This window comes from Eumetopias jubatus, unplaced genomic scaffold (genome assembly GCF_037043125.1).
Source record: "Eumetopias jubatus isolate StellerSeaLion01/CBP00866 unplaced genomic scaffold, mEumJub1_p1.0 scaffold_2, whole genome shotgun sequence".
Taxonomy (NCBI): domain Eukaryota; kingdom Metazoa; phylum Chordata; class Mammalia; order Carnivora; family Otariidae; genus Eumetopias; species Eumetopias jubatus.
Window position 1 is genome coordinate 198,959,070 of NW_028274808.1, and position 143,360 is coordinate 199,102,429.

Consider the following 143,360-nt stretch of genomic DNA (forward strand, 5'->3'; position numbering starts at 1 on the left):
GCAGAGGCTCTGAGCGGACCCGGGGCTTCCCAGCCTCGGACGGAGGGTGTGGGTGTCCCCGGGAAGACCCGAGCTCTGCTCTCCTGCCTGTGGCACCTGTTTGCTCTCAAGCTCCTGAAGAACAATAGGAGCATAATAATAACAGGTTATTTTAATCGAGCACTTAGTATGCGCCAGGTGCATGTTCCCATGTAATCCCCACGCGGTCCATGAAGGGCAGTGCTGTGATGCCCACGTTTCAGATGGCAAAACCAAGGCCACAAGGTGATGGGCCTTGACAAGGGTCTCAGCCAGCAGGTCGGGCTCATGAGCCCCACACGCTCCGCCCGGCAGGTGCCGCCTTCTCCCCGAGCCTGTGGGGTGGCGGGACGCAGCGCGCGGGCAGTGCTCCAGGTCGGCCCCCTCCCCTCTCCCAGGCTGCCGCGGCAGCCCCCACCCAGGACCCCCCCGCCCCCAGCTAAGGCCTGCGTTTCTGACGTCACCGCGCCCCTTCTGTCTCCCGCCTCTCCGGGCCTCCCCACGCCATGTCCTGCAGCGCCCACTGCCAGGAGGCCGGCAGCCCCTCCTGCAGCCCCCTGCTGCCGCCGCCCCAGCCCACCCCGCCGCAGGTCAGCCTTGGCCTCCCCTCCCGAGACCTGCCGGGGTCCACTGCTTGCGACGGCACCGGGAGAACCCACCCTGTCACGCACCCAGGAGATGGAGACCCCCACTGCCCAGCGGCGTGCTCTGGCACCACCTGCACGGCGGAAGGACCCTGGAAAGCGGCCACACTTTGGCTGCGTGGCACCCTCTGCGGCGGCGGTGGGGGGGGGGCCTGTGCTCACGGGCGGGCCTGTCTGTTTCTCAGGGAATCACTCCGGCGTGGTCCTGAGTATCAACTCCCGAGAGATGCACAGCTACCTGGTGAGCTGATGTCCCCGTACGCCCGCGCCCGGGACACTCTCCTCTGCGCAGTCTCAACCCCGGAGGGCACCGGTGCTGGGACCCGCATCCCCTCAGAAACCTGCGGAAGCGCCACTTCCTCCAGCTGTCCCCACGCACGGTGACAGACGTCCCCTGTCTTCAGCTCACGCCCGCCCAGCCCACGAGACGCACGGGGGCACACTGCGCCGCCCCCCCCGCCCCTGATCCCCTGGACACCAGGCCCACGGCGCCCCCACCCCGACTCTGGGCACTTCTCTGCCCCTGGCCCCCTGCGTGGCTGCCCCTGTTGCTGACACCCCGTCGCCCCAGCACGAGGCCCAGCCGCCCCGGAGACAGGGAGGCCAGCCTGCCCTGGCTGCCTGTCACTCTGCACCGTGGGCCCTGTCCCCGCACAGGGCGCCCGCAGAGGGCGCCGGAGTCCTGCTTTCTTGCTCATCACCCCCAGGAGGGCGGCTCCTACCCGCATGGCCTCCTTCCTCTGTTGCCCTCCAGAATCCAGAAAGCCTCCGCCCCAGGCCCTCCCAACACCGCCCTCTGCGCCTTCCTCTGTCCCCCTCCTTTTAAACTGCAGATGTTGTAAACACCTCTCTAGGCAGCTGTTAGCGTTTTGGGGGGTTGCCCCCCTTCCCAGTCTCATGGCCGGGCAGCGGCCATCCGCAGAGCCCCCCTTCTCGGGAACCGTTTCTCAAGGGCCCAGCTCCCCTGCCTCTCCTGGCTCCGCTCCATCCCTGGGGCCCAGAGGGCCCAGCGCTCTCCCAGCTTGCCCCCCCCACCCCCCGCCCCGGCCCCCTATGGCCCTCACACTCTCCAGGCTCCCCACCCGCCGCCAGGGTCTCCTCCTCCGCCGGGTGTGGCGGGGCCCTCCCCAGAGATGCGCCAAGGGTCCTGTGCTTCCCAACAGTTTGAGGACCCCGGGTAGGAGCCCCCAGACTAGCCAAGGTTTTGGATGGCAGGCGGGAAGGGCCATCCAGGAGTGCGCCCCTCATTCTGAAGATGGAGAAGTTGAGGCCCAGAGAGGGCATGATTTTCCCCAAGTCACACAGCAAGACCATAGCAGAGGTGCCCCAGGGACCAGCCCTCTGCCCCCCCTCACCCCCCCCAGCCCCGTGCAGCGATTCCGCTCACTCACAGATGCCTAGAATCAGGGACGCTAGCCTCAGTCTACACACGTGAATATATGGGGAGAGATGTTCACCTTTTGCCTTGAAACCGGAAGTCAGTATTCTCCTCCCTCCCTCCCTCCGCCCCTCTGCCTCCCCCTGTCCCTCTCCCCTCCTTGCCCTCCCTCTACCCCTCCTCCTCTCCCCTCCCAGGCAGGGCTCTCGGTGGCCCAGGGCCTTTCCCTAGGACATGGGGACACCAGAGCCCCGGCGAGGCGCTCCCTGGCTGCTGGTGAGTCCAGAATGCAGCCTCACGGGGCATTATCCCACGTCCCCTACAAGAGGACCATGGCCTGCAGGAGGGGGGGCCCAGGGACGCACCCTCACACCCACGACAGCCCCCCACATGCAGGAGTCCTTCAGTCTTTGTGTGTCACAAGCAGGGACTCTGAGACCGGGGGAGGAAGGGGTCACAGTGCATCACATGCCAGGTGGAGGAGGCCACCTGCTCACCAGCTGGCGCTCCTGGGCCCCACTCCAGAGGTCACCCTGTAAGTTGTTCTCAAGACCCTCCTCGGGGAAGGGCTGGGGCCCGAGGACCCAGGGACGTGTTTGCTGGTGTGGTCGGTGTGGGAAGAGGCCGGGGTTCTCCGGACCTTTGCCACCACCTCCCCCAGCCCGTTAGCAGTCTCCAAAGACAAGTTAGGGAGCCCTGTGTCCTGCCGTCTGCCCCCACCCAGCCTGCCCCATGAGCATCAGACACACAGGGTCAGACACCTGTCAGCACCATCCAGGTCCAAGGTCAAGGTCAGCATGGAGTCCCCCTGGACACAGTCCCCCACCCTCCCCCCAGCTCACCAGTGCCTACGGGTGACAACCCTCTGACCTTCTTTGACCACTCGACTTCATTCCCTCTGCTGTTTGGGTAGGGTTATTGTTGTTTTCTTTTTCTCCCTTAGTTATTTGTGTTTTTCTTGTATTTTATTATTTCTATTAAGACTATTTTGAGTGTGTGGACCCAAGAGCCCGGGAATCAGGTGGCATCTGACATAACCTTATACGTGTCCATCCCCATAACCATACAGATCAACATGTAGGTCTATGGATGATCTGGGTATACATTTGCGGTTCTGCACATTTGCTGGACAGGTGTATACAGGCGCCTGGGAATACGGTGTGGTCTGCCGTGGGCAGCTAACGCTCCATTCCACTGGGCTGCACCTATACTTGGTATATGCACATAACAAAGATGCGAAAAATTCTTTCTTATTTTTCCTTTTTAAAAATCAATAAATCATTTGTGATGCTTTTAACAAAGATTAAATGAATATAATCAGCTTTTGCCTTATTATGAAGCTCTTCTTCCACATTTGCCTAAACACACGCACGCACGCACACGGGCCCCTAGAGCTGTGGTCTCAGGGACGCGGGCGAGGGACTGGGGCCGTTCCTGACACCGGGGGCAGGTGGCAGTGACATTAACCTTCTCCGTCACTGGATCGGGGACCCACCACCTGCGAAGCAACAATGCTCCCCATCAGCTTTCAGAGTCCTTACACACGGGCTGGCGCACCTCCTGCTCTCAAGGCCAGTGGAAGGGCCTGGAAGCATCAGCCCATTTGCCAGCTGAGGAGCAGAAGACCGGGGAGCTGGAGGGCCAGGGGATGGACAGCCCAACACAGCGCACTCTGGGGTCAATGGTCTCTTGATCTCTGAAACGCCATTCGGCCCGTCTTTGATGAGCCAGGAGGCCACACTCACCCGCCCTGGCCAAGGCTCTGGCCTTGACACTGTGCCTCGCTGGCTGTGGGGGCCGAGTGTCCACGGCTGCTCGGGAACTCCAGCTGTGAGTGCTCATCAAGAAAACCCTTCCTTCTCGCTCGCGGCCTGGGTCAGAGACGAGGAAACAGGCCCCAGGCAACCGTGCAGGCACGTGCACGTTTCCCGCGTGGTCCAGCAGGAAGCGAGGTCCACGCGGGGTCGTGGGCGGCAGGGGAGGAGGGCCGGTGGGGCGCTGATCGCCCGACGCTCATCATCGAGAGGCTTCGCCCGGGAGCAGTGGCCCCAAACCCCGCGAGCTCGAGTGCTCAGACAGGGCTCCCTCCCCACAGGCGGCGAGGCCACGGTTCTGTTTCTGGCCTTGGGTCTGGGCTCGCGCAGGTCAGGGGAGGGCGCTTGGCAGCCCCCCCACCACGCGTGGTCACTGACCCTGCCGGACGCAGCCACATTCGCACACCTGGGGCCACAAGGGTCAAGACAGAGCTGCGCGCACATGACGGCCCCGTCCGCGCAGAGAGGACAAGCCCCGGAAAGGACCGGCGCCCTGTTCCCGCAGCGCAGAGCGGGGGACCACTTCCTATCCCACCTCGCCTGTGTCCTCACCTGTGGCCTTGCCACGGCCCACGCTACAGTCAGGCCTCCCGGCCGCCCCCCACCTCCGTGGTGCGCACCCTCCCGACAGTTGTTAGATGTGCAGACATCCCACGGGCCTTGGGTTGCGGGGATGACCGCCAGGCGCTGCCAGGTCCCACAGGCGCCGGGACAGCCCGATGCGTGCCCGGCACAGCACCCCCCTTCCTGGGCCACGGCCCGTGGGCTCCCCGGGGGCCTCGCCGGCCAGGCTGGGTGGTGCGTACAGCCCAGTGCACCCGGACCTGCCAGTTCCCGGCGCTAAGCAGGCTGGCCTGGGCGTTTCGGGAACACGTGCCCATAACCCACTGGCACCCGCGCAGCGTCGCAATCGGACTGTTAATCACAGACAGTTCCCGGGCTTGGCAGACGGTGCTTAGCAGTCATTCTAGAATGTGCCCTGGCCCGGTGCCGGGCAAACAGGATCACTGGCGCCGTTTGCAGCTTACACGATTATGGCCCAAATGTTCAGCTGTGTGAACGATCAACAGTATTCTGGCTGAGGAGGTGGCAGAGGGATGGTGCCTGCCAGCACGGTGCGGGTGACAGGTCCCGCGCCGTCTCTGCCCCGTGCCACGTCCTGCGCAGCTCCGTCCCTGTGCTCCGCAAACCCTGCAGGCGGCAAGCCCACAGCCCAGGTGCCCCTGCCCCCGTCCCACCACCCAGGGCCGCACGCCACACAGAAACCGCATCACTGAACGTCCCTGAGAGGCGCCGGGCCCCCCCGGACACCGCTGAGCTCCCGCCGGGGAAGGAGCCCACAGAGCGGAGGTGGGGGGCTGCTCCTGGGAACGCGGAGAGGGCGAGCAGGTGCGGACGGGGCACGGCCAGTGGAAGCCGCCAGACACAGGTCTTCAGGGCCGTGTGGGGGACCGGGAGCGGGCCGAGGACATCACGGAAGGCGAGAAAGCAGACAGCCGGGGTCCATATGCGGTCATGTTTCCAGAATTTTCCTGCGACTCAGTGGAGAATTGGGACATCGGTAGCCATGTGGAAGTGAGGTTGGGGGGGGAAGGAGGGAGTACCGTGGAGCCCGTCCCCGGGGCGGGGGGAGGGGAGCAAAGGGCCTGCTCCGGGCGGGAACAGGAGGGCACAGCAGCACCTGGGTCGGGAGCTTCTCTTCCAACTGCTCTGTGTCCTCAGGGAAGCAGAAGCGAGGCGGACAAGGGGCCCAGGGAAACAGGAGAAGGTGTGAGACTGTCCTCCGGGAGCGTGAGGAAGTTAGTACAATGACTAGCAGTGAGGAGGCCCCACTGGGGATTTGAGTCACAGGGTTATACAGAGAACGTCGGGGGTGGCTCTGTGTCTCCCGGCCACATTCCCCTGCTTAGGTGCGGTGGCGCATCATTGTCCTCAGGTCACAGAATGGCTGCAGTAGCGCCAGACTTGGCATCTTTGTCTCATAGAGTCTGGAGTCCCCAGTCAGGTCCCAGGGCCGTCTCAGAAGGAATCCTGGTAGTTCACGGTCTTCTTCTTGGCTCACACACTCCCCTACCCTCGCCCCGAGCCAGAGGCAGGGCCGCTGTGTGTCCCTACATCGGGGACAGAGAGCAACCCCAGAAGGCTGATGAGGATGCAGAAGTAAATGCTCATCCTGCAGTCTTCACATCGGAGTGTGGGATCAGGCACCCCGCGTCCGTTCCGGGGGTGCATACACGGCGATGGTCTGAGAGGTGCCCGTGATTCATCCGGGGCTCTAGGAAAGCCGCGGGGCGGGGTGAGGGGGTGGGGACGGGACGCTGCCCGTGACCCAGAAAACGCGTGGTCTGGAGGGAGCACCCCTCGTTCAAGGATCAGTAAGTGGAAAGAGAGGTGAGAACAGCCCTGCGGGGCCGGGCGGATGACCCCACTGGCTGAGGCAGCCGTGGATTCACAAGAAAAGGCCGATTTTTCTGGACATGTCTATAGAGAAAGCTGGAGGAAATTTTAGAAACCGCATGCTTTGTGCCTTACTGTCACCTGCGAGAAAAGTGGAAGTGTCCAGGCCGAGCAGAAAGGGGGTCCCTGCAGCAAGACTTTGTGCGAGCCGGCTGCAAACACGCAAGCGGGATTTGCGTCTGCGTTAAAGAGGACGAAGAGCAGAACTGGGCCGCGGGAAGCGAGTGGTGAGCCCGGACTGGGATGGTGGAGTGTCCGTCAACCAAGAGAGGAGTAAGGCGCAGGGCCGGGGAGCGACTGGGACGCGGGGTCGCCGGGAGGCTGGCCGAGGCTCAGCCCGGGTGGCGACCCCTCGGCTGGGAAGTAGAAGAAAGTCCGGGATCCGCAAATGTGCCCAAACGTACGGTGTGCGCGCCTCCCAGGAGAGGAGAGGTCAGCTCTCCTGTCAACCCCGAGGCGGGCGGCCAGCGCTCCCGCGGTGGGTGGTGGGCCCTGCTGGTGTCCCCGCCACGTCACGGATTTATGTGAGTCAGCGAGGGCTGCAGGAGGGTCGGAAGTGAGGCATCCCTGTGCACCTGCCTGAAACCAAAGGCTTGGGACCTGCGGCCAGGCGGCGGCGGGATGAGACGCTGCCGATTCAGCCGCCTCCTGGGACCCGAGCTTGGGTTCCGGCGATTTCCAGGAGGGTCCCGGGCCGTCCCGCAGCAGCCGGTCAAGGTCGGGAGCGCTGCCCTCTTCAGTGCTGACTGACGGCTGAGATTTTCACGGCGGCTTGCTGCCCTCCTGCCCCTGCTTCCCTCCGTGGAGCCTCTCCCACGCGGAGGGCCCGGAGCGGCTCCGTTCTCCCGACCCGGCCTGACTGACGCGGTACTCGGGGTCCGGCGCCGTGGCGTGGTGCCAAGGCTCCTGGAGGGGCTGTTGCTTTCTCCTCGGCGGCCCCGATCAGCAGGGCGCGGCGGGAGGCTCTGCGGCGTGCACAGGCCTCCGCGCCGACGGGGAGTGGAGAGTTTACCTGGCCCCCGGGAACACCTGGGCAGGTGCGCTGCCGTTTGCACCAGGTGGGAGGGCTGGATCGGGGGGCCTCCGCTGGGGGGTGTGGAATGGAAGGACGCTCAGCAGGCCGCGTGCACCCCAGGCACGGGGAGCGGGGTTCATTCCCGTGAGCTATGGTGCCTGGAACCGCAGCTGCAACTGCTCACCTCGCCCCTGGGCCCCACGCTCTCCTGGCCGGTCCCGGCAAAGTAAGGAAGGGACGGGGACTTTGGTGGAGTCACCGGCCCTGCGTCCTTCGTGTCCCGCGTGGGGGCGGGTGTTGCTAACAGCTGCAGTTCTTGCAGTGGCCTGAGGTGGCCTTTGTCCACTAACTTAGTAAGAAGGGGACGTCCCAGGGGGCCTTCCTACGCGGTGACCCCCTGGTGCTGGAGACCACGGAGGGTTGGTTCTTCCTGTTGCTAAGGATGGTTTCCACCTGCGTATTCAGAACCGAGGGAGTCATCCTGGGGTGGGCTCATGACACAGGCTGGGGCCAGACCTCCTCCACCGACCACCACACCCCCCGCTCTGGTGGGTGGCCTCGTCGGCACTGGGGACCCCGGGAATCTGCCTCGGGTGAGAGCCGTGTCCGTGAAAGCCCCGGAGTGAGGATTTTTTCTCTCCCTGGTACACGTCTCTGCTGTCCGTACGTCTGGGGCAGGTTAGGAGGAAATCTGCCTGTAGATTCAGGTCAGCATCCAGCCTCAAGGGGGTGCAGCACCCCCCTCCCCCGGGTATAGGGGCTTGGGGATATGACCCTCCAGGTCTGGGAAGCAGGGAGGGCCCCTAACTACGGTGTTGACACGGCCACCCTGGTCACCGTAACCGCCAGGTCTGGAGTGCGCTTGCTTTGCAGGGGCCGAGTTGTGACTTCAGTGGGAGGTCCACCTGTTTCAGTCCTGGGGACGCCATGATCAGTTCCTTAGTCCCCGTGCACACCTCTGCGGGCTCAGCCACCACCATCACTGCTGAAACCGTGCTTCCCGCTGCACGCGCCAGGCCCACGTGTCTCTGGAAGGTTCCAGCTGCCCTCCAGACTCTGCTGCCCGAGGTCCCACATGCCCTTGGAATTCGGGGACCCAGGCTCCGTGGTGGCAGCCCTATTCTCAGCTCTGACCTGCAAAAAGCAGCCACGACACGGTTTTCCAGAATGCTCCCTGCACCAACAGCCCTCTTCAGTGTCCCCGGTGAAGGGAGTGTCCCCTGGACGTCGTGGGTTCGAGATGATGGGGGGGAGTCGCCCACACAAGTCCCAGCCTTGGGTTTCTCCCCACAGAGCACGGTTCCACAGCCCTAGCATGCTGCAACCAGAAGGCGGCGTCACTCCTCATGGCTCCCAGTCTCTGGCTGCAGGTGTATTAGCGGGGTCACCCACTTCACGCCCGTCCCCAGTACCCAGCGGCTGCAGCGAGTTCTGACCGCTTGTTCTCGTGTGTCTGAAGCGCCCCCCACACGGCAGGTGTTCACCAAGTGTGTCCTTAATGGAGAAATGAATGAAGGATTCGTTGAGCAAACAGTGTCCATCCTGCGGAGAAGACACCCCACGGCGAGGGGGGTTTCAGCTCCGTCGAAGCCCTGCGGGGCGGCAGGGGGGCGCGCAGACCAGCGGCCTGCCCTGGGTGCTCAGGAGGCAGACGGTCGGGCCGACGAGAAGCGCAGGCGCAGCGAGCGGGGCTGAGTGTGGCGGTCACGGTCACCGTTGGTGGCGCTGTTTTCACACCGGTGCTTCTGAATCCAGGCAGCAAGCCGCAGAACCAGGCAGCCCGCGGCTCCCAGCCTCCAGAAACATGGCACGTGTTTAAAAACAGCCCATAACAGCACACGGGGGCAGGGAGGGAGGGAGGGGCAGGGCACACCCCCATGTGGCGCCCCAGTCCACAGGGAGCCCCGCATTGTCCTGGGGACGCCGATTCTTAGTTGGCAAGAAAGGAAGGGGACAGACGGGAGGCTCGGCCGCCGCGAGGGTCATTTCCTTGTCCTTCCTGACGGCGGTGACCCCGACCAGGAGTCGCTGTCCCCGTCCTACGGTGGCTTGCAGAGGTCTCCGGGACAGGGTGGCCTGGAGGAGGGAGCCCCCGGCGCGGGGTCCTGGGGCAGAAGGCAGTAGCCCCCCAGGCGGGCGGGCGTGAGGCTCTGCCGGTCAGGCTCCTTCTACGGGTCCATTAAGGCCGGCGGTTGCCGGGGTTGGCCCTTCCCAAGGCGCCGCTCCTCGTGGTGGCATGAGGGGGCCAAGGGTCTGGTGGGGAGAGGCGGTCCTGGGGGACAGCAACCCCCGTGGTCAGCCCCTTGCTGGTGGAGGCTCCCCCGCCAAGGGAGGCGGCAGTCTGGGCCCCTTCTCCCTGAGTCTCACCGTCCCCATCTGAAGCTCGAGGGAAGCCGGTCACCATGGCGGGAGAGCAGGGCGACCGCCGGGCTCTCCTCATGGCCCCCGGGGTGCTGGGGGGGGGGGCAGACGCCATGGAGCACCTGCCAGGGGCCGAGTGTGCCTGCGATTTACAGGCCTCAGCCCACTGGCTTCTCCGAGCGGGCCAGCCAGAGGGGTGCTCCTCTCCCACTCCGTGGGGGTGGGGAATCCGAGAACGCGCCCGAATCCCCGCTGGAGACTGGCAGACCTTGGAGTCCCTGCCCACTGCCTAGGCCTGGGATGGCTTAAAGGGTAGGTTTTATTGTGACTCAGAACGGAGAGTCCAGCAGATCAGGGGCGGGCTGCCACGGATCAGCTAAATGTGTGGTACTCACAGTTCTCAAGTGGACGGCCACGCCACGCCACGTGTGGGCCACGTGAGGGGGGGACAGTGATTGGAAAGTGTGAACAGGAGGCTTTACTGCAGGTTCATGGGAAGGAGCGGGTGGGCAGTGCCAACAGGACCGGCTAGTGTGAAGAATTTCAGGGGGCTCTGGGCTCGAGGGGCTGACCCGTTGTCTGGCACCTGGTCCTGCGGGGATTAGGGAAGGGGGTGGTGGCCCAGAGCATGGGGGCCCCACGCTAGAGGTGGTTGGGTGGTGGGCTCCAGAATGGTTGGTCAGCACGTGCAGTCATGCCTATGGGCGAGAGCCCCTCACCCTCTCTAGGAACTGGCCTGGGAGGGCAGTCTGTCTGTCCAGGGGTGAGGCCGGCCACCCCTGTGGATAGCTCTGGGACAGACCAGCCCTCTCAGTGGTCAGGACCGGCTGGAACCAGCCCCCCTCATCAGGAGGTGAGTGTACGACCCGCTGCCCTGGGTCAGCCTCCCTCCTGTGCTCCCCACCCCAGTTCTTGACTATCTGGTCCCTTTGTATGAAAAGATAGCCATTTTTAACAGCATCGTAAAATTGATGAAGCGTCCGTCCTAACATTTCTGGATCACACACATCAGCTAATGTTTTCCCTGCTTCCCATTAAGGAAGCTCCTGATTTATGCCGGGGAGGCTTCATGTTGCCGGCCCCCAAAACCACAACACACAGGACGAATATCCCCGAGTCGTCTCCGTGGTTTGAAAAAGCAAAGGTAGGAGCTCTGGCGTCTTCTAGAAATCCAAGAAGCAGTTTCCGTGCCTTCGGCAGCCCGCCAGGACCTGACCGGTGTTCAGGACCCGGGGAGGGGCGTGGGTTAACACAGGCTGAATAAGCCTCCCCGGGAGACCGCTGCCCGCGTTGAACAGCTGAGGTTGGGGCCGGGAAGACCCAGCCCCCGGCTTCTGCATCTCTAAGAGCACAGGGTGCGCTGAGAACCCCCCTTCCTCTAGGACGGATGGAGAAGGCCCCCCTCCTGCCTCCCTTCACCATCTGTGATGTGCCCAGCCCCACCCCCCACCACAGGGAGACAGAATTCGGGGTGAGGGGGTCCCACGGGGCTGTCTGGCCCTAGACCCCGGAAGCTGGGTCTCGGTGGGCACTCGGTCACCCGGACATCCCTGCGTCCCCCGCAGACACACCGTGCCCCGGGATCAGACCTGGCCTCTCCCGCTGGATGACCAGGGCGTCCTGCAGACTGCAGTCCAGCGGGTGCACTCCGATCCCCCCCCGCCCCCCGACGCGGCACTCGCCAAGGGCCGCTCCTCCGTGTGTTCCATCCGACGCCAGGCCAGCCCCGTGGCTCGGGCCGGATCCTGCCTGTGAGCAAGCTCCTTCGGCCGGGCCGGGCCAAGGAAGGCCCTGGGCAAAGAGCCAGCCCCTGGGGCTGGGGGGTGCTCGCTTGGCTCGGACTGGGCGTGTGCCTCTCTGGACACCCGCAAGCGTGGCCGCGCAGGCCTGCCACGGCTGTCACTCTGACCCATTCCGGCCCCAGCTGGCAGCGGTCTTCCCCAAACCAGAGCTCGGCCGTCCCACCCACATGAGGAGCCCTGGACGCGGGCCCTCCAGTCTGACCCCAGCTGCTCATCCAAACTCACCTCTGCCGCCCGCGGCCAGTGTTCTGGCTTCGCCCCAGAGGCCCTCGTCCTCAGCCTCCACCCCTCTGCTCCTACCGTTGCCCACCCTGCCCTGCTCCCTGCTGAACTCCTGTTCCAGCCCCCTGACTTGCTCCAGGCACCCCCCGCTCCTGCACGGCCCACCCATCCGTCCTGAGGACGGCTGCATCTTCCCCCGGGGTGCGGACGTGTCCACGCGGGCCTGCACTCTCCGGGGCCCCGAGCAGGCTGTTCGCGTGAGGGGGCGCCTGAGAGCCAGTCCCACCTGATTGACTCCCCTCTCCAGCACCTGGCCCGGAGCCTGGCCCTCAGCAGGTGCGCGGACATTTCTTACATTGAATATTCGGGTCTGTGGACTAAAAGCCATGGGAAAACACAGTTCGCTGAGGCTCTTTGGTGGAAGAAGATCCTTGCTCAGAGAAACAAAGCACAGCCCCCACCTTCTCCCTCACCTGCTCCTTCCTACCCTCCCGGCCCCGCAGGTGACCTCAACAATGTGCCCCCATTTGGCAGAAAGTAAGGCCTGAGGCAGCAGGACGGGAGGCCGGCTGGAAGCGCACAGCTTTATTGATAACACACAAACGAGGCACGCCGGAGGGCGCCAGTCCGCAGGCTACACCGTGTGAAACAGTAGAAAAATCCGTTAGTAAAGCAGAAAATTCAGGTGAGGTGACTACAACATGGAGCAAAACGCCTGAAAACTGGTATTTCCGTTGGAAGTTTCCTTCGATAAAAGTTCCCTATGAATTAAATATGTTGAGAAACACAGTGAAAATATATTTACAGTCCTTTAAAACGGGCACCGCCAACATATTTAATTAAAAAAAAAATCTTTGCTGTTTCTTGCTTGTTTCTTTCAAAGAGAATTTTAAATACAAGTTTAGTTTTTAAAAAATACAGTAAGGAAATAATTACAATCTTAATATGAAAACACTTTACAACTTAGAGCCGTGGTCAATGAGTGCTAAGTATCTATAATTTAAAAGTTGGTGTTTAAATTTAAAGTCACTGTTTCCTTTCTCGTTAGAAAACCAGATACAAAGATTTATCTTATTAAAAACACCTTTGGTCCCTAAGAATCGCGATCTGATGGTCCCCCGTCGGAAAGGCCTGCCCCGGCCACACCCCGGCCTCACCCAGGAACACCTGGAGACACCTGCAGGCGGCGGGAGGGAGGGAGGCCGCCCGCGAAGCCCCGGGCCTTGGTGGGAGACGAGCTGCCTGCAGGGGGCGCTCGCGGGGGGGGGAGGCTGCGCCCACCGCGGGGCACGGGGTACAGTTTACCTTCATGTATTCACAGTATCAACCTAGCCATGGGCCAGCAGTGACAACAGCAACAAAATAGGAGTAAGAATGATTCTCTTTAAAACGATGCCTCGGATTTGAAAAATTCCCCAGTAAAAAATTATTTTAGAAAAAAACAAAACAAAACGAGGAAGGCAACAGTTTAACATCTGAGCGATGCCACCTTGCCGAGCCGGGGGGCGGTGGACACTGCGGCCGGCCCGGGAGAGGCCTCCTGGAAGGGGCGTGCGGGCTGGGCCGCAGGGATCTTTGCTGGCGCCAGGGGCCCCGCTCCAGGCACCCACCCCGCTGCCCACCCTCGGGAGGGCCCGTCACAGGACTGGGCGAGCAAACCCAGAGCACCGCCTGCTGTGAGGCCACGCCCCTCTCAAGAGCGTGCCGGCAAGCCCCGGGCCCGGCCCCGTGCAAACCCGCACACACTCTGCAGAAGGCAGCACACCTCCAACCTGAGTGATTTGGGGTTTTTGGAACTCGGGACGGTTGAGGTGAATGAGGTGGCCGATCAGGTTTGGCAACACTGAGGTGTGCGAACGGGGGTGGGGGGGGGACAGGATGGGGTTTACGGCATGGCGTATGCACGGCCACCCAGAGAAGACTCCGGAAAGATCCACGCCCACCTGGACCCTTCCGCAGACCCACACTGGTTACCAGTAGGTGGAACCATCTGGAAGCCCGGCGAGGGCAGGGCTGGCTGGTCTGATGCCCGCAGAGGGCCTTGCCCCACCCCCTACTGACTCTGAGGAGGGGCAAAGTGACCGCTTCCCCCCGTCCCACGCCACAGGTGACACAGCGAGCTCGTAACCACCATTTTGTTTCTGTGCAAAAGGTTGGTGAGTGACTTTAAAACATTATCAACACACAAAACTGGAGGGGATTTGAAGGTTGATGACACCTGACCAAAATACAGCAGAGGCAGAGCCCCGGGGCTGGTGGTGGGGCAGATGTGGCCCCCGGGCACGGCCACCACGCTCCTCCACTTTGGGTCAGGATCCTGTCATGGTCTGGCCAGCGCTCGGCGAACAGGTGACCCCTCGAAGGGAATGGGACTCCGCCCCGTGGGGCGAGCCTCCCGTGGCTGCCGGGCAGGGAGCTTCCGGGGGGGCCATGAAATGACATCGCTGCCCGAATCCTGACAAGACGTCTCATGTGTGTCTAATATGTACAGATATAAATTAAAAACTCTATTTATTGAACATATACAAATAAATAACTTATTTTGAAGCAAATCCTTTCACCTTTCTGATCAAATCTAAGACACCGAGGGGAACACATAACATCGTGGGAGCCCCCGGGTGGCGGCCTCGCCCTCCATGCGACCCGCTGCCAACGGCTCGGTGGAACCAGCAGGATCTGTCTAAGCTTGCGACCCTCTTTCAAGGGCTGATGGTGAGGAAAGCGAATGTGAAACCTGGGCCCTTTAGACGCGGAATGTGCACGCCAGGAGTCCGAGGACCAGGGTCCAAATCCCGGCTCCCGCAAACCCACAGGGTGAGGGTCCCCAGGCTGCCTGGGGTCTCGCCGGCTGTGCAGGGCCGCAGTCAGGGGTATGGGTCGCTCACGTTTTCCCTCCTAACAGTCGAAACCTGCTAGCTGCTTGGGCCAAGTTGGCTGTCAAGCAGGGTGACCCAGGTGCCTCACTTTGCAAAACCTTATTGGATCAGAAGGCAGCAAAAATCTACGGTGGACCAAACTGTTTCCTTTTACAGAAAATCAGCTTCGTAGGATGCAAGGCGGCCGAGCTGCCCACGCAGACAGACAACAGGACAGGGCTCCTCCTGACAGCGCCGGGAAGGTGGGCCCGGAGGCTCTGGGGGGGAGTCCTCCCTCCATTTCCTGGGGGTGCTAGCACGGGAGGGGGGCCCGCGTCTCTGCTGGGGTCTGCTCCAGCCCCCGCTCCCTGCTGGAAACTGTCCCCCGCGCGGGAGGCTGCTCGCCCGCTCTACAGCCAAAATCGCACGCTGCCACGTGGGGCCCGAGGGCCCTGACTGACGCTGGTTGACTTCACGCCTAAGGAAGGCCTGCAGGAGAGGGGCTGAGCCCAGGAGGGACTCCGGAGGCGTGCCGGGGGAAAGCACGGAAACCGTTTCTTGCCTTCTATCCCTACAGTTGGTAGGGAAGCTTCTAGATGAAAGGCTTACACCACTAGGCTCCTGCATCTCAGCAGGAAGCGCCCCCCACATGTGTGTGACTTGTGCCCCCGAATCCGTCTGCAGAAGGATCCTGGTGTGACTGACTCTCATGTCATCCAGGGTTGCATCTCCCCATAGCTGAGAATCCCTGAGAGGGTCCCTCTGGAGGCCCAGCAGAGTTGGGGGGCAGAGACCCGGCCTTGGCCAGCAGCCCTGGGGCACCCGCGCTCCGGGCCTGGGTTTGCAGGCGGGGGCCGGGGGCCCGGGGAGGGACTGGAAGCTCTCGTCCCGCTCAGGATGCTACGGTTCTATGGCCGAGCGACTTCCAGAACCTGCTTCCCTCTCTGGGGATGGGCCCATCCTGTGAATGGAAGTCCCACCGTCATCCGGTGAGGCCGCCCATGCTCCGCGGGTCACCTGCAGGCTCTGCGGGGCAGACGGGGTCAGGGACACCGGGGAAAGGGGCGGTGGGGACACACACTAGTGAAGCAGCAGAAATACTCTGCTGCCTTTCAAAAGCAGTACAAATAATAAAATATGATACAGAATCTCTGAAAAACCCTTAGAGCTAAGTGCAACACACGCTAAAAAGAAGTTTTTAAAAAGTGTAAAAAAAATGGCAGCTTTTCACGTCATGGTGACAAAAGCATTTGTCCAGAGAAGAGACAGTTAAAAGGTACCAGATGCTTCACAGCTCGGGTTTCTCGTGCACCTGCCTCTGGTGACGTGGGGGTGGACATGGGGCGGGGCGGGGGGCGCCGAGACACAGGCAGGACGAGCCGCTCGGCACCCCGGCCCTCTCTGCAGACGGGCAGGGGGCCCCGGGGCCTGCGAGGGGCCTCGGGGGGGGCACGGGCCGGTCACCTGCAGTCCGGGGGCGGGACGGGCGGACACTGGGGAAAGCACTCACTGAGCTCGGTAAAAAGATGCAGCTTCTCATCTGCCAAAGGACTCCTCTACCTCCCTTCCTGCTCCTCAACAGAGAGAGGTGGAAACCCAAGTGTTACAAGTGAATTTCTTTAGAGGGGACAAGTACAGTAGCAAGAGGACGCGCGGGCGGGTCTGGGCGCTGGTGGCGTCGGGGCTCAGTCACAAACCCTGGTGTCCTGCACCGTGGCCACGCGGGCGGAGCTTCCTGCGGCGGCAGTGCCAGCGAGCAGGGCGTCCTGCCGTCCCTCTACGTCCCGTTCTTCAGCTCCCACTCCTAAGTGTGGCAAGAGGAAAGGCATGGGTCAAAGCAGTAAGGCGCCAGGAGACAGGGCTGCACCTGTGGACAGTGTGCAAACCCGTACGGTGGCCGCTCAGAAGTTTGGGAATCACCATTTGAGCCGGGAATCAGATCCACGAGGGGACCCTTGTTCCAGAGCCAAGAGGCCAAGCCCCGCCCCTGCCCCCAGCCGTGAGCCCCCGTCACTGTTCTCGGGAGTCCCTTCCTGAGGCTGTGGGCACGGTTCCTGGACCCGCGAGCAGGGACGGCTAGGTCCCTCTGTGAGTGCGGCCGGCCTCGGTGTCGCCGTGCATGAATCTGCCAAGACCCCACACCCCGCGTTTATCACAGAGAAGTGGCAGGAGCTGCAGTCCCCAAGCTGGTGGCCGCCGAGCACCCGCAGGACACACAGCTGGGGCAGGGGCTACAGCAGCTGAACCGTAGGTCTGACTTGGCAGGAAAGAGACCAAGTAAATGAGACGCTTTTCCTGCACTTCTCATCTGCAAACAGTCAGGGGGACTGCACTGGACAGCTCCATCCCAAGACTCCCTCAGGCAATACGCGCCCCCCGCATGTGTGCTAACGGGTACAGACGCCTGCTAAGAAAAGGAACAGAAATAGGCGGCAGCCCTTCCTTCCCCAGACTTGGCAATACACGCGGGCTTCAAGCGCTTGCCAGGGAGGACACGAGGTCTCGGACGCGTCTGCAGCCACGGCCGCCAGGGCCGCCCCGAGAGCACGCCATCCTCCCTGACACAGGCCGCCTCTCCGAAAATCACAGATTTCTAGCCAGTTTGGACCCGGTTCTGAAGCGCTCCAGGAACAAAGGTAACGACAGCAATGCGGGGCCCGGAGGCGGTGGAGGGAGGCCGCCCGCCTCCACACCCATCAGAGCAAATTAAATTCATCTGATGAGGGGCGCCTGGGTGGCTCAGTCGGTAAGCGTCTGCCTTCGGCTCAGGTTATGATCCCAGGGTCCTGGGATCGAGCCCCGCGTCGGGCTCCCTGCTCCACGGGAAGCCTGCTTCTCCCTCTCCCACTCCCCCTCTTGTGTTCCCTCTCTCGCTGTGTTTCTCTCTGTCAAATAAATAAAATCTTTAAAAAAAAAAATTCATCCGATGAATTAATGTAATTTTTCCAAAATATGATTTTTGTATGACACACTTGCAGTTACTACTGTCAAGAAGTGTTTGCTTTGATAACCTATAAATGGTTTTTAAGTTTTCGGAGAGCTTTAAGTTCTGCATCAAAGCTTGTCAAGGCCGATCCCATGTGGAGCCTGGAGACCACAGGGGGCCTGGGGGGGGTTCATCGTGCGCCTCCAACACCACTGTTGGCGGGGGGCGGTGCGGGCTGGAGGAGAGTCTAGGCCTGGACCCTCTGTGAAGAACCCCGCTCCAGCAAGGAAAACCCAGGTGCGCCCAGAGCTGCTGCTTCTGCTGACACCGCCTGGTAAGCGCCTTGCCGTGACGTTCTGGGCTTTTCCCCTTTGAAAAGGAGGCCCCCTGAAGGAGCCTGGGGCTGTGGGGATTTGGGAGACGGCACACGGCATCTCCCCTGTCCCTCCCACAGCGGCCAGCACGCCTCAGGGCAGGTGTCCCCCCGCGGGAGAGCGAGCTCACCTTGGCCTTCCGCAGCACATGCCCCCGGCAGGGGGAGCCGCCCGCCGGCTGGCTCTTCCTCAGCACGGCCGCGCTGTTCACCGGCACCGGGCCCTCGGCATCACTGGTCTCGCAGCTGGACATGGGTGAGCTCTCCAGGGTCCGGTGCCTAAAAACTGGAGACTGTCGATGCAGAGAGAAGACCCCGTGTGAGGTGTGGTCCCCAGGCCCGCGGCATGTCCCAACGGGACAACTGGTCATTTTAAAGAAAACACGCAGGTTTGGGGAACAGGCAAGAATGGTAATGATGATCACCCCAAGTGGTCAGCACAGGTTCTGGGAGCACCTTCTACTGGTCGGTGACAGACAGGACCGCTGGTGGTGCTGGGAGGTGGGCAGGGGGCCCCGCCCTGTCCCCATGCACCCAGCTTTGTGCCTGCAAAGAGCTCTACGTCTGCAGCCGCCCTCCACCACTGGGCAGCACAAGTCCCCGGGCCCGTGGCCCACAGCAGCGTGGCCCCAGCCCGACGATCCTGAGGCGCCCAGCCATCTGCAGCACATGTAGGTCCGGAGGCCAAAAGAAGACATTTTCTGAAGACTTGAAGTGGAGCGAAAAGGCGCGCCCCGCACCCTCCCCCCCTGCCCCCAGGAAGGTACAGGCTCCTGCGCAGGCAAGTGCACTGGCAGTGAGCAGGGCCGCCCGATGAGCCCCGGGACAACACTTGCTGTCACTGCTGCACAGCGTGTGACCCGGAGACGTGCGCTGGGTTGTACAGCACGCCGTTGAGCAGAACACAACAGTGGGTCACTTAGGGCCCCTACCGGGGGCTGCTGACCCTGAACACCAAGCAGCCAGCTTCACCCATGTTCTGGTTTACTCGGAATGCTTCTGGGAGGGAGCTGGCTGGGAGGGGGTGGGGGCGGAGTGGCTGGCAGGAAGGAGAGACCTCATCTCCCTCTCTGGCAGAGGCCGCGCTGGGTCCCCAAGGCAGTGCGTCCGTCCGATGAGCCACGTTCCGGGGATGAGGACTAGGTGGGAACTGCGGGGAGCTGCCCGTCCCAGGGAAGATGAGGGCAAGGCAAGTCCCAGGAGGGCCCTCCCGCAAGAGGAAGCCGCCAGGCCCCGCGGTCTGGGTGGGGAGGCTCAAATAGACCCGTCCTAAGCCTTCAGAAGGACAAGCTTGGCTATTTGGGCCAAAAGAGAGAAGACCTGACAAGTGGGAGCCAAGATGGGGACCTCGGGGGATACAGTCACCACTGGAAAGAGGGGATCCCCGGGGGGATGCGGGGTCACCACTAGAGAGAGGGGACTCCCAGGAGGATGCGGGGTCACCACTAGAGAGAGGGGACTCCCAGGACGATGCGGGGTCATCATTAGAAAGGGGGACCCCCGGGGGGATGCGGGGTCACCACTAGAGAGAGGGGACTCCCAGGACGATGCGGGGTCATCACTAGAAAGGGGGACCCCCGGGGGGATGCGGGGTCACCACTAGAGAGAGGGGACCCCTGGCGGGTGATGTGGGGTCACCACTAGAGAGAGGGGACCCCTGGCGGGTGATGTGGGGTCACCACTAGAGGGGACCCCCAGGAGGATGCGGGGTCACCCTAGAGAGAGGGGACCCCCAGGGGGATGCGGGGTCACCCTAGAGGGGACCCCCGGGGGGATGCGGGGTCACCCTAGAGAGAGGGGACCCCTGGCGGGTGATGCGGGGTCACCCTAGAGAGGGGGACCCCCGGGGGGATGCGGGGTCACCCTAGAGAGAGGGGACCCCCGGGGGGATGAGGGGTCACCACTAGAGAGAGGGGACCCCTGGCGGGTGATGTGGGGTCATCACTAGAGAGAGGGGACCCCTGGCGGGTGATGTGGCGTCACCACTAGAGAGAGGGGACCCCTGGCGGGTGATGTGGCGTCACCACTAGAGGGGATCCCCAGGAGGATGCGGGGTCACCAGGTGAAGAAAGTAGCTAGCTTGGAGAGATGCCTGAAATCGGAGACAGGGGTGAGGTAGGGGACTTGTAGTTTGGAGGTGACCTGTCCCCCAGCGAGTGGAGGAGAGAGCAGGCGGACAGGACACCGTGGGAACTGACAACCGTTTCCAAAAGATGAATTTGGAGGGGCGGGGGGGCAGGTAGGAGGGTGGCTGCCAGGGGTTGGGGGCGGGGCCAGAGTCCAAAGAACGGGCGAGGGCTCAGAAGGCAAAGATGGGGCCAAGAGCCTGGGATGGCAGGAGAGAAGCCCCGGGGGTGGTGTGGCCACCCCTGCAGGAGGCCAGGGTCCGTGGGGCCCACAAGCCCATGTACCTCCAGCACAAGCGCCCCCTCCAGTCGCAGTGGACCTCGCTGTGCCCAGTCCTGTTCAAGCAGGAGGCTGAGACGCCGGGGGCCGGGAGAGGGGGGCAGCCCTTGCATGCCGGCTCCCGACACGCCCACCCACCCCGCACCTTGGTCTCATAGCGGGAATCCACGTGGACACACACGTAACCTGCAGCCTCCTCCCTTGCCAGAACACAGGCTCCATAGGGGTGTCCTGAGCCCGGGAGAGCGCCCGGCACCCCGCGGGTGCACGGCCTGGGTATGTATGCATAAGTTGTTGAATGAACGAATGAATACACGAGCTAACAAATACATGTATGATGAACCCACACTGTCTTCGGCCAGACACTGTGCCAGGAGCTGTTACAGACGCAGGAATGTCATTATCCCCATTTTGCAGAGGCCTCGGGAAGGGAGGTGACCCCAAACCCTGCCTATCCGACCCCCGAGCCTGCTTTCCTACAGGCTGTGGCTTGTGTTCCAGGGTCTGGTTCTTGCTGCTATATCCAGCTCTGCCAGGCGACGGCCGACTCCTCAACGTCGAGGGGTGGCCGGTGGAGAGGGACGGGGGTTGGAGTTCCCGAGAGGGACAGGTGTAAGGCGGGTGGCGGGATTTCAGGGAGGTGGGGGGGAGGGCCGCGGGGTCCCCCTGAGACCGAGCCCGCGTCCAGGGCTGCCTGGCTGGCCACTGTGCTTAGGCAGCTTCCCATCACTTCTCTGGGCCTCTGCCTCTGGGTTTGTAAGATGGAAGCGGTGACATGTGACTCCCCAGGCCCCAGGGACCATGATGGCATTGTCACGAGCAAGGGACAGCAGTGACTTCTCAGTGACCGTTAGTCCAACGAGAGTGAAGGGTAAGTCCCTGCAGGTGGTAATTTGTGCTGGAAAGTGATTCCCCCTTGTTCCGTGAGATCCGAGGGGGAGGCCGTGTTTCCTGCCTGTGTTTCCCGGCCCCTGGCAGGGTTCCCAGGACGTGCTGCACGTCTCAATAAAACCGGCTACATTGGATTGAGGTCTCCAGCTAATGAATTGGAACTGAATCAGGACATGTTTCAAAAGGGATAAGAGGAGCTGTGCCTCTGATCAGTGGATCGGAGGAGGGAAGGGAAACGGGCTCATGTGCCCACCATCGTTGCACGGAGAGAAGCAAACGCGGCGTCGGCCGCTCGGAACACAGCCGAGAGCACATCCGAGGCCGCCATGTGGCTGGGTGTTTGCTGGGCGGGAGCAGACCTTACCTGCGGGCTCGACGTCCCCGACCTGGGCTCGATGGCCAGCCCGAGGGTGACCCCGCCGGCCAGGGCCTTCTTCAGGCTCTCCGTGACCTCCGTCAGCTCGAGCTCTAGGTTGACGCGCTCTGCCTCCTTCTGCTTACACTCCTCCTCCAGCCTCTTCAGCTTGTCTTCCAGAACCACCTGGGTCTTCCTGCCTGAAACCCCACAGAAACACTGTCGCTGCAGCCGTGGGTGAGGGTCTCGGGATGGAGGACACGCGCTGGGCCCCCTCCCAGGACCCCTGCGGAACTCTCTGGCTCGAGCGGCCCTGACCTGGGCCCTTTCTACAAAACTCAAGTTCAGCTGTTCTTTACAAGAGCCGAGGCCCTTCCCGAGCACTCCGCTCTCCCACAGCTGGGAGACTTGACCTGGAAGCCAGAGCCCTCGATTCTCACAAATCCCAGGATTCTAGGCCCGGACCTCCGTACACTCACCTGAACACATGGACTCTAACCAGATGGCCTGCAGGGGCGCTGGGGACCGGAAAAGTCTGGCTCTTCTCCTGTTCTGATGTTCCCACCCGCTATTCCTGAGTCCTCTCTCTCCTGCCCGTGGAGTCGACTACAACAAAGCTTGCACCTCCAGGGCTCCACAGCACACTCACTGTATTCCTTTTATTTGAAATGTGTTTCAGTGACGCAAGGAGGCAGGTCACGTACACACTGCGCATGCAGGAAGACGGATTCCAAGGGGTCGCCCGACTTCTGTGTGTGGCCCTGGCCTCTAATGCTCACGGCACGGGAGCTGCTCTAACCTATCTGCATCTTCACTATCTTGCAAACTTGAAACAGAAGAAGGAAGGAACCCTCCTTCTGTCTCGTTGGCCTGGAAGCTCCTCCCAGGGTCTCTAACTCGGCCCGTGGTCCCCCTGCAGGTGGCTGGACGCCACGTCCCGTCCCCCCCACAGGTTATCTCCCACCCGCTCAGCCTATACCTAACCTCCCAGACTTTAAACTCCCAAAGCACTTCTTGTCATAAAAGTCACTGAGGCGCAAAGTCTGGAAGGACCAAAGCGCTGACGGACCGTTTCGGGGGCGGGTGCACGAACTCCTCCTTCCTGGTCCTCTGCGCCCCTCTGAGTCCCGCCTAATCCAAGCCTGAAGAGTGGGTCTTGCCCAGGGTAAGAGCCAGTGTGGAGCTGAGGTGACTCTGTTAAACAGGTCCAGCCCCAGAACCAGGAACCACATCCCCAGCTCCTGCCGGCAAGAACAAGCCTGGGCCAGAGACACCCCTCTGGTCCCGACTCGGTTCTCTGACAGCTGCCTTCGGTCTGACTTCCCCTTTGAGAGTGTCTCTGCTAACCTGGCCTATTTCCCCGCTCCCTTCCAAGAATTCAGACACTGTCCCTTCTCGGGGCTCGGAGGGCTCCTTCTGCCCTGCAGAGACCTCTTACCCGGGCTCCTGAATCTTACTGTCCCTGTGGACTGTCCTCCTGCCAACCAGCCCCCCAGCTGCTTCATCAGACACATGACCTGAAACTCCTGAGCGTCTCTGCGCTGACACCAGAGGCTGGGACGACTCCCAGCACTGCCAGCCTCCACGAGCAGCGAGCAGGCTGAGGGGTGGTCCCGGCCTCCTCGTCTGTTCCACGGTCCCCCGACTGCGGCACCTGCCCCCGGCTTACCCGCAGTGCTTCCAAATGATAAGCAGCACCACACGGGGAGATGCGGTCTTACTCAGGTGAGAGCCCGCGGGCAGAACGGGAGGAAACCGAGGCGCTAACCCAAGGAGGTGCCCATGGCGGCTGGAAGCGCACCCCCACCCCCACCCCCCGTACCAGCGTTCACTTCGATGGCGGCTCGCAGGTCTCTCCTCTCTTTCCGGAGCTGGGCCAGCCTGTTCCTCAGCGTCTCCTTCCGCTTTAGCAGCTCCTCTTCTTTACTCTGCAACCGCTTGGCATCGGCTTCGACCCGGTTCTTGCCATATTTGTACTGGTCAGCATCTTAGCGGGGAGAAAAGCAGCAAAAGAAAATTAGGTTTAACCACATAACAGTGTAATTCATAAAGCCTGTTTAAAATCAGCCAATGCAGAGAAAGAAACTCTAATCTGGTTATTTCGCTAGCTCAGTAAGAAAAAGAATGGGACCAGTTGGAATAGAGTCGAAAGGGGAGTAGTTCAAATTTCCTAGTGCAGTTAAGAAAATGAGAACAGAATATGAGGACATCCCTTTAACTCCCTGTCCTTTGAGGCAGTGGGGCTGGGATGAGTACCCTATCACCAACATCGAGGGTCGCCTCTTTCTCTGTTATTTTTCAGAACGCTTCGGTAACACGGCCACCCCGGAGCCCGGCACCCACGCAGTCTGGCTCTGGCCAACCCGACGGCAGCTCTGCTCTGTCCCCTGTGCCGCGGTCGGTGCCCGCCTGCAGCAAGCGCGCAGGCATGCACTGAGTGAGCGGGTGAAGAACGGAGAGCTCGCGGAGTCCGCGCAGGGCGGCGTCCGGGCCCGACCGGCTGGGTCAGAGCCCCAGTTCGCCGCGTCGGCCGCGTGACCCGCAGCAAGGCCCCTCGCCTCTCTGTGCCTCGGTTCCCTCATCTGTGACGTGGTCATTCTCAGGGCTGTAACCAGGGTCAACTTAGTGTTTACAAAGCACTCGGAACAAGCACAGATGGGGACGCCACCGCTGCTCATTAAATAAAAGGAATGAGTGAAGAGGAAACCATTCCCCAGGAAACCCCTCCGAGATTTGGCCAGGGTCACACCACTAACTGATGTCACCTTAAAATCCCCACCCCAAGCTCCTCTCCTCTAATTATGTTGGCCTCTTGATAATACTAAGAAGGACCGTCTCTGGAAAAAGACCTTGAAGAGATGAAGATGTCACAGGCGTGATGGAGGCCCACCGATTTCGGAGCTTCCACTGCCTCCTGCACCTGATTACCCCTCGGGGGCCTCTTGCGCGTCATGCACCGCCCCCCACGGCTTCACGCCCCACCACACAACACCACTCTCGCTGGCCTGCACCTGTGCTGCCCCACTGGACGTGCAGAGACTTCTGGGCAGGAGCGTGGGGTGAGGGTTCCCAGCGGAGGCGTGGGCCAGGGGGGCAGCTGTGGCTCTGGGCCGGCAGCTAATCTCCCTGAGCCTCAGCTTCACCCTCTATAAAGCAGAAGTGGGAAGGCCTACCTTGAGGTTTAAAGAAACGTGCTATTTGTACCTAAAACCCATCTCACGAAACCATGTGATGCCTGGGGCAGGGTGGACCGTCCCTGACAGCTCTAATCACTGTCGGGGACAGCTGAGTCCCCACAGCCCTGTCCATGGCCAGCCACTTCCAGCATCCGTCCTAGATGCTGAAGTCACCGAATCCCGCAGCGCAAACCATCACGATGGCGATGCAACTGTGTGTTTATGAAGGCAGGTGCAAAATCTTCTGTCCCCAGTGCACCTCCCCTCACTAAAAACAAACAGAAAATGCACACACAGAGCATGATGCTAAAAGGATCCCAGCGTGGGGATAACAAAAGGAACAATTTGAAACCAAAGCACTGCTATTAGCGGCCAGGGTAAGGATATGTTCCATAGATGAAGTCCAAAACCTGTTCACTTCTTTCTGATCGGAGATGCTTTCCCAATAAACCTGTAATAACCTATACATAGCCACATCTTTTGGTCCCCATGCGGTCAAGCCCATCCAGGCTACAATGCAACTGGCTGAATTCAGCAAAGACACAGAATGCAATTAATGCTGAGCCCCTCACTTGCGTCTTGCTGCTTCTCTGCTCAGCCCCCTGCCGGATTCGGGGCGTGAAGCCGGGTCGTCCCTCCAGTTCTGTCACCGGCCAGCTGTGAGGCACGGGGGGTGGGGGGTGGGGGGTGGTGGTGTACCTGGGTCTCTCAGAGAGGATTTCTGCCCTTGCACGAACACCTGCCTGCTCACGCGGCTGGAGAAAGGAACGGGAGCCTGTCCGTATCAGCTCGCAGACCGCAAGGCGCGGCAGAAACGCGCGCCCCTCATCGACCCTGATGCTGCTCTTGTGCTTGGAGGCCCATGTGGCGCCTCAATTCCTCCAGTCCCAGAAACCACAGCGGCCACTTGTCTACACCTCCCACACGGGGAGCTGAGCTTAGAGCGTTTACACGGCTCAACAGAAGTCACTAAGTCACCAACAGATCAGGGACACGAGCCGAGGTCTCCTGACCCGAAGCCCCTGGCCCCCTGCACCCACGACCGCCTCCTCCTGAAGCACCTGTAGCCACTTCTACACTAACAGGCAGCTTTATACAATGGTCATAAAAGCTGGGTTAAAAAACGTCACCCTTCTTCAATCCGGCAAGGAGGGAGGGTGACGATGAAGAGTCCCCTCTGACGGCCTCACCTCTGCAAACCACGCCTGAAACTAGAGCCAAGAAGCTGAACGATAAACTTACTTGAAGATGTTCGCTTCACGCCGGCTGCCGAATCCACCTTTTTTTGCTGGCTGCTCAGAGTCTTTCCTTTTCCCGGAACCCCATTGGAGGCTACTGGGGGCTTTTTACCCTTCAACTGTTGAAATAAACACGTAAGAAAATTAAAAACCAAACAATAATAATAATAAAAAAAAAACAACCTTTCTTTTTTTCAGTAAATTGTCTCAGTCCCTAAGTCTTTCACATAACCTAGCACACACAGAAAAAATGAAGGGAGGAGGAAACCAGGCTGGTTTCCAAACACTGAGCTGCCGTGCTTTTCCGGTGCGGGCTAGGCCGGTCTAGCACTGAGGTCCAAGGTGGGCGGAACTTGGACGTCTCCAGTTGGGATGCAATAAAAGTGATATAGATTTCCACTGGGAGATCATAAATGCTCACCAAGAAATTGGCACAGGCAGTTGGGTATCCAAGAGCATTTGGTTGAGATTAGTAAAAGTCTGTGTTTCTAAAAATGAACAGCTTTTCTTTCCAGGGGATGCTCTTTAGGGGAGCGGCATGGCTGAGCAGCTCTGCAGCTGACTGATGTCCTCACGGGACAGATGACTACCTTCTGATTCCCTGACGGGTCAGAGGATGGAAGCAAGGGGGAGAACAGAGGACCAGTATGAATGGGGTTTGAAGTACCCACAGGTTCTTAAAACACATGCAATAGCACGTCTGCCCCTTTGCGGCAAGCCGACAAATGCTGTGTTTTGCTTAAGTGATACGTGTGTACCCTATAGCCCTACGCCATCAATCGGGCTTGGTGGCAAATGCTGATGGCTGCTGTTGCTGTGGGCCTCGCTCTGGGGAGCCAGACCTGCATTCAGATTCTGGCTCTGTGAGTTGGGACATGCTGAGCAAGTCCTTAAAACTCTCTGAGCTTCCATTTGCTCATTAAAAAAACAAACAAATAAATAAAGATACTGAATCCTCCCCAGAGCATTCCTAAAAAAGTCAGGTGACACGCCAGACAGGTGTGGCATACTGTAGGTGCTCAATATTTGAAAGGTGTCTCCATTAAACAACAGGTGCCCTATCAGAATGACCAAATGAGCACAGGAAAACTAAAGGTCCAATGACTCACCTTACAAACGTGTTCCTACTTAAGATAGTAAAAATGAATAAAAACAAGCACATAGAAACAACATATCGGATCATTCCAAACTAATCTGGGGACAATCCAAGCATGAGGTGGCGTATTTCGTTCCATGATTTCTACCTAAGAGAACCTTAATGCCAACAAAAAAGGAAGTACGTAGACAGATTAAGTGTTCACTTAGTGAATCTTCAGAGATCTGAGCAGCTGTGGTTAAAAATGAGAAACAAATCCTGTGCTGTGGTCTGATGGAGTCCATGGGTTGGGGGGAGTCCATGCGTTGGGGGGAGCTGCCGTAAGCCACCACTATGTGAAACGCTAGGACCCTACCAGGCACTCGGTGTTTCCTAAAATTACCCAAGAAATGGAGGGAAAAGACTATAATTTAAAGTGTACCCATCTGCTTTATGTTCGCAGAGTATTCTCATGCTGTGGCGCTTGGATTTGTGCGCCAAGCACACAACGTTCTTCAGTGGAAAGTGCGTGAACACACAAGATCAACATTTACACTGAAACGTCATTGTTCGCCGTAACTGTGGGGTGCGGAGCAGATGGCAGTTCAACCCCAAGGTTGTTTATCATTCAATCATAATCCAAAATCCTCATTCCCGTGTACTCGGTTTTAGGCATTCCACTTTCAGACTCGTTACAGAAAAACCCTGTACTACCCTGAAAATCCTGCTTAACGTGTGAAGACCGAAAGCCATTACTACCTGGAGTCCAGCGTTGCTCGCGTACCTGTGACAGAAACATTAAAAAAGCTTGCGGTGCGAGAATCTTCTGAAAAGTTTTATTGTTCCTTTTTTTTTTTTTTTTTTTTTTAATCTTTGGCTTTAGTCAACGTAACGCACCAAATTCACTGGGGAATTTTCCAAGAACAGAAAGAGAGCCAGATTTAGGCCAAGAAAGACAGTGCTTCAGCCACGAACTAGTTAGGGGAGCTTCATAAGCTCCTGGGTAGCCCAACGCTGACTGCATTTGCAAATGCTCTTCTGGTTGAGGCAAAAATCCCACCGCACCCTTGACGAGTCTCGTCTGCTACGGGCTGGTGACTACCCCCCGTGGGAGGACCGTGATTCCGACAATTCTAGAACAGGACGGAAGGAGATGCTGTACCTGAGAGCTGAGCCCGAGAGGCGCCCTCCCCAGAGAAGAGGGGTTAGTGGGAGGCAGACCGCAGGAGGGAGGGTATTTGTAATGGTTACAGGACAGTTTGTCCGGAGACAGCCTAGAAGCCTTTCTGTCAGCAGGCGGGTAGCGCGCAAAGATTTTCGGAGACGGCAAGTTATCGTACAGGACCGCGTGCTCATAAAGCACCTCTTCTCCCAGGCCCCTGGCACAGGAAGCAGGAGGGCGGTCTTCGGGGTCCCACTGCAACACACAGCTTCGTCGTTAGTGCTCATGGCCACAGAAAGCAGAGACTTTAGCATATTGAGACATTATTAGTACCCCCAAAACACGTGCATGTACCCCACACTGGTACTGATAAAACACACACAAATACACACACACAACAAGTAGGTGGACAACGGTTCCACTTGGAGAGACTTCAGCAAAGCTTTCTTTTTTCCTGAAATCATTCCCAGGGTAACCGGCTTAGGAAATTTTTGTTTTGTTCCACTTTATTTTTAAGGCAGAGGAAAAAAAAAAAAAAAGAACGGATTTGACATTTCTTTCCTTAAGGTACCAGAGTTTGGAAGTCCTAATCCAGAGAGCAGAAGCCACATGACATAAGAAGAGGCCTGCCAGCCCGGGGGCCCCCAAAACCCAGAGCTCTGGCTGTCCCCAGAAAGCACCTTGCCATCCCAGCAAAGCACTTTGTTTATAGTTGTGACTACACTCTGGACATTGTTTGAGGCGCTTCACAGTTGTTGACCCGTATAATTCCCCTGGGAATCTCAAGAGGCATGGGGAAACGGAAGCAGAGCGGGGCTCCTAACCCCACGGGGCGTTGCCTCCCAGCTGCAGGCTCCCCCAGGGGAGAAAGCACCTCCTGAGCCTCCCCGTCCGTCATGCAGGCATCGGGGACTTGGGTGGCATGGGGTGACTATCAGCCTGCACCCAGGGGCCACGCTCTGATGCCTGAAGAAAAGGCAGCGACCCAAACACAGTCGGTTGAAAGAAAGAAATGCAATCATCGGAGAAAAGAGGATGTTTCGGCATATAACTGATACAACGGCGTTGTCTTAGCAGGAAACCTTTTTACAAAGGACCAGAATAGCTACAGGCCACTTTGGAGCATGGACTTTAAAGCGTAAATGAAAACCTAAAGTCACAACCACAGCCAGAGCCCTTTCTATTTTAAAGGTCTCTATAAATTGCTTTGCATTTACAAAAAAAGAGAGAAATGTTAATTCCTATGTTATGCTTATTTTATCCTATTTTTATACCCTCCCGGCCGCGTCTCCTTCTGCCAGACTGTAATTACAGCCTTTTGTTACAAAAATAGGAACAGTCTGAAATCTCATGGGAGGGGCACTTCTGTCCCTTTGCATCCCCTTCGAGGTGTCTATTTTTGTGACATGGGGACCCTCCTACCATCTAAACACAGCGGCCCACACGCGCAAGCCCGGACGGGGCAGCCCCACGAGGATGACCCTCACATGGCTGTCCAGGGTGATTTCAATGCTCGAGATGGACAATCCCCTCCCCAAAACCCGAGGATCAAGTCACATGGAACACTCAGAAAACAGAGACTCCACAGAGGTTTCTCGATTAAAAGCATGGCAGGAGATCCTTTTGGAGACTCACTTCGATCTGGTGCTGGCGTCAGGGGGAGGCTGGGGGCAAGGGTGACTGAAGTCGATACGCTGCTGAAATGTCAGGTTTGGGCTCAGAAAGTAGGAACTTCGTAACACCGAGAAAGGAGGCCTTGCAAAGGAGGGACTGCCTGGTAATGGAGCCCGGTGTGCTGGGGCACAGTAGGAAGACAGGCCTGGGCTTCAGAGAAGCCCTCACTAAGCCAGCGAGCCACAGACACTGTGCCCAGGACCTGGCGTTTTCGACCCCACCATCCATGCGCAGAATCGATCGCTAACAACTGCTGAGTGCAAAGTCCTTCCAGGATGGGGGGGGGGGGGTTATCTCTGAGACAGAGGACGCTGTGGGTGCGCTAAAGAAAGCTCATTCCTGGGGACGGCCTCAACCTGCGTGACCCAAACCTAGGGCATGGGTGGGTGGGTGGAGTAGTGCTCGTGTGGGCCTGGGGCTTGTCCAGGTGCTCAGCCCGCCCTGTGGCTTCCGTGTCAAAGGTTAAGGAAGAAGGGAGAAAATTCTTTCAGGAAAAGGGGCACGAAGGGGCCTTCGGGCAGGAAGGGCCAGAGACAGGTTTGTGTGTTGTCTGTCCAGCACGGCTGGTGGCAGAGGCCGAGGGCCCAGAGCAGCAGAGCGCTCCGTGAGAATGAGTTTGGTGGCTGGGCCTACAACGAGGGCAACAGCTGCTCAAGAGGAACTGTGGTTGCCCAGAACCAACGGAAGCCAGGGCAGCCAGGGACCACCCTGGACGTGGCTCATGCCCAGGAAGATGCACAGGGACCGCTCGAGATCCTGCTCTCACGGAGGTCACCATGTGGCCTTCCCTAAGTGGGTGGGCTCAGGGGAGGAGGGCTGGGGCTACGGGGGGCACCAGGAGCCCTTCCAACTCTGGAGACCCCGGTGGTGGTGAGGGTAGGGGCCAGGAGCTCACGTTTCCTCACTGCGGCGGGACTCATCGCCCACCCCAGCCCCGATCACCCCAGCCTCAGACAGGAAACCATCTGAGGGCCTTGTGGCCAGGGTGGGGTTGCGCAGTGGCTCTGCTCCGACTCCTCACCCACGTCCTAGCACGGGCCCTAATGCTCATGTGAGCCTGCCAGGCCTGGTCCCCGCTCTGCCCTTCCTCCCCTCCGCCCCTACCCACCCCCCCCTGCAGCCCTGCTGGACTGGAAGGCCATTATCCCTAGTCCAGAGCCCAGGTGCCAGGGGACGTGCAGAGAGCCGGGAAGGAGGGAGAGGATGAGTGGGTAGGGATGAGGCAGGCAGGGAAGAGGGGCTGTGTGATGAGGAGAAACCCCCTTCTGCAATCCAGTAAGGAGCCTGCAGACCAATCCCTGCGGGAACCCCAGGGCAGGCCCCGGAGGGTGGAAGGAAGAGTGCCCATGACAAGATGTCCAGAACCCCGAGGACACATGACACTCGGCGCGTGGTAACTGGCTGGCTACCTCTGACCCAGATCACAGAAACCTTCTCTTCAGCCTGCTTCTATTTCCGAGCCCGGGGAGTCCTTGCTTGACCCCCGCACTTCCTTCGACAAGTCTGTGGTCTCCCGGTTCCTGCCTCAGGCAGGTGTGGATTTTATGACCATGGGAAACAGAGAACTGATTGGGGACATCCCTCACAGTACTGAGAAAAGAATGAGTGAGCAAAACAGCAAGAAAAAGATCTAACATACTTTCCAAGTTTGGAAAAAACCAACAATCAACATATCCTATGCCAACCTTTGAAATAGATCTTGACAGATGCCCACTTTAAGCCACCCAATACCAGGGGACCAACGGTAGGCTGGTTTCTCAAGAGCCTCTCCACGAGCCTGCGGACTTGGTGGGCTTTATGCCTGGTGGCCCAGGGATGGCATGGGGCCTGGCCCGGGGAGCATGCAGTACGGCCTTGGCCATGGCAACACTCCCTTCGTGATGTGAGTTCTCTGAGCTCTTCTCCAAGCACTAACTGCTGGGCGATAACCTCTATGTGCTCTCTTTGGATGTGTCCAAGTTACAGACCCTAATGTGCTATCCTTCACTCGTATTTTGGGCCATGCAGAGATACCTAGGTGATGACCAGGACGCTGAATGACAGTCAGGGTCCTGGCATCCGGTTCCCTACTTGTGCAGATGCAGATGAACAACTGGTCAAAACCAAGTGCAGGAGGGAGGGCGTGCAGGTTTCATCCTGCCCCAGAGCATGGCAGAAAGCCCTCGGGCTCCCGGCCTGAAGTCAGGGGTCCCGGGTTACGGGCAGGCTCCCACCGCCCCGCGTCTAACGCACCCAAGCCCGGACCGGCGTAAGAAGGGCGCACTCACCGAGCCGTTAATGCACGGGACGTCGTCATAATGCAGCGCCGTGCCGCTGGGGTGCGCGTAGCCGTTGGTGGTGCTCCCCAGGTATGGGTTGGCAGAGATGCCGCGCCTGTTCATGAAACTGCGGGAGAAGAAGTGGGTTAGACACCCCCAAGCAATCCAGAGCCTTCCGGGAGTCCAGCTGGACGCTCAGGGCCCGGCCGGAGGTGACGGGGGACAAAGCAGCAGCCGGCACCCCGGCAGAAGCGGGGTGTCCGGTGAGAGTGCCGAGGACGGTGCCGAGAGCAGCCGCCCCGCAGGACTGTGGCAAGGACGGTGGTGATGCGTGCTGGACACGAAGCGCCACCTGGCTGTCCTGCTCCTTGTGCGTGTACTGCTCATCGCCACCTGACGCGGCGTCTGATTAGCTCGTCCCCCAAAACGTCAGCCTCAGGACAGCACGGCCGTGGCCACTCTTGCTCATTCTGGACCTTAAGTGTCGGGCCAAGAGGCTCTTGGCCAGTGTGGGCTGGATGCAAGGACGTGCCAACGGCTGACTCGTGAAGTTACGTTTGTTAGAAGTGGGAGATGTAAGCGCCCAGGGAGGAGAGAACTCAGAGAGCACTTCTTCTACACTAAAATAAAGACGTAAATAGCTAAACGAAAATAGTCTGGAATTATATAAACTTTTTTTTTTTTAACGTAGGCTCCACACCCAGTGTGGAGCCCAATGCAGGGCTCAGACACCACCCTGAGATCAAGACCTGAGCTTCAGTCAAGAGTTGGATGCTTAACCAACTGAGCCACCCAGGTGCCTTCCCCCCAAAATGGTATTTTTAAAAAAATTGTTTCTTTGCAGGATCTTACATTTCTGTGATAACTAGCTGCATAAAAATGGGAGGAAATAAAACTGGTGAGGGCAGGACAGGGAATGAGGAGGTCTCCCAGCGAGGCCAGCCCCTGGTTCCCCGGAGAAGCAGAGGAAACTGCGGTCCAGGGGGCCTCTCCCCACGGTTCCGAGTGCAGGCGCGCCCTCTGCTGGGCGAAGGCGGGCACGGCAGTCCCGCCTTCTTTTCATGTGTTCACAACGGACGAAAACTTGGAGGATTATTCCGTACTCACAATACAGATAGTTATGTATAGGAAAAGGGAATGTGTAGAAAAGGAACATGCAAGAAGGAAAGAGAAAAATTTAATCACATAAGTCTTCTGCCACAACAGAGAAGGATTTTTTGTCTTAAAATATATATTTAAGTTTTTCTAATGTAAACGTCTCGTTTGAGGGGTTTTGGGGGTGAGGCACCATGTGCACACGGCTGCTGCACACCCCGGCCAGCGGTCAGTGACCGGGCGTCTGGAGCCCAGCAGCAGAGACCATCACATGCTTGCCGTGTGGCACCATGCACACTGGGCAGGGATGCCAGGACGGAGCAGGGTCCACCGGGGGCAGGACAGAGCTCAGAGCGGACACCAGCAGGGTGCTGCGTGTCACGGGGCGTGGGAATGAGCAAAGCCACAGACGAACGGGTGCCCCAGCTGGAAGAGGCCTGGGCCTTCCAGGGAGGGCCCCACACCCCAACACAGGGGTCACCCGTGGAGCCCTGGCTGCGGACCAGGCCCCCGTCCTCTGCCTGGGTGCAACAGAGTCTTTAAACGCATATAAAAGTGGAAATGCAGTGAGAGAGCCCACACCACTCATTAAAAACGTAAGCCCTTCAGAGGAAGTACTCGTACTGTGTGAAAATACAATGTAAGGTCTACCAACTTACCACGGCCAAGTGTGCGGTTCTGGGGCAGTAAGTGCATCCATGCGGCTGGGTGGCTGGCACGGCCCCACCCCCCGCCCCGCCCCGGGCACCTGCCCACACCTGCCTCCTGCCTCTGTGGATTGGCCACAGGAGTGCATCAGACAGAACGTGTGCCCTTGTTCCTGCCTCATTCACCCAGCACAACACCCTTGAGGTTCATGCCCATTTTGAGGGGTTCCTGTGAGAAGGCAACTCAGGTTGACGGGTCCCTTCTGGTCTGTCCGCTGCCCTCTCTCTGCCCACACTGATCCATGGCCTTTTAGCTCCACCACTATGACTATAGCCTGCTCACGGGCCGCTTGAGAACAGTTTTAGGAAAAGAAATTCAGAATGTTTCCTTGTGTCAGATAATCTATGCATCTCATTTAAAAATAGGCTAGGTCTTGGGAAAATAGATTCCAGGGTTTACCGTTACTGATATTCCTAAATACACTTCTCCCGGGAGAATTTAAATGACTATTTCTTCTTTTACTGCCTTCTTCCCAAAATACACCACTGTCCTCTCCCCCTCAGACATATCCAGCACACAGACACTTCCCCCTGACGACCTTGAAAGGATTCATTAACCAGCTGCCAATCTGCATAAAAGCAAAAATTAATTTAATCTCAGGACATTTATTACACTGGCAAGCTGCCATATTTTATATTTTGAACATCATTTGCTTGTTAAATCTCTTCTCTTGTTTTATATACGTTTAGCTAGAGAACTGGAAAACAAAAATAACCTTTATTGCTAACTAACATTTATAAAGATTTTAATTAGTAGCAAAAATTCCCGTGGCCGAAAACTCCTTACGCACGTATTTTTAATAAATAATTTTTCAATACTGCAATCTACGCTCCTTTCTCAAAACCAGGACCTTCCCACATTTGGTTTAGATTAATATTCATCTGGAAAGCGGAGGCTGAGTTTTGTTCTAGGGGAAATCCTGTTATTCGGGCTGCTCTAATGTGTGGTTATTAGTTGGCTGATTACAGCTGAAGACACACGTGCATGAGGAGGGGCTCCATGATCTAATAAAGTTCCAAAGGAGCAGTTAAAAACCACAAACTCCTTTCTTCTCATGTTGCTCTAGATGTGGAGATTTTGCAAAACCCGGTTTATGGATATTACATTTCTTAAAAAGCCACTTGATTAAATGTGCTCGTTTACTGTGTGTGCTGAAAGATTAGGGGGTTCACTGTAATCCACGTGCACATGGCCGACGGGATAGGGGGTGTTTATGGAAAAATAATGAATAGGAACAGAAGAGTCAGTACTTGACTATGTCACCCTGATTTGACACAAAGGACAGTCTGTAAGAAGTACAGGGAGTCTAGACTTTAGGAAACCTCTACTGTCACTGGAGATTTTCTGAAAGAGTCGTACAGAAATTAATCCATGTTGTCAAGGCTATTCACCTGAGCTAGGCATAACATGGGGCTCGATCCCTCCTAGGAGCTCATGTTGCCTCTACTGGCCCCAGAGCATCCCAGCCAAGCACTAAATGTTCCTTCTACAGCACCACTCGAGAGACACACGGAGACTGCTCGAACTCCCCCCGCCACACCACGCTCGTGTTCAAACTAGATGGTGGAGCTCATGGTAAACAGGCCAGTGTCGCTGTGGGTACTGGGTCTCCCCATCACAGAGCTGCTGGTATGTTCATCATCACAGGCAGACGATACAACTCAATCCCAGGCGCCTGTCCTTGGCTTCAAATGCAGACTCTCTACCGATGAGGGTAGAGAGGGTAGTAGAAGCAGGGGTCCAGGGTCTGTAGACAGGAGACCAGAGGAAGCTCCAGATGTTGCCCCAGATACTGCCTCCGCTAGCCTGGTCTCTACAAAGGGAGCTCAGGCACCGAGAGGTTATAGATCCCTTGTCCAGACTCTCCACTTAGTGAATACCACGCAGGACCAGAGCCCGAGGTCCCTCCTCCTCATCCAGCGCCCCTCCCCTCACAGCCCCAGGGCAAAGGCCTTACAGACCAGTACTATTATGAAACCAGTTCTGGCCTTTTGGGCTGCCTGAATCTCAAATGCCCTCAGGGTCTGTGGACCTAACCTTGAGAACTGCTGCTATCATTATCTTCGTTGTCATTATGTTACAGAAAGATGGTTCAAAACAATGTTTTCATACAAATAAGCCTTTTAAAGAAAATAAAACCACAACTTAAGTTTTAAAAGTACATGACCGATGACCTTGAAAATTCAGTCCTCCTTACAGCAGATGTAAATCATTTGTTGCATAGAATTGTCCCCTTAATACAGGGGTCAGCGATCTAAGGCCATGGGACCCATCCAGTCTGCTGCGTGTTTTTGCAAATAGTTTTATCGGAACACAGCACACGGGTTCCCTTACCCACGGTCTGTGGCTGTGATGGCAGAGTGAGCAGCTTCAACAGGAAACATTTGGCCCCCAAAGCCAAAAATACTTACTGTCTTGCACTTTACAGAAAAAGTTCGCCACCCCTGCTCCAACAGAAAACACAGAGGGAGGAAATGACAAATATTTCAGCAGAGTTTGCATCAACATAATACAAAAGGGAGAGTCTTTAGTTGTTTTTCCCCCCGAGTCCATGCACACAAAAAGTTAAAGAATTAGTGAAAGAAGAGCATTGTTTGGCTTCAGGGCCACTTCACACGGATCTTACCAGAAGGTTTGTTTGGCCGTCTGGATGACGTTCGCAGACGTCTCCACGTCAATGTAGTCGTAGTGCAGGGCCCCGGGGTCTGTGGAGGACCCCGTCTCGGCCAGCAAAATCCCAATCCATCTGCCCATGTCCTCAGAAGAGGAGGCCTGGGGAGGAGAAGGGAGAAGCGTGCGTGCACTTAAGTGATGGTAAGGGGTCTCATATTCCCGCACGTCTGCATAGACACCGTGTAGCAGCAAAGCCAATGCGACCAAAAGCACATGAGGGGCATAAAGAGGCGTGGAGACGCCGTCCCAGCCTGAGCGATGCACTCATACTGCGTGTACACCAAGTCTCGATGCAGGAAGTTACAGCATGATTTCCACCCAAGGAAACAAAATCTGAGTCCTACAGTGCCGTCCGATTACTTTGGGGAAAGGCAGCAGGTGTGAGGTGCAGGAATTGCTGCAGGGAGTTAAATCTCAGTTGGAGGAAGTCGCCTAGAAAGCATCATTAACTTGGCAACAAAATCTGGCCAGAAGGAGGAGCCCCTCCAACCTGGGCCTGGCCTGACCTGGAAACCCCATGGGACCCACACCTCTGTGGGCTCCAAGCTCTGTCCCCCCCCCCCCCCGTAGCCCTTGTTGGGGCCTCCTAACCTGGCCTGAAATGGCAATCTTAATTCCCCTGATTAGATGGTACAACGACTTTCTTTCCTATCTTCTGTGTTTACGTAAGCGCAATCATGCTTTATAGCCCCGAGCTGCTTTATGCATGACATTTTTAAGATCTCTGAAATGGTCCCCACCCCAAATTTGATCTGCTGAATGTGCCAGTCTGAAATATAGCTTTAAGATCCTGTTCATTAAATTTCTAAGTCACCCTTGTGACATGATTTAGAAAATCAGAAGTTTTACATTTATAATGGTATTCAAAACATTTGATTCATCAGAATATGATGTTTAAAGTTTAGGGGACGTTGAGCTATTAAGTGCATGAGTTAATGGAATGTGAAAGAAAAAATAAGTATTTTCATTAAAATGACTAATTTTCAATATAAAGAAAGATCTATTTTTTAAAGATTTTATTTATTTATTTGTCAGAGAGAGAGAGAGAGAGAGCGCGCACAAGCAGGGGGAGCAGTAGAGGGAGAGGGAGAAGCAGGCTCCCCACTGAGCAGGGAGCCCGACAAGGGACTCACTCGATCCCAGGACCCTGGGATCATGACCTGAGCTGAAGGCAGATGCTTAACCGACTGAGCTGCCCAGGTGTCCCAGAAAGATCTATTAAGTTTAGCTCAAAGACTTAAAGAAAATGAGGTTTTATATTTACAGGCTTGACAGGCTGAACAGAGATCAGAATACATGTAATTGTAAATATTCCCAGGGCCGTTAACATGGGAGAAACTATTTTTCATGTGGCTCATACAATGGGCTAGTAACAAATCCCTCCTAGCCAGTACTGAGTGAGGCCCCAGGACAAGCTGCAGGGACTCCAGTCATGAGTCTTGCAGAGGGAGAATGTAGCCAATGTTCATGGAATGAAAATGAATTCATTTGAATACTTGGGTAAATAAAAATCAAAAATGTGTTATCTTCACTGGTCTTTCTGTCCTTCCCCAAAACAAAATCTGCAGCCACGATGTATCTGTGACTCAATCTATACTGATGTGTCTGTTACTACCCTACCTAAGCATTTTTAAAAGTATTTTAACACACTATATAACACGTGATTGATACAATTACACTAGAGCTCATTAATTATTTTCTTCATAGTTTATAGAATTTTCTCATAGGCTTGTGGAAAAAAAACCCTGTGATGTTGAACTGAAATTAGAGGTTATTGGTTATGATCTCATGGTTCTTAATACAGAAATAGATACGGATGTGGATGTGTGAATGCACATGCATGTGTATATGTATGTTTACAAATACATACATGTACATAACACACACACGTGCACAAATACACACACACACACACACACACGCCTATTTCTGAGTCCCACCTGGAGGAACCCACTAAGAGCTCTCTGGAGAAATGGCTGAGGGGCAAGGAAAGGTACAAGATGAGCCCAGAACATCTTATCAAAGAATGGCGGGGCCCGTGGTGTCTTATCCCAGGGGCATAGCAAAGGCCGCAGGGGTGAGTTCGAAGGGCCTTCTGCTGACCAAATCTGGGATGATTCCACCAAAGTAAATCATGACAATAAAGCATATAATCACTGATTAAAACAATATTCTCTGAATCCCCCCTGATACACATTACATAAAGGGATTAATAATTAAATGGGAGGAGCGGGAAACCTTCCTTACAGTAGGTGTGAACTAATGTGTATAGAAGGAATGATGGAGTTTCAAAGTCCCTATTTAGCACCTGTCATTATAACGACTGTTTCAGGTAAGCGTCATCAATGGACGCTAACGTTAGCAGGCGCAGAAGTGAGTGATGACGGGGTATTTACATAGATGGCCTCAACATACCTTCCCATATGATGCTTTTAAAGACAAAGGGAAAGCCCAGTAAGTGTGCGGTGGGGAAACCGCGCAGACACCCTGCCCAAGGGGAAAAGTGGACACTATTGGCTGTTGGTGGGGGGGTGACAGGTGCGACTCCCGGCGGGACGCGCTGCGACATCCACCACGGGCTCCGGCTGGGGAGCCCACCTGGAGCCCAACAGCAGGGAAACAGCAGATGCGCCCAGACTGAGCGGCCTCTATGCAGTAACTGGTCTGTACCCTCCACATGTCTCCACACCATGAGGCCAGCCAGCCGGAGAAAGAGACAGTGGCTGAGGCGACACACAGTCTGGGGTTTCCTCCTGCCTGCAAGGGACACTGTCCAGCTCGGAAAAGCCGATTAAGATCTATGGATCAGATTACAGGGGTGTGTAAACATTAATTTCCTGATTTTTTTTTTTTTAAAAAAACTTTTTATTTATTTATTCATGAGAGACAGAGAGAGAGAGAGAGAGAGAGGCAGAGGGAGAAGCAGGCTCCCAAGGAGCAGGGAGCCCGATGCGGGACCCGATCCCAGGACCCCGGGATCATGACCTGAGCCGAAGGCAGACGCTTACCCATCTGAGCCACCCAGGCGCCCATAATTTCCTGATTTTGATAATTATATTCTGGTTTTGGTAAGGGAATGCTTTTGCTTTTAGCAAATTCGCAATAAAGTATTGAGGGAATAAAGGGGCAACACAGCTGTAAAAGGTTCTGAGAAACTTCACACAGAAGGAGAGGAATGGGGGAGGGGGGAGCGCAGGAGACCCCACACACAGGAAAATATTATTATCGGGGGATATGGATGGAGAGTGCATGGAAATTATTTCTGATATTATCATGACTTTCCTGAAATTATCTCACAGTAAAAGTTAAAATGACCTTAGAAAACATACAGATTACATTTCCTGGCTGGTGCACTGCCTTTCATGACTGAGCGATGCAGGCTGCCTGTGTGTGATGGGTGCCGCGTGGTTCTGCGCGCGCGCGCGCGTGAGTGTGTGATTGATGACCGGGCCGTGGAGGAAGGGGCTGCCCTCCCTCACAAGGACTGGGGCCCTTCCCACCTGCGGGCTGCAGGTGCACAAGGGTGCCTTCCTCACCAGGCCGCCCCCAGGTCTGCCTCTCTCCCTTCCGGGATCAGGCATGCGCCAACTCAGACCTCCCCCACTGCGCCCCATCCCAGGGCTGCTGCCGAAGCTGGCCCAGGAGACCTGCCTTGTTTCACATCAAGGCCACAGTTTCTTCCTTTGTGTTTTTAGCTGTCTCCCTGCACCCACCCTAGTTTTCAGCCTGCATAAATCTTACTAAGTACAGACTCTGGCCCAACACTCACATTTTATAGGTGAATCAAAAAGCCCAGGGAGAGAAAAAGACGTGGTGTGATCCCAGTGGGGGCAGAATGAGGACGGGGGCCCAGGAGTGTGGACCCCAGGCCGGGGGGGGGGCCAGGGCCAGGAGTGTGGACCCCAGGCGGTCCCAGGACCGCGAGTCCACAGCCGGCCACCTTCCATCCTGGCCAGCCTCACAGGTTACCAGCCCGTGGGACGAAGAACAGTGTTAGTCTTTTCCCAGCCCCGCGAGAAATAGTCGTTTCTGTCAAAAGAGTCTCTGAAACAAACTCCTATCTCCTATCAAGACCTTCTAGACGGCCTCACGGGCCACCTCGATCTTGGCCCCAAGCCCCGGGCTCGCTCTCCATCCATCTAGCACTACGGTCGTTTGGACTCTGGGTCTATCCCTGAGTAATGGAGTGCACCCGAGCCTGTGCAGCAAATCTAACGCAGCCTTGTTTCTGCCACCGACACAGCCCACGTCTGCGAACTCTGGAAGTTCACAGCCCTGGTGCTTGTGCACAGCTGCGTGTGCACGCGAGTCTGCGTCTTAGTCATGATAATGTAAATGAACAAAAAGATAAAGAAAAGGAGGTCTGAATTCATAGTGAGCAGAAAATAAATTGTGTAATAGGTGGAAAGTAAAATTGGCAGTTTTCAGCAGATAGCTAAGAAACCAGGTTCAATTGCTTTTCTGCTTTAGTGAAGAATTTGTTCCAGAAAAGCAGGCAGACACGTAACAGATGCACACAAAGCTGAGGGCGCTTCGGAATTAAAGGTGTTCTTTCGGTTTCCATGGGATTGGCACATGAGCCACGGTCTATAGGGTTATCTAAAAACACCTGTTTCGTCTGTAAAGAACATTCCAAAAGGCAAATTAAACAAACACCATTGATTCGCAGGTGGGCCATAGGGGCAAAATGAGTTATTTTTCTGCCACCTTTAGAAAGCAGTGCGCTGTATGGAGTCACGTAGCTCATCTTCACACAAAGGCATGCGGAGGAAAGGAAGCCGGGTGGTGGGCGGGTGCAGGGCGGCCTGTACCGCCAAGTAAGAACGGAAACCGGCCTGAGGAGGAGGCGACAGAAAAGGCCGGCAGAGGCCACCACCGTGGGCATGAGGGACACGGCCAGAAGCCACGGTGCCCCAGGGAAGGATCTTGGAGTGTGGCCGTGGCCGGCACCTTACCTCCAGCACGGCCACCTCCTGTCCATTGCGAAGCAGTCGGAAGGTCAGGGGGTGTTTGGAGTCCAAGCCCGGGATCACGTCACAGCCGCGCAGAGGAATAGAAACGATGTGGGTCTTGAGATCGGTCCTATCCTTGTGGAAGATGAGCTTGTTATCCTTGACTCGGCACCAGCGCTCCCGCCAACGGCTGTTGGAGAGCACGTTGAGGTAGCCTGCAAGGGGGCCGAGGGCAGACGGTCAGCGCACGGAAGCCAGACCCCCACAGGCCTTCAGCCAGCTCTGCAGGCTCCTCGTTAGGCAGACAGCCCACCCCACACGCCCCTGAGCTCCTGCAGTTTGAGGATTCTGTCGGACGAGGGAAGCCCACCCAGATGGGATGGAAAGCCCATGTCTCTGACCCCGCACGACGCCTTTACCGCTCTGGGGAGATCTGTGTACCCCTGCACGTGGGATCGAATCATAAGAACAGTGATCGTCATTTCTAAAAAAGGAAATTTCCTCAAATATGAGAGAAACTGATCGCTCTCGTTTGCCACAAACCGATGAGCAGACGAACATACACAATGTGAGGTAACGAGGCACGGGAACCAGATCTCACAGGGCGGCTGCCCCTCGTACCCACTCCGTGGCACAGAAAACTCAGGTCAAAAAGGAAGGAATAAAATGAGGGTGTCTTAAGTCATCAGCCACTTTTTCAATTCGTGCATGCGTGCGCATGTGACACACACGCCCACGCACAAGGGATCCTCTCCAGTTCAGGTTTTTATAATGCCTTTCCGAAAGGTTTGGGAGGGTGCGTTTTGCTTCTCTCCGTGTCTCTAACACACTTAGCTTCTGCGTCTTACACATGTCATTAGCAATGGGTAAATGCTATGGAATCCCATAAAATAAAACCCTGAACACGCAGGTAAGTTACAGGGCTTAAGGATGCTTTCTACATGACCGATAAATACTTGCTCAATGAATTCCCGAGGTGAACACATAAAGTGGAAGTTTTCACTTGGCTCGGCGTGACATCCGTTCTACCGATAACCCCTAAATGCAAGTGCGCTGCTTCTCCTGGAACAAAAGCTTTCATTTGGGGCCTATGTTGCTGTATTTATAAAATAAGAGAAAAAGGGGAGAAGCCAGCCCATTGGCTCAAGTGCCTGGGACCCAAGTTCCTTATATTTTGTAAGTTTAGGAGGGAGTGCACGGAGGAAAAGAGAGGCTGGGGTCCAGTCGGGGGAAGGGGGTTACTCCTGATGTGTGACGGGGTACAGGCTACCTAGCAAAGCCTGACCTGAAGCTGTTTTATTTTATTTTTGAAAGATTTTATTTATTTATTTGTCAGAGAGACAGCACACAAGCAGGGGGAGTGGCAGGCAGAGGGAGAAACAGGCTCCTCACTGAGCAGGGAGCCCAAAGGGGGGCTCCATCCCAGGACGCTGGGATCATGACCTGAGCTAAAGACAGACGCTTCACCGACTGAGCCACCCAGGCGCCCCTCTGTTGAGGAATTTAAGCAATAAGACCTAAGAGCATAGCTGACTTCTTGATAACAGTGACCAGGTTCCTTGTAAGCTTGCACGGGACTTTCTACTGGAGAACTCAGCACTTGGGGCCACTCTGGCTCAGTGCCACTCACTGCCCTTCGCAGTGTGGAGGGGGCAGCTACCGAGCACGCTCCACTAACCAGGGGGATGCTCATCTCTGGAGCAGGTCAAGGCACTCTCGGGATATCTTCTTCTCTGACTGAACCCAGCCTAAAGTCACCAATGCTATGAATTTCTTGACATCTGAGTCACAAAAGGAATGATTATATCGGACAAACCCTCGTTTTATTTAGAGCATGACATCACAGGAAATTACCATGTTTTAATGCCTTTCTCAGATTAATTTTCAGTTCCCAAAAGGGAAAGGCAAAGAGAAAATCACAGGGGATGAGCGGCCCGTTTCTATAAACAGGAAAGCCCACGGTACCAGCCTCCAGCGCCAGGCTCACTCCCCTCTGCTCCTCTCTGAGAGGGGTGGCCTTACATTCCCATCTTCGGGGTGGGGAGCACAGGGAAATGACGGACAGCCCATCGAAGGCATCTGGAGTCACAGGGTAGGTTCCCATGCCCCCTGACTCTCTGATGGGGTGGGTGGAGACTCACGCCGATGGGCCCCACGCATAGTTCGGCCGCAGCACACAGCTGCCACCAGGTGGTGCCCGAGTGCGGCCCGGCCAACGTACTGCAGGGACAGCCGGGTCCTCCAGGGGTCCTCTGCTGAGAACCGCACCCCCCACCCCAGGCTCACCCGCCCACTCAGGGCAGTTCCACCAACTGCATGAGACGATTTCAATGCAATTTCATTTCTTTTTAGATTCCACCCATCATGTTAAGTGAGATGTTGCCGTATCTTTGCAGTTTGGGCACGTCAGTTAGATGTTTTGAGATGATTCCTGCTCTGAATTCTAAGATTTCTCGCAAAACCATGGCAAGAGGCTCAAGGTTTCATGAGAGCTGTAAAAGTAACATTGGAGACCCATTACAGCCTCCGCACCAGGGCTCCCAAGTTCAAGCGGCTGCAGAGAAGCCGGTGGAAGCGGGGCCAAGTGCCCACCAAGCTCCCCTCTGCAGGGCGTGAAACGTGGCGCCCGCCGGCCCTGGTGCCGCTCTTGAGAGACCTCTCGTCCCAGCGCGGCGGCTGGTTCCACCCGCGGCCTTGGTTTATAATCAGCTGGGAGGAGACATCCCGGGGAGAGAGGGGCCGGGGTTACCAAAGGTCACGATGCTGCCACCGGCCGAAACCAGCCCTCCCGGTGCCCAAACCCCATCTGACCATCTTAGGGGCCTGTCCTCCAACAGGCGCACGTGCCCAGGAACGAGGATGCCGACGCCCCAGGGTGGCGACTCATACCCAGAACGCTTTCCGCCCCCTTGATTGAAGTCCCCTGATTTTTTGTTGGGTAGATTGTGATAGAAGGTAAGAGGTATAGAGCTTCCCTGTATGGCCACTGAAACGCGCTCCTGCTGAAAATGTCACAAAGTCACAGAAGAGTCGAGCTAGGAGGGGCCCTGGAATCACCCAGCAAGGCCCTCAAGCTAGCTCAGCTTATGCTGCCTCAAGGAGACCTCCACCTGAGACCTGGGTCCGCTCCTTCCGCCCAGCTCCTGTGCTCCTCATGACCCATGCCGCGCACCGGCACTGCCCTTACATTGCCTGGACTATGTCTGTGTGCTCAGGTTTCTTAAAAATAAGCACATTAGGTGAACCAATGAGTAACAAGAGCAACCGCTTACTGAGCATAAATTATGACTTAATTATTAAGCACTGAGCTTAGTGTTCATGATTTTATCTTTCAGTTTCCTTAGGAAAACAAGGTAAGTACGAGCCCGTTTCACAGAGGAAGAACCTGAGGCTCAGGGAGGTAATGCAATTTGCTTAAGGTAAGTCGTTCCGCCAGTGAGCTGGCGGAGCTGCTCGTGTGCCAGGCACTGTGCTGCTGGGTGCTGGGGCGCGGCTGGGGCATGGCTGGGGTGCAAGGTAGTTCTGAGTCTCATCCCGGAAGGCGGGAGACAGCTGCAGAACTGGGCTGAGACGAGACTGTCAAAGGCTCTGAGCTGAGCCGCACAGAGATTCGTGTTTCAGCCTAGGACTCTGTTTTCGCAGCTCCCCCCGGTGGCCTGGAGGGTGCGGAGAAGGCGGCCAGTCAGGAGACTGGTGCGCTGGCCCAGCAGGGGACAGGGGGGCAGAGAGCGAGAGGACACACGTCTCCTGACAACAACCGCTGGGTTTATAGAGACTCTCGTAAGCACCAGAGAAGGGCAAACAGAGGATCCTTCTGGGGTCTGGTGTACATCTCAGACCACGGCATGCCCGTGGCTGTGCGCAGCGCTCACCCCGCCGACGCCCCCATCACCGCTGGGCGTCGGGGCAGGAAGGAGCGGTGCTATAGGGCTGGCTGGGGGGCTCACCGCCCCTCCCCGCTCCCCTTGGGGGTGTCTGCAGAAACCATCTCCTACCCCCAACAGGGTTTTTATCATGCATCTGGAGGCCCAGCTGCCACACTTCAGGGAAGAGTGGATTTGAACCCAGGTCTTGGTTGCTCCCGGAAGCTCTCTTCTGCCTGCCCAGCAGCATGGCCCCGCCGGCCCAGCCCGCGTGGCTATGCTCACAGCAGAGGGACTGGGGCTGCGTGGCCCCAGCTTGGCACGGTGGGTGTCTCGGGCCTTTACCCAGCTGACCTTTTCTGCCTACAACTTTGCAGCTGTACCAAAATCACTGAGAACAGTCATCCCCCCCCCGCCGTCCTTCCTCTATGGGCCCCTTCTCTGGCCCCTGCACCCAGCGAAGACCTAGGTGACAGTCTTAAAATCTTGTGGACAGAGAAAGTTCTCTTAATAGAGGCAAAAGATGTCCCCTGGGCTGTTTGGTAGAAATCCACACATGTGTAATTATAGGCTCCAGATGCCCCCCTTCCTGCCCTCGGAGCGGCCAACTGTGTTTCTGAAAAAGTGCCAGCAACAGGATTTCCCGCAGGGCCTGAGCACCAACACAGGGAGGCTGTTTATGAGGGGTTACGAGCGGGCAGACGCAGAAGGCAGGGGCAGAGCTGGGTCAGCTTGTGGGGCTCAGTGTTCTGGTTTGTAACGAGGGTCTGGACCCCAGTGTCTACCTTGCCTTCCACATGAATGTTGCTTTTCATGAAAGAATTTCTACTTCTTCTGCTGACCCAGAGCAGTTTAAATGACAAAAACGAGGGGCTCCTGGGTGGCTCGGTCGGTTAAGTGTCTGACTCTTGGTTTTCAGCTCAGGTCATGATCTCAGGGCCCTAATATCGAGCTCCACGTCAGGCTCCACACTCAGCAGGGAGTCTGCCAGACAGCCTCTCTCCCTCTACCTCTGCCCCCTCCCGCTCATGCACGCATTCTCTCTCTCAAATAAATAAACCTAAAAAAAAAAAAAAAAAGCCAAAAAAGAAGCTAAAAAAGGTGTTCCCTTTGTTGGATAATTCCCTCTTTCCATTTTTAATCCCTAACTCTTCTGCAGGGCCAACCCAAAAGGAGAAACAACCCCACACCACCCAGTGCTTCTTGCTGCACCAAGGAAGGCAGAGGCGGACAGGAAATAGCACCTTGGCATCAACAGATTCATGTTTTTCCTTCTGCCCCTCGGTGCTAGAGCTTTGTGTGGTCTGCTGTCGTTCTGCCCCTCGGTGCACCCCGACCCAGGGTGGCCAAGGCTTGACGAAGGACGTGACTCTACCAGGCCCACTGAAGTCTCACGTGGGGCTTCCTAGAAGCACAACCGTCAAGGCCAGAGTGAGCTGGGACCTCCCCCGGACCTGCCCTCAGGACGCAGCACAAGCCTGGCTCCTGCATGCCCAGGCGCCCAACCCCTCTGCGACCCGCCCCCCACTGCCCGCCGCAGTGCCGACTCTTCCTGTCGTCCTGGCACAGCTCACATCCTGGGACATGAGGGCTGGTGAATTACTTCATCATTGTCTGTATGACCAACTTTGGACACTTGGGGCAGCGTATCCCCGGATAAGGCCCATCCCCTGGGCAGATGGATGCTCACGGCCACACAGGGGTGAGCAGAGCGAGTCCGCAGAGGGAAGCGCCTGGGGACCTGCTGACAGGACATTGGGCACCTATAGCCCATCCTCAATTCCTAACAGAGGCCGAAGCCCCATCGCCCGGCTTCCAGGGCTGTTCTCCTGCGAAGGGCTGCACGGTGGCCGAGGAAACGGTACGGCTCTGCAACCTCACCCTCCACCCCTCCCCAGCAGCCACCCCGCCCGCACCGCCGCCTCACTCGGGTCCCTGGAGACGCTCCCAATGCCCTGGTTTCCCCCCTCTTAGTCACCGGGTCCCACTGCACGTCTCTCCCTGTGACTGCTCATTCAGACCCGTCCCTGCCATGTGAGCGGAAGCCCTGGGAGGGCCGGAGCCGCGTCGTGCGCGCCCACCCCGTCCTGGTGGGGGCAGCTGCTCGGAAAGGACTCCAGGTGGCAGACTGACGATGGAGTGGTCCAGCAGGCTGCCCTTGAAACGGAGGTCTGAGACACGCAGTGCTGCCAGGACGGCTGGTTTACCGTGTCAGCCCAGGGGAGAGCGCCAACTGTAACCCCACACGCTCCGCGCGCCTTCCTTCGCTCGCCAAGGCACGTGCGTGTGCCCCAGCTTCGAAACGGTTAAAAGGAATGTGGGAGCACGTCATAGGATCAAAGAAAGAATTTGTTTTTCATCTTGAAAGAACCTCAGAGATCATGTCAAACCCCTGCGAGATCTTTTATTAATGAGCAGTCAGGATGGAGTACCTCTCCCGCCATTCTGAGGCTCACCAGCCTGACTCGCGCGAGCCCACGCGAAGCAGAGGCCCCTCCAGAAGAGGCCACGTGCCAGGTGGGCACTGCTCACGGCCAGGCACCCCGTCTTACCGCAGGTGGGGACGTCCTCCTCCGCGGATGAGGTCTGCTCGTCTGTCGAGGGCTTTTTCTTCCCCAAGCCGATGATCTTGGTGATCTTCTTCCCAGTGACTTTGGACACGGTTCCCTTGGCCTCCGATTTGGAACTCTTCTTCCTCTTAACTGTCAAGAACCATGAAAACAAGAAAGTGTGTTTCAATGATAGACTTTAACTGAGAAAAAATAAAAATAAAGCATAAATCACAGTCAATTTTATTTTCCTCATTTTTTACCCATTGAGCACGTTCTCTGTGCCAGCTATTGGTGTTGACAGAAGACGGCAAAACACAGGTGTCCTGAGGGATCTCCTGTTCTAAAGTAGGCTGAGAACATGCACACACACATGTACACACGTGCACACACGGAGGCGGCCCGATGGCACCAGGCCCGGGCAGGGAGCTACAGTGGGGTGACATGGCAGAGGTACTGGGTGGCGGGGGAAGCCTTCCGAGGAGGGCGACTTTGAGCCAGGAGCTGGGTGATGAGGAAGCGGCTGTGAAGAACCCAAAGAAGAACCTTCTGGGCAAGAAGAGCTTCAGCCAACACAAAGGCCATGAGGCTGGGGGGAGCTGGACGGGTGTGAGGAACAGAGTCAGTGTGGCCAGACCTTGGCCAGCTTGGGGAGGGGACGAGGGAGGGGAAGGGGGGGAGGCGGGTCTTCCCCAGTCCCAGGAAGCCCTTAAGCAGCCCCTCACCCATCCCTGAGATGTGAATGTAGCTCTGCACTCTCCAGAACTCTCGGCCCATTACGGTCTGCTTTTGCCTGCAGGGTATTAAACGATGAAGTCATGCCCAATATATCAAATTCACAAACACCGTGCCTCAAAACAATTTCTGGCTTCCTCTGGGAAACTGGAAGATCTGGCAACTCTGGACCCCCTTCTGGGATTTCGTGGAGATCAGAGGTGCGTGAGAGAGCACACCCAGGACTGGGAGACAAGATCCTTCCTCCCACAGCAACTCTGCAAAGGGACATGTCACTCATTCCATCACCTGAGGGCCATGATGTGCCTGGTCTTGGAGCCAAAGGGGAAAAGGCAACTTTCCAGACTGCACAGGACACTGGGGCGCTGGGAGGGTCAAGTGCAGCTTCACAACGGAGTGGGGTGGGATGAGAGAGGGGCTCCACAGCCTCCCATAACCCTCCTGGTGTCCCCATCTCCGGGGTGACTCCCACCACCCAGTCTATCACCCACAGGGGGTCATAATCCCTTTGGAAAATGTCATGAGGCAGGAATTCCGTCCCCTCCTGCTCAGCCCAGCACAAGCACACACCAGAAATAGCCACAGGATGATTTCAGAGAGAGGGGGCTCGGGACGTGGGATTACAAGCCCGGGGTCTCATTCCTAAAGCCCCCCGTGATGCCGCTGACTCATTCTCTCCTGGCGGCTGGGGAAGTTCTCCCCCTTCCTGTCCCCCTCTGCCACCACCGGCAGGGCCCCAGGTGCAGGCCCACACCCCTACCCCACCCCGGTGTGTCCCCTGGCCCCACAGACCCACACCCCGAGCTCAGTCACTTGGTTTGGACCCTTATTGCCTCTCTAGAAACAACAGTTGAAAGAAAAGAAGCCATGCCGAATTTCTGGGTAAACACAGTGTTTTTTCCAGACTGAATGAGGTGCCCCCGACCATCTCTGCTTTGAAGCCCTAACCCCAGCGTGGCTGTATTTGGTGATGGGGTCCCAGGAGGTCATTAAGGGTAGGGCCCTGATCTGGCAGAATGAGTGTCCTTTTTAAGAGACCGAACACAGAAGAAAGGCCATCGACATGAGGACACGGGGGGAGGCGGCCGTCCGCAGCCCAGGAAGAGGCCTCCCAGGCAACCAGCTCTGACGGCAGCACCCTCCGGGGCTCCTGGCCGGCCGAACCATGACAAATAAACGTCTGTTGTTTAAGGGCCCAGACTGGGGTGTCTTGTGAAGGCCTCGTGTGATACAGAAGCGGGAACGCAGGAAGGCCACTCCCACCTCTCCTTACACTCTCCCAACACCCACCACCCCCTCTTTTCAGAGAAAGCCCCAAGAACCCATTGTAATCTTAGCGGGAAGGCCCCTTTCCCCCAGTTACCACCAGGCATGGGGGTCTGCAGCATGGCCACACCAAAGTGAAAGCAGCCGTGCATGGCCCCTCTTAGCTGTTTCGAGAGAGCGGTGAGACCAATCTGGGACCACAGTGCCATTCGAGCTAAGCTTTGCAAGGGTGGCACTCCCAGAGTGCCCTGAAGGCCCCCTTTCACAGAGCTCGCGGGGCACGCAGAGCTCTTCCCCCTGGCTCAAAGCAAAGAGGTTACGTTTACTTCCAATTCTACTCGCATGTGCTCCTGTGGGGAAAGCACCTGCGGGACCCTGACTACAAAGAAAAGAGATCATACTTTTAATTCCTAGAAGGAGCCCCGATTAATTTTTTGCAAAAGCAGAAGCAAGGGACTCCTTGGAAGAAAAAGCCAAAGTATGGAGGAACTTGAGAATACGTCATGCTATTTTACTACACAAAGGCAGAATTCGGAACATGCAATAAAATTATGAAGAAACCCCCAAAACTCAAAACTCTCAACTGAAGGGAGAGCGCAGGAAAGCCACAGGGGTCCAAACATCACACCCCACGAGCGCATGGCGGGCAGGGAGGGCGGGCCACCGAGGCAAAGCTCACTCCCAGCATCTGTAGGGCCGCAACCATCATCAGTGCGGACACTACCGCGTAGCCCACAGAGAATCGGAGTCACAACATGGCTGGGAGGAGGGGAGCCATGCTGAAATCTCTCACGGCAAAGAGCTCGAGAGTGAGCAGCGGGGATAGAAGCTAAGGTCGAAGTAAGGATGTACTTAAACTACCCACTTCCTTCAGCGATGATTTAGTGTCTGCGAGACGCAAAGCAGAACACTTGTGAGCCCGGGGTCACCTTCCTTGTGAAAAGGAAGCAGGGGAATCCTAGATAGAGGTGCATTCCCTGACACAGACCTCCAGACATCTGTATCATTCTGTGAACCTGATTTCCAGCAGGGAGCCGGGGCAGAAATGGCAGATAAGGAAGGAGACTGGCCGAAGCCGTGTCTGCCGTGCCCCACGTCTGAGCAGGGACCTGAGACTGTAGGTTATTCTGTTTCAGGGCAAAACTTAAAGACGGCTTTCCTGGCTTTGATTATACACTATGTGCCCACGGAAGACACAGATGACGCCTTCCCCTAACTTCCGATGGAGACAGCAGAAATTGCACTCGGACACGACCGCATTAGGGAATCACACGGGCAAAGGCAGAGACCGTGACCTTTCGGGGTGAACCTTGTCATGTCACAAGAGTCCAGCTTACTTGGATTTCAAGATTCTTAGTGGCCTGGCTTGCTGTCTGGTTGAAGGGGACCTCATTTCAGAGCTGGGGGGGTATCTGTTCCATTCTAGCAAGAGAGCACAGATGAGCTGGGTGGGCAGACTGCTCCCCCGGGAAGCCAAGGTCCCAGGGCCACGAGCATATAGACTGTTGACTTTGCACAAAGAAAACTCCCCCACGACCCGCAACTCCTACCTTCCTCTTGGCCCACACCCTGGGAAGGAAAGTGAAAGTCAAGCCATGGACTGGGAGAAGCAAGACACACTGATAAAGGACTTGTATTCAAAATATATCAAGGGCTCTCAGAACTCAGTAAATATGAACAAAATCCAATAAAAATATGGGCAAAGATTTGGACAGACATTTCATCAGATACATGGTTGGCAAAAAAGCACATTAAAAAAGGTTCAACGTCGTTAGTCTTTAGGGAAATGCAAATTAAAGCCACAATTACAGAGCACTATATACCCATTAAAATGGTCATAATTTATGCTTGGAAAGCTGACTTAGAAAAAAATAATTGACAATCCGAAAGCCCATGTTCATAGCAGCAGCATCCACAATGGCCAGAACGTGGGAGAGCCCAAGGGCCCGCTGATGGATGGACAGATAAACACAATGTGGTTCATCCAGAGGACAGAATCTTATTCAGCCTTAAAAGGAAGGACATTCTGACACCTGCTACCACGTGACAACCAGCTCTCCCCACTGCGAATTCCTTTCAGCGATAGATCACGTAAGGAAATGAGCTGCCGGCAGCCCAGGAGTCAGGATATATGCAGGGCGCCCACGCCCGGGGCCAGGGTTCAGTAGGACGGCAGGTGAAGACATGTGGGGCTCCCGTCAACCAAAAGGGTCTCTCTGCACTTCCCATGTGCAACCTGGGCCGGGCCGTCTACGTCACTGAACTTCCAAGGAGACTTGCCACACAATCAGTGCCCACGGAGCTGGCCACGGCTGATTTTTGTTGTTTACTCTTGTTTTTGTGTTTCGGTGTTTGTGGTTTGGGCCACGAGTAGAACTCACCTTGTTCTTTTCCTTCACACACAGCGACTCCATTCTCCATAACGCCCTCCCCGTCTGAGCTGGGTCTCTCAGAAGACAGCTTCTGTGAGGGTTAAAAAGGATTAAGTTATTCCCACCATGGTTCGTTAACGGCCGCGTGATGTTTCAGGGATCAGTTCCCAGTGATCCCCAGGGTGGAACGAAGTGTGGCCAAGTCCACGGCAGTGCTGGGAGGCCAGGGCTCAGGTACAGACCGGCTGCCGGCCAGCTTGCTGCTAAAGCTTCAGAAATAGCAGAGGAACGGAGAACAAACTCTCGGAGGTGCTACCCACACACACTCTGATACCCCATCGCATCCAAATCACTTTTACTTGCAAGTAATTTTGAAAAAAATATTAAGATTGCAAAAAATATGCCCCTCACCAAGCCATGTTATCCTTCCAGAAGTAGAGAGCCCATCATCCGCTCAATTCCCTCCTGTTGCCAACCAGTAATTGGGTGAGGTCAGACATCTGCCGTAACAGACACCCTCCAAATATGTATGCAGAGAAAAGCTACGGCTGAAACCATCCAAGGGCACGCCCGAGTGCTTGGGATTATTTTAGCCCTGATATCTGGATATAAGGAGCATGACTGGGACCCTGAGCTGGCATCTGAAGAAGAGATGCTGCTTAGAGCTGGAATCCTTCGTTCTGGCGGGAAAACTGTGGCATCAGGGTGGAGGAGGTGGACTTGAACTCACCCCTCCCAGTCCTGCACATCATAATCCAGCGCCACGGGGGGAGCCTGGCCAGGCGCTAACAGGACGGCCTTAGGGGCCAGAGATCAAAACGGCCAGTGCCCGTGGGGAATGGGAGCCCTGACGCGCTCAGCAAAGGGCTATGGGGGCAGCCTGCCTGGAAAGCGGTGTGCTCAGCAGCATGAGTCAAAATCCTAAGAAATACTTCTACCGTTTGGTCTAGTAAACCAACTTCTGGGAGTCTCTTCTCAGGTAACAGAGACACAGCGAAGACTCGTGTGCGAGATGCCAAGGACTGTGCTGCTTTAAACTGTCTGAAGAAGGAAGATGGGCCTGAAATCAGCAGACTGCGAGTAAGCAGGCTGCCTGCTACAACGCGGGTGGGCCTCACCCAATCAGGCGAAGCCGGAGGCTAGAACAAAAGACCCGCCTTCCCCCACAAGAGGGGATTCTCCAGAAGCCTGCCTGCAGACTTCATCTGCACCACTGGCTCCCCTGGGTCTCCAGGCCGCAGACCTACAGGGTAGATTTCAGACTTGTCAGCCCCCATCATCACATAAGCCAATTCCTTATAATAAATCTCTTCAGGGGCGCCTGGGTGGCTCAGTGGGTGAAGCGTCTGCCTTCGGCTCAGGTCATGATCCCAGGGTCCTGAGAGCGAGCCCACGTCAGGCTCCCTGCTCAGTGGAGAGTATGCTTCTCCCTCTGCCCCTCGCCCTGCTCCTGTTCTAATAAATAAATAAAATCTTTAAAAAAATAAATCTCTTTGTATGTGTGCATATATGTGTACTTGCGTGTATCTGTATACACACTTACATAACTTTGCAATGTATTTAACATTTTACACTTAATTCTATATACTTGATAACACAGACATACACACACGTGCACGCCCTATCCGTCCTGCTTCCTGGAGACCTCGGACTAAAACAAGAACAGACAAAAAAGTTCTCTCAGAGAATGTTATCAGAACATTGAGGGAGGCCTAAATCAGCTGCAAGGGCGCTATTCCTGGGAAGAAAGACGCCCTTACCTTCTCGAGCTCTGTCTTGTGCACTGGAGAGACCGACGGGGGAGGACCTTCTAAATCCGCCGGCCCGCTGCAGCCGCTGTAGACATCTCGGATCACCTACAAGAAGCACAGACATGCCTGAGGGCTCTTGGAGGCCGAAGCCGGCAGGAACCGGCAGGCGTATGGTGCGGTGGGAAAATCTGTGGGCCCAAAAGCACCTGGTTTAAGTCCCAAGATGCCAGGCGCTCCTTCCTTCACTAGTTCACTCGTTCACTCACCGAATGTCTCTCCGATCCCGACACTAACAGGCTTTAGGATACGGGGAGAGCGCAACGCCTTGCTTTCATGGGGCGTGCGTCCCAGTGTAAGTTAGATATCACAGTGGACACTACCACCCAAGCACGACGGTGAAGTAAGACAGCAGTAAGTGCTACAAAGGCTGGAAGGTCGTGTTTAAGGAAAAGGGAACGGCTAGTTGACACGATCAAGAGGCCTCCCTGGGATGACAGGTAGGCTGGGAGCCAAACGCCCAGGACGACGCAGCCACATGAGGAACCGGTGCAAAAGGCTTCCAGGCAGAGGGGCCAGCTGGGGCAAAGGCCCTGTGGTGGACGTGAAGTGCTTAAGGATACCACCCGGCGCCGTGGGGCAGGAGATAGCGGCAGGCCACCAGGAGGGTCACACAGGCCCGGTGAGCAGCTCGAGCCCTGGAGCGACAGGAGTGACTTTCTGGGAGGCAGTACAGCGCAGAAGCCAGGAGCACGGGCTGTAGAGCTCCACCGCCTGGGCTTTCACCCCGGCCTTCACCTTGGGCAAATTTAATTAACTGCTCAGTGCTCCAGTCCTCCCGCCTGCAGAGCAGACGCAGTGGTCCTACCTGTGGGACGTACGTGGCCTGAGACAGTGCCTGAGACGTGGAGGGCACGCCACTGTCAGAAGCCGCAGACAGCACTGGCGCTGTTGAGGGAGGACAGCAGACAAGAACTAGAAGGAAAGGAGTCAGGCCGTCCCGTAGTGGCCCGGGGGACAGAGGGGGGCAGCGTGGGCTGGGGCGATGGCAGGAGGGAGCGGACCAGTGGCGTGCAGAGGATTCCAGAGAAGAACAGGCGGAGCAGGAGAGAAGCACCACCTCCAAGGCAGCTGGGTGCTGCCATTCAGAAGGAGGAGGCAGACAGAAGCAGCAGGAGGGGGAGAAGCAAGGCAGGTGAGTGCGGAGCCAAGCAAGCTTCCAGACAGAGCTGGAACTAAACTAGGCAGTCAGGGGAGAAGAGGCTCGCTCACAGCCCAGCCGGGAGGGGCTGAGTCTCCAGAGGGAGGGCAGACAGAGCAGAACGCAGGTCCAAGACAAGGACGGACCAGAGCCGGTCGGTACGTGGAGCAGAGCCAAAGGGGAGAGGCCGGTGCAGGAATGAGCCTGAATGGCCAGGGAAGCGGGGGCAAACCAGGAGGGTGCAGCTCCCAGGAGCAGGGAGGAGGAGGGAGAAGCAGCCCATCGGTGCAGGGGCACCTCTGAGAAGCCCCTCTGCTGCAGGGGAGGGACGGGGGGGTGGGGCTGCCGGGGGAAGAGATGAGCAGAGGCGGGATTTCCAGGGGCGGCAGGGGGTGGGATCTGGAGAAGGCCAGGGTGTTTGGTGGCGGGAATCTGAGGACGCTCCTGTCCGACCTGTTCTGCCTCCTCAGTGAAAGGCGAGCCCAGAACATCAGCGGCTGGTTCAAAGGCCCAACCTTGCTGAGCTTCTGTTTCCTCACCAGCAAGGGAAGGAGTGTCCGGATGACCTGTCCTGCTATGTCAGCATGGTGACATCCAGAGAAAATGAGACCCTCTATGCAAAGTGCCTAAGCCAACACCTGGCATGTGTAGCTGCTCTGGTCCCCAACACCGTCACCACGGAGAGTCCTCACCAGTGATGCCGAGGGCTCAGAAACGATCCCGCCCGAGACTGACAGGCGTGGGGGGTCCACGGCATGTAGGTAGTGATCCCTGGCCCTGCCGGTGCTCACAGCACCCCCAAGGTCACCCACTGTCCCCACTGTCCCCCACTGAGCTCCTGTCCTGAGCAGGAGTGGTTCTGATCACTGGGGATATGCAGTGAACGGGACAGAGCGGGACCCGGGTCGGCGGAATGTGCATGCTAGCAAGGGAGAAGTTAGGCAGTTCCCTCAAAATGTCTTCTATTCTTTTTGGAACGAAGCTGCGTCCCACCCATGCGTCTTCGGGGCAGAACTGAAATGCCCAAGTCCCAGATACCTGGGTAGCAGCTTTGCAATACGATCTCAGCAGACGTGCCCAAAGTCACTGGCTGGTGCCACTGTTGGGATTAGCGCCAGGAACCGACGGGAGCCCAGGACGGTGTCTGCAGCCACTTTGCTGCTCAGCTGTTTTACAAGAAAGCTACAGAGCACAGTCCACATTTGAGACGAAAACAGGACAAAGGGAAAAGAAAGAAAAGCCCAGAGAGCTTGCTGCCACGTTGTTCTCCCTGTTGATTTTGAGGAGGGAAAGTGTCATCAGAGAGACATCCACCCAGTGGCCTGGGCCTTCTGGATGCCTGAGTCTCTGTCCACGCCAACTCCACTCCTGCTGCTCTGTGTCGGCCTTTGTTCCCACGCCTCCCCCGTGGCGTTACCAGATCTTCAGGTGACGAGGCAAGTTCTTATTTGGTCTAAGGACAGGAGTCTGTCTCTTCTCTAGGAAAAGAGGACGACACAGGCAATGTCCTGGCCTCTTGTGTCAGACAGAAATGGGGTTTCAACCCTCATTCTACGGCCCCCTCCCCAGGTGAGCCTGAGCGGTGCGGACTTGGGCCTGACGTCCTCGTCCAGAACATGCACAGAACAAGGCCTCTGGGCTACTGTGCAAAGCAGGATCGCGGAACGTGAGGGGTCCAGCCAGCTTCTCCCAGAGCGGGCAGGAAGCACGTGTGCGCCCCTTCCCGGGACGACAGCCTTACACAGAGAACGCTCACACGACAATCACGCAAACGAACCAGGAACGTGTAAGCCCCTCATCCCGCACCAGAAGGCTGAACCTCCCAAAACATAACCTGCAGAAACCTCTCTCTGGAAAAGGCTTTTCTTCAAAAAGCAGCTGTCGCCTTTCCTTCTTTCTTTTCTCAAGGGTGGGCGAGGCATGTGAACTGTGGCTTCAGGGATGGATGGGGCTTGCTGGATAGGGCTTGTCCTGCAAGCCTCAGCCTCTGTCTCGTGTGCCCTGGAAGCGGGCTCTGTCCCCCAGGCGGGGCACGGCTCGGCTCCCCTGCCCTCGGCCGCAGCCAGACACATGTTCCTCACGTGCCCCATACACCCACGGGTCTCTTCTCCTCAGCGGGGCTTGCTTTCAGAGACGGGGCTATGCCTTGCTTATGTGGGCATTCCCAAAGCCTAGCACGTAACAGCAACCTAAACAGTGTGATTAAAGAGGAAAAGGAGGGAACAAGGAACCAAACTGGACTTGACATTCTCTCCAGGAAAGAAAGATGAAGGAAGGAATGAAATCCAGGGGGAAAGAAACCAGGCCATCACATCAGATACGTCTCAGCACAACCTTCCCCCAGGCCTCTGCATCAATTTCTGAAATCCTTGAAGGAAAAAAAGTGAAAAAAGGAAAAAAGAGCATGCAGCTAAGAGCCATGCCCGCGGCACCTGGGCAAACTTCTTCGCCCTCTCCTGGTCACTGGACTGTCTCCTTCTCTCTCCCCTGTTGCACATCAGGGCCCGATGTGCCCGCAAACAGAGGTTCAAGGAATGGCGGACTCCCTGGAGTGGCCAGATGAGGTGACCTGGCCATCGAAGCAAAATCACGTCCTCGACTTCACTGAGAAGCCCTCCCTAATAAACTCAGCCCACGTATCTGTACGCTTAGAATTCTGTACACAGATAAAGGATACATTTGTTCTCTACGGATGTCCCCCCGCCTGACCTTCAACTCCTTACGCAGAGTGCAGTGTCTCCCACGGTGCTCAGGAAAGAGACGGGCATTCGGCAGCCCACAGAGACCCAGACACACCTAGGGCCAGGCTGGGGCTTATCCCTGCCATTCCCACAACGGGGGACAATTTCTCTTGCCCCAGACTGAGCCATAATGACATCCCAGGCACAGAAAAAGGCATTGTTGAAAACATCGAGGAGTGTAAGCCGGGCTTTACTTCCATGCGTTTCATCCACCAGCTGGGTGGATTATTTCAGGTGACTTTCATGAAACTGTCTTTCTCCTCTGATCTCTACTCATTGCCAAATTGCCCCCACTGAGTTAATTCGGAAGTAATCAATAAAGGGTTTATCACCCGAATTCTTTGAATAGCTGCAAATGAAGATTCTGTATTTATATATAATGTGTGTGTATATGTATGTATATTAAAGAGCCATGTTCCACGAGAAGCTCAACATGTATTTGAGAGAACTGGATCCAAATTCAGAATCACAAATCCTTCAAAAAACAAATTGTTATATGTTCTGTGGTATTTTTGTTTGCTTTTAACTTGAGCCCTCATTGCCAGAAACACAATCTCTGCACATTTTTTAAGGAAACCTGACCACTCAGTTTCTGGGAATATTGGCTGTTGTCTTCTAACTCCTACAAAATGGCTCATGATTTCAGCATCTCTACACACACACACACACACACACGTGCATGCGCACACATGGACACACACACACACACACACACACACACGTGCATGCGCACACATGGAGTCAGTTAATTTTGGCAAGAGCTGCTGGTAATGGAAGTTGCAGACCGAAGGAAGAGCAACAAATCTGGCCGTGATTCTTGAAGAAGCGTGGGTCTGGTCAGGTGCTGGCCACACACAGCCCTCTTGCTCTCCACACCGGACAAAGGCCGTTTGTGACTCACTTTGGAGACTGTTAGCTCTTACATTAAAGCCACACTTATAATGGGATACCAGCAGTTTATATTAACAAAGAGTTGGCCCCTGTTTTATGAAACAGTTCATGTTAGATAGTTGTTCTAGGGTTTTTACAAAAGGAATCCTATGGGGTGATACCAATAAACCACTAATATTCCAACAGTTTATTGTAGTTCTAACAGCACATTTGTGTAACTTTTTCATTCTGCCTTTCTGATAATTCTGTTCAGTATTCTTTCCATCCGATAAATGGGAAAGAGTTTGCTGACCCCAAACATCCTGATGAGTTAGAGGCCTTCCAGGACTCTCTTCCAGATTTCCAGACCCTTCATTCACTCCGTCACCCCAGCTATCATCAGGATAAATAAGGGCTGTGCCTCTGATGACAGTAGTTCTTTAATTTTAGGAAAAAAAAAAATCTACTTCAGTCATAAAGATGTGGGATTGACAAGATGACATCATAACAGGCCATGATGACAGCATGGACTTATTTGACAGAAAACTGTCATTTCAAAGTTTTAAATCATTTGGAAAAAAGAAACAGAACAAAGTTAGAAGGCACAGGCTGGCTGATTTCAAGACTCTCTGTAAAGCTGCAGCCGTCAAGACAATGTGGCATTGGCACGACCATGTAGACGCAGACTCATGAAGCAGACAGGGGCCCAGAGATGGACGCACGTGTGTTTGACTGATAGATTTCCAATCAAGGCAATTCGGGTCATCAGTGGGCCTGAAAGGATTGACTACCCATATGGAAGAAAATCAATTTTGACCCCTACATTCCATCCTGTACACAAAATCAACTGTATGAATCAGAGACCTGTCCATAAGGACAGAGCCATAAAGATCTGGAAGAAGACACGGGTACTATCTTGGTGAATAGAATATGCTAAGGTTTTATGGACAGAAGGCAAAAAGCACTGACTATAAAAGCAAAAACTGATGTAACGGATCTCAGAATTAACAATTTTGTCTCACCAAAAGGCACTCTGAAGGAAGATAATTCATCTGTGGATTAACCAGAGTCATTCCCGGAGGCAAGAAACTCTGACATAAACAGGGACATTTCATATTCTTGAAAAGGTTTCAACTACCAGTAAGGTATCGCCATTTAAACTCTGTACGCAACCAATAACATAGCCTCAAAACAAGCTGAACGAGAACTGACAGAAATAGAAAGACAGAAAATTCCATAATCAAAGAGGTAGATATGACCACATTTCTCCCTTTGATTAGCTGACAAAATGAATTAGTAGAAGATCTGAAGATGACAGTTAATAACTGTGATCTGAAAAACCCACGTAGACGTGTGCACCCAGCAACTGCAACGTGCATGTCCCTTGGTATAGGCAGGAGCATTTACCCACCCTGACTACATGTTGAGCAACAAGTCAAGTCTACAAATCCCTATAATGTGACATCATATCAAGTTCTGACTATGGTGAATTTAAACTAGAAACTAAAGGCAAATAGATTATTTTTAAAAACCTGTATATTTGGAAAGTGAGCAATATATCCCCAAATGAACCATTAGTCAAGAAAAGAATCACAACAGATTCTAGGAGATATTTTGAACTGAATGACAATAAAAACACAAACATCAGAACTTACAGGACACAGCTAAGACTGTGCTCAGGGGCAATGGATAGCTTTAAATGAATGTGTGTTTATAAGAAAAGGACTAAGAATCAATTGTCTAAGCATAAACTCCAAGAAGTTGGCATAATTACAACAAATTAAGCGAAAAGAAAGTAAGAGTGAAGAGGAGAACTTGAAGATAGAACGTGATAGTACTACAGACAAAAACCAAGAGCCCAAATCCGGCTTTTTGAGAGAACTGGTACAGTGGGTGTACGTCTGGCAGGAACGCTGATGAAGTAAAGACGGACAGATGTCTCCATTCTGGTGACTGTGTACCCTTGACAGATAGAACGAGGCAGGTGTAATTAAAAAATCAGAGCAGTTTTTCACCCATCAGAGGATGAGAATGCAAAGAAACCTGGACACGCTATGTCCTCACAAGGGAAGAGCCCTTTGCAGGAAAGAAGTGACCAGGCTGCCTCCTGGCTGGGAAGGTGGCGGGAGGCAGGGGTACCCACCGCAGAGGGTGGGGAACAAACCAGCCACATCCTAGGGGCGTACGCAGCCTGGTGTAATGGTTGAAACTTCGAGGCGCCTCAGTGACACCACGAGCCTACGCCCACCCGCCAACCCTTTCCCCGGCGCCCTGGGCGTGTGGGAACAATACAAAGGCTTCGGGCAAGAAAGCCAAGTTCGGGGATGTCCTCCGGGGGGCACACAGCAGGCGCCCTTGCGGTCCTGGTCCAGGAGGGTGGGAGGCCGTGATGTGGACACCCCTAGCTCTGGCCCCTAACACATCCCACTATCATCTTGATTTTCAAACTGTTTTCAGCCGGAGCTTGTGAGTTTACTTAGACCTAGACGCGGTAGCATAGTGATCACAAGAACCAAACAACAATAGTGAAGGAGCTTATGCTTACATATGTGTTCACTGCATGCTAGGTGCTCTTCTAAATGTTTCTATCTTACTATTTTATCCTCACAACAAGTCAGAGAGGCAGGCACCATTATGACCCTCCCTCCCATTGCACAGAGGAGAAAACAGAGGCACAGAGGAGCTAAGTAGCTCATTCAAGACCATAGGAAGTGAAATGCAAATTCAACTCGAGGGAGATCCGCCCTTCCCCATCACACTGGCGAGCTCCCCACAGCTTGCTGACCTATGGCAGGCGCGGCTGTGGGGGAAGGGCACTCGGACACGTCGCTGGTGGGAGGCTGAGCTGGCGGACCTCCAGTGCGGAGCGACGTGGCTGTGTATCAAAATCACAAGCGCCTACAACCTTCATGCAAGCAGACAGCTTCTCTGGGAAGTCAGGCCACACACTAGCAAGTGTGAGATGATGTATGCACAGGGTCGACTGTTACAGAGTTGTCTGCAAACAACCCAATATCCACGAATCAGAGAATATTTTAAAAATTACGGTCTATTTAAACAATGAAATGGTATGTCCTGTAAAAAAAAAAGCAAAAGGAAAGGCTCCATTCTCTACCTTGGAAAAATCTGCAAGACACTTTGTTTAGGCGTAAAAAGCAAGAGGCAGAACACCACATCTTGTCTATAGGGGTGGTAATTAAAATCTGCATTTCTCTTTGCCTGCATATATATATATATAATCTTGGAAAGGACACAGACAAAATGCCTGCTCTTGTATGTTGCTGGAGGACGTATAATGGCACAAGCAAACCTGGGAAGCCATTTGTCAAGATCTAGTCGTGTTGAAAATGCGCATGTACTAAAGTCAGCCATGCCAGAGAAGCCATGACACACGAGACCAAGGGCCATGCACGAGAACGCTCGCTGAAGCGTTCCAGGACAGCAAAGGGGGATGGGCATCAACCCCAGAGCAGGCATAAAACAGTGAGCGGAAAACGCGAGGGGCGGGATACGTGCAGTTTGAAGCCATGTACATGGGCGTTTTTGAACATAAAAAAAAAAAAAATCACTTCTGATTTATAAATACATACATAAGTGAAAAAAAGTATCTTTAAAGCATACCTCGATGATAATATTCAGGATAAAAGTTACCTTTGAGGAGGGAGAGAGAGTTAGTAGGGGAGGCCTGTTCCAGTTCTAGCTGCAGCATTTGAGGTCTTGAACAAGGAGATACAGGGTAAAAAGGAAAAGGAAAAGATTCTTAGAATCTTCATGAGTTTGAGTCACTGGGAGTCTATGTTTCTTAAGTTTCTAAGTCATACCGGTAAGACACTGGACCCTCTCCGGTCTCTGCTGGTTTTAAAGAAAGAAAATTCTCTGACTGACTGAAACTAGTTTTGTCTCTGTCATTTCTAATCAAGACTTCTCAGCTTCTCACACTGACACACATAACAGGAGCAAAGCACAAACATCAAACCGAGAAATTAATCAATTCAAACTCTTGAGAAGAAGGTAACTTACCATGTATTCTTTACTTCCCTTTTAAGAAATATCAGCAAATGCTTAAAGAAAAATCCTTGCAATTAAGCTTCCATTGACCACAGAGTCATCACTGCATAATTAGCTGAGCACCTCTGATGTGCATCTCACATCTCGAGAAACAGGACGTAAAACGGAATTCCGTTCCATCAAGGCCTGACATCTTGGAAGCGTTTTCCCTCTAAGCGTGTACTTGCGAGCTGCATGGTCAGCTCAGCGCCACGTCCCAGGGAGCCTGGAGAAGCCAGCGATGCTTCCAGCACCTCATGCGGAGCAAGTCATGAAGAAGGGACAGGGAAAGAGGAAGCCCAGGGCTCAGGGTGGCCCTTCTTGCTTCTCTGCTAGGGAGCAGGGAAACCCAAGAGTGCAGAAGGACGACACAGCTCACCCCGCGTGGGGCCAGGCCAAGGAAACAGAATCACAATGGAGGCTCCTTACTTCTTTCATCCTTTTTCCCTCCTTCCTGAAGGGACGGCGCTGGGACCAAGCAGGTAGGAGTGAAGGGAAAACGGCCAAGGGCCAGGCGGCCTGGCACAGGAAGGCGGAATGCGAAGGGGAAAAATACGAGGTCGACTCCTGGCTCTGGCACCCGCCGGCCACTGTGTCACCCACCGCCCTGGGACTCGGCCTCTCGCCTGTACGGTGATGCCGTTCACGCCAACACCTTCCTCAGGCGGCCGTTCTGTGCTCTAGGACGTAACGACGGTGGAAAAGCATTTTGGAAACGTGAAGAGGCTTCAAAGAGATCGCTAACAGAGGTGGTGGGTGTGCAGCATACTCAAGTTGTGTGTGGGAGCCAAGCACACGGAGCAGCAGGAGGTCCTGGGCACAGGACTCCCCCGAAGACAAACGCCCTGTTCAGTCCCTCCTGGGGCAGCCACGGGCAAAGCCACGTGCGCCTCTGACCGGCGGACGGACGTGAGGGTGGTCTACTCTCCTGGGGGGCAGAGGGCAGTGTGGCTCAAGGTGGAACGGACACCGGCACGTCGTAGAGCCACTGTTAGGGAAGGCCTCCTGGGGTCTTCCCACCCCTCCCACCCCGTTTTCCAAAGCAGGTACCGGCAGGCAGAGGGACTAGATGGTCCGGACTCACCTTCCTGAGGAAGACCGTCAGGAAGGCCAGAGAAAACAGACACAGCTTCTTCCTACAGCAGGAAGCAGCTATGATCGCCGTGAGGAATGACTGGGCCACAATGCGGAGGAAGACGGGAATGTGGAGAGGTAGGCCGGCGGCGGGGATGGCTTCGGCCCCCCGGAGACCAGACGGCGCCTCTGTGGCTCCGGGGGGGGGGGGGGGCTGGGAGTCAGAGGCTGGAGTGCATGGCATGCCAAAGACGAGGTCTCTGGCAAAACCCCCACAGTTCAGCTGGGGAATCCCAAGGAATAGATCTCGGAGTAACAGTGCAATGAATATAAACCTGCCCTTGAATGAATCACAGGCTGAATTCAAGTTACCTGGGTGGCTCTGAAAAAAATCTCAAGCCCTGAAATTATCAACAGATTTTGGAGAGCTAATGCCCTCCCTATGCATGGCAGAGGCAAATGAAAATGCTCTCCCATAGAGGAAAGCATAGGGCCAGGAATCAAATTATTTCTACAGGGACAACTGGATCCCTGCAAGAAAAAAGAATGAAATTGGACCCCTGTCTCATGCTACATGCAATGATGAAATCAAAGTGGACCACAGACGAAACTTAAGGTCTGACTTTATAAAATGATCAGAAGAAAACACAGGTGTACCTCTTCAGGACCTCGGAATAAGCAATAGTTTCTTAGATATGGCCTGAAAGTGATAAAAAGTAAGGAAGTACTGATGCATTTTACAACACGGATGAACCTGGGAAACATGCCAAATCAAAGCGGCTTGTCACAGAAGGACACAGAGTGTTTATACGAAATGTTGAACACAGGCAACGCTATAGGAACAGAAAACAAAGTAGTGCTTGCCTGGGGCCGGGGGTGAGGCTGGGGGTGGGGGCGGGGCTGCTCACATGGTGAGCACGGGTGTTTCTCCTCGGGGAGAGGAAGATGCTCTGGAAGTGGGTCATGGTGAATAGACTCACCGCCACTGAATCATACTTCAAAAGGCTGAACTGTACGGTATATGACTGCTACTTCAATAAAAGCTGTTATATAAAAATTACCGAATTAATTTTTTTTCCCCACGTAGAAGGAGCAGCGTGATCATCAGAGACCCCGGCACGCGGGAAGGACAAAATGACAGGAACAAGAACATCAACAGATGAGGGGGCCAGGTCCTCGCGCCACCAAACCGCAGTCCAACAACCAAGCCTGCTACCTGCTTGTTGTGGAGATAAGCGACAAACACTTCTGCAGGAAATCTAACATTTGTAAAAACTGGCATTCCCAGGTCGAAAAAGAAATGACTAGAAATACTAGAAGTCCACAACCAATGTTCAGAACCCAGGGAATGGGGACAAGTTTAACAGCAGATCTGGCACAGCCGGAAAGAGAAAGAGTGGGCCAGAAATTAACAAGAAAACACTGACCAGATCAGGGAGGAAAAAAAAAGATACTAAGATATAAGGAGAAGATAAATAAAATACAGTGAAAATGTCTAACATATATTTAAACATAGTTGGGGGGGATGAGACAAAGTTATATTTTTAAGAGAGATGGCTGAAAATTAGTTTTCTAAAACTTAGAAAGATGACAATCCACAGATTTAGAATCCCAGCGAACTCCAAGCAGAATAAATAGAAAAGAATCCACCGCCAGACACATGGGAAAAAAAAAAAAAAAAATCAAAGGAATCAAAGGAAAAGAGAAAGTAGTGAAACAGTCTGCAATCTTGAGGCCCACTGCCTTCTGAAGACCAGGGCGGGAGTGATTAGCTGCAAAGCAATCAGAACACTCTGCTCTCAAAGACAAAACTGCTGGGGTTCATCCAGTTTCGCCTACGCCTGAGAAACAGACAAACTGAACTAAACACAAGTCTGGGAGAGAGGCCTGGCCACGTAAAGGGCTCAGAGGCCAGGCGAGCGCCTCACCTTCAGCCACTGCTCGGCCTGCTCCTTGCTCTGGACTGCAAGAACCAGCGGGTCTGTGCCTTGCTGGGTGATTTTCAGCTCGTGCTTCTTCTTCTTGCTGTCCTTCGGGGTGTATGTGATGTTGCAGCCTTGGAGGGGCAGCTCCATCTGGGGCTGCTGGTCCTTGGAGCTTTTGTAACACTGCATTTAACACGAGAAAGCAGAGTTAGGTTGAAGAGAGTTTGAGGAGAGACCGGATACAGCCCTGGCAGGATGGAAAGGCCAGCACCTGCGAGGCATCCGAGGTCTCTCGAAGACCCCGGAGGGTGCGTCTGCAGACGCACACGCGTCACCCACGTGGGGCACGCTCCACACGACATGTCACCCCCACGTATGTGAAAATACATCTACTCTTTAGTTCGGCAAAGTTTACTGAGCATCGATGACATGACTCAGGAGGAAACAGAAACTCCCTCCTCTGATGGGGATCATGGACCAGCGGAGCTTCCTCACTAAGTCACATGAATGTGATATATTAGATTTGCCGAAAAGCATAGCCCTCACGTGGGAAAACATTTGGATGCCTTCTTCTACAACCTACGTCATTTGGTATCTGCTGGTCTCATCTCTGTCCCCTTTCCGAGAGACAGATGAAGGGCTTCATCAAGAGAATACAGAGAAACACGTCCTAGGCAACATGTCTGCAAAGGTTTGGCTTTCCAGTTGAGTACGGGATCCAAAACTCAACGCTACTCCATTTACACAGCAGACGTCCCCTCTCAAGAGTTCCGTGCCATGGCAAACACTCAGATTTAGTTCATATCATCGGTGCTTCATCTGCATCTGTGAAACCTAGAACAAATCTTGTCCAAAGGTCTCGCCTCTCTCCTTGGGTCTAATCCTATGACTTGGGACCAAAAGCACACATCTTCATGGGAATAGACAGTCCGAGGGTACAGACATCTGGGTGCTCGCTCTGCTACGAATTTAATCTGGCTCCTGGGAAGTCTCTCCAGCTTGCTGAGCCTGTTTCCTCATTTGTAAAATGAACTATTGCTGTGATCATCACGACTTTATTGAGTCACACTAAATGATTAGTTACACCCACTACCAAGTACGGAGTGTCAACATCCGTAGGTGTTTCACACACTCACTTGACGGCCACAGTTGTCCATTTTGCAGATGAGGAAACTGAGGCTAACTCGGTTATGTGGCTTGCCCAAAGTCAGACGTGTGAAAAGCAGTCGCCCCCAGCCCCAGATGGTTTGAGCGCACAGCCGGCTCTCTCCACTGGGCGCCATCTACTGAGGAGGGAGGGAAGGAAGAGACACCTGTTTTCAGAGGTGACTTCCAGAGTCCTCTATTTTAAAGTCCCAAAACCTTGGCTCCTGAGTGCCACATGAACATATCCACGTTTTACAAAAATGCAAGTGATGACTGCCCTGTCTGAAATGGAAGGAAAAAACACACACCAAAACCAACTAACCCCAGATTGCTATGAACATTCACTGTTTGGCAGTTTTTTGGATTCTCAGTAAGTGCATGAAAAAAACAGAATAGGAAAAAAAGGAAACTAACAGTACAGTAGATGGAGTAAGACAGGAAATGCCTCAAAATGGGTCTGTCACCAGCCCTACTACATTAAAGCGCAGGCTGAACATCTTTGCCTTCAGACTCCGAGGGGAGTGGACTCTCAGACAAGGGAGGGCAGCGTGCGCCCTGAGAGCCAGGCCTGCGGGAGAGAGGGGCATGAAGAAGCTGAGCTGCTGGCCTCGGGGAGCCCGTGCATCTCTGGAGCTGGAAGGCCCTGGCAGGGTTGTCCTGATGCAGACCCCCGGGGAGGGAGCGTGACCTGGGCAAACTGTCCTGATGGGGGTTCTGGCCCATCACTGTGTCCACCGCAGGACCGCCTGGGCCTGGAAGGGCACAGACGCCAGGCACGTACCCGAAAAGCCTCGGATGGTGGTGCCCACGGGAAGACAGGCTGGGAACATGTAGGCAAGAGCCTGGCTTTTGGTTTTCTGTTTACAGTTTTCTGTGCTGTTCGAACTTGGAAAGCATTTATTTTTTTAACACTGTTAATTTTTTCTCAGTGTTAACGGGTTATCTGGGCAACTGGATCATTGGGGATTTTTGAAAGAAAAAAAGCTTCATAATAAAAATAATTAACTTTGATTCTGCATTTTATCGAAGACAGTATTTTCACATGGTTTTCCATTAATTTCTTCTGACATGTTTACCACTACCCTAAATGGTAGGTGTTCTCACCTCGGTTTTGAAGACAGATATCCCAGAAATCTGGAAGGAGATGGAAGGAATGAGGGGTGGGGCGGGGAGAGGGGGGAGGACTGTGGGGGAGGGGGAGGGGGGAGGGGAGGGACGCTGATCCCACCACAAACCCCCAGGTTTCCTGCCCGGTTCCAGAACTCCTCTTGTACCTGAGAGCCCACTGTAGGTTCTTACAGCATTTCCATGATACACCCACATCTTGCAGCCATTATGTCAGACTGTAAATAAGGACCACATTAGTCCTTTTCATCTTTTTTTTTCTCATTCTTTACTTTAAAATTCTCCCATGGCATCACTTTTTGGAATATTCTAAATTTGGGAGATTTTCAGGCCACACATGTGGAAAAAATATGTATTCTCGCTGTTTAAAAATTTTTTTTGAAAACCATTAATTTAAAACATCCTAAGACTCTAGTAAAAGAACATTCCCATAATTCACAGATGAAAGAATAGGGTTACCTGCTCCACTCAGGAGGGACACACAGAATCATAAACTCCTGGGTCTGTTTTAATGATATTATTCCATGATTTTCCCCCCAAAGCTAGCCTGAAGGAAAAACAACATGCAGAAATGCACTCTGAAATTCAACACCCCCAATAATCAACCAGGGTTTCTAAAGCAGGCGGGACTGAAGGAGGAGGGAGGAGGGGGCATCACACGTGCTCAAGGGCTCTGGCTTCCTAACGGGGTCCCTTGTGGGAAGGACAGCACAGCGGAAGGCCCGCCTGTCCCTGCGCCCCGTGGCTCTGCTACTTTGTCCATCTTCCTATTCAGCCCCTCGGATTAAACAAAAAAAGAATCTGCCTCTAGCTCTCCAAAAGAATTTCCTTTCCTGGACACTCTTCTCCCCAACCGCGGCTGGCCTGCCCGCCCCACTCGATGACCTGGCTTTGAGGAATTCACTGACTCACTACAAATGAGAAAATCCATCCTGCGACTTCTGGCAAGTTAAAGCCTGTGCATTTCCACCACCGCCGCAGACACTGGCCCGGGATGGGGAGGACTCTGCCTGCTGGTCACTGCAGGGACGGAAACCAAGGGCGTTCAAGGTTCAGCGAGCACCCACGCTCACCGCCCGGGCGCCTGGCCGCGCAGAGGCCGGAGCGCCTCCCCTTCTCCCCAGCTGATGCCCGCCCTGCCTGAGGGTCGGTCCCAGCCACGAGGCTGCCGGCAGGCCCGCCCCCCGTGCGTTACCAGCAGTTTGGTGTCCTTGACGACACACAGCAGCTTGCTCCACTGCCCGAAGCGCTTCTTCCTCAGCAGGAAGGCACAGATCTTGGCGTCCCTCACCAGGTCCATGGAGGCCTCCTCGGACGGCCACTGGTGCCGCGCCTTCTTGCCCTTTCCGTCCTCCTCTTCCTCATCGTACGACTCGTAAGAGCTGCTCATCGCATCCGAGTCATAGTCTGTCAGAAGTAGGGAAAGCGGTAAAGGTAACGGGCCCGCCTACGCACACCCGACCCGGGCGCCTACCTGCGCGCTCAGGAGTGCGTCCGTTGTACCAGGAGGGGGCCCTGCGTTCGGCGTGCCGGGCAAACAGTAATTAGTAAAAACTGGGGAAAAATAACCACAATAGGCAGTCCAAAGTAACACCAAGTTCTAAACTGAAGCGTCTTAGAATTTTCTCTGTGAGAACCAGTCCCCGACTGTTCGGTGAGCGCTGGGCTGTCTGCAGACCCCACATCATCGGAACCTGGCCGTGCCACGGCCGGCCGAGGGGACCCCAGCCAATGGGCCGCTGCCGCAGGGCGCAGCTTTCCCATGCCACACCTCTAGCTCAAGGTCCTCTCAGGTCTGCAAGGTCCTGCCTGCGTGCGTTGGCGTACGCAGGCCCTCACTAACGTTCCAGACCCAGCCCAAGGCCTCCCTCTCCTCAGGGGTGCCAGAGAGACATTTACACCCTCCTCCTCTTTCTACAAGGCAAGCACAGTTCACATCAGACTGTCTCCAGTCTCCTGAACGCAGCACATTCTCTCTCACTGCTGGGGCTCTGCACATGCTGCCCTCCCACACAGGCTTCCTGCTCATCCCACTTAACTTCCTGCCTTTGCCTGAATAAGTGCTCTTGCCTATCAGGGTTCAATTTACGGACACCGCCTCCACGACACCCTCCTTGAATCACCAAAGCTGGTGGCTGTGGACTTGTGTCCCCCCTAATTCACCCCAGTGAGACTGTATTTGGAGACAGGACTTCTGGCAGGTAACGATGGTTAAGTGAGGTTATATGAGTGGGGTCCTAATTCAATAGGACCGGTGTCTTTATGGGAAGAGGGAGAGAGAGATGTTGCTCTCTGTCCACCACGCGAGGACACGGGGAGAAGGTGGCTGTGTGTGAGCCAGGAAGAGGCCCTAGCCACAACCCGACCGGGCGGCACCCAGCTCATGGATGTCCAGCCTCCAAAACGGCAAGGAAGGGTCTGGTGTTTTGCCACCCAGTCTGTGGCACTTTGCTACGGCAGCCTGTGCCAAGGCACAGGATGAAATGCCACTCATTTCTGCTTCCACACCACCCAACACAGCCTGCCCCGCTGTACTGTCATGGCCAGGTGTCTGTGTGCCTCCCACATCGGGCCGGAAGCCCCCCGAGGAAGGGGGACCATCCCAGCCCCTAACAACATACCCGGCGCGGGGCAAGAACAAAGACTTGCGGGACGGCGGGCTGCTCAGTGAACCTCGGCTCTACCTGCAAAGCGCTCTGGCTGATGGCTGGCACAGTCATGACGTTCCATCAACACCAGGGGCTGCCCATGATATTAATTTCATCCCTGTTGGATGATACGCTCCTTGAGATGGGGTCTGACTCATCTCTGCATCCTCCTCAACCCCCAGTCGCATCAGGAATACACTCACTTCTCAAGACAGGGTTGAGCGATGAAGACCTACGTGATGCGTGACCGAGAAGGAGAAAGCCCGGCTGAAGCTGCCGGCTACACAACAGAGTAGACATGCAGCAACGGCAGACCTCACGCAGAACGGAATTCACCTTTCTCACCCCGGGAACCGGAGTATGATCCGTACTCAGTAGTCATGCCTGCATTTCAATGACGTCAGGAAGAATCATTACTAAAGAGGGGGACAGAGAACTAGGGTTCAGGTTGAGTTTTCAATCATGACGAAGCAGTCAGGGATGGGTTTTCAGCAAGAGCCGAAGTGGACAGACAGCACTGCGAACGGGCGGAGCCCTGGAGGGTGGGCTGGTGGCCAGGAGGTCCCTGCAGAGTGCTGCCCAGGACATGCCCAGAAGACCGTGTGGGGGGCCAACTCCAGGCCCGGGAAGGGCCCGGCCCGGACTGCCATGGACAGTGCACGAGACAGAACCGTCCGTTCCTGCATGTGCGCTGATACACAGCCGACCACCCGCAGTCAGGCCTTTCCCCTTGAGCCCACATCCCCCCCACCCGCACACGCACACACCACCACCACCCCGTTTTACGGGCTACTTAAAGTCAGTTCTAATTAAAGTCAGATAAAACGATCTGTTCAGTTCTCTGATGGCAGGAACCACACCTTTAGCGCCCAGCGCTCACTGGTTGGCTAAGTGGATGTGATGCTGAGGGCACAGACAGGGAACCTCTCAGCCGCTGGAGAAGCTCTCCCAGCCTGTGCTGGAGGGGCCGACACGTACCAGGGAGTGCGGTGTAGGCCATGGGAGATGGGCTGCAGGGGACAGCACACGTGGGACAGGGAACACTCCAGATAACACCTGATCTAGATCTTTCGTGAGTCTTTCCAGCCAGACAGTAAAGTCTAGAAGGAACACAATGAGCAAAAGCCCTGAAAAATATCAAACATTTAGAGAACACAGTGGATCTTTTCATTTTCCAGTAGCATTTTGGTGCTTGCCACAGATGCTAAGTTAGTGGTTACATCTGTGGGGAGGGGACTGTGACAAGGAAGCAGCCCACGGGGGGCTTCCAGGGCAGACGTTTTCTATTCCTGACCAGATGGTGCTTACATAGATACTCCATGTTATAAGTGAGTAAGTCTATGTTCATATTTTGAGTACTTTTTGGTAAATACATTATGTTTCACAATAAAAGGGTTTTAAAAGTTTAGCATGGCTAGAATGTAGCTCACATGGTGGGAAGAGGTGGGCGGCCAGACTTCAAGAGCGCATGCTGCTCGGAGACCCATCTAAGGTCTCAGATGGGCGACGCACAAACTCAGATTTTCATTTTAGGAAGGTTTTGAAGGACCGTGAATCCCTCGGTGCTTAGCTTACTTTCTAGAACATTGAATCCAGTAAACATTTAGCGAACAGATGAGCAAAAGCATTAATGAACAGTTGTAAATGGGAGAAATACCTTTGACCTCATTCATTCAGCATGTATTTATTGAGGGCTTATTACGCATTGGGCAATCTTTTTCACGCTTACACAGCTGGCCTGGAACACAGGTTTCAACTGCATGGGTCCACTTAGAAGCAGATTTCTTTTCAATAAATACAGGACAGTATTTAACTGCCTTAATAACATTTTCGTTTCTCTAGTTTGTTTTACTGTAAGAACACAGTGCAGGATACACAGGACATATAAAGGACGTGTCAACGGACTGTCTGTGTCATCAGTAAGCTTCCAGTCGGCAGGAGGCAATTAGTAGCTAGGATTTTGCAGAGTCCAAGTGACACACGGATTTCTGACTGTGCGGGGCGTCAGTGCCCCTGACCCCGTGGTGCTCCAGGGCCAGCCATACTTCGATGCCAGGGGCCACCGATAAAGTTGTGAAAAGACCAGGCCTGCTTCACCTTCACAAAGGCCTTTGACACCCACACTCTCGAGGGTCCTCTCAGCCAGAGACGAGCGCACGTCAGTACGGTGGTCCTGCCTTATCCGCGGTTCCACTTTCCACGGATTCAGTTACTTGCACTCAACGGGTCTCCAGAAACAGGAGATCCTCTTGCTAACGTAACATCAGGACGTCAGCGGTACCCTGACATTGCGTCACACGCCCACGCCACTCAGCCCTGGCATCTCCTCAAGCGGGCCCTTTACCATGTTACATCATCGCAGGAAGAAGGGTGAGTGCGGGACAGTAAGACGTTCTGAGCGAGCGAGGCCACCAGTGCATCCCTCGACTCTGCTACTTTTGTGACAGTGCATCATTACACGTGTTCTACTGTGGCCCATAGCCTCCCGTGCCTCACTTAGAAATTCTACTTCATCACAAGGCGTGTGAATAGGGAGAAACACGGCACACGGGGGTTGGGCACTGCGCACAGCTTCTGGCATCCACTGGGGGTCCTGGAACGTCTCCGCCGAGGAGGAGGGCGGCTGACAGAGCCCCTGGTATGTCCCGTGTAGATGTGGCTACACTTCCTACAGAACAAGGAGGCAAAGCAAAGAGCCAGCAAGAGATCTGTGTGGATCTGTGTGTTTATGGGATGTCGCTGGTGAGGAAACGTTCTTCACGCCAGACACTTTTCTGCGGGCGGTGCTGGTGGAACTGAAGAACATTCCAGTAAATGATGACTTTCAACTATAAAACGCTACAATGTGTATTTTAGACATATACCCTTCCCCACGAAATCACAACTTGCATTTCAGTCAACTGACCTTGAGGAGGGAGAGGCTGAGGGGAGAGGGCAATCAGAAAACTGAAAATAACATGAAATGTAGGTCAGAACCCAAAGCCCCAACAAGATCTGCAGTGACGGTGCCGCCGACCCAGCCTGGCTGGAAGTGGCTGCCCAGAATTCCCTGGCCGGTGTGGCCAGCTGAGGTCAGCGGCAGGGAGCGCCGTGGAGGGAGAGACTGGACAGTGGCAGCTGCCACGCCCGAAGGTCTCTGGGGGGCGCTGGGCGCTGCTGGGGCTCAGGCATGTGTCGTGGTGCATCGGCCGCCCTGCCGCTGGGCCCCCCTCCTTGGGCGGCGCAGATCCCTACAGGCACCTGGACCACAGCCCTGAGCACCAGCACCTTCTGTGTCGTCGGGTGTGTGTGGGTGTGTGTGCGTGTGTGTTTGAGGGGGTCACGGACAGATGGGGTGCAGTTTGTCCTCGCGGACGCAGCTCCCTCAGCCTCCAACAGCTGCCATGACTGCGTGAGGTCCAGCCCCTAGAACAAATCTCCTGTTCCACATCACAGTGGCTCCGCATCTCTGATCACACCCTGTTCTCAACGGTATCAGAAGCCCAGGGCAGCAGGCTCCTTGGGGGAAGCTCAGCACAGAGCTTCAGGATTTCAAAGCACGGTTACATAAACCTCCGGAAACAATTATTTTACCCTTAGAAACGGCTTTTGGCTCTCTGACACCCAGGAGTGTCTAAATGCTTGGTCATGGGCGCCTCAGCTGCCCAACGCGGACTCTCGGTCACCTGGCCCACCGCAGAGCATCTAAGCAGTCTGCATCCGTCGGGCCCATACGCTGTAAGTAACAGGTGCGAGCTAGTGGTTCAAGTGCATGTGCCCCCGTGCCTGCTACATGGGCTCCTTCTCCCAGCACAGACTCCTCCACGTGGCCTGATGGTTTGGTTGGATGGTCAAGACTGGGGGGAACTGGCAGCAAGCAGGAACTGCAGAATTAGTCTGACTCCTGGCCCTTCTCAGTGTCCTGCCTGCACACGACATTGTCCCCTGGGGTGTCAGCCCGCCACCTAGTAACTGCACCACCTCCGTCATGGGAGGGGCAGCAGGGCATTCACCATCCCTGTCATAATGTTCCTGCCAAAAGCACCATCCACAGTCTTGCAGAATGCCTATTTGCCAGCGTGGGATCCCACAGCACGGCTTCTGATCAGAGAACTCACGTTACAGCAAATGAAGTCCACGCTCCGGGTCGTGCTCATGAGAGTCACAGGTCTTGCCACGTCCCCATCACCGGAAGCAGCTGACCCAACAGACCAGTGGAATGCCTTTTCAATATTCAGTTCCAGGACCAGCTTGACGGGCCACCCCTGGGAGACTGGGGTCTATCTTCCAGAATACCTTCTAGCAGTATCTGCTCTGCCCCAGTGGGGCTCTTTCCCCTAGATCGGGGCTCACAGGTCTGGGAACCCAGGGCTGAAAATGGTAGTGACTCCTCTCACTGTTACCCCAGGGACCCACTGGCAAAATTTCTGCCTCAGGCCCCCAAGTCTTAGTTTCTAAGGGCAGAACCTTCCCTCCAAAGGACGTGGTCATCACTCTATTAACTCGGGAGTGGGGTCAACAGGCAAAGAAGGGGTTAACGGCAACGGCTGCGGTGACCAGTCACGGTCACACCAGTGGGGAGGAGGAGGTCCCTGGGGTGGCTCTCAGTACTCCCATGCCCCATGAGTGAACCATCCGATGCAGCCAGACCTTTCAGGAAGGAAAGATGAGTCATCTCACCTGGTGATCAGCCAAGGTGCTTGCCGAGGGCAATGGGAGCATGAAGTTGTAAATACACGACATGACCATTGGCTGGTTGTAGAAATGAGGACGGGACTCGTTATGCACCTTCCGTTATCTGCGTGGGTATAAACAAGTTCCCCTCCTCCCCGCTCCCATTCCCTACCACCCAACTGCAATTGGCCGTGGATCTCCACGTTGAAGCTACAGGCTCTCCAAGGGGAGAGTAGGGCTCCGCTGGAAGAGAATGGGTGTCACCCCAAAGTCGATAAAGGGCCTTCGTATCCCCTGAGGCAGTTAGGGGGTTTTCCATGATACAGACGAGAGTAGAATCACGTTAACCTGCGCTGTGATTCTGCTCGTCTACTCGGAAATTCAGTGCAGTTAAGAGAGGTGCACTCGGCTGCCAAATGGACACAGGAGAAACGGTGGAGGCTTTACACCGGAGCAACTTGGCACGGCTGGAATTACATTTCCCCAAATTCCCTTCCTTGGATGGTTCTGGGTTAGGGCCGGCCACAGGAGAGATCTGTGAGCAATCTGAAGGCGGGAGGGCAGTGGCTGCCAGTACGTGCTGAAGGTTGGCGCGGGTGCCAGGCGCTCCTGCAGCTCACACCTGCCGTCGCTTGGTGGCCGGCCCTCTGCTGGGCCTGCAGCCCCTGCAGGTACCCCCCGCACACCCCCCGCCCCCGGCATCTGAGGCCCGGCCAGGCACGTGCAGCTCTACCGAGGCTCTGCGTCTCCCCACAACGGCCAGCCCTGCTCCACAGGCTTCTCTACCGGTTTCCACAGCTGTGTTAGGTCTTCTTATCATGGACCCTTCTTCCTCTGCTAGGATCACACCTGATACAGGGTTCAACAGAGCTGTTGCCGAGGCCCTGAGTAACCCATCTGGAAGTCGGTTCCCTGCATTCTTCCTCGGGAGGACGGCGAGGCCCTCACCGCCCACTGCTCACCCACAGATGTCTGACTGAGGGAGCCTCGGCGTGCTGTCCCCACGGACTCGCTGCCCCGAGCCTGCATCCTTCCGTTACACTTTCCTCTGGACGTGGTTCAACAAAAGCTGCCCACCTGTAGGCAACTACGGGGTGGCTTCTCTGAAGAACAGGACAGAGCACAGCACCGAGGTGAGGCTTCTCAGACTGAAAATGGCCTCCGGCCCCCAAGTCAAAGGAAATTACTCTCAGTCTGTAGCTTTGCGAGTATGTGGATGGGAGCGGAAAGACAGGGGGAGCAGGCTAGAGCCGGACAGCCCCGGTGCTGGGACGTACCCTCGTGGAAAAGCTTGTTTTCCCAAACTCGCTGCTGAGAAGGAAAGGAAGCCAGTGAGGTTCCGAATTACACCGAGCCACTTCAGGTTTTGTGTTTTCTTATTAATCCCCTGACTTCTGGAAATGGTGGCCACTTAGAAATTGCCTGAGTGCATTTTCCATGGATGGTTTTTAAATAACAGAGAAACTAAAACACTTGACCTCAAGACCTCGACACCCAGCACGTCCTAACCCCTGTACCAGAACTGTCCCTTTCCTTCTCCAAATGCGACTGCTTCGGAGGCTGAGCAAACAGGCCCCTGTCGTCGAGGGGTGCCCGTCCCGCTTGCATGCAGAAAGCACTGGCAGGGAGGCCCTCCGGGGACACACCTGTCAGCTGCCGGGGAAGACAGAGGCGGAGACAGCGGGCAACAGGAGGACAGCCCTGGGAGCTGGCGTGCGCTTCCATCAGAAGACACACGATGGGCCGCCACGTGCCGTGAATATTAATGTGCCCGAAGCCTCGTGCCTAAAACGACCAATCCCCGACCTTCCATTTTATCTTTTATGAGAAGAGCAAGGTTCCCTCGTCCACAGGGACTCGGACACGCTCCCTGCACTGCATTTGGAGACACAGCTCCCCGCCTGACAGAGCACTGGGGGAGGAATGAAGCCGGTGACCCAAAACCAAACCGCAGAGGTGCTTGTGAGGGAAGACAAAGGCTGGGCCAGAACAACTCCAGCTCGGCAGGAAGGTGCTAGGACAACCCATATGAAGGCAAGAGGAGACAGACGGGCCGGCTTTGTACCCTCCTTCAGCCTCCTTGGCACAAGGAAAGCAGCGTTGGGGGGCCACACCCTAGGCAAGGGGCACCACAAACACATGCCACACAAGTCTCTGCCTTGTGACCAAAGGGGACACATTTCACAGCCCACAACCCGGGAGGGAGCACAACCCACAGCAACAAGGTCTCAGCCGGTGTGTCAGAGAGGGACACCCGTCTGAGTTTCCAAAGGCACTGCGGGCTTTCGGAGCCCTTTCTCTGTTCACCCCTTCGGGGTCAGCACTGCCCGAGCTCCACACATCCCCGGTGTTTGGTACCACCCCGATTCCCCTCCACACAGGCCCGCACTTCAAGAGGCCAGCGGGGGCCAGGCAGACCTGACACTTACTTGACGTGATGTATTCTGGAGCTTTCCCAGGGCTCAGCGGCACAGCTTCCTCGTAGTAACCTTCCGGGAGAGATGACGTCGGCAGCGGTGGCGGCCCACTGTCAGGTGGCTGAGGAGGAGAAGGAAGAAACGCCACAGAGATCAGAGCCATGACTAGAAAATTCTGTAGTTTGAACTAGCAGGTGCTGACCAGCTTTATCCATTTTCCTTTGTAAAGTCCACGGCAAAAGAGAGCACTGACCTACGGAGAGGTCCTGAGTTCCGTTCCTGGCTGGTCTCCTCCGCGCTCTTGCCCACGCCCACCCCTAGCCCGGCTGCGGCCACATGCCACTCAGTCCACACCGGTTCATCGCTGGCCAACAGCCATGAGCGCCCCGCATGGCCGCTTCTGGGGCAGGGGCTAACTCACAGCCCTCTCTCGGGTCCTGCCCAGAGCTGAGATGGTGGTCTCCCTCCTCTGTCCCCCATCCTGCTGACCCTCCCGCATCCCCTGGACCCACACCCCTGCACGGGGGCTCCGGGGTATGGGAACCGTCCAGATTCCCCGCTGTCGCACCACGTGAGCAGCGGCTGGACAAAGGAATGTGGCTTGTCCACGATCTCACTATACTCCCAAAGTAGCCAGGGAAACTTTTCAAAACTTAAAAAGAAAATCCCCTCTGAGCTACTCTCTAAAAGAAACTTGTGTCGAGAAGGAATCTGCTTGTGGCAAAAACCAATCCCATCACGGTTTCCTGTTGGACTCTGGGACTGAGACACTCGGGTTTGGAAGCCATGACTGAGAACACACAAGAGTCAGCAGGACTGTCCAAATGTGAAGCCCCCTCTCCTCTCACTAGTGCACACTGACCTCTCGTCCCATGGACACCTAGGAGCCTGCTGCTCCTATCACTCACTGGCCCTCATGCTAACAGCAGGGTTAGAAGGGAAGGGCAAGGAAAGCCAGCATTTGCCAAACACCTCCTACCTGCCTGCCTGGCACTGTACTAAGCACTTCTGCACTGGCCCCAGGTGGCGTCAGGCACCCCTCTCAGGAATCCTGCATGGTAGACATCACCTTACCTCATATGCCACAGACACCGAGTGTGAGGCTCGGGGTCTGCAACAGCCTCCTCGAAATCGGGGGCTAGTAGATGACAGAGCCGGCTTCTCCAGCACCAGGTCTGTCCACTACAGCCATCTTTCTGTTCAGATTTGCCTCCTTCCTTTTGTAACTAGCTCACACAACCTATGTTCTATGCACAAATTGGAAAGACGTCACTGAGAAGGGAACAGAACAGCAACCCCAAACTGAAGATCTACCAAGTTCAGTTTCCAAGCAGAACACTGTTCCAAAGAAATCAGAAGGATTTATACCCACATAAACTCGCTAGGATGTGAAACAACTCAGCTCCGAATCCAAGAAGCCCTTTGTGAATGACTAACCACCCTCTGTGCATCCAACCCACTCCTTCCTCCCGCCAGATGAAGGGTCATTTACACAATCTTCCTCCATCTGCTGGAGCCCAGTTATCTCCCCTCCGCCCCCAAGCCTGCGCCCCGGGCTAAATAACCCCGGCCCCTCGCACGCCTTCCACCAGGCTGCCTTCCTAACTATCGTCCTTCTGTGGTCGAACTCTGGACGGTACCCAGCTCCTTCATATCCTCCCGAAGAGGCAGTGCTTAAAACGGAACCTGATACACGGTGCTCAGCCCCAGGCAAGGTCTGAACAGGAGGCCGTGCCCGGGTTAAAATCTCTGCTTGTTGCTTTTGGAAAAGAGCAGCTCGATTCACTGAGCGTCTTTATTCATGAAACAGAGAGTGCTTCAACTTCCTCCTGGTATGTCGAAAACAGTCCAATTATTCCTGTCCTGGGAAAGCACTACGAATTGCTGAACCAGACAAATGTCTGTGAAATAGCACAGACCCCCTTCCTAGGGCTACGGGAAACGCAAAGGTGCACCGGGGGAGGCGCCTGCTTCCTAGCGGATTGGCTTTGGGACCCTGCTGGTGGCCGTGCGTTTGGGGCAGCTTTTCAACGGGTACGCCCTTAGATCCAGTAAGTCTACTTCTAGAAACACATGCCAAGAGGTCAACTGGTCAGGTGAGCAAAAACGTACACAGATGTTCAATAAAAGATGGTTTAGCAAAATCTAAAAACAATCTACATCTTCACCAAGCGAAGAAGGTGTGCGGATTCCTTCACGTGCAGACGTTGGAAAGGACAGAGCTTCCGCACTGTCGTCGTTTGCGGGAAGACCCTCCACCAAGACACCGTTAAGTGAGAGAAAATGGGTACGCTAGGAGCCCTTGATATGTGTGTGTTTAGGCTCAAAGGCAGGAGGTCATCCAGCAAAACATTAACAAGAGGTTGCATAACCCTATGGCTTGGCTCTCCTGCATAATACTTGTCATTTTTAAAATTTAAAAATTTGTCATTTTTAATATCAGAAAAAAATTAAACTATTTTTGCTTTGAAGTAATATCCCTCAAAAATGAATTCTTTTTTTAAATAGATTTTAATTTTTATTCATTTGCCACAGAGAGAGAGAGACAGAGTGCATGTGCACAAGCAGGGGGGAACGGCAGGCAGAGGGAGAAGCAGACTCCCTGCGATGCAGGACTCGATCCCAGGACCCTGGGATCATGACGTGAGCCGAAGGCAGATGCTTTACGACTGAGCCACCCAGGCATCCCTCAAAAATGAATTCTTATAGAGGAACACCTTCTCTCTCCAAAGGAGACCCACACTCCACTCCCAAATACCACCTACCCTTGAAATTCTGGGTTTTAGACACTTAAGCAGAGGAATTGCAGCTTATTAAAGGGAAGTGGGGGGCAGGCTGAAAAAAGGTCCCCGAACTGTTAGTACCCATTTCTTCCAGGGGAGGAACTTCTTTCAGAGCCTTTCCAATAGGTAAGAATTCACTGAAATCACCATTAACAGGGATTTTTAAAAGTACAAAGCAGGGAAGACAGATTTCCAAAGGGGATCATGGAAAACCAGAGAAAGCAGAGGACAGGCAGGAAGCATGAGTGTAGCATGAAGAGGTGAAGCTTGACTCCCCCCACACACTGCGTGCGGGGCCAGCGCCGTCCTGGGCGGAGTGACCTCCCCGTAACTCTGGGCCCCGATGTCCTCACTCGTGAATGAGGGCGCCTCTGATGTCCATCCCAGCTCTGAGATTCTCGCTCTGCTCTTCTTATCAAGTTGCAGCTCAGCAGGCCACAATGCCAACTTGACCAGTCTTGAGACCTTAGCGAGAGCTGATGTTGGGGCCTCGTTAAACGGTAATGACATGATCGCCATTGGCCAGGGCAGGTGCTGCAGTGTCCCTTCTCCCGATGACACCGCACACCAGCGTGGCACCACTCCCGCTGGACTGGGCGACTCCCCCTCAACACCAGAAGACACTGAGCCTGCGCATGGAGCCTGACTGCTGTACTGCTCCTGTCACCCCTGTTTCCTGCACTGGCTCCCACAAAACACTCCAACCACCACAGCCTCTGAGGAGACCGGAGAAGAAACGTGGGAAACCATCCTTCCCGAGGAAGGACTGCTGGTGGCCCGGCTGTGCCCTAGACATAAAAGATGGGAACGGCACAGTGCCAGTCACTAGGCAAGGTCAAATGCACTGAAACACTTCTGCAGATTCGGCCGTCAGTGGAAGTAACTCTGTAGTTTAGGGACTCTTACCTGCCCTAAGGGAAGCTTCTCCTGCCAGGGGTCCACGTCTCACTAGAGAAGCCCGCACCTACAACTGGGTAGGAACACAACCTACAGGTGTATTGCATTGGCCGTAACTGAACTCCCATCTTTTCGGAAAGAAAACCCCATTGGTATTTGCCTTTGCCAATTTAAGGAGAAGCCGGACAGAGACATATTTTCCCACTGATAATAATAATAATATTATAATAATATAATAATAATAACTGTTATGTTTATATAATTATATAAATATATGGTAGAAACATGATTATCATTGTTATTACGACTATTTGAGCAAAAGAACAACGATGCCTAGCGTTTACTGTTTGCCTGCCATGTGGCAGACGCCGCTCTGGGATACTTTATGGAGATTTTTCTCCTGTTCAGAAATTAACACTGAGATGTTGGCATTTTGATTGATTTTACAAAGGAGGGAACGGAGGCTCAGGAGGTGAGAGGCCCCAACAGCGTCACACGTGTGCAGAGCTGACTGGTGGAGGAGCTGGAAGTCTGCCAGAGTGGCCTGGGCGCTGAGCTGGAGGCCGGGGAACAGCACGCACCGCATTTCTGTGCCACGACTGTATCCTGCAGCATACATACTGCTGCTGCGCCGGCTGCTGCACCTGCTGTGTCTGCTGCTGCACCTGCTCCTACACCTGCTGCTATGTCTGCTGCACCTGCTGTGTCTGCTGCTATGCCTGCTGCTGTGCCTGCTGCTACATCTGCTGTGCCTGCTGCTGCACCTGCCACACCTGCTGCTGCACCTGTGTCTGCTGCTGCACCTGCTCCTACACCTGCTATGTCTGCTGCACCTGCTGCTATGTCTCCTGCACCTACTATGTCTGCTGCTACGCCTGTTGCTGCGCCAGCTGCTACATCTGCTGTGCCTGCTGCTGCGCCTGCTGCGCCTGCTGCATCCACTGCTGTGCCTGCTGCTATATCTGCTGCGCCTGCTGCACCTGCTGCGCCTGCTGCTGCACCTGCTGCGCCTGCTGCTGCACCTGCTGTGTCTGCTGCTATCCCTGCTGCTGCTCCTGCTGCATCTGCTGCTATCCCTCCTGCTGCGCCTGCTGCTATCCCTGCTGCTGCGCCTGCTGCGTCTGCTATCCCTGCTGCTGCGCCTGCTGCTGCGCCTGCTGCTACATCTGCTGTGCCTGCTGCTGCACCTGCTGCTATGCCTGCTGCACCTGTTGCATCTCCTGCTGTGCCTGCTGCTGCACCTGCTGCATCTGCTGCTATCCCTGCTGCTATGCCTGCTGCTACATCTGGTGCGCCTGCTGCTGCACCTGCTGCACCTGTTGCTGCGCCTGCTGCACCTGCTGCGTCCCCTGCTGTGTCTGCTGCTGCACCTGCTGCGTCTGCTGCTATCCCTGCTGCTGCGCCTGCTGCGACGTCTGCTGTACCTGCTGCGTCTGCTGCTATGCCTGCTGCACCTGCTGCTGCACCTGCTATGCCTGCTGCCGTGTCTGCTGCTGCACCTGCTGCACCTGCTACAGGAACCAACCAGCCCACTGAGCCCACTGGGTCCAACCTGAGCACTTGCATGACAAACACTGTCATTCCCTCCTTCTCTTCAGGAAAGCGGCACGGCTCCCACTCCGTCACCACGGGCATCTGTTCCTCTGCTGCTCCCCAACCTGTTCCCATCACGCAGCCTCTGCACCGGAATCACCAATGAACTAAGAGCCCTGATTCCAGCAGAGGAAAATATCAGCCCAGAATCGAATCGCTTTCTGACTTGAATTCTGTCTATACGGTGGGCCTCCAGACTGTTGTTCTGGTTACAGTGACTGAACTTCCATAACCGACACAAGTACTTTGGAAGCACGGCAGGGCGCCCATGCGGGAATCCAAGCCTCCTATGGGGCGGGGCATCTTTAAGATGGTGGCCACGCCGCTGAGCGAGCCCGAGAAGTGGGGAACAGAATTTTACAGTCTCAGCTGCAAAAGGGGCTCAATCCTAACAGCACGAATTTTGAGTACTTTTCCTGGCAAAATAAAAGTTTTTATCCAAATCACCCTGCTCCCCTCTGCTCCCTACTGAACTTGCATTCCACACAGCACGTGAGTAAACAGCAGGCACCTAACCATGCTGTGAAGCTCCCTCTGGCTTCATTCACGCATGCAGAGAGTGGAAGCCCTATGGGGCTGGGTCGTCTCCCCGCCTCCACCAGCAGGAAGCCATCCACAGGGAAGGCCAACGGTCCAACGGGAGTGTAAACAGGATACGTATCTGGACTGCAGCCACAGATTAAAAATTTAAAAGATGCCGCAGGAATTACACATGAGACTGAACTCCTCCAAAAGACAAGAGGAGAAAAAAAAGAACACATGATTCACGTTCACTCAAAGGATCACGTCTAATTTCACCAGGAAACAAACGGTTCTCTTGTTTTAAAATCTTGGGCTTTTGTCTCAACTCCGCCACTGGAAAAATACTTCATTTTGTCATATAGTCTCAAAGAGCCTCATAATCTCATCTGTCCGACAGAATGCAGTTGCTGTGAAAGTGCTTTAGGTCTCAGGGCAGGCAGCAGGCGACGGGGGGGCCCACATGCTCACAGTTCCAGAGACAGAGGCAGGAAGCAGAGTGGGGGCGGGCGGAGGAGGGGGTAGTGCTCATGGGGACGGAGTTTCAGCTGGGGAAGATGGAAAAGTTCTGGAAACGAAGGGTGGGGGTGGCTGCACGACACTCTGAAGCACTTACTGCCACCCAACTGGACACCTGGCAGTGGTTAAGATGGTAAAGCTTATGTTATGAATATCTTACCACAATTAAAAAAAAAAAACCTTCATTATCATCTGCTGACATAATAAGCGATCACATTTATATAAACTCTGGCCCTAAAATATCAAAGAGCTTAGCTGCTCTCCCACACCCCATCCGAACACCATATAGATGCCCTGCCATTAAATGATCAAATAAAAATATTTCTAAATGCCTCGACTGGGTTAGCAGAGCCCCAGAAGGAGTCCACCTTGCTCTCTTCTCTCAACCGTAAAGATCTGAGAGACCCCTGGCCTGGGCTCAGTGCTGTTCTGAGAGGGGGGGGAGGAAGGAGGCACCACAGGGGGTGTGGCTCTGGCCCCCTGGGAAACCACCGCCTGAGCATGGGCACCAGCCAGCAGCAACGTCCACACGGACGGGATCCGTTCCCTAGGGAGGTGGCCGCTACTCACACACGCTCCACACCCGCACTCCACACAGGGTACAGCAGCAGGATAGCTGCGCACTCTCGGCGTGGAACGAAACAAACCTCTTCCCGACAGGCTTTGACTAAACGCACGCATATCTGGGCCTATTCCAGTCTCCTGTCGGAAAGCGAGGGAGCTCAAGCAGAAGGTCAAACACGTCGTGTACCACACCTGCCATTTCCAGGATTCGGGAGAAGTTCTGCACGCACACACAGCCCATAACCCCACACTCTTGTGAGCATTTGAAAAGGTTGGCCACGCTGAAGGGCCACCGGGTCTCATGGGACACCCTCGGCTGTCACCGCGTTCACTCCCAGGCCCGGACAGAGAAGAAACACTCCAATGTGCCCTCCGTGCACGGAGGCATCGTCAACGTCACAAGACTGACGTTTGGACATGCCCCCCACCCTTGACAAGCCGTCAGCGTTTTCCACTGCACAGCTCCAGGAACACAAAGCAGCATAGAAACAAACACCATCTCCAACAGGTGAACATTTAGTTGAATTAAAAGAATGTGAAAGTGAGGCCCTGCTGTTAGGTCAGTGGGTGTAAAGTCTCCGTTACCAAGACGAACATATCTTAGAGATCCCTCGGGGAGGAGGGATGGCAGAAGATGGTTAGTGGTAGTTGCAGGAAGCCCTGCTGGGCACTAGAAGGGCTAAAAAGGTCAAAGATAACTCATCTCCTAGAGTCTGCAGCACCATTCGGTGTGAGAGGAGGCAGCCCGCATTCTGTCCCGGGCCACAGAAGAAGCAGCAGGGAAGAGCAGTTCAAATGGAGAAGACCTGGTGGGAATGTCATTCATCTTACACTGAAACTCGTCCTTCAGCCATCCTCAGTGGTGTTGGGGATGCCCGCGGGCCCCTCGTGGCTGGCCCCTGCAGCGTGGCAGCCTCATTGGCAGACCCTGCCCGAATCCCATTCCCCAGCACAGAGCCGTGGCGTGCCCAGCTCCCGGCCACCCGCATCTTCCTTCGTGTACCCTCCCCACCTGGTCATGCCATCTCTGGCCCAGCACGTGTGAATTCTCCTGAAAGTCAACCTGCCGACAGCAAAGGACTGACCGGCCACAGCCAATTCACCAGGGGCAGAGTGAATCTACCCAATGACCGCCTTACTTGCTGAATAGTGAATTCACTGAAAACTATCAGGAAACTACAGTAGAACCATCGTAACCAGTCTCCGCTTCCCTGACTTGCTAAAGTGACAGATGTTCTTCGTTCCCTCTGCAAAAGCCCTGACAGATGTCTGTAAAATGCTAAACATTCATGGTCAATGACAGGCTCCCCTCCAGAGTGCCCTGTATTAAGAGTCCCCTCAGCTGAGCTGCACGTTTACCAAGAGTCAGCCTTGTTCTGTAAATGCTTGTACTTATTATTATAGTTATTTACGTTAACTCAATTAGCTATTACATAAATAAACCAGTGAAATAATGAGTGCAAAAGGAGAGGCGATAACTCTCTGAGATGACTCTCTTTAGAAAGCTTCAGTCAAGGGGCGCCTGGCTGGCTCAGTCAGTAAAGCGGGTGACTCTTCATCTCGGGGTCGTGAGTTCAAGCCCCATGTTAAGTATAGAAATTACACAAAAATAAAATATTTTTTAAAGAAAAAAGGGGCGCCTGGGTGGCTCAGTTGGTTAAGCATCTGCCTTCGGCTCAGGTCATGATCCCGGGGTCCTAGGATCGAGTCCCATGTCTGGCTCCCTGCTCAGTGGGGAGTCTGCTTCTCCTTCTCCCTCTGCCTCTCCCCCTGCTCATGCTCTCTCTTGTGCATGCATGTGCTCTCTCTCTCTCTCAAATACATAAATAAAATCTTAAAAAAAAAAAAGAAAGCTTTGGTCAAGACAAACCATGAAGGAAGAAAAGAAAATCCAATCAGGGTGGGCACATCAACTAGGAAAGAACAGCACAGCACTCAAAGCTTCAGGGGCTCCAAACTCAGGCGGGGTCATGAGTGTCTACGTTTCACTCCACTTTAAGGAAACAAAAACTGGAAATCGCTAACTGCCACAGGTATATGCAGAAAAGAAGCAGGCTACAGTGCGGAGACCCATACTCAAGGAATGTAGCCCCTGGCCCCATGTCGGAACCCCAGGAGTTTAGGGGACAGGAAACTCTCTAGATACTCATGTATTAGGCACCAGTCAGGAGAAATTACCTATTGGTCAGATTCCTACCCAAAAATTATTTGTTTAAACTTCAAATATTTAAGTATTTAAATATTCAAATATTTAAAGCCGATATTTTTGCTAACCAAGTACCATCAGTAGGAGGGCTTCTCATGTTCCTTAAACCAGGACACTCTGCCATGTTGCAACCAAAGGCAGGGACAGGGCATAAGCCGGGCACAGCGAGAGACGAGGACAGGGGAGAGAGAAAGGAACACAAACAAATGGAGGAACAGCAAACCGTATTTGAGGAAAAAAATCAATGGAAAAGGATTAACTATTCAGTGGTCAAAAATGGTAGAAAATATTGGCTATTTGAGGAGTGTGCTTCATCTGAGATTGGCACTGAGAGTGACAGTCCCTGCACCTAGCCTAGACTGTATGGGACGTGCGTCTCAGTCCAGACCAGGTACATGGCACTTGACGAGGCACCGGAGGGTCCATGAAGTTCACAGAAGCCTCCCCACTCTGCTGGCTGCCCCCAGACGTCTGCAGCCTGGAAACCCCTTTCCCAACGTGCGCTATGGGACGCAGCGCGCTGAGACGGTGGGAGGGCCGTAGGCTCGGGCAAGCTGAGGAGGGAAAGCACGGCGAGCCAGAAGATAAAACCCAGAAACGAACGAACTGCCGTCCGCTCACCCCGCTCTTTCTCTTTCAGACAGACGATGTTGGTGAGGATTCATGTTGTGCACCAACACTTCTGGGCTACAGTTTTGCATTGTATTTAAAACAACGGGGCACCTGGGTGGGTCAGTGGTTAAGCGTCTGCCTTTGGCTCAGGTCATGATCCCCGGGTCCTGGGATCGGGCCCCGCATCGGGCTCCCCACTTAGCGAGGAGCTTGCTTCTCTCTCTCCCCTCTGTTCCTCCCTCTTGCTCATGAACTCTCTCTCAAATAAATAAATAAAATCTTAAAAACAATTTTAAAAAAAGTTTAAAAAATAACAATACAAAAACAAATAATGCATGGAAAAATGAAAGCCAATCAAGTCAGTTTCTGTAACAGGATAAGTTAAAAAAAAAAAAAGGAAAATAATTAAAAAGAAGCTTATAAAGAGGGAAAAATACATAACAAATAATGTTAAAAAGATAAAAACAGCATATAAAAATCATACATTTAATATACTCTCAATTGCAGACAGATTAAATGTATAAAACAACAGATAAATAGCGAAGGTCTCCTTTTCCTCATCCCCAGCCTTGCGAACCAGTGTACACAGGGCACTCAGCACATCTCCATTTGGACTAGAGGCCCGTGGCCCTGCCCCGGCTCAGCACAGGTGAAGGAAGTTGGTGGCTGTCCCAGAAAGAAGGAAACGTAGATGACTTTTATGTACTTTTAGGGCTTCCCCCCCCCAATTTTCTACAGTGATCTTGTTGAAAACGCAGCACTTACGGCCCCACGCAGACCTAGCGGATCAGAAGGTTCGTTTTCACAAGATCCCCAGGGATTCGGGGAACGTGAAGGTTGCTCTATATGGTAGCAGCCAGCTCTCACGCAGAGCATCGATCCGCGAGACCCTGCTCTAAGCACTCGAGGCCTCACGGTTATCCCAGCGCATGGCCCCACCACGACAGCCTCTCAGGAACGCTGCGTCGGCAGCACAGAGACACTACGGTTACCGTGCAGTCATACAAGGACATGGCCGAGTGAGTGGCAGCTGAGCTCTGTGTCCTGCCGCCTCCCTGGACCCCGGCTCGGGAGCAGGCTTCCGCTTCCCGACACAACCTTCTCTGATCCGCGAGGTAGACTTGCCTCAGCTTTGCGGCCACACCACCGAAGTAGTATTGTTGAGAAAAGACTGCATTTGAATCCAAAGAAGCTGTTACCATTCTTGCCTTTTCCTCCCTACTGTATGGTCTTGAACAAATCACGTATATTCATTGATCCTAAATTTCCTTGTCTGGAAACTGGGTATTCATACTCTTCACATGTAGGAGTTCTCTGAGTTCAAGCTGTGAGGATTACATGAAATTACAAGTGAAAAAGTAACAAGCCTGGTGTGTAATACACGGTAGGGACCCAGTGAGGGCTAATGTCCTCTATCCCCTTCTAAAATGATAATTAACGCGTGTCTACTGGACACCAGCCACCATGCTGCGGCGCAAGCAGAGCTGGAGGTAAATGGGACCCGGCCCCGCTCTCCTGCAGTCCTTGTCCTGGTGGCAAGATGAAGAAATGACTCATACAAGGGGCGCCTGGGTAGCTCAGTTGGTTAAGCATCTGCCTTTGGCTCAGGTAATGATCTCAGGGTCCTGGGCCCAAGCCCCACATCAGGCTTCCTGCTCAGTGGGGGTGTGCTTCTCCCTCTCCCCCTACTCCTGCTCTCTCTCTCATGGCTCTCTCTCTTATAAATAAGTAAAATCTTTTAGAGATTTTACATACAGAAAGCAAACATTACAAAGAATTTCCAAGTCACTGTGTTTGTTCTGATTTTGAATGAAAGTCAAATTTTCCTGAGTAAGCAAATGAGCCAACAGCAAAAGGCAGAGAACGCTAAATGGCACATGTGAGCATCCCAAGACTGCAAAGGTGGCAAAAGAACTCCAAAACACACTCTGAATGCATAACATCACATATGTGTATGTATGTTTTATCCCAGAAGAAGCATAACAATGAATATTAAAGTTGTAGACTCTGGTATTCAAATCCAGAGTTAGCCCAAGAGAGGGTCAAGTCCCCCAGTGGCTCTGTGCCATTGATGTGCCTGCTAAAGCCTCTGGAAAATCTAACTTAAGAACAGATTTCCATGGACCTGTAGCTCCAGCAATTTTCAAGGAGACACCAGCCTCCCATTTGGCTATTACCAGCAGCCCTAGAAACCCACTCAAAGGAGAGACTCTAGCAAGAGATGGCCTCCTTTCCTCGAGATCTGGGCTGTTACCACCTGCCTGGAGCCCCGAGTGGCCCAGGGGCCCAGCAGCTCTGCAGGACCGTGCACTCACCAGCCACGGCTGAGGGATCTCCGGCAAAGGCATCTGGGGAGGAGCCGGCAGGCTGTTGGGGGTCTCTTGCCTCTGAGCGTGGTCCTTCACTTCGAAACCTGTAAGCATCAACCAAAACCACAGAACTGGATGAGGAGGAGAAGGGTGTGGACGGTGCCGCCGGCAGCTATCCCTCCCTCAGCCCCATGGTGAACGCCGGGCGGATATCTGTTTCCTCTAAGCCCGTACAGCAATCCTATTACTCTTCTCCAGGTGGGGAATCTATGGCTCGAAAAAACAAAGAGAGGTTGCAGAACTAATCGAAACATTAGCGGTGGAAATGATGGAGCCGGCACGGAAGCCTGCGTTCCTCCAATGCTACTCGGCCTCGGAAAGGTGAGCTGCCCTGCCTTGAACTTCCACTCCGGTCAGGACTTACCCATGGACTAAGGGGCGGGGGTGGCCCCGGGAAGCAGTACGTTTGTATCAGGCGCCCTCTTGACATCAGATACTGGGACATACAGGTCCCTGCGTGTCCCGGCTGCCTTAAGCTCACGCTCCCAGCGCAGCCGTACTCAAGTTGAGAAGACAAGTGTGTACCCAAGTAACTTAGGACACGTGGTGAGCACTGTGTCAGCAAAGGCAGGAAAGGAAGGAACCGGCTTTAATCTGGGTGCAGGACTATTTCCAGGCCAGACCCCCCCCCCGGCAAGACCCACCAGAACAACCGCTCAACAACAGTCACCCGTACCGGGTCACGTGTGATACGCCGGCAGGGAAAGAGCTAGGAAGACACAGAGCCTGACCGCCAGAGGTGCAGTGGGGCATTCTGGCAGAGAACTGGGCACGGTAAAAAAAGGAAAGAGAGAAAAAGAACAAATGGGAATTCTACCACCAAAAACTATCAGCGGACGGGCTCAAGGCTAATGAAAGAGCTCCGAGGACAACGAGTGAGTTGGAAAGCATCGGGAGGCACATGCGGAGAGACAGAGGGTGGGAACCCATCGGGCAGAGGAAGAGGAAAGGGCCCCCGGGAAAGCCAACAGCAGACCCCGAGGCCAGAGGCCCAAGCGGCGCGGTGCGTCCAGGCCAGCAGTGGGTGCTGGCCGAGCAAAGGGAAGAGGCTGAGGGCAGGAGGCTGGGAAGGAGGACCACCTCAACTAACAGGAGCAACAGGGGAGTGGAAAGTCGTGGTGACTGCAGGCCGACCGCGGGTCAGGTACTGTTTGGAGGCACCTTCTGTCGTCTCCTCTGACCCCCAAGACATCCCTCCAAGGCAGAAGCTCCAGGGGAGGAGAGAAGCGGACAGAGATGGAGTAACTGGAGCATGGTCCCCCACTATCCCATCAGCTCCTTAAAGGCTTTGTCCTCCTGCGCCTGGAAACTGCCAGCACCTGGCCCGCGGGGAGACCCTCAGGGACAGTGGGAGGAACAAGTATGTTAATGAGCAAATGAATGTGTCTGAGAAAGATGGTGGATGCGGGATGGTTTAGAGACAAAGGAGACTGGAGGTAGAAAGAGCAGACGCACCTTTGGATGACTGTATCCTCAGCAGGATGTCGGTGATCACTGCCTTTTTCTCCCTGACGGTTGACGTTAGATATTCATGGTCCAGGAGCTCCAGAAAGAGACGAAGTTCAACTATTAACTCTTCCATTGCTGCAAACAGAGGAGAGGGAAGGGGACTGTTAGACCCAGTGGGGTGCAAATGCCACAATATAAACGCATTTCACTTTAGCCTAACTGGATACAGTATTCTAGCGTGAAGAGCAAGTTTGCCGAAGCCAGGTCGACTAAGATGCATGCGTCATCTTCTGGACAAATGCACTGCTCCTTTGCTTTTGCTCTGAGGCAGTCATTTTCATCTAGGAGACGCTCCAAAGCCATGCTGCCAACAGATGGAGTCATGACCCAAAAGCCTGACATCATCATGGTGTCAATTGCATGATATTAAATTTCATTGTCGAGAAGGAGATGGAAGTTTAAAATGCCAAATAGTTTTCAAATAACCACCAGGACGTGGTTTCAGAAACTCAACACCCAACTCTGCCTTTGCAGGGCTGGCTCCATTCCCAGGAAGGCTGTGAGCATGTTTGTGCAGTTAGCAAAGACACCGGATGCCAAGGAGAATTTGGGTGCGGACTCCTGACCATATCTTTTCCTTCTAGGATCATGGCCGACTCAAGACCCGACTACGCGGCTGGAGTCAGCAATTTCCAAATCATGGTGTGAACCTTTCGGGGACCCCGAAACCTTTTACAGCATGCAGGAGGCCCAACTATTTTCATAACACAGAAACACGCATTATTCTCCTTTTCCTGTGTCAGTGGTTAGGGGCTATGCTGCCAGCCTCTTAGCACAAATCAAAGCAGGGACACCAGACTAAACGAGCAGTCACTGTATTCTTCACCACGCACTGACAGTAGAAATGAAAATGTCACACTGTCACTTAAGAGTGTCTTCGATGGAGCGGTACAAAGCGCTGCTTTTATTAAATCTCAGCCCTGGAGGATGCACCTTTTTGGGATCCTGTGTGAGGGAGTATGCAAACTGCCCCTCTCCTGCCAACCAACGGACAATTGCCGTCAGAGGAAAAGCAAGTGTGCGCTGTTTGAGGCGCACGTCAGACTAAGCTGCTTTTCTCATGTGGCCCCAAAGAAGAAATGATACACAAACTACAAGGATGCACACTGAGTGTATGACCGACATCCTCCCAAAAGGGAACAAAGTGACCTTACCATGTCAAGGTAAACAATGACAGCATTGGTTGCCAACGATAAAATTTGAGCTTCCAAACGGAAGTGAGAATTTTGAACACTTGTACCCACCACTGTGAGCATGACAGCTTCTCAGCAGAGACTCTCCTGATCAGATCGGGACAGACACTGGCCAACAGGCTTTTCTGATCTAGTATAATGCGGTATGTCAGCTTTTAGAAGATCCACACCACTCCGTGAACAGTGAGGTCACAAAAATCACACATCGGCGAGGATCCGTCTAACGTACAAAATAAGCGGAAATAGTCTAATGTAACAGAGGATGAAGCATTCTATGATTCAGCTTCAGATTCCAAATAGCAACTAACTTTTAAGAAACTACCCCTTGCCAGTTTTTGGTGTAGTATCAAAGAAGAATATTGACAGTTTTCTGAAGAGGCACTGAAGTACTCTTCTCTATGTATCTGTACGAGCCAGATTTTCTTTATGTGCTTGCTCTAAAACAATGCTCCACAACAATCTGAATGCAGAAACAGATGCGAGAATCTAGCAATCTTTATCAGACCAGATATGGGAGATGCTTGCAGAAATAGAAAACACGCCACTCTCTCACAAATCAGCTTGTTTTGGAAAACGCAGTTACTTTTCATAAATATATTTTAATGAATTAATAAATATCTTAAAAATCTGCCACTTTTTAATTCGAATATGAGAAATGTATACAGATATACCCACATAAATAAAAGCTCTTTGGAATGCTCAATATATATTTTGAGACCAAAAAGTCCCAAGCAAAAAAGTTCAGTCCATGGGATTCTTTCCAAGTCTACAACACTCTTCAGGACTAAAGATATTAACTGAGGCCATGGTGCTGTCACTACCAAAGCTCTCATAATTTTAGGTAAGTCTAGGACAGAGAAATGGCAAATGAGTCCAAAGTGGGCAAGGTGTATTCCTGAGCTGTTCACTTGTCCTAACTGAATGACTTTTTGCTCTATGAAATGAAGAAGTTGGATTAAATAAGTCTTTTAAGGTCCTTTTTCATTAGTAAAACAACTTCTCGATGATTGTAATGGGAAAACAATCTCATCTATCCTCTAAGAATGAAGGGCTGCCAGCATTATTCATAAGAGCCAGAAGGCAGAAACAGCCCGCATATCCACTGATGGATGATGACTGCAGAGAGCGATGTGGTCTCTGTATGTGATGGGGTACCACTCAGCCTTCAGAAGGAAGGGCATTCTGACACCTGCTACAACGCAGACGAACCTTAAGGACACCATGCTGAGTGAAGTAAGCCAGTCACGGAAGGACAGGTACCGTATGATTCCACTTAAACGAGGTACTTAGAGTCGTCGAAGTCATCGAGACAGAAAGTGCAGTGCTGTTTGCTGGGGGCCGAGAGGGAGACTGGGGAGTTAGTGTTCAATGGGTGTCTTCAGTTTGGGGAGATAAGTTACAGTTGGGGAAGATGAAGCAGTTCTGGGACGGATGGTGGTGACGGCCGCATGCCAGGGTGAACGTGTTGAATGACACTGAACTGTACATTCAAAAAGGGTGAAGATGGCAAATTTTATGATACATATATTGTACCACAATAAAAAATATCAACCTCGTCCAGAAATCAATGGGTGGCCATCAGCAGAGATGTTAAAAAATGCTTATGGGCCTATGTGAAACTCACAGCATCCCATCTTCATTCATATATTTTCTTATTAAAAACGCCTCTCTTGTAGCTAGCCAAATGACATTTATCCTGTAAGGTTTCACTTAGGTGCCAGCTCGCAGCATCAAAATGTCTGAAGAGGACCTCAGACTGAGTCTGTCCTGTCTCTGCCCTGAGCTCCCTGACAGACTTCCCATGGAGGACTCACGGAGACCCCTCCCGGCTGGGAGCTGGCCGTAACCATGGTGGGGGACACCTGCCCGGCTGTGCTCCCCGGCTCAGAGACCGGCACCTTCTGCCACACGTGGCCTCTGGGCGGCCACAGCCACCATAGCCACCTCCCACTCCCAGGTTATAACTCTCTGGGCCGCCCTAACCCAAGCTGGCCAGTCCGACTCTCCTTCTGGAGGAGTTTTGCCTGGGACTAGGAACTCGTGGGCAGTTGGGATCTCTGGAGCTGAAGACATGTGGACACAGGAACCAGGTACAGCATGTACGTGCTGGAGGGAGGAGTCAGGACCAGAGGAGGAAAGGACCCGGTTATCAGCACGTGGGGGAGCACAGGCAGACATGCTCAGGCACCAGAGACCGGGTGAGGCGAGAGGAAGAGACAGACAGAAAGACTCTGACGGGCTTCACGAGACCTTCCTGGGCTCTCCTTTGTCACCTGCGCACCTGAACTGCACAGCATACCTGCATTGTTCTAACAAATGTTCATTTCACTGATTTTTACTAAGCTGCCCTGCATGGTTTTCTTTTCACTGAAATCTCAGACCAAGACTGCAAAGCACAAGACAGCTCTCCCCACTGCGGGGTGCAGAACCTCCCAAATCAGAGAGTGTGATCATCAGAAAAGTTACTCCTTTTCAGGATCTTCACAGACTAAACAAGCCACATTCTACCCTTAACTGTCCCTTCAAACACTCAAAGCCCACAGCATCCCCTTTCTCCCAGCCTGCTCTCATTAATCACCCCCAACTGGCTCCTCCCCACGGGGGTCTTCCTAATTACCAAAGTTCCTTTGTCTTGCAGCAGCCAAACCGATAACCGGATATCAAGTGATCTGTGGGTCGGTTTTTGTTTTGTGGCACAATGCGCACAGAAAGCTCGCGAGTCTTGACGCAGAGCTCACAAGTAAAGAACTGACACCTTCTGACGACCCACTACCCACGATGCCCCCTCCTCCCGGGAATGCTGCAGAGACACCTCCCCCCCTCCGACCCCATCCTCAGGGGCATGAGAAGCAAGCAATGGTCTGGTTACCTGTCTTTGAGCAAATGCTCCCCCAGTGGCCTCAAATGCCCGCACTGTGCTAGTCCCTGGACAGGTGTGAGTTCACTTTGCTCCCAGAGACCCCGATGGGTTAGATGGTGTTATCAGCCCCAGTTTACAGCTGAACAAACAGAGGCTCAGAGGGGTTGCCAAAGGCTACAAGACACATAAGTGGCTAAGTCTCTGCAGCTAATAATTTGCTCACAGCCACACGGCAAGACCACAGCAGTGAGAACCTGAGCGCAGATCTAACTCCAAAGGTCCTGCTTCAACCATTGCATGATAATCATTCCATGACTGCTTTCTGAGATGACCCCGACCTGGTGAGATGCCTCAGCCATTTTTTTAAGAGCGATAACATGGTCAGATAAAATTAAGAACACACATCCTAGAAAAAATTAGGAGGGTGATCCATTTCACCAGAGCCTCCACGGTGCCCTGTAGAGTATTATAATCATGTACTGAGCCACCTACCTCCCTCAATGGACTGCCTGTCCTGGTATGCACGGACAGCGTCCCATCATCGTTGGGTTCCTGTGCCCAGCTCATTTGCCCATGAGCTCGGTAAATGCGTGTTGAAGGTAGGGGCATGACATCCCATAGCTCACAGACATGCCACCAAGGCAAGGGAGGAACGAGAAGTTCCTGTACGCAGGCGCCTGGGTGGCTCAGTCAGTTAAGCGTCTGCCTTCGGCTCAGGTCATGATCCCAGGGTCCTGGGATCGAGCCCTGCATCAGGCTCCCTGCTCCTCGGACAGCTTGCTTCTCCCTCTCCCTCTGCCCCCCCCCAATTGTGCTCTCTTTCTCACACTCTTTCTCTCTCAAATAAATAAATAAAAAGAACTTCCTGCACCCAATTTTCAGTTTAAAATTCTTAATATGAACGTGCCTGTCCCGTAAGTCTAGTAGAGTCCAGAAGGAACTGGTACACATATGCTTACAAAGGGGGTGGCGCCGCACGACTCCGGTCTGCAGGACGCCCAGGAGGCATGAGGAGCCCGCATCTGGCGGCACCCCCACGCTGTCTTGCCAGCTCTGAGCCAGCCCTCGTAGCACAGGCACAGCGATCCAGCGTCCAGGGATTCAGGTGAGGTTTTCAGAGACATATCCTAAGTGCTCTTCACCACGTGCCACCCAGGACTTACCTTCCCGATATCTAGCTTTTCCACTGCCTGACACTGGCTCCCTCCGGGGTCTCCAGGGTCAGGAAACACTCACAGGTGCCCCCTGGCCTCCCCCAGCACTCCCAGCCCAAGTCCTCGTTATGATACAGGTCTATGTCCCCCCGCAAAGTTCATCACTCCCTAGAGACGTCGCATAGAGAACGAGAGCTGCCACCAAGCACTGACCACGTGCCAGGCAACACGCTAAGCGCTTCGTTGTCACACTAGCTCTACGACACAGGACTTATTTTCACCATTTTACAGATGAAGAAACTGAGACTGAGAAAGGTTATGTTCTGGTCCAAGGTCACACTGTTCAAAATAAGAGGCAGGATGGGCGCCAGAACCAAATCTGCTTGGTTTCCACGCCTCTGCTCACGACACCACCGCACTGCACGTTTTGCTCATGGTGGACAAGGACGTTCGCTCCCCTTAGGTTATGTTCCTCGGTGTTCGCGCTCAAATAACCGCCTTCCCATGACACGGAGCAGGCTCTCTACACGATCCCATCCTTCAAGGACATTGCTCAAATTGCGCCTTACAGGGTTGTTTCACCAGTGGTTCTGATATTAAAAAACAGCATCTTACAACTGTAGATAATTCATCCAACTCCCTCAACCTCCTGATGAGAAAGAAGGCTCAGAGGATCGGAGGCTCACCAAGGGCATGGTCTGCTCCACCACTCCCATCTGTACACCCAGAACACAGGCCAAAGGGCTTTGCGTTCAGAGGAACCACTAGTTATATTCTACCGTATAAAATACTCCCAGGGTATTTTATCCCTTTACCCTCACAATCCCATAGTTATCTTTGAAACATCACAGACGGCAGATAAAATGAAGAAAGGTGCAGAGCCTGACCCAGGACAGGAAGCAAAGCAGGGACACATCCACCCCAGACCCAGGGCTCCTACCTCCTTTGTTCGACCCCCTAACCCTCACACCTGTTATCCTCCTCGGGGCAGAATGGGACTCACTGAACATAGACTGGGATCAGGGCACAGGTGTAAGTCAGTAACTCCCAGAAAAAAATTTTTTTTTTCCTCAAATGCCTACACCACAGAGAAGATCTGGCTATAGAATTTACGATTCCCAAGGCAACAGGGAAATCACCTGGAGGCATTTCAGGATATATTCTATGCATCTGAAAAGCAGCACTCCCTTCTCCCTAGCCAAAGGATTTTTGCACTAAATCAAGTGACTCTGCTCTGTCTTATGTGGTCAGTGTCTTCCACGGTCCTACGTAAAGAGGGAAAGCGTGAGTAAAGGCTGGACAGCACAGCAGACTAGCAATTCAGTCCAGCGACATGCTTCCTCTGTAATCAACCCCTCTACTCTCGAAAGCAAACCTCTGACTCAGGTTGGGCAGTGGGTTCATTTATTTCAACAACATAAAAGAAATGGGCTTTTGTTTGTGGGACCCAAAAGCCACTTCAAAGGAATTTGATTCACCTGAGTGCCTAGATCACGGAATTTGAAAGCCAGAAGGGCCCGTGGGGTCCAGGGCCTTTATTTCACATGGAAGGAAGCTGGGGCCCAGAGAAGGAAAGTGACCTACCTGCTGAAGTCTCACAGGATTTGGTAAAAAGGCTGGAACCAGGAGCCGGGAGGCCTGACGGCCAGGCAGGAGTGTCCTGGTCTGCACGGAACAGTCTTCCTCACACGCCTCCTCCAGGCGCGAGCACGGAGCGCCCAGGGTCCACCTGCAGGTTCTCAGGAAACCAAACCACTCTTTGAGAGCAAATCCTGCAAACGAGAAGAAATGCCTGATAGGACTGGCTCTGGGAAGACACAGTTCACTACACAGAACTTGCTGCTGCTTGGTCAGAAAAGGCAAGGAACAGTCCACAGATTCACGTCACTCCAAGGGTCACAGGCACCGACTACACACATGGCCACATCCACGTTCTCCGCAGTTTGCAAACCTCAGTGACGAGCGAGAGACCTAATGCTGTCTGCGTCCTCAGTTCTAGTCAGTGTCACCAGACAGCACGAGGGCAGTGGGGCATCTTTCCAACACCACGTGTTCATCTGAAATCCCTCCTAGGTAGCTCTTCCTTTCGGGGTCCTAACCTAGTGCACAGAAACTAGACGTGGGTAACTTCCCTCACCTAGTCTCCGCTAAAAACAAGTACATGCTTCCTCCTAACTCCCCAGTGCCCCTGGCTCTCCCGCTCCCAGCCACACACCCCCAGCCCCAGCCGGCACCCTGACCTGCCAGCTTCCATGTGCCCTTCTCACTGTGTGATCCTCTGGGGTTCCTGCCCGCCATAGCCAGGGTTACCTCCTCTGCCAGCCAGCCCACCTGGATCACCTGGCTGACTCTCCTCCCTGCCCCTTTATTTGTGTTTGCCCCTGCAATTGCTGCCAGTCCCCTAGAGTAGAGAGCACGTCTAGAGTGCAGAGGTCATTCCATCCACCCTGACCCCTCCTTCCCAGAATCTCTCTATGCCTCTACTCAGTCTCTCCTCATCTGCTGCTCCTTAGGAGGAGCCCAGCCTTTGCAGCCACACAAATCAGGCCCAAATCCCAGTTCTGAGTCTTCCTAGTTGTGTGACCTTGGGTAAGTGAGTAATTCCCCCAAATTATCTCATGCTTAAAATGAGATGCTGATTATGCATCTCAGTATTGTAATGAGGATTAAAGGAGTTGCTCTACATACAGAGCCAAGTATTTCACAAATGGTAGCTATTATCATTACAATTAGCATATGCTTGTCTTACTAGAACTTCACTGTATGACTTGGGATCAGTGAACACAGTAAGTGAACACTGCCCACACACTTCTTATCTTCTCAACTATGGCATCCTTAAATATCTGCCCCCCTCCTTTAAGAAAAGTCAGGAAATACTATCCTGTACAACTCTGTGCAAATACATTTGAAACTAGGTGAAATACATAATTTCACAGATAAGAATACAATTTACCAAATTGTTTTAGAAAGCATACACAGATCGATTTTCCATAGAAGTAGAGAAAGTTGTCAAAGAATTAGCCTCACAAATAAAAGCCCCAGGCCCAGATGGTTTTACAGGGGAATTCTACCAAACCTTAAACACCAAACCCTACTACACAAATTCTTCCAGAGGGTAGATACATAAAATTTTCAAATACTTTCTTTTTTTAGAAGTAAGTACAAAAGTGATGCCTAAACCTGATAGAGACCACCCCCCAAAAAAAAAACCCAAAGACTATTGTTACTTACAAATATCAATGCAAAAATCCTAAATAAAATATTAGCAAACAGAAATCAACACAATACATTAATAGCACACCATGACCAAAGGGGGTTCATTCTAGGAATGCAAGGATGACTCAACATTAGAAAATCTACTAATATAATTCATCATATTAATAGATCTCATGAGAAGATCATGATTCTCTCCACAGATCATGAAAAAGCCTTCAATAAAATGCAGTACTCATTCCTGCTTTTTCAAAAAAGTCAATAAATGGGAACTGATATACTTTCTCCACTTGATAAAATATATGTACTAACTACTATAGGCTGAATGTCTGTGTCCCTCCCAAAATTCATATGTTGAAACCTAATGTCCAATGTGATGGTATCAGGAGGTGGGGCCTTTGGGAGATGATGAGGTCATGAGGGTGGAGCCTTCACAAAGCGGATTAGTGTCCTTGCCCCTTCCCCCTGTGAGGATGAAAAGTGGGCAGTCTACAACCCAGAAGGCCTTCACCAGAACCCGTCCAAGCTGGAACCCTCTCAGACATCCAGCCTCCAGAACTGAGAGAAATAAATTTCTGTTCTTTACAAGCCACCCAGTCTATGGTATTTCATTATAGCAGCCCAAAAGGACTAAGACACAGAGACAAACAAAAACAAGAACAGCATCCTAGTCAGGGAGAAAGACTTTAGGCATTCCTGGTAAGGTCAGAGACAAGTCAAGGAGGCCCGTTTGCTCCACTGTCTTTAACACTACGTTGGAAGTGTTAGCCAATGCAATGAGAAATGAGGAGGCAATGAGAAACTTAAGGATGGAAAAGAAAAAATGAAATGATCTCTGTTTGCAGCTGATATGAAATTATATAGAGAGAACCCAGGATAATCAATGATAAAACTACTATAAATAATTAAAAACCTGAATAAAGTAGTAGAATATGTAGAAACTACTCCTTCTCACATATTAATTTTTTACCAAACAATACTAGAAGACAAAATGAAAAAGAGTATCTCATTTAAAAGCAATTTAAAAAAAGGTAAAACACTTAAATTTAAAAAGAAATGTGCAGAACTTCCATACAGAAAACCTAAGACATTCCTGAAAGACAAAGAAGTAAATCTGAACAAATGGAAAAGTGTCCCTTGCCTATGGAGAGGACAACTTACCATCAGAAAGATGTGAATTCTCTCCACGTTCACAAATAAATTTAATATACCAGGGAGCATGCAAGGATATTTAAGAACAAGGAAGAGGGACTGGACCTCTCCCCTATCAAAACATAATATAAAGTTTATATCATTAAAAAGGTGTGAGGGGCCCCGGGGTGGCTCAGCTAGTTGAGCATCTGACTCTTGGTTTCGGCTCAGGCCATGATCTCAGGGTCCTGGGATGGAGTCCTGCATAAGGCTCTTATGCTCAGCAGGGAGTCTGCTTGAGATTCTCTCTCTGCCCCTCCCCCAGCTCATGCTCGTGCTCGCTCTCTCTCTCTAAAATAAATAAGCAAAATCTTTAAAAAAAAAAAGTGATACTGGCACATAAATTCCCAGTTGGATCAATTCTGCATAATAGTCAACAAACAGGCCTATATATTTAGACATGTGGCCTCTGATAAAGGCAGTGTCTCAAACCCAATGGGGAAGAGACAGACCTCTTAATTGGAGTTAGGACAACTGGTGGTCACTTGGGGAAAGAAGAAAGATAAATTTAAATACTTAACATCATACACCAGAAAAAACTCCAAACCCCTTGAGAACCAAGATATTTTTTAAAAAGTAAGACCATTCAAGTCCTCGAAGAAATAGGTTAATTCTTCTATAACCCTGGTGGGGGAAAAGATTTTCTCCCTAAGACTCCAAATGAGATGTCACAAGAGAACACAGGGCAGGGTGGACTGCGCTGTGCAGCTCACGGCCGCCTCCCCCGACTCGGGGCTCACACCTGCGGCGCACCCACCGCCCGACCTACACACCTCTCTTCAAGCTGCCCGTCTCCAGAGGCTCAGTCACTGCACAGCTGGGGAGCTGATTCCACAAAAGCCCCCTCCTCCCTCTCCCTCAGGACCACCGTGCTGGATTTGAGGGTCCAGTCAGGAAGCAGTTGCTAAACCACGGCTGGTCCCAGGACCAACCTGCCTCTCAGAAAACGCCCTTGTCCCCTGCCGTCTTCCTTTCAGTGACTTTTCCTGATGTTGTATCAGAATCTTAACTAGCCTCTGCTTATTCTTCCAGACTCCTCTCTTTCCACTCCCATGCTGTGTTTCATGCTGCAGCAAACGGCGAGCTTTCACACACGCATAAGGCTCGCTGGAGCCCGTGGACGGCGGCACGCACGGCTGCCCTTGGTGGTGGGCCTCATCCCTGCACGCCCAGCTCGCCCTCGCACACACCCACTGCCACACCTCTTACCTGGCTGCCTCCTACCTGCCCGCCCTGGGAGGCAGCTCTGTCCCCACCGGGCGGGCCTGCCTCCATCACAGACCCTGGCTTCTGCTGGAATTACAGGTAAATCTGTCTGTCCACTCCAGCAGGCAGCCGGCATCTGAAGTCAGGGACTGTTGCCTCCTCTCTGTGCCTAGCACACCCAGCAGAGCTCCTGACGCGGGAGCCAGGATCCAACGGACACGCGCAGTGTGTTTGGTGAATTCATTCACTCGTTTGTTTCTACGTCTCCATAACAGACAAAATTCCTGAGATTTGTTTGGAAGAGAAAGTTGCAGAGAAAAATACCCCGGATTGTCCTCTCATAGCAACCATGTCTTCTGTGATATTCTTAGAACACGCGCATCAAAAGTGGCAAAAGAAGGATTCTGACAAGGTCACTGTCTCGGACAGGCTGACCACCGTTTGGTCGGGGCCCTTCTCTGTCAGCAGAGACACCGAGGAGAATATCTGGGGGTGCGCTCAGGACAGAGAGAACTCATGTGGCACTGGAGCAAAGGAGCTGATACTCAAGCACAGCGCTTGCATATTTTCCCTTATAGGGTTACAGTGAGGACTCTTCATGCAGACTCTTGCAAATATTTCCACAGGCCCCTGCAGATCATCTAAATGGGCTGCCGCAAGGTTGGGCTGAGAGATCTCAGGAAAAGCAGCACGGCTTTAGACGCTGTCTGGTTGGAAAGTTCCCCTCAGCTAGACCACATCTAAAATTCCTCAGAACTCAGATGACCGGGATTTGAATGACCGGATGGAGGGCTCCGAGCACAAGCCACCAAACTCCTTTGACTCCCAGCGCCCTGTCTACACCGCAGGGATAATAACAGTTATGTGCCTCACAAGACTGCTGGAGATCCAAAGAAGGCTATAAATAAAAGCCGGGGATTTTAGGGGCATTCCATTAAGGCTAGTTCAATTTGACTCTGAAAAGTTAAATAAGGTTTCTACTTGTCACTCTGGCATCTGGACCTCTGACGGTGATGGTTAGTTCTAGCACTGACTGAAAATTGGATCTGTGAAAGATTTATCAATATCCCAGAGGAAAGCCTGCATTTCTACAAGAAGCGTGCATATATATGCACGTTCTAAGTCCTGAGAATCTTCCTTTCTGGATTATAGAGAGCAAAAAGCCCCCAGAGGAATTAATGTAAAAATCTGCAGATCATATTCCTTCCGACAACCATCGTGATTCACAAAAATCAGATTAACACGTGGATAGAGGGGCACCTGGGTGGCTCAGTCGTGTAAGCAACTGCCTTCAGCTCGGGTCATGATCCCAGGGTCCTGGGATCGAGCCCCACATCGGGCTCCCTGCTCGGCGGGAAGCCTGCTTCTCCCTCTCCCACTCCCCCTGCTTGGGTTCCTGCTCTCGCTGTCTCTCTCTGTCAAATAAATAAATAAAATCTTAAAAAAACAAAAACAAAAACACATGAATAGAAAAAGTAAGCCCTAAGGAAAGATCCTTCTATTATTTCATAGAAAGCAAAAGAAGAACAAAACCTAGATCAGGCAGTGTCTTTTATAATAATAATGATATGTGTAACTTGACTTCCGGGTTCCTGAAGCCTCATTCCTAAGTCGGGAGGAGACTACGGATAAAAATCAAGCTGGCTGCAAACAAAGTTTTCAGTATACTGTTGAGAGCACAGTATTTCTATTCTATTAAGCCAGTTATTCAGGAGTAAGTTGTGAAACATCAACTGTGCTCAAGACACTAGCCAAAACTGAAAGCAAGCCCAACTTCCAAGGGTTCATGATCTAGAGCAGCAGATAAACATTTGTCTGTGAAAAGGAGAGTCGCTGAAGGTTTTCAGAAAAGGTGGCATTGGTGGGTCCTCATCTCTGCAAAGGTGATTCGGACAGTGGCATTCAGGAGGACCTGGCATAAACGGGGCTGGTGCAGGAAGAGGCACGCTGGGCAGGGGAACAGAACAACAGCCATAGCGGGATGGAAAAGGAAAACGCAAATCTGTGTGCTGTTCACTGGACTAGATTTTAAATATTTACAAAAAACCAACCTCAGTGCCTAGTACTTGGGTACCTAAGTGCGGGATATACAATAATAAGTAAAACAAACATGATCTCTTACACTCAAGTTAGAGAGACAAACAGTTCACAACTAAATTAAAAAAAAAAAAACAAAAAAAACAGCCAGAAAAGAGGATTGATGCTATGAATGAAGTATCTAGCCAACCATTTTATGTCAAATTTTCTAGCTCCAAATCCCTACTTCATTTCTGAGGTCCTTTGCCCTTAAGAATGGTTCTATATAACTGGAATCTGAAGTTTTGGGGAAAAAAAAAAGAACGGTTCTGTCTTCACAATGGTCAGAAGATGGCAGCCACCCAAGTGTCCACTGATGGATGAACACATAAACAAAGTGTGGTCCATTCATACAACAGAATACTATTCAGCCTTAAAAAGGAACGAAACCCTGACACACACTAGAACATGGGTGACACCATGCTAAGTGAAGTGAGCCAGTGACCAAAGGACAAATATTGTAGAATTCCACTTAGATGAGGTCTTTAGGTAAGTCAGATCCATAGACACAGAGTGGAGACGGGGGAAGCCAGGGGCTGGGGGACAGACAGAAGGGGAGTTAGTGTTTAACAGGTACAGAGTTTCAGTTTGGGAAGATGGGAAAGTTCTGGAGATGGAGGGTGGTGATGTACAACAGTGTGAATATGCTTAATGCCACTGAATTCTATACTTAAAAACGGTGAAAATGGTAAATTTTACCGCAATTTTTTAATTTATTGAGGTGCAATATTATATATGTTACATATATAATATTTAATAATATTGTATTAGTTCCAGGTATATCACACAATTTATAAAGGAATGAATGAACGAGTAAGAATGGCTTCATGTCCCCTGCTCATAAAGTGCCCAAGCGCCCCCTGAGCGGAGTGTAATGTGTCCAGCAGTGAACCCTCGTGAGTGAGGCCCCAGCATCCTCACAGATGCACCACCTTCCACACCCCGCCTCTCTGTGTTTCTGGGCCGCCCGGTCCAGCTACTGTTCCTTCTTTTCAGAACATTCCCACGTTCCTGCCTCCAACTTGCCTCGTGTGTTCTGAAATAGGCCTGCCCTAGTGCTCAACTTCACTGCCAACCAGGATTTCTGTGGGTAAAACCAAGTGCCACCCCTCTCTGCAAACTCTTCCCAGACCAACTCAGGGGAGGATGGACACCCTGGTCTGGCTACTCCCCTGCCAGTTTTTCTACAAAATCATCAGCTTCTCACTAGCAATGAACAACTGAAAAGTGAAAGAACAAGAAAAACTAGTTCCATGTATAATGGCATTAAAATACATGAAATACCCACCGAGTTTAACAAAATATGTGAAAGATCTATACACTGACACCTAGGAAATGTTGCTGAGAAAATGTAATGAAGACCCAAATAAAAGGAGAGACACCACATTCACAGATTGGAAGATTCTGTACTGTTAATATAGTCACTGTCCTCCCAAACTGTTGCAGAGACTCAACACAATCCCACTCAAGATCCTAGCAGAGCTTTTTGTGAAAAGGAAAAAAAAAAGGCTGATTTTAAAACATATGAAAATGAAACAATAGACGCATGGGGAGAGGAAAAGCACTGCTGGGGGACCTCGCCGAGCTTTAAGACTTACTACAAGGCTACAGTAACCAACCCCATGTGGTACTGGCATCAGGAAGGACAGTGAAACAGAGCAGAGTCTAGAAATAAGCCCACACAAACGGCCAACTGGGTTTGGAAAGATGCCAAGGCACCTCGATGGGGAAAGAAGAGTCTTTAGAACAAGGGGTGCTGAGCAAGTGGGTAGGGGAAAAAGTGAACTTGACCCCCTGCATCACACCATATACAAAAATGAACTCAAACGGATCAGAGACCTGAATGTAAAAATTATGACCATAAAACATCTAGAAGAAAATGTGGGAGCAATTATTTGTGACGCTGGAGTAGCCCAAGATTTCCTAGGATAGCACAAAGTACTCACATAAAATTTAAAAATTAATAAATTGGACTTTTTGAAGGAACTCACTAGGAAAATATTTGCAATACACACATTTCACAAAGCACTTACGCCTATCCGTTGAATACTGAGAACGTACAAACGACGCAACCAAAAAAACCAAGCAACGGAGTCAGACACTTTGTACTCAGGAAAAGACACAAACGGCCAAGATACACATAGAGACGTGTTGGTATCGTCCGTCGTCAGGGTCAAGCAGGTTGAAATCACGGTGAGACACGCCTCTACCTGCAGCACAGTGACCAGAGATTTCTAAGGCTGGTAACATCAAGCTCTGACAAAATGCAAGCAAGCAGTGCCCCCCCACCTTCCTGGGGGGAGCCTCCACGGCGCCAGCCACCTCGAACAGTCTGACAGTTTCTTGTAAAGTGAAATGTACGTTTACCACGTGATCTAGTAATCCCACTCCTGGGTATTTACCAGGAGAAATCACTGCATGCGTCCACACATACACATTAGCAGCTTCACTCCTAACAGCCAGGAACTGCACGTAACCTAAATGACCATTAGCAAATACGGGATATGCAAATTATGATGTATTCGCACAACGGAATACAGAATACTTCAGCGCAGTGAAAAGAAATGAACCATCCACACGCGTAACTTGTGAAGGAAGCATGAAAAGGCACACCGTATGATCCATTTTTATGAAATTCCAGAACCAGCAAAGCTAACGTACAATGACAGACAGCAGATGGGTGGCTGTCCCGGTCTGCGCAGGGAATGACACGTCCTGTGGGAGTCGAAGGACTCAGACTCCGGGGGTTGAAGGTGACCACGTTAGAGGCAGACAGTTTAAGAGCTGGGAGAAAACCCTGCCCAGTCAAGACGAAGTCAAACTAAACAGGAGACACTCTGTATATTATATCTGATAAGGCCAGGCAAATGTCATTTTGAGAAAATCTAGGTAAATGGGATTTTAAAAAAAGATTTTGCCGCATAACAACAGACGGAGTAAGAGCATTGGACTGGCTTGGCACGTCAAGGGCTAATTCTGCTCTTAAAAGGAAGAAAGAAGGTTCCTAAATCACAGACACAGAGAATCAGAAGGCTCCAGGGAATTAGTTCTATTCATTACCATAAAGCTGCACTGCATCTTTATTCATGAATGGCTGCTTCTTCTAATCAAAGGAAGGAATAAAAACAAAAAAAGGGGAAACAAAGGCAGACTGAACTTGTAAACTGGGTCTCATTCACACAACCATGGGCCACTGCTGAAGCCAACGGAGGTGGGAGGGGCTCACAGTCCACACGGCAGGAGCGGACAGGAGCAGCCTGCACCGGAACCAGCTCCGCCTTCTCCCAAGGAAGACAGGATCCCGCTGAAGTACAAAGCCCTGCAGCGGGCCAGGTCAAGGCTCCGTGAAAAGCACCGCAGGGCTGGCTGACCCACCTCTCCACCAAGCAGGGAAGGCCGCCCGGCCAGGGAGGGAGGGCCGGGCCAGGTGCAGGGGGCCGGGCGCCCGCCTCTCGCGCCGGCTGCTGCCTCCTCACTGGGCCCTAGGGAGCGGAGCCCACCCTCTCCGGGCACATCTGTCTTCCTGCTCACCGAGCTCTCTCTCCAGGAGGGAGGCTTCTAAAGTCTAGGCAATCTAGAGCAGTCTAATATCTAGTGCTAGGGTTTCACGAATGCAGACCCTGGAGCTCTGGGAGGAACAGGGACCTTCGGACCAAGGCCACAGAAAGGACTGAGAGGCGAGTCTGGGCGCCCGAAAGGTGCTTTCTCTGGCCCGACCCTGCCTCTAAAACCCTCGGGGACGGTGCTAATTCAGGGCACGAGGGAGGCCCCGGCACCATCTCTGAATGGAGAAGCATCACTTTAAAAAAACACCGAGGCCTCGCAACACAGAATGAAAGATGAGCCGGCAGCCTGCACGGAGGCCCCCAGCTGCCGGGTGGGAGAGCTGAAGGCTCTGCAGATGTCCAGTCACTGTTTGCGGGGGAGGAAGCAGTAAGAGATGCCAGAGTGGGAAAGCTGCTCACAGACTCCACACTCCCCAAGAAGGGGGAAGGGGGAAGGGGGCGCGGGGGGCGGGCAGAGGGAGAGGGAGGCCCACGGCCGTTAGGATACGCTCCCTGCCGTACGATACCATGTTTCCAGGAACTGAGACAATAGACATTTTCCATTAAACGCCACCTCTCACACTTCCCACTACATTATATTCACCCCTGCAGCCACTACTTTATATGAGTTAAAAGGCCTAAGCTAACTAAGTCATCTGAGACGGTGGCTTGGGGTCGGCGGATGGGAGGAGGCAGGGCCCTCGGACTTGAGACTTGCCCCGTGGGCAAAGCTTGCTCACCTCTGACAGTCTCGGAAGTGGCCCTCCCCACGTTTGAGTTTTTCCTGGCCTTGGTTCTGAAGCCCCACAAAGACATTTCAGGTAGCTCCCGTGGCCGAGCCAGATAGCCAGCTGGGCCCAAACCCCAGACCGCAGCCAAAAGGTGGGCAGGGAGGAGGGGTGACCCAGGATGACACGGAAGGAAAGCATCCTCCTTTAGATGGCAGGCAGGAGGGCAGGATCCAGGCACGCGGCCTGACACAAGATCAAACAGAATCCTTGCAACCAGCAGAGCTTTGAACCCTGCTGTCACCCGCCTCAGTCTCCCCAGTACGATGGCACAAGAGAGCAAGGCAGTGCACCCAGTCACGCTCCGAGGGGCAGAAACTTCTGCCTCGTCCTTTTTAGCTAGTCTAGCCTAGCACTTCCGACGCCACCCCGCACGAGTGGGCCGGACAGCCCGTTTCTGTCAGGAAGACAGCACTCAGTGCCGGTTCTACAAGACACGGCTGCCTTCACAGCAATCCACAGAACACTTTAATGTTCAACAGCTGGAGATAAAAGCGTTTTCAAAACGCTTCCTCTCTGTCCTCCAGACTGGAACCCCCCAAATCTGGGCTTCTCAAACTTCCATGGGAATACTACTAGGGGGTGCTTATTAACATGCAGATTCTGACTCAGCAGGTAAGGGGGCCCTGAGGGTCTGCATGCCTAACAAGCTCCCAGGGGATGCGATGCTGCTGATTCCCCGGGAACCCAACCCACAGAGTCTGACAGACCAGACAGACTGTCTGATGGGCATCAGGGCTCCTTGAAGAAATAGTGACCATCTGCTGCCAGGAAGCACCTTCCCACCCACAACCCACAACCGCAGGGGCCTTCAGTGCAAGCTGGATCCAGACCTCCAGCGAGGTCGTCAGCAGAGGGGACAGCTGAATAATAACATTGCCCCCAAAGACATGCTTGGCCTCTCGCTGATGTTCTCCAAACGGTCAGGTTCAACCAGATCTGAAAGGTCTTGGTAACAGTCTTCGATCTGCAGCCTCATCCATCTCATTGGGGTGGGGGGGAACAACAGCCGGGGGCCCCATCTGGCCTGAAGCCTAGGTCTATAAACATGGTTCCGTTGGCATGCAGCCACGCCCACTCACTGGCTGGCCACGGTGGCTCACATGCTACAGCAGCAGACTAGAATGGTTGCCACGGAAGCCTAAAGCCTAAGCTCTTCACCACCTCGTAGGTTTGCTCACCTCTGCTCTGGGGGTCCGGGGAAACAAAGTCTAGAAAGGCAAGCCTGAAGGCCAAGACCCGGCATCCAAGGCCAGCAGAGGCGGTTGGGACAGGCCCAGGGCTGGGAAGGCAAGTCTGCTAAGAGCTGAAACACAGTTGGAGGGGCGCCTGGGTGGCTTAGTCGTTAGGCGCCTGCCTTCGCCTCAGGTCATGGTCCCAGGGTCCTGGGACTGAGCTCCACATCGGGCTCCCTGCTCCACGGGAAGCCTGCTTCTCCCTCTCCCACTCCCCCTTGCTTGTGTTCCCTCTCTCGCTGTCTCTCTCTGCCAAATAAATAAAATTAAAAAGAAAAAGAAACACAGTTGGAAATGGGAGGCCAAATCCACTCCTCGGGCTCACCGTCCTCCCGCCACAGAGCCGGCCTTACAGGGACACAGACTGAGCATGATCCCTGCCCCCGCCCCACCCCCCTCCACTGTTGCTGCTCGGCATGTACTTCTGACTCTGCACGGACTCCGAGGGGAGGGGCCCACCAGCGGTCCGCGGAGTTCGGTTCCTACCCTCTGGTGATGGTGAAGTGTCAAGGCCCCGGGCTCTGATTCCATCCATGTCCCTCCGAGAGTGGAACAGGAAACGCCTCTGGGGCTCCTGACAGCAGGCACAGAGCCGGGGCTCAGACGGCACAGGGAGCGTGGGGCTGATGGGCTTGTCTCCAGGGAAGGCAGGCCGAAAGGCCGTCTGTCGCTCTGCCCCCGGCTCCCCTGGCAGATGGGGCCCCCACCATGCCCATGTGGACGGGGAGGGACGGTGGGCACCGGGGGCTGGGTAACATATGTCCGTGTGTCAGTGGAAGCAAATTAAAGAGGACAGTTGGCCTCCCATTAGCTTCTCAGGGCTTGGAGCCTCCACCCTCACAGAACAGACGAGACCCGGGTTCCCAAAGAACGTGATGATGGACTTGTGCTCATACATCGAATGAGCAGACTCTGGAGTTGAAGCAACTGGGTTGAAATTCTGCCCCTGTCCTTCCTAGCTGGGGCCTCGAGTACACAGCCACGTCACTATCCTCTCTCCAGAAAAGGACAATGACAGAGCTCGTCAACACGTTTCTTTTTTAAAAAGAAAGATGTGAAGAACTTAGCACAGGATAAGTCCTCAATTAGATTGTGACGGTTTCCCTCATCCTCATCAGTATAATTATCTGTAGAAAACATTTTGTCAAGTATAATCTCTGCTCCAAAGGGTAGGTATAAGGATTAAATAAGATGCTACGTAACTTGCCTAAAACAGAGCATCATCTCACATAGTGGGGCCCTTGGTTTGGAGAAACCAAACCTCATCTCCCCTGTATATTTCATGAGACACCTCCCCAAACCTAGTGAGAACCCCCTTCCAAACACTTCTCTAACATTGTTTAAAATAACAATCTGTGGAGGAGATGCTATCATTTCAGATAGGAGAAAACGCCCCCCCCCCGAAGGTGACTCACTCCCTCAAAGACACAAGGCTCACACGTGACAGACCAGCGTCTCCTCAGTATCAATAGGTACCTCGCAGAAATGTTAGCTAGCAATTTTAGCAATTACCAGCTCAATAATCTGTGCTTTAATAAAGCAGAAAACAATTCTGTCACTTTATCATTTCTGATGAAAGTGTATGTCCCTCTCAGAAGTAGAATTACTTTTTTTCAGAGTTGATCCAAAGGGCCCTGTTTCCATAGAGAAAATGTCCGTCGTAATGTCCAAAATACAGCATATGCCACAATGAAGAGATTTTTAATACACGTTTAGTTTTCCAGCTAAAGGATGTTAATCTGCTCCCCTGGATAAGGATCCAGAGGTTACGATATAAACTAAGTACTGCTCACACCATCATGACAAACCATCTAGAGCAAACCTGACTTCATCAGCCATCTCCCTCCAAAAAGAGGTCTACACCGCCCCCCCAACTCCCTTCCGTCACACTCCTTTGGGCTCTCCCTCGTCATGTTGCCCCCTCCTCTGACCGGCTCCTGTACCGTCAGTGACACCTGCCCTCACTTCACTGATGGGGCAGCGTCTGACCGTACCCCCGTCACACGCCCCTCTGGACACAGTTTCTCCGCATGCCTCCCAGGCCTGGCCTCTGCTGTTCCCGCTCATCTCCTTAGACCTAGGGCTTTTTCCTCATAAGTACAGTCATCCCTGGGTCATTTCCTCCAACTCCGTGACTCTACCTACCATTTATACGGTAATCTCCCCTAAATTCCCATCTCCAGTTGAGACCTGGTCCGCACTTCCACCTGCCCTCTGTGGGGAAACGGAGCTGAATCTAGCCTTCCCGAGGAATGCTGGAGAGATGGGGTCGCATGTGGGAGACACCCGGGGGCAGGCGACCGGGGTGGTGACAAAGAGCTGTGAAAGCAAAGGCCAGGGGACACAGATGGCACAGTACGAGAAACAGGACATGGGGGTGAGCTCTGTGCGTCTGCAGATGAAAGCCAGCTGCTTCCACCAGCGATGGAGACCCTGTAACACGAGCGGGCTCAGCCCAGTACAAACGAGCTGGAGACACCTTACACCTCTGCGGTCTCTTTGCTTACGAATAAAATCAGCTAATTCTACCTTTCTGAATCGCTCACGTTCTTCGAGGTCTTTCTTTCTGGGCCTCCATGCTTGGGCCTCAGTCTTAGCCCTACAACTGCCTTTTGATTCCTCCTGCCAAAACCCACTCCCCTGGTCGCCCCCGTCTCAAAAACGGCACCTCTAGTCTTCCAGCCACTCAGGCCCAAATCCCTGAGGCCTGTCATCCAACCTGTCAGCAAATCTTATAGGGTCTCCTTTCAAAACACAGCAGACGGACCACTTCTCCTGTCCTTTCCCACCAGGCCAGCCACTGTGTTCTCCAGCCCAGACTGCTGTGAGAGCTCCCAACCCACCTCTCCTCTGCCACTTCTTCACCTCACCCCTGCAACCCAGCCTCCACTTCAAATAGTTTGGTAATGAATGAACGAGTGAGTGAATGAGTGAATGAGTGAATGAATAAACACACACACACACACACACACACACACACACACACACAGAAGAGAGCGAGAGGGAGGGAGACAGAGTGAAGTACCAATGTTGTAAAATGGTTGGGGTATCCAGTGAAGGGCATACAGGAGTTCTTTCTACTGTTTTTGCGACATTTCCCTAAGTCTGTGTGATCTCAAATCAAAGTTGAGAAACAAAACCCACTCCCTCCCTCTGTGAGCCCATCCTGTCTCCCCCGCTCCCCCAACCATGGGGACCCCTCCTTCAGCCCATCTAGTTTCCATGGAATGATAAAGAGCACTTGGCCACCTTTTGTCTTACCGTGCTGGGCAATGGGAATATAAAAATAATGGGTACATAGCCCACAGCGTGTCCTTCAAGAGCTCTCCATTTAATGGGAAGGGCAGACATATAGCAGAGAATTTCAAAGCAGCATGACAAGTGCTCTGGCGGGGACGCAGAGCGACGGGAATGAGCTGCTCGGGGAGGAGGCACAGGAGGTCAGCCCTGCACCTTGCAGGCACCCCATTACAACACTCAAAACGCTGCTAGTTCTGCACATCCGTCTGCCCCAGGCCATCCTGGGGATGGCTCCCCTTGGGGCTAGTCCCAGGGGCCAGCAGAGAAGCTGCTACAGCTCACATACATACACTGCTCCATAAACCGTGGCTGAGGGAATGCAGCTCAAGAAGAGCTTGTCTGTCAATACTGAATAACACAAAACGAGGTGATATGCAAATCACGCTTTTCCTGTTGGAGGCGAGGTTAGGTTCACAAACCATCCTTCACTAAGAAGGGTGGAAGTCAAAGCATTCTTTACCACTAAGCACACTCCAAGTTGCCTGTGCCGCAGAAAATCCCATCATCATCAAGCCCGTAAGCCTCAGCCTCTCCGCCATCCCCAGGGCTTGATAAAACAAGGTTTGGAAAACCCTGGAAATTGTGAGGGTGCCTCCCAGCCCCAGGAGGCTCCAACACCAGGAATGAGGAAGACAGGCTGACTGGGGACAACAGGTGTCTGGGAAGTAAAACAGAAGGGGCAGTGGGCTGGGAAAGTGCTGGAAGCAGACGTGGCAAATAAAGCTGGGGCTCTGAAAAGCAAGCATGTGTATGGATGGGTGGGAGGGAGTGTGAGTGTGGGTGGTGTGTGCACACACACGGGAGGGTTCAAGGGAACCTCATCAAGAGTCTGACTGGGAGGTGGAACCATGATTAATAAACAATGTGGCCGACAGCACCTGGCTGTTTTTCGCTTACTCATGGTTTAAACGGTTTCAAACACACATCGCTCCTTCACATCTGAGCCCTAGCAAACACCTCTAATAGCCCTGCCAAGAGAACGTCTGACCTTCACACGTGGCCAAAAATAAAGCTGCCGCTATCAAATGAACACGGAATGAATCCTGACTGCCTACAGCCCTCATGAATGCCATCCTCGGTGCTCCCAGTTATGCCCGAATCCTCCAGAAATCTGTAGTGTCGCCAGGAGGGGCCGTAAAGAACACGCCACACAGAGGAGCACTTCCCACACTGCCCGTGCAAACCATCTCCAGTCCAGGTTACTTAGCAAACTGTCCTTCCAGGGTATCTCTGGGCCAGATTTGGCCACTCTTTTCCACAGCCTCGGACTGTACACTAAAACAATGATCTTAGGAGACCCACGTGCTGCTGGCCACGTGCCGATGCCAGAAAGCCAGGACACCCCGAACAAGCGGGAGAGTTGCACTGGTGGCCCCGCCCTGTCCCCCCGACACTCACTCAAAGTGGCCTCCAACCCAGCTAGCCCCGCAAAATAAACACACGTCAACACACCGCACGGAATTTGCCTCCGAAGCATGTCTCGCAACCCACAAGAAACCGTAAGAACAACTTTTAAAACGGCCCAAGTGAAAACATAGAACACACAGGTGGCCACGTGTGGATGCGGGCGCGCCGCCGCAGAGCGACGCCGCAGTGACTCACCGACAGCAGACAAGAAGGAGGGGACAAATCTAGGCAGGCACTGGAGGAAGCGGGACCTCCAGGTCAGAGGGGGCAGGCGAGGAAGGGCTCGGCTGGGAAGCTGCAGTGAGGGGCGGCCTGGTCCAGGGGCTGTGACTTCCCTGCCCCAGCGCTGTAGCTGACAGCGCTCTCTACCAGCAAGGACACTTCTGTGTTGCATGCGGCTGCAGGCCTACGGTACGACGAGCAACATCGTCACGGAAGAGGAAGAACATCACGGTGGGAGCTAAAACATGACTGTAAGGCGAGTTCCTAAGTCACACGTGGGAGGCAGCCCCGCATCCGCCAGTGCCTGTTACACCTTCACCTCCCTGCTCCGCTGTCACTCCACATCGAGTCCCTGACTTCCCCCTGACCCCAAATTTTAGGAATCACATATTTTTCCATGGCTTTCCACCCCTGATCAAAATACACCGAGCATCCTGATGAAGAGATCGGTCCTGCCATCATTTTGACATCTGGTTTTGCAGAACTATATGCTTTTGGTGCCACTCGATGACCAGACCGTAGCACTGGCAAGATTAGCCCCCCATGGGACAGCAGAGAGTGACCCCTCTCTTCTGGCCGCGGTCCCATGCAGCCTCGGGAAAGCCGAGGCGGGGGCCGCTCCCTCTGCAGAGAGCCCAGAGGAGGTGGGACAAGCAGGGAAGGTAGGCAGGAGGACAGGGGCGCAGCCTGTGAGGAGAAAGGCAGGGAGCACGCCCTCCCTGGAAGCATCTTTGGGTTTTATAAAGGGAGGAGGCGGGGCTGGGCCAGTTCTATGGCTGCATTTCTAAATACTGATGTAAAATCCGAACTCAGACAAAATAAAAGGGTATCTCTTTACTAAGTGTACGCTCCGGTGCTCCGTGTCACTCATTTGGAAAATCATTTAGAAAGCAATAATCATTTAGAAAGAATCCACGTTTAGGTATCATTTAGAAGATCCAGGTTACGTTCTAAGGCCCACATCCTTGTGCAAACAAAGTGCCAGGGGCTATGCCGTGGGATACACCTCTTCTGCACATCAATCAATAATATATTCAATTACCTATTGACAAAGACCTTAATTAGCTCACGTAGACTCGAGATACAGATTTGAAAGATCTGAAATACAAACAGAAGACAGCCTTTTGATAGCTCTGCTTCAGAATTTTGGATGGTGCGAATAACCCTCATGATTCCAAAACAATCAGCGGTCCATCTTCACTGACTGTAGGAGGGCAATCCTTCTGGGCCCAGCGTGATAAAGAGTCCAGCTGGCGAGGGGACAGATCGTAATCAGTTGTCTGTGGGCCCAGCCAGTCCCAGGTGCTGATGTAATGCGTGGAAGCAAAGGGCTGTCAACGACCAAGCATCTAAATACTTACCCCACCTCGCCATCTGCTGCTTCTGTCATTTGAATTTAAAATTAACCAGACCACCGTTAGAGGGTAGAGTCGGTGACTGCGATGCTGTTCTACCACGAGGGGTACTGACCAGCCACGTAAGGCTCAAGCTGTAGCACGGAGAAGAGTCCAGAGCGCTTAAATGCTAGGCTGAGAATAAAGTAAAAATTGCAATTCTCTATTTTCCCCCTTTTTCATCCCCCTTTTTTAAAGTCGCTATTCCCCAAACTCATTCGATTGTCTTGTTTTAGCAAACATGTGAGAAAATGTAAGGTACTGTGAAATTTAAAGGTACTGTAAAAAATCACCACTTGCTCTCAGTAGAAGATGTGTCAATATGATTTTAAGCTGCCGGGTTTTTCTCTGCGCGTGTGGCCCTGGAGTACATTTTCTCCCCCGTTCCTGCATATTCAGAGTCGAGGAAGACGGTGTGAGCAGGAGAGAGGGCAGTGAGGTGAGCAGTTGAAAGGCTCTAGGAAGGACACAGGCAGGCTCTGGTCCCACTCTACCCAGGTGATGCTGGGCAGCTCGCTTTCTGGTGCCCCAGGCTCTATATTCTATCTGCACCAGGGTAAAAGCCCTTGGCACACGCGTGCACGTGCGCACGCACGCACACACACACACACACACACACACACACACGGGGCAGTGTCACTTACCTGTGTGTAACGCTGTGACCACCTGCTGATTTCCCGAGGAAGTGGTCTGCACGTTTCTACCCAAGACCCGCACCTTCTTCCAGGTTATTTGGGCTGAGGAGACATCCCGCAGGGACCCGTGTGGCCTCACCACCTACAGTCCCCCACGCCCTGCTCACGCAGCTTCTTCCACGAGCATTTTTCATGACACAGCTGCCTCACCCCGCCCATTCACTCAACAAATACTAATCGTTGTGCCGGGGCGGGGGGGGGGGGGGAAGCAGCGACTCGAGACAATAACCTGGCCTTTGGGGAGCCCACGTGTGTGCTGGTGCACACGGACCAACCGAAACGCACGCGAGGGAGTGACCGATGCTGTACGGAACCGTGCCGCGGGGGAGAGGAGAAAGAACATCCCCACCCAACCTGCGGTGATGCTGATGTTGTGCCAGGTCAACAGGGAACAGGACAGTGACAAGAGCCACTGTAAAGTGACACTGGACTCCTTTCATTCTTCTCTCCTCATAAATAAATAGGGAGGGGGGGCATAAAACTGTTTTAAGATGGTTTCAGATTTCAGGCGTCTGGCCATCAAACCCCCTGCATTTCAAGGAAAAGCTGATCAACCATATGGCCGACGGCTGACTGTCTGTTTTTAAGAAAGACTACTAAATACGGGCAAATGTGTTTGTTTATGTGGATGCTCGGGGCCCGCGCTCATGCAAACTGTGCTCACAGGACTGTCCGTGTTCTGCCAGATTTGCCAGCTTGCCACAAACAGCCTTCCACGCCTTTTCTTACTGTTTATAAATAGCACACACGCCCAGATATGCAAATCGAGGCGAGCTGTCCCTTCTGCCGCTGCAGCCAGGACAAAGGGGCCAAATCCACGGGAGCATACCGCACACTGCAGCTGTTGGGCTGTCCGATGGGTGGATTCCTCCACCGACCTGCCTTCCTTGAAGGTGGCAAGGAACAGAGGAGGAGCCTTCTCTCCGCACAGGACAGACCGCGCTGGGTTCTCTGGATGCATTCTGCTCCCACATCCGCCTGCCCCTCCCCATCGCCCCCCCCCCCCACCGCTTCCCAGTTTGCTGCACGCCCTGGAAGGCTCCCACGGCCCTGCAACAGGAACGTGCTATGGCTCCCATCACACACGGGAGGAACAAGGAGCTGCCAGGACGGCCTGCTAATCAGAGAGCCCCATTCACAGCCGGAGTCTCTTGATGCCTAAATTATGCTTTTTCCATCACACTGTTTACAAGGAGCTGAATTCAGGTTCTTTCTAAAACAGCCCGGAGGTATTTATGTGACAGAAACCATGATGACGTGTCAGCATTCTCTTTCTTCTAAAATGTTGAAATAATAGCATTTATTATGCACTCAGAAGGTGCCGGGCTCTGAGTTTTATCTCACTGAACTCTTGTGACAACCGTGTAAGATCAGCACCATACCACTCCTCAACCGAGGCACGGAAAGGCTGAATAGCCAGTCCACGGTCACAGGTTATTCCGCATTTTTTTCAAATTTTCAAAAGTAAATATTGCTGCTGTTACAAATGTTATTAAAGTGTAAACATAATTAAGATGCACTAAATAATAAAATAGCAAAAATTTTTAAATTCAGATTTATGCAAAACAGGGAAGTTCTCCCTCCACTCTAACCTCTGATCCCAGCCCCTCGTCTGGGGCAACCAGTGCTACCAGTATGTAACCCAGCCCTCCAGAGCGCTGCCATGGGTGTGGAAGTAAGTAGCCGCACACACAAGGGAGATACTAGACATCACCGCTGAATTCCCCCGGGGCCTTGAGTGGGCCTGGCGACTGCACCCCATCCTCCACGAGACACCTTCCCTGCCGCCTCCTACAAACCGTCAAGGTGAAGGGTCGGCTTGTCACACAAACACAGCTCCTGGCTGCCGGCTCCCCTTCCCCGCCCCGTCCCACGTGCAGCCGCGTTTTCGGCCAGCAGCTAGAAAGAACTGGCCGTTGTTGTGGTGGACACGAACGTGCCACGTGAGCGATTCCTCCTCGAGCAGGGACCCAGCTCGCAGGGACAGAACCCTTCTGTGCCGCTTTGTCCCCACGACCATCCCGTGTTGCTTTTGCAATCACATGGGGTTAGCTGGCTTTTTGAGGTTTTCACATTTTGAACCTTCTTCTGTTTCACGAGAAAGACAGGGATGCGTCCCGGTGGAGACAGTCATACCATTACAGTGATATGAAAGTGATAAACAAACAGAGGCCCCCCACCGCCGCTCCCCCCACAGAAACAGCCGCTGCTGCCCCGTCCCCCGTGGGACGCCGTGGCATCCTTCCCACGTGCTTATCGATTCCAGCGCGCACACCGGGGCCTTCTTTTGAGGATGCACCTCCTCAACGGGCAACAGTCACGCTTCCCGCCGTAAGGAAAGCCCACGTCTTCAAAGCACACCGTGCCAGAGGCCTGGGGTGGGTATGGCAGAGTGAGGATACAAGGCTTTTCCCTGGGAGGTCATTATCCCAGCCCAGAATAGTCACAAAATACCTGGGCAAAGGATGGGAAACTCTCAATCCAAAAGACATGAGCAGGCACGTCAGAAAAGAGAATCACTCACTCAAACCTCACTAATAACAAAAAATGCAAATTAAGGGGCGCCTGGGTGGCTCAGGTGGTTAAGCGTCTGCCTTCAGCTCAGGTCATGATCCCAAGGTCTGGGATCAAGTCCCACCAAGCAGGGAGCCTGCTTCTCCCTCTGCCTCTCCCCGACCCCGCTCCTGCTCTCTCTCACTCTGCGCATGCTCTCTCTCTCAAATAAATAAATAAATCTTTTTTATAAATGCAAATTAAAATGATACCATCCATTATTTATCCAATCAGCAAATTGCTTTGACTGGTAATACTTAGTACTGGTGAGGACTCGGTGAGGTGGCTGCCCTGAGCACAGCTGAACCGTACCAACGGAAACCATCTCTCCGAAGAAGAGTTGAAGGCGTCTGCCAAGATCAGCCACACCACCATACCCTCTCTCATCCCACCCCGAGAACAACCTGCGCTGAGATGCACACCGAGTCCTGCAAACAAGGGTCTTCGTTACCCACAATAGCACTATAAACTGTAAAACCCAAACATCCAACATTACATAAACATTTAAGGTATAAGTTAAGTATAAATTGTGTTTTGAAAGAATATTTCATGGTGTGATAAAATGTTCATTTATATTTGTGGAATAAAAAAGAGATCTCAGACAGATGTGATACCCATTTTACTAAAAAAAAAAAAAAAAAAAAAAAATCCTATGCTGAGAAAAAGAAAAGGAATAGGCCTTAGTCAAGGGTCTCCAAGACCTTGCCCCAGGCCCGGCCCGGAGGCTCGATGCCTGGCCAGGAGGACTCAGCACACAGGCATACTCGGAGCTAGATTTATCTCGGTGAGAAGAAACAAAGCACAGGTGGCAACAAGGAAAGGCGCAAGGTGCGGAGGACACCAGCCGGGAACCTCCGGGCCCTCCCCCTCGGGGTTACGCAGGATATAGCACATGTGAAGCGCTGTCACCAGGAAGCTCGTTAGAGACCCCGCATCAGGGGTTTCACTGGGGGCTGGACACATGGGCCCCCGTGGCCTGGCGCATACGAAGGCTCCAGGCTCCTGAGAGGGAAGGGGGTGTGCAGGCACGAACCGTGCTGTCTGCACAAAGCGCTCAGGCTCAGTGAGCCGCTCTCACTAGTCAGGGTGGTGGGAACCGTCCCGACATCCAAGTTCCAGACACCAGCCAAGGGCCAAGCTTGCAAGCAGGCCTCCCAGAGAATGGCAGCCTCTGGCCTGCTGTGGTAACACTTCTCTGCACGAGGCCAAAACGTTCACAGTGCTGATGTCTGCTGGTGAGACTTATTTTCTTCTCTATCGTCTCTTATTTCCAAATGCTCCCCAATGAACATGCATTTCCTTTACGAGCGGGGAGGTGTGTTACACGCTTCTAAAAGCTCTGTTTTGCTTCTAAAAGCTCTGTTTTGCATGATGTCAATTTTCAGATTAGACACAGGGGAATTCTGACATTCACAAATGCCCTAAGAAGACACGCCAGGGAGAAAGCAGAGCGGGGCTGGCGAGGATGCGGGAGAGCCACCGTGGGATGGGCGGTCCTGGGTGAAGAGCAGGGACGAAAACTCCACCTACGTCCTCAGGATTTCCAGCTTTTCCCCCAACCAAACAAGCCAGGTAGTCAGACTTCATCTCCGACATGGTTATAAGCAGGCACCATCTTGGTTTTAATGCAAAGACCTCTATTCCGTGCACCCCCCCAGCAGACAGTGCAACGGCTCTTGTCAAGACAGTTTAATTTCTTTTAATGCCACTGAATTGGAAGATCATGAGATCTTACCTGTGTCTCCTTCTGATGACCCTCACCAAAGAAAGAATTTCAGAAGAATCTAAAAGGTAAAAAACAAACAAACAAACATGTATGAACTGGAGATACGTAACCCAGAACTCAATCCCTGACTCTGCGACATCATTTCCTTATGTGTAAAAGGGGAGGGAAACATGGCCTGCCTCACAATTCTAAGGGTCAGGTGAGAAAACAGATGTACGAGAATTTTAATGATAAGATGCTATTATCAGAAACCCCTCACATCATCATTCCGCAAATGCCTACTATGTGCAGGCTACTGTGTCAGGCCCGGGCAACACGGCGGTAAACAAGACAGACAGGGGCCCACAGAGCTCAGAGGGCGTGCGGCTCACTCGAAGAGATCGTGAGTAAGGTATGGAGGTGACAGGAGGCAGCCTTTTAGCAGGGGCTCTGAGAAGGCCTCTGGGACTGAGGCTTGGCTTGCAACCCCAGAACTACCACGCGAGAGCTCTGTGACCTCGGGCAAGTTGCTTCCGTTTCCCTGGGCCTCAGTTTCCTTATCCTGTAAGATAAGGATCCAAATAGTAGGATCACAATCCTCCCGGGGCTGTAATGAGAATTTAACGAGTTCATGTCTGTGACATTCTCAGAACCATGTTTGGCCACAGAAAATACTTAAACTGTGGAGATAATTTTTATAAGATAAATATATAAATTTTAGGGGCTTTGAGAAGATGTAAACGAGACCCTAATCTGTACACGGCAAGATGAGCAAAATTCTCCCTGACCAAAGACTCCTATCTCTCCCTCAGCAAGTCTAGTGAACTTTATTCCAGTGGTATTCCCAGGAAATTAAGGTTTTTAGATGCTACATCTGGGCAGTATTAAAAGTGTGCCAAATGCCCAGTAAATGACTAAGCTAAACATATTTCCAAAATAATTACATGTTTCCAAAAACACATATAGGCTTGAAATTTTCCAAAATTTAAAAGCACAAAGCACCTTCACATATACCACCTCACTGACTGGCAAAAACCCTTCGACAGAAGCCTAACAGAGAAGGTAGGGCATTCGGCGACCCGCGAGGCCTGGCCACAGCCCGAGAGCCGGTCAGTGGGGAGAAAACAGACCGAAGCCGAGTATCCCTTTGTTAACACCGCTCCTCTCCCTCCACACCGTGACGTGCACGTACCCGCTTAGCTCCTAAAGCTTGACAGAAACCCCAACGTAGAGACTTGAAATAGCATTCGAGAATTTCCATGATGCACACACACATCTTGTTCTCTGGCTTTGAGAACTGCTTCGCTGCCCTTCGGCCGCGGAGGCAGAAACCAGACTGCGTTCCCCCGGGGCCGAAAGCAGAGCGTTTGCTTCTCGGCAGGTAATCTTTGGGGTTAAACGAACAGGAGAGATCATTCCACAAAATTACCGTTACACTTCTCAAAAAGCAGGTGTGACTTTCATAGAAAAATCTATTCCACTTGGGAGAAAGGTCCACGAAAGCCACAAAAGGATAATACAGTCATACAACAACAATCAAATTCATCTGTCACACAGCGAAACCCCAAAGCCCTCAGGCACACAGCTGCTTTCTGAGCTGAAATTCAACTCCAACTGAGAAACAGGTCAACTCTCTAAAATATTCTTTTGCAAACATCTTAAGTAAAAATTCCTTTAGCTTGCTTGTCATTTTCCAGATGCAATACCTCTGCTGGCCTTTACTTGAATTTCCACGGCCCAGACACCGAGTCAGCCACTGTGGTGACAACACAGAGGGACATGACACAGCCATACCTTCGAGGAGCTCACACCAGGGAAGGGAGGCCACCCAATCACAGTCTTAAAGTAGCATACTCATTGCTATTACCTATTTCAGCCATGGCTCTAACTAGCTTGAATTAAAAAAAAAAAGAACCCAGCACACATAGCACATCCCATTCCTAGAAGGAAGCGATCAGATCTGAACAGTAAGTGAAGCTCAGAGTGTGGGGGGCAGGCAGAGGCAGTCCGTGTAGTGTGAGAGCTCATTCACAGGGGTTAACAAACGTACCACGTGGAGGCGGAGGAGGCCCCCAAGCACAGGGGTGACCGGGGGCTTCAGGAACATCTAGGCATCTGGAGGCAGGAACAGAGGGTGGGATATCTAAAGCCTCCAAACTGAACAGAAATGCCCCAAGAACTCCTCCCCAAATGGGTGAGGGGTTTAGAGGAGACTAAACGTAGCACTGTCCCAACCGAAGCACGGAGCCCTGGAGGAGCGGCAAGGAAGACACAGGGCCACCCTCAGTCGGTCTGTGACCTTGGTTAGGCCCCTTCTTTATTTTTTATTTTTTTAAATTGAGGTGTAACTGACACACTACATTATGTGAATTTCGGGTGTATAACATAATGATCTGATATTTGTATATATTGCCAATGATCACCACAACGAATCTAGTCAACATCCCTTACCACACAGTCACAAAATCTCCTTTCCTTGTGATGAGATCTTTTAAGATCTACTCTCTTAGCAGCTCTCAAATATACAGAACAGTGTTATTAACTAAGGTCACCATGCCGTACCTGAGAGCCCTCGGTTAAGCCCCTGATCTTCTGGGAGCCCCAGTAAAATCACCAGAAAGACAGATGTGAAAACCCACCCGCCTTTTGCACAGAACTGCTGAGAGAGTAAAACGAGAAAACGGATTTTAAACTTCTCTGTGAACCATGAAGCAAAACACAAACGTGAGAAGTCATCACCACCATCGATAACCACCACGTAAAACTGAGCTCCTCCCACCTTCTCCCGACCAAGTGCACGGTGAGTGCGGGTGATTTCGCTGAGCAACCCCAGAGCCCAGGGCTCGGGGGCCCCAGACAGCCCGGGGTTTGAGTTGTATCACTCCTCTGAGGGGTCAGGAAGCTCTCTGAGAGAGAGAGCCAAACCGACGTATGAGACCACACCTTCTCGGGTGGGCCTGAGGTCATCCCCACTCTCAGCACAGCTAAGCCACCCAGGTGTTGTCCCCCGCGAAACTCAGAAGCTGGCGTCTGTACATTTCTACAGCAGAGGCCAAAGAGCGTTCAATGTCACACGATGATACTAAGTATCCCAGGCCTAAACCACAGAAATCACACGAAGCTGGAATCCCCAAAGAATGTACTCACAGAAGAGATTCAGTGAACTCTGCTTCAAATGCATCCACTACCACCTGTAGTGCTCAGTCCTCTGCCTCCTTCCGACTGACTCCACCGATGCTCTGACCTTACCCAAGCTTCTACTAATAGCACAGAAAACGATACACCTGCGTGCTCCTCACAGCGGAGCACCAGACAGACCACCAACACTTCTCCCGGGGCGTTCCCCAAAATCACGCTGCAAAGTCCCAGTAAATGCAGGTAAACAACTCCTCAGTTGCCATGTTCTTTCTCTACTCCCCAGGAAGATTGGTTGAGATGATGAGTCTTGAAGTCAGAACTAAAAGAGGCCACAGGCATCATCTAACCCAACCCTCCTGCCATAGCACAGCACCCCAACACCCAGAAAATGGCAGAACAGGAGAGCCAAAGCCAAAACCCACTCGCCCAACCTTGGGCCCAGAACTCCTGCAGCAATGCTGCTCTGGGAAGGAAGAAAAAGCAAGGCCCGGAAAAAGCCACCGATCCATACTAAGGCCATTCAAGAGTTTACTTAGCACCTCTGTAGGCACTTTCCACCAACTGTACAAGCATGAATATGTAAAGAGTCATTTCAGCTGCATTTCGACTTCCTGCCTGTATTCATAAAGCACAAACTGCTCTGTGGTCCAAGTGCACACAGTGTACCCCCTCATCATAATACTCACCCTATTTATCCTGTAGCCACCTGTCCATCCACGGCCCTAGACCTCACATAGATGAGAGCAGGGATCACCTCTCTATCCCCAAAGCTCAGCCTATAAGACACCCAATAAGCGATGAACGAACTAAGGTAACTGCTCAAACATTTTAAGCTTGCATTAACAAAACTGATTTACTAAGTTTTGTAGATGCAGATTTCGTACCACACAGCTTAAACCTTAACTTGTAGATTTAGCCTTTGTTCTCCTAGATTTCATCTGCGAAGTATTTAGTGAGCACCTAATACATGCTGGACATGGCCGAGTGCAGATGGCCTCGCAGTGCCTGGAACCAGAGTCCTTGTTCAGATAGAGCTTGGAGTTGGACAGGAAGCAGAGGAAGACGGGACGAGGTTTGGTGGGAGAGCTGAGAAGAATGAGCCCTGGCCACTGAGGGACGCACTCACATGGTCCAGATAACACACACTTCCTACAGCGTGCGATCGCGTCCCCTCGGAGGCTAAGGAAGCCGCAGCGTGACGACCCCCCGTGTGCCAGACGTCACCACAGAGCCGGGTTCAGGAGAAGAAACCAAAGAAACAAACAAAGCTCCAGGACTGTGCGTGAATACAGATCGAAACCAGCTTTTTTAGGGGCAATGCTCCAATTAGGAAATCCCCTGGCTACACTGGCTTGAAATTCAAGGTACTCTAGAGGCTGATATTCAAGTGATGAATTAACCCTACCGGTTCAAAACAAAGAGATCTTTGATTCAAGGGCTAAAGATGAATTATCTTTGGCAAATTTATTAGCTCTGAGTATTTCCACGAAGAAAATTATGAAAATTACCGAGCGCTTACCATGTGCTAGGAACAGGCTTCAAGCTACACGCTTTATAGACACGTTTGTATTTAAACCTCAGGACAATCCTGGGAGATGACAATGACCCCTCTCATCCCATTTCACAGATGAAGAAAGTAAGGTTTACACAAGTTTTAATACTTGCCCCAAATTACACAGTTGGCAAAACCCAAGCAGCCCGCCTCCACAGCCCTGCACGAAGCGGTGGTATTTACAAGCTGTCCGGCGGAGAGCCCGTACAGCCGGCTACAAGAAATACCAACAGAGCACTTCAAACCCAAGATCATCTTGTGCCAGTCAAACCAGACTTGCTGTCATTCTGCACAACTAACCGCCAAATGATTCCGTGAAGAAAAAGTAGAATGGGTAGACACTGGAATAAACTGAAGAAAGGACAGACATTTGCAGGATGCGACATTATCAGCACGATATTCTTTAAGCACAAGAACCTCCTGCCCCGCAGGACCCAAAGCCATCGTAAGCTGGTGAAAGCAGGAGGTTCTCGTGCTGGAACTCCCACTCACCTTGGACTCAGGTTCGCAACCTCCACCGTCCATTAGAATCACCTGGGCAGCTTCTCAAACCTACAGATGCCCAGGTTCCATTCCTGGAGATCCTATTTGAACTGGTATGGAGTGAGCATGCCTGCTTTTCCCAGAGCCCCCCACCCGGCCCTGGATGCAGCCAGGGTTAGGAACCGCGCTCCAGATGCTCACACCCTTCAGCTCAGTTAGCCAAACATTCACTGGGACTCTAAGCACTAGGGGTCCAGCTTGGGTAAGAGGAGTCACCACCTACCACCCCCAAAATAAGTATTTACAGTTTTCTCTGCTTTTAGGATAAACTAAGGTCAGAGATTTATTCCAGTTCAAACCAAATAAACCCCCAGTGAAAAAAATGTTCTTGTATAAGTTTACGTACAAACAACTTCCTTTATCCTCCCTGTCGGTAGCTGCAAGATTAACTCTGAGCCACAAGAAGCCTGCAGAAATGAGATATTCAGGTCTTGGCCGTTTGCCACAGTCCACGTGCACCCTCCCCTAGAAGGAGGGCTCAGCCACGTGGTAGATTTACCACTTTCTCAGGAATGGAAACAGAAAAGGTCTGGCTACCAGCGGATGAGAGGTAATGCACAACATGCAGGTGTCCCTGCAGGCTCCAGGTTCCAGCAGTGATAAATGGGATTTCTGCCACCAACCAGGTGAGAAAGCAAAGTTCCTTTTCCCATTCCTTAGAATCAAAAGTGGGAGCAGAGAGCACAGCGATGGTCTGACCAGGTGGACCAGGCGCAGAACCCAGGCGGCAGCCGAGGGGACGGAACCAGGAGTGCCGTGGGCGGTGGCTCCCTGGTCCACCCGCTCACGCGTTCATTCCACAGACACGTGAAGCACTTTCCACACTACTCACCCCCACCCACTTCCAGCTTCCGTTGACTGCGGCCCCCTCAGGGGCCACACGCGTTATGTCTAACCATCACCGGCCTGGTTGCTGTCGGCCGCCGTGTCGCAGATGAAGCCGACTGCAGCACAGAGAGGCCTCACCGCCCCTCGGTGATGCTCCTGGGGAACGCCCTTCCTCCTTGGGGTGCCTCCCGCCCCTGGCTGCCCCGGCGTCCCGCAGACGGCTATCCTGGAAGCTGTCACGGGCTGTTCTGAGGCCCTGAAGGCCACAGACGTACGGGGCTAAGGCGGTCCACCTGTCTCTAGCAGATCTAGTGTTTGTCCTGCTGGTCACTTCTGTGGGCAGATGGGTCAGGACAGGCTTTGGCAAGTGACCACGGAGGGACTCCCCTCTGTTCCTCCCCCGGGGTATGCGGACTGGCGAGCTAGCGGTGAGGACAGCTTTCTTCTCTACCTCTCACTGCACATTCCCGTCCCTAAAGCAGTCAGGCCATGCCACCAAATGTAGGCAGGAAAGAGCCTCCTCTTTCTAGGCCAACGTATGGGAGCGGGTGTCCCCTGGGGCATCTCCAACTCGGCAATAAAACAGAACACCCCCCCATGACATAGGATGTATAACACAGGTGCTCACTGCTGTCACCAGCCGGAACCACAGACATGCTTTAAAGAGTTTCATACAATTATCCCCGAAGTGCTGCTCACACAGCATCACTCCCCATGTCCGTGACGCTTTACGGACGGGAAAGCCTCTCCACTGCGCACTGCGTCTGTGCCTCTCAGCAACCTTGTGTGATATGTCCAGTATATTTCATTATACCCACTGTCTAGATGGTGACACCAAAACTCACAGCAACTCAGTGACGGTCCCAAGGATACCCAGCTAGCGTTAGACCCGGGGTGCAAGGCCTCTGGATTCCAGAACTTGCCAACATCCCACACGGTCCCTCTGGGGGACGCTCGCCGGCTCTCAGGAGTGCAGAAGGCAGGCCTGTCCCCAGAGCCCTCGCCATGCCGGGGACAAGGGGGGACCAGCTTCCGATGGAGAGCACTCGCTTACTCAAGAAAGTTACACAGGACAACACAGTCCATCTGCACTTTGGAAGGAGATTTCTAATGGCAGTGTGGAGAAGGACGTGCACGAGGTGCTCTCTGACCAGGCAGAGGGAACGAAATGGGCTCGTGTAACTGCTCAACTGCAACAGGCCAGGGCGCTGAGCCGGGGCTATAAGGTTGAGACTGGACGGAGCAGACATGCCCTAGAGAGCAATGTGCGTGAAGTCCAGTTAGACAGCCGGAGGGAGGGAGGGGAACAAGGAGGGGGCTTCTAGTCCGAAGGACTGATGAGTAAGGATGTCATTACCCAAGTAAAAACAGGGCAGAAGCAGGCTTGGAAGAGAATCGTGCGTATGCTTCATCTGAGAAGCATGAGCAACCCAAGGTGAGGATCGCTGAACCATCCTGGATTTCCAGAGTCTAGCACAGACTACACATGTGGGGGGATGTCTGTGGAAGAGACAGCAGGAGGAAGGAAAGTAAAGGAAGCCGGGCGGATATGACCACTGGGTCGCTGGTGTCTGGATCCTGGAGGTGGGGACAGAAACCAGGCAGCCATCCATAACTGTGCTCCGTTCACAGACCCATTTACCTGGCCAACAGCTAGCTGAGTGCCCGAATGTGCCAGATGCTCGGTCAGACGCTGCAGGGCCCCGCTAAACACCCCGCAGCTCCAAGTGAACAGGGCAGGCACGTGGCACAAATGAGCAGGCAATCCATGAATTAACACAGACCCGAGGACTGCGAGCAAACAGCGGAAACAGTGGCTGACGCGTGCCCAAATTTCCTGGTTTTCGAGGTGCCCCATCCACGGCTCACGCATCACGGTGACGGCACGGCACCTTCCACCCTCCAGAGCATCATAAGAATCATTCAGAGGGCTTACCACACAAAAAGTTCTGATTCCAAAGGTAGGGGCGTGACAACGTGCATTTCCAACAAGTTTCCGGGTGACAGTGGTCAGAGTGACCAGAGGACCACGCTGGGGGACAAGGGAGAGGACTGAAGCAGGGCAGGCCCCAGGCAAGGTATTAACAGCACCTGGGGGCTGGTTCTGCTTCTGGACACTAACTCGGTATCTGACCTTGATCAAGACACCCAAATTCTCCAAGCTTTGGATTCCTGACGCCAAAATGAGGACAAGCACTGCCATGACAGTCTTCGGCAGGAAAGAACAAATTAATGTGTCGCAAAGGAAACACTACTGTATTTTAAAAATTTACCTTTATGGTAATTTTCAAAGGACGAGTTTTGGGTGATTTATCTGTGTGTTTTTCTGCATCATTTGATTTCTTTACAATGTGCATATAACATGTTTTACAAGAACATGAATAATTTTTTAAACAGCAAAAAAAGTTCACATTTAAATTCTCTAGAAGAGTTTCCCAACGGATAATGAAACCAACCAAGTGCTTCGCAACCAGCATCTTTTTCATACTTAAACTTTTTATTTCTAAATAACTGTAGCTTTACATGCAGTTGTAAGAACGAATATGGAAGAATCTCGTGTACTCTTTACCCGACCTCTCCCAGTGGTAACGCCCTGCCAAACCATAGCGCAATGTCACACCAGGATCCTCGCACTGACACAGGCAAGATACAGAACATTCTGCCACCACGGGCACCCCTCCTGTGGCCCCTTCAAAGTCACGCCCACCTTCCTTCCACCTCATCCCTGCCTCCTATGCCCTGACCTTCCTCCTTCCTCCATTTCTGCAATCATGTCGTCTTGAGAACATCCTATAAATGGAATCCGACAGCACAGAGTTGCTGGGGTTGCCTTTTTCTCATTCAGTTTAACTCTCCGGAGACTCACCCGGGTCGTGGCACGTATCAGTCATCTGTTCCTTCTCACTGCGGAGTCGTGTCCCATGTGGTGGCTGCGCCACTGTTCGGGCTGACACCCCTCTGGGTGTTCCCAGTTCCTGGCCCTTCTGCCATAAAGCTGCCGTGAACGCTCACGTGCAGGGTTCTGTGTGGACACAAGTCTTCATTTCTCCGAGACACACGCCCAGGAGCACATGTGCTGAGTCATGGGGTGGTTGCGTGTTTAGTTTCTTAAGAAACTGCCCCACTGTTTTCCAGCGTGGTGGTCCCATCCTATGCTCCTGCGTATGAGGGATCCACGCATGGGGGTCCGGCCTCTCCGCACCCTCGCCAGCACTTGGTGGTGTCGCTGTGTCTTATCTGGGCCATTGTTGTGGGCGTGCAGTGACCTGTCATTGGGGTTGGATTCGCATTCCCCTAACGGCCAGTGAGGCTGAACGGCTTTCGTGGGCTTGCTGGTCACCTGTCCATTGTCTGCGATGAACCGTCCCTCTGTGTCCTTGACCTGCTTCCTAATTGCACTGCTTTTGAGAGGTTTTTTTTACACATTCTGGACATGGGTCCTTTATCATATACATGGTTTGAAATGTCTCCTCCTGGTCTGTGGCTCGTCTTTAGGAGAACAGAAGCTTTTGATCTTGATGAAGCCAGTCAACCAGCTCTCCCCTCCACGGTCTATGTGTCAATGTACAGTATGAGTAAGATCTCTTTACAAGCCCTGCTTCTCAAAGGCTTCTGTGTTTTCCTTCTCAAAGTTTTATAGTCTTACATCTTACATTTAAGTCCACGATCCACTCTGAGTCGACTTTCGTTTATGGTGAGACTTAGGTCCGGGCTTATTTTGTTGCCCATGGAGGTCTGGGTGCTCCAGGCAACGAGCTCCACTTTGCAACAGAGCGAGAAGCAGGCCAGTACAGCACCCCATCACAGCCAAGCCTTGTTTTGTGAAACTTTAATTTCAGTTACATACTGGGCAACGTAAAACGTCCAGTTCGAAAAAACACAGCTCTGAGTATTCTTACCTTAAAATTCTGATTTCTGCCTATGGTATCAGATACTATGGTCATGGATATCACAAATAAAGCCTAAATTCCTTCTCACTGCCGAGTCGTGTCCCATGTGGTGGGACAAGCTAAAACATATAATAAGAAAAACAATGACCACGTGTGTCTACTGATTAGGATCTTATTTCCCATCTATTGGGGGAAAGGTAGGTCATCCCTGGAGACCCCTGTGGCTGGATAGAACACGTGTGTGCTGGAGCAAACCTGAAGTGTACATCTCTCTCCTATCAAATGTTAGGGCTGAAACTTAGACATTAAATATTCAAATACTTCGTATTCATTGAAGGCAGGATTGTCAGTTCAAACTAATGTCTAGGGTCAATGACAAAGATACGCACTTCATGGCCATTCCAAACCAAGTTCGGCTCTCCGACCTCTAAGAGTCAAGGGCCCGTGGAATCGGGATGGCTGTCTGACTCAGATAATCTGTGCCTGGTTCTGCTTTGCCACTTTCCAGCTATGTGACTTTGGGAGGCTCCCTCCAACCACGTGGAGCTAATTGCCCTCATCATTAATGGGGGATAAACATCACCTCTGTCATCCAGTTAGCCGGAAAGCAAATGTGTGCCAAGCTGCCTCCCAGTGCCCGGCACGCGGTAAGCCCCTCCATTAGAGCGGGTAGCCTCATCATCCAAGGGAAGTAAAAACTTTCTTTTTCACTTTCCCAGCCTCACCCCACATGCGATCAGCAGAGAACAGCAAAAGAAAGAAACAAAAACACATGCTCAATTTTTAATAAGAAGTGTTTAAACAAAACACAGTGGGGGAGGAGAGGGGAGAGGGGGGGCCTGGGAGGGAGGGATGCTGGGAGAGCCCTCATTACTCCCCTCCCCCTCCAGGGCGACCATCAGACCCCACAGCTGGCGGGGGGGCTGCCTCCTCTGCTCAGAATGGCCTCTCCCCAGGTGTTTGGAAATCGCCAACACCTTGAGACAGCCGGCGGGCTGGCGGTGGGCTTGGGGTAGGAGAGCTGCAACTTAAAGAAACCGCAGCACAGAAAGTGACCCACATAGGCGGTACAGACTGCTATAAATACTTGGTGGCAAAAGCTGATGTCATGCCTTCTCTACAGGAGACACCCAAATCAAACTCGCCCAAACAGCAGAGAGGGCGTATAGCAGGCACCCGGTGCCGTGGCCACAAGCCTGATGCTGCTCTGTCCCCAAAGTATTTACGACCCAGCCACAATGACCTCTAGCACCTGGCCCCGGCGCTCTGTGCTCTTCCCACATCTCATAAAGCTTTCTCACTGCACTGGTGTGACATGTGTATCAACCAACGCGCTCCAGAGCCCTGCTGCTCTAACCCCTAGCCCCTCAGCAAAACTCAGGGACGAGTGAAACGGCTTCTTCCAAGTGGGAAAAAGCAGGAGCGTCTGACCCACCACAGCCAGCATCGAACCCTCTCAGCTGCTTGTAGGCGACCAGTTTAGTCCCGGTGACTCCCCTTCCCACAGGGTTGGGGGTGACGGCTCACCAACTAGAGGGGCGTTAGCACTGACCTTGACTCAGGTGGCTTGAAATAAGGGCCACTCAGTGTCGGATGAGCCGTCATAAAACCAAAACCGAATCTCTGACGAGTGTACAAGAGGTGGACAGAGAGTAGTGAAAACGGCTGTCCCACGGGCCACCCAGCCACCTCCTCTCTGTGCCCCTTCTCCCTGACGGGGCCCGTCCCTCCCTGCACTGGCGGGGCCCAGTGTCTGTACTGGTCTCTCCTCTACCCCTGTCCCAAACATGCTTTCAGGAAAATCTCCTCGGATGGCGCCCTACCCAGAGTGTAGTCAATAAATGTTTCCTGCAATGAGTAAATGTCCATCACTTTAATTCAACAGGAATCCTTTCGAATGTGTCATCCCTCTTGGAAATAATGCTGTGAGCTAGAGCAGGCGGCTTCTCTCTACGACAGTTTTCTCATTTGTAAAATGATTGACGCTAACAATAACCACCCTCACCCATAGGGTTGTTGTGAAAAATCACGTGACCCAGTTCGTGAAACAAGCTCAGCATACAGGATCAGGCACATTCAAGTGCTCGGTAAAGGTCAGTAATCATTAGCCACGATTACCTAACTGGCAAAAGAGCCAGTTAGATCTACACATATCATCACAGAAGGCTGTCTGTCTATATTACTGGGGTAGAGGTGTGAACAGTGTGTATCAAATACTATTTGTTTTTAAAAAAAATACCTCCAAAATGTACATTTATATTTGTATGTACACTGGAAAAGATCTGGAAGGAAACACACCAAATATTAATGGTGGTTACCCCAAAGACAGTGAGGAAAGAATCATTCGCCTTTTGCTCTTTGTCTCACTTATCTATCTGAATTATTTTCAAGGAGCATCTATTCCTTCTGTGGAGTTTCTCAAAGGAATTCCCCGCCACTTTTCCGGAGAAGCAAGCTGCACCAGGAGGGTAAAGAGAAGCTGAACCGGACGAACCTAAGTGTCAAGTCCAAGCTTGGCGTACATGTGTGCACCAAACTCCCACAGACACAGACCACCGTCCCTCCACCTTCTCTCTTGTGGCCTAATCCAAGATTCGGAGATTGAGACTGTTCAAAGCAGCCTCATGCTTTTTGCACGCGTCTTCCTCAGAGCAGTCGGGAGGTTTAGGGCCCATCAACCACCCTGAGGGACTTGGCACCTGCCTTCCAAACTCCTCCAGTGTGTGCACCTGCCCAGTGCCACTAGCTTGCCCCTTTGTGTCTGAAACTGGACTGCAATCCCGCATGGCCACAAACGCACCTGACATTCGCTTGTCATTCCCAGCACACTCGGCACAATGCACACAATACAACACAGAATAACTGTGCTAGGAGGCACCTTAGAACACGTCATCACCATTCTACTTACAACGACATGGATCCGGGAAGGGACATGACCTGTCTTTGGTAACTCGGCGAGTTATCGCTCGAAGCAGGGCGGAGCCAGGTCTCCTGACTCCCAGAAGAGGGCTGGTGTGCAGTCCCATTAACAACTACTCATGTGTTTTGCAGGCCTTGAAAGTCCTCACTGCTATAGAGGGTAAGCACGATTTCTCTGGGACTGCTCGGCCCAGAGTCCTGAACGCCCACTGCTGGAAAAACAGTAAAGTCCGTGGCATTAAGATGATCCATCAGAAAGACAGCATAGCTGACAGGGAAGGGAATTCACACAGATTATAATTAGCTCAGTGACCCAAACAAACCAAAACAAAACAAAACAATCCACCTGAGTAGAAAACGTAAGTCTGATGACAAATTCAAGACAGATCCACAACACTGGAAACGTGATGGCTAAATGCAGAGCTATCAGATCACTGGGTGTACATAAGCATGGATCTAAAGTTTCCAGACTTTTGGAACAGGAGGGCTATCTGGAATTTGTCAGAAAGGTCCTTTTAAACAGTATTATTTGATTCCTACCACAAAAATAAGTAAATGTACATTTATATATACATACCCACACAATTCATGTATGAATTATATTGTTCAGTTCATATATTGGGAAGTTGGACAATATCAAAATTGTTAGGCACAATCATTTTAGACTAAATTCATAGTGTGGTATGCAATGGTCCATATTTGGGGGGGTCACCCTTCTCTAGATGACAGCAAAACCCAGGGGCTTTATAGGCAGATTTTATGCTGTCACTAGACTGGATAAAAGAAAGAAGGAAAAAGAATTTAATGATCAAGGGAGCAAATTTAATTACTCAACTGTACTTGCTTCCCAAAACAATCTTGTAAGTCACATGGAAAATATAATTTACTGAACACAGACAGCTGCTACAAATTTAAAGTGTTCCTAACAAGGTTCCCTTTCTCTTACCAAAAAGCTGGAATCCCTCGAACACAAATGGCCTAGACTTCGCCCTTAGAATCAATCTGTATCAAATGCTTTGAGAAGTCAAGACAACTTGTTTTTTTAAAGAATTTATTTGAGACGGCGCCTGGGTGACTCAGTCAGTTAAAGCGACTGCCTTTGGCTCAGGTCATGATCCCAGGGTCCTGGGATTGAGTCCCACATTGGGCTCCCTGCTTAGCAGGGAGCCTGCTTTTCCCTCTGACCACCCCCCCCCTTGCTCTCTCTCTCAAAAAAAAAAAAAAAAAGAATTTATTTGAGAAACAGAGAACAAGCAAGCACGAGGTGGGCAAAGGACAGAGGGAAAGGGAGAAGCAGATTCGCCGCTTAACCAACAGAGCACCCAGGTGCCTCAAGAAGTCAAGACAATTTAGATATGTTTTGAGATATAAAAGAACCTACTAATGTTATTTTACCACCTGCACTGCCTTTTGAGGACTATCCCTAGACTCAATAAAAAATTCTCTTACTCTGAAAATTCCCTCTGCACACACGCACATGTGCCCACACGCACACACAGACACACGCACAGCATGCGCACACATGCACGCACACGCACGGCCTGTAATTCCAGGAGAAGGAGTAAACGGTACATAATTATTGTCAAAGGCAATGTATATTTTATGTCAGCTTGCCTCCAAAGAAAACAAATTTTGAAATCTAGAAGGCTAAATTCAGGTCATGGCTTACCTACCTCTAGGAGACTAGGCAAATTCCCTAATCTCCCTTAGCTTCAGTCCCCTACTCTTTAAAACAGACACAAGTTTTTTTAACCTAGCTATAAGACTGTCAAAGAACAAAACACGCGAAGACTTACTGTGTTGTCAAGGGGAGGGAAAACTGGCCCCTTAAACGCTGACAAAGAGAGGATTAAATGGTCCAACCCTGATGAACAGGATCCCAGCAACACCCAATCAGAATTTCAAGTGTGCACACCCTTTGACCCAGCAGCCCCACTTCTAGAACCATCTCACAAACATAATCATGCACCTGCACAGGAGTTACATAAACACAGCACTGTTTCTTATTGTAAAAGACTGGGAACGATGTCAACATTGAATAATAGTGTTCATACTACGCCTACATCTGTGTTATTTCAAGAAGACACAATTATCCATAAATGCTTGACCGTGCTCAGATAAACCTCAAGGATGCAAACGCAGCTGGTCACGTGGTTATGGGAGTCGTACTGCGGACCACGGCAGGGCCCCCTTTCACTCTCTAGCGCCCTTTGAATGTCGCTCCACTGCTCATGTCACATGATCAAAATACAGGACTGAGGCAAGCATTTCTAACCTGACTATAGAAGAAATTAGGTAACTAATAATAGCTACCTCACAGGATCATTGTGTTAATTAAATAAGACACAAAATGTCAAGAGTTCTAGCATGACAGTGCAATTTTAATCGGGGTGTCGGAGAACAGGTCATGGAAAGGGAGTACTCCACACCTCAAAGGTGGGCAAGGTTGGAAGAGGCAGCAGTGCGCAGAGGAGGAGGTGGGAGAGCACAAATTGTACATGCAGCTCTTACACTGGGCTTCACAAAAGGGCTCACACGACTAGCTGGAGTGCAAGGTTGGTGCCAGGAAGAGAGAAAGGAACCCAAACCTGTAGATGGCATCTAGATCACGAAGGCCTTGAACGCTGAGCCAAGGAATCGGCCCTCTGTCTTAACGACGGAAAATCGCAGAAGGGGTTTGTGTAGATGGGGAATGCTAAAAGCAGAACACCACGCGTGATTTATTCCTGCCACGGGGTAGGGTGGAGAGGGCTGAGGAAGCCATCCTAATACGGACAAGACGCCGTTAGGAGGACACGAGCCAGGGTACTGGCCCTGGGATCACGGGGCTGTCTCCACATACAAAGTACCATGTCTTTATTTTTATACCACTGCCAACTTATATATAGACTATAGTATTCTAGAACCATGTCTGTATTAAATTAATCATCTCGGCCAGAGACCACAGACTGGGGGTGTAAACAACAGAAGTGATTTCTCTCAGTTGTGATTTCTCCCTGATTTCTTCCAGGAGGCTGGAAGTCCAAGACCTCGGCACCCGTCGATGCGGCTCCTGGGGAGAGCTCTCCCCTGGCTTGCAGATGGCCACCTTCTCACGGTGTGCCCACAACATGGAGACGCAAGCTCTCCCCTGTCTCTTCTTCCAAGGAGCCTCCTCTCATCGGACCAGGCCCTATCCTCACGACCTCATCTAATCCCGTGTACCTGCCAAAGACTCCACTCTGGTACCATGACACCAGAGGTGCTTCACCAATCGAACCTGGGGGGCCCATAACTGTCCTGTCAATCATGTTGAATCAGCAAATGGATGAACAGGAAAAAATTGAACTATATGTCAACAAGTCAGTATCGTTTACATTTATGACAACACGCAAAGGCCAACTTAAAATTTCTGTGCTAAAAAGAATGAGAAGCAGAGATAAATAAAAATCAGTTATAAAAATATTTCATTTTGGGCCACACATTTAGCTTTCCTGTGGCAGGTACATGGGCTTTTACTCCTGGCTTTGCCACCAAAAACACTAGAGCATTTCCCTGCATCCCAGTTTATCAGTGCGATCAGTGCTCTGACCCACAGTTCAATACTCCAGTGCCAATAAAGGTGACAAAACTCAATTTCACTGACCAGGTGGACAAGCGAAGACCCACCATGAAGTACACAGGAGATAAGAAACTCAGGGATTCGGATCAACCACAAAGTGGATGACAAAGACCCAGCCGTGGACAAAAGCAGATTTTTATAATGATGAATGAAACATGTAACCACACCAAGCGGATATTACTGAAGCCTTCCTATTTTAAATCTTGGAGGTAATGCCCTACAGTTTACAGTCACTCTGATGTAAATGTCAGTGTGAAAAACTTCTTCCAGCGGCCATATGAAGCTACAATACCCAGAGCAACCTAGCCCCTTACCCACAGCAATCCACTCAGGGAACTGGCCCCTTACCCAGAGCAACCTAGCCCCTTACCCTCAGTGGCCACCCCCCAGCTCCAGCCAGCACTGGGTATGCAGCTTTGCCTTTTGCATATGTTTGCTCTTCATCTATGTCCACAAAGAAAAGTCTTAAACTAGGGGCTTTTCTCCAAGTGGTCACTCGTTACTCAAAAGCATGACGCGGCTTATCCCAAGTCTGGAGACATCATCATACCCCCAGGCTCTTTCCACAAAGCTCCACGCACTGGGGTTCTTACTCCTTCCCCCCCCCCACCGGGGAGGTGACCGGGTATTAGGGAAAGCTCAAGGGCTTCGGGGTTAAACCCCAGAGTTCATCAGCATCTCACTTCTCCACTTATAACCACACGACGTTCAGCAAGTCCCTTAACGCCACTAAGCCTCTGTCTCCATCTTTAATAAAAATAGTATTTACCGTTCAGCTTGCATTGAAGGGGACGTTGTACGTAAAGAGGTACACACATGCTCCCGGCTTTGGGCACCTCCGTCCCGGCCCACTCTCCCCCGGGAAGAACAGCAAGATGCCTCAGGATGAGGCAATGGCCCCTCACCCGGGCCCCTTTCAGTCAACCACGTGTGCAATGGCACCCAGACTCTTGGAGGGCCACCAAAACATATTTGTTTCCACTTTTCAACTTAGGAATGGGTAGTTCTTTTTTTTCCACCTGTTTTTTTTATTTTTTATTGTTATGTTAATCACCATACATTAGTTTTTGATGTAGTGTTCCATGACTCATTGTGCATAACACCCAGTGCTCCACGCAGAACGTGCCCTCTTTAATACCCATCCCTGGGCTAACCCATCCCCCCTCCCCTCTAAAACCCTCAGTTTGTTTTTCAGAGTCCATCGTCTCTCATGGTTCGTCTCCCCCTCCGATTTCCGCCCCCTTCATTGTTCCCTCCTGCTTTTTTTTTCCTTAACGTAGATTACATTACTTTTTTTCTTAACATATATCGCATTATTTGTTTCAGAGGTACAGATCTGTGATTCAACAGTCTTGCACAATTCACAGCGCTCACCATAGCACATACCCTCCCCAATGTCTATCACCCAGCCACCCCATCCCTCCCACCCCACCCCCACTCCAGCAACCCTCAGTTTGTTTCCTGAGATTAAGAATTCCTCCTATCAGTGAGGTCATATGATACATGTCTTTCTCTGATTGACTTATTTCACTCAGCATAACACCCTCCAGTTCCATCCACATCGTTGCAAATGGCAAGATCTCATTCCTTTTGATGGCTGCATAATATTCCATTGTGTATATAGACCACCTCTTCTTTATCCTTTCATCTGTCGATGGACATCTTGGCTCTTTCCACAGTTTGGCTATTGTGGACATTGCTGCTATAAACATTGGGGTGCACGTACCCCTTTGGATCCCTACATTTCTATCTTTGTGGTAAATACCCAGTAGTGCAATGGCTGGGTCATACAGTAGCTTTATTTTCAACTGTTTGAGGAATCTCCATACTGTTTTCCGGAGTGGTTGCACCAGCTTGCATTCCCACCAACAGTGTAGGAGGGTTCCCCTTTCTCCGCATCCCTGCCAACATCTGTCATTTCCTGACTTGTTAATTTTAGCCATTCTGACTGGTGTGAGGTGGTTATCTCATGGAGGTTTTGATTTGGATTTCCCTGATGCCGAGCGATGTTGAGCACTTTTTCACGTGTCTGTTGGCCATTTGGATGTCTTCTTTAGAAAAATGTCTGTTCATGTCTTCTGTCCATTTCTTGATTGGATTATTTGTTCTTTGGGTGTTGAGTTTAAGTTCTTTATAGATTTTGGATACTAGCCCTTCATCTGATATGTCATTTGCAAATATCTTCTCCCATTCTGTCGGCTGTCTTTTGGTTTTGTTGACTGTTTCTTTTGCTGTGCAAAAGCGTTTTAGCTTTTTATCTTAATGAACTCCCAATAGTTCATTTTTGCCCTTGCTTCCCTTGCCTTTGGCAATGTTTCTAGGAAGAAGTTGCTGTGGCTGAGGTCGAAGAGGCTGCTGCCTGTGTTCTCCTTTAGGACTTTGAAGGACTGCTGTCTCACATTTAGGTCTTTCAACCATTTTGAGTCTATTTTTGTATGTGGTGTAAGGAAATGGTCCAGTTTCATTCTTCTGCATGTGGCTGTCCAATTTTCCCAACACCATTTGTTGAAGAGACTGTCTTTTTTCCATTGGACATTCTTTCCTGCTTTGTCGAAGATTAGTTGACCATAGAGTTAAGGGTCCATTTCTGGGCTCTCTATTCTGTTCCATTGATCGATGTGTCTGTTTTTGTGCCGGTACCATACTGTCTTGATGACGACAGCTTTGTAATAGAGCTGGAAGTCCGGAATTGTGATGCCACCAGCTTTGCTTTTCTTTTTCAACATTTCTCTGGCTATTTGGGGTCTCTTCTGGTTCCATACACATTTTAGGATTATTTGTTCCATTTCTTTGAAAAAAGGGGATGGTATTTTGATGGGGATTGCATTGAATGTGTAGATTGCTCTAGGTAGCATTCACATCTTCACAATGTTTGTTCTTCCAATCCATGAGCATGGAACGTTTTTCCATTTCTTTGTGCCTTCCTCAATTTCTTTCATGAGTATTTTATAGTTTTCTGAGTACAGATCCTTTGCCTCTTTGGTCAGATTTATTCCTAGGAATCTTATGGTTTTAGGTGCAATTGTAAATGGGATCGACTCCTTAATTTCTCTCTCTTCTGTCTTGTTGTTGGTGTATAGGAATGCCACTGATTTCTGTGCATTGATTTTATAGCCTGCCACTTCACTGAATTCCTGTATGAGTTCTAGCAGTTTTGGGGTGGAGTCTTTTGGGTTTTCCACATAAAGTATCATATCATCTGCAAACAGTGCGAGTTTGACTTCTTTGCCGATTTGGATGCCTTTCATTTCTTTTTGTTGTCTGATTGCTGTGGCTAGGACTTCTAATACTATGTTGAATAGCAGTGGTGACAGTGGACATCCCTGCCACGTTCCTGACCTTAGGGGGAAAGCTCTCAGTCTTTCCCCATTGAGAATGATATTCGCTGTGGGTTTTTCATAGATGGCTTTTATGATATTGAGGTATGTACCCTCTAGCCCTATACTCTGAAGAGTTTTGATCAAGAAAGGATGCTGTACTTTGTCAAATGCTTTTTCTGCATCTATTGAGAGGATCATATGATTCTTGTTCTTTCTTTTGTTAAGGTATTGTATCACATTGATTGATTTGCGGATGTTGAACCAACACTGCAGCCCAGGGATAAGTTCCACTTGGTCGTGGTGAATAATCCTTTTAATGTACTGTTGGATCCTATTGGCTAGTATTTTGGTGAGAATTGTTGCATCCATGTTCATCAAGGATATTGGTCTGTAATTCTCCTTTTTGATGGAGTCTTTGTCTGGTTTGGGGATCAAGGTAATGGTGGCCTCATAAAATGAGTTTGGAAGTTTTCCTTCCATTTCTATTTTTTGGGACAGTTTCAGGAGAATAGGTATTAATTCTCCTTTAAATGTTTGGTAGAATTCCCCTGGGAAGCCATCTGGCCCTGGGCTTTTGTTTGTTGGGAGATTTTTGATGACTGCTTCAATTTCCTTAGTGGTTATAGGTCTGTTCAGGTTTTCTATTTCTTCCTGGTTCAGTTTTGGTAGTTGATACATCTCTAGGAATGCACCCATTTCTTCCAGGTTATCTAATTTGCTGGCATAGAGTTGCTCATAATATGTTCTTATAATTGTTTGTATCTCTTTGGTGTTGGTTGTGATCTCTCCTCTTTCATTCATGATTTTGTTGATTTGGGTCATTTCTCTTTTCTTTTGGATAAGTCTGGCCAGGGGTTTATCAATCTTGTTCATTCTTTCAAAGAACCAGCTCCTAGTTTCGTTGATCTGTTCTACTGTTCTTTTGGTTTCTAGTTCATTGATTTCTGCTCTGATCTTTATTATTTCTCTTCTCCTACTGGGTTTAGGCTTTATTTGCTGTTTTTTTCTCTAGCTCCTTTAGGTGGAGGGTTAGGTTGTGTATTTGAGACCTTTCTTGTTTCTTGAGAAAGGCTTGTATTGCTATATACTTTCCTCTCAGGACTGCCTTTGCTGCATCCCAAAGATTTTGAACATTGTGTTTTCATTTCCATTGGTTTCCATGAATTTTTTAAATTCTTCTTTAATTTCCTGGTCGACCCATTCATTCTTTAGTAGGATGCTCTTTAGCCTCCATGTATTTGAGTTCTTTCCGACTTTCCTCTTGTGATTTGAGTTCTAGTTTCAAAGCATTCTGGTCTGAAAATATGCAGGGAATGATCCCAATCTTTTGGTACCGGTTGAGACCTGATTTGTGACCTAGGATGTGATCTATTCTGGAGAATGTTCCATGGGCACTTGAGAAGAATGTGTATTCTGTTGCTTTGGGATGGAATGTTCTGAATATGTCTGTGAAGTCCATTTGGTCCAGTGTGTCATTTAAAGTCTTTATTTCCTTGTTGATCTTTTGCTTAGATGATCTGTCCATTTCAGTCAGGGGCGTGTTAAAGTCCCCCACTATTATTGTATTGTTGTCAATGTGTTTCTTTGCTTTTGTTATTAACTGGCTTATATCATTGGCTGCTCCCATGTGAGGGACATAGATATTTACAACTGTTAGATCTTCTTGTTGGATAGACCCTTTAAGTAGGATATAGTGTCCTTCCTCATCTCTTATTACAGTCTTTCGTTTAAAATCTAATTTGTCTGATATAAGGATCGCCACCCCAGCTTTCTTTCGGTGTCCATTAGCATGGTAAATGGTTTTCCACCCCCCTCACTTTCAATCTGGGGTTGTCTTTGGGTCTGAAATGAGTCTCTTGCAGACAGCATATCGATGGGTCTTGTTTTTTAATCCAATCTGATAGCCCGTGTCTTTTGATTGGGGCATTTAGCGCATTTACATTCAGGGTAACTATTGAAAGATACGAAGTTAGTGCCATTGTACTGCCTGTAAGGTGACTGTGACTGTATATTGTCTGTGTTCCTTTCTGATCTTTGCTGCTTTTAGGCTCTCTCTTTGCTTAGAGGACCCCTTTCAATCTTTCTTGTAGGGCTGGTTTCGTGTTTGCAGATTCCTTTAGTTTTTGTTTGTCCTGGAAGCTTTTTTCTCTCCTTCAATTTTCAATGAGAGCCTACCTGGATAGAGTATTCTTGGCTGCATATTTTTCTCGTTTACTGCTCTGAATAAATTATGCCAGTCCTTTCTGGCCTGCCAGGTCTCTGTGGATAGGTCTGTTGCCAATCTAATGTTTCTACCATTATAGGTTACATATCTCTTCTCCCGAGCTGCTTTCAGGATTTTCTCTTTGTCTCT

General features: G+C 52.5%; 2 protein-coding genes across 3 annotated transcripts in view; one reads left to right on the plus strand and one right to left on the minus strand.

Moving 5' to 3' along the window:
- SORCS2 (sortilin related VPS10 domain containing receptor 2) overlaps positions 1-1,633 on the plus strand; it is a 461,295-nt gene extending 459,662 nt beyond the window's left edge. For both annotated transcript variants that reach the window (XM_088020885.1, XM_088020886.1), the window contains exon 27: positions 848-1,633. In XM_088020885.1, coding sequence (XP_087877011.1) covers positions 848-912 — 65 coding nt within the window. In that variant the 3' untranslated portion in view covers positions 913-1,633. The remainder of the gene's footprint in view (positions 1-847) is intronic.
- A 14,389-nt stretch (positions 1,634-16,022) lies between these two features.
- Positions 16,023-98,443, minus strand: AFAP1 (actin filament associated protein 1). Its single transcript, XM_028088788.2, has 17 exons — positions 98,271-98,443; positions 91,426-91,554; positions 89,917-90,014; positions 77,921-78,029; positions 69,386-69,597; positions 65,923-66,102; positions 54,074-54,169; positions 52,323-52,404; positions 47,944-48,093; positions 41,532-41,743; positions 36,530-36,675; positions 32,110-32,227; positions 25,936-26,050; positions 23,340-23,504; positions 21,527-21,717; positions 17,997-18,158; positions 16,023-16,370 (listed from the first exon to the last, which is right to left on the minus strand). The coding sequence occupies exons 2-17, from the start codon at positions 91,550-91,552 to the stop codon at positions 16,344-16,346; spliced, it is 2,190 nt and encodes a 729-aa protein (XP_027944589.1). The 5' UTR covers positions 91,553-91,554; positions 98,271-98,443; the 3' UTR covers positions 16,023-16,343.
- Positions 98,444-143,360: the final 44,917 nt, after the last annotated feature.

Coding starts and splice junctions, on each gene's coding strand:
- AFAP1 (XM_028088788.2), bottom strand. CDS start 91,552: ATGGAAGAGTTAATAGTTGAACTTCGTCTCTTTCTGGAGCTCCTGGAC. Junction 41,744..47,943: donor GGAGGACGTCCCCACCTGCG/GTAAGACGGGGT, acceptor GCCCCCTTGCAG/GCTACCTCAACGTGCTCTCC. Junction 32,228..36,529: donor ACGGCCAAACAAACCTTCTG/GTAAGATCCGTG, acceptor CTTCTCCCGCAG/TTTCATGAACAGGCGCGGCA.